The sequence below is a fragment of the Alosa sapidissima genome, chromosome 5 (assembly GCF_018492685.1).
Source record: "Alosa sapidissima isolate fAloSap1 chromosome 5, fAloSap1.pri, whole genome shotgun sequence".
Taxonomy (NCBI): Eukaryota; Metazoa; Chordata; class Actinopteri; order Clupeiformes; family Clupeidae; genus Alosa; species Alosa sapidissima.
Genome location: NC_055961.1, coordinates 17,301,471 through 17,443,504, shown reverse-complemented (window position 1 = coordinate 17,443,504; position 142,034 = coordinate 17,301,471). Strand labels below are relative to the sequence as shown.

At 42.0% G+C, this 142,034-nt stretch overlaps 10 protein-coding genes and 1 pseudogene across 19 annotated transcripts; 6 read left to right on the top strand and 5 right to left on the bottom strand.

Moving 5' to 3' along the window:
* The first annotated feature begins 1,217 nt into the window (after positions 1–1,217).
* LOC121708905 (claudin-15-like) lies at positions 1,218–5,098 on the top strand. Of its 2 annotated transcripts, none has more exons than XM_042091857.1 (5): positions 1,218–1,542; positions 3,811–3,975; positions 4,071–4,152; positions 4,371–4,481; positions 4,702–5,098. In XM_042091857.1, the coding sequence occupies exons 1-5, from the start codon at positions 1,317–1,319 to the stop codon at positions 4,799–4,801; spliced, it is 684 nt and encodes a 227-aa protein (XP_041947791.1). In that variant the 5' UTR covers positions 1,218–1,316; the 3' UTR covers positions 4,802–5,098. The 2 variants fall into 2 exon arrangements, with proteins under 2 accessions (XP_041947791.1, XP_041947792.1); XM_042091858.1 differs by lacking the exon at positions 1,218–1,542 and adding an exon at positions 2,564–3,228.
* Positions 5,099–6,518: 1,420 nt separating this feature from the next.
* Positions 6,519–9,995, top strand: LOC121708906 (claudin-15-like). Of its 2 annotated transcripts, XM_042091860.1 has the most exons (5): positions 6,519–6,889; positions 8,916–9,080; positions 9,158–9,239; positions 9,534–9,644; positions 9,731–9,995. In XM_042091860.1, the coding sequence occupies exons 1-5, from the start codon at positions 6,673–6,675 to the stop codon at positions 9,825–9,827; spliced, it is 672 nt and encodes a 223-aa protein (XP_041947794.1). In that variant the 5' UTR covers positions 6,519–6,672; the 3' UTR covers positions 9,828–9,995. The 2 variants fall into 2 exon arrangements, with proteins under 2 accessions (XP_041947794.1, XP_041947795.1); XM_042091861.1 differs by lacking the exon at positions 9,534–9,644.
* Positions 9,996–25,775: 15,780 nt separating this feature from the next.
* sat2b (spermidine/spermine N1-acetyltransferase family member 2b) lies at positions 25,776–30,636 on the bottom strand. Its single transcript, XM_042091986.1, has 6 exons — positions 30,478–30,636; positions 30,286–30,337; positions 30,099–30,182; positions 27,006–27,107; positions 26,852–26,892; positions 25,776–26,085 (listed from the first exon to the last, which is right to left on the bottom strand). The coding sequence occupies exons 1-6, from the start codon at positions 30,538–30,540 to the stop codon at positions 25,906–25,908; spliced, it is 522 nt and encodes a 173-aa protein (XP_041947920.1). The 5' UTR covers positions 30,541–30,636; the 3' UTR covers positions 25,776–25,905.
* A 216-nt stretch (positions 30,637–30,852) lies between these two features.
* On the top strand, positions 30,853–38,557 carry LOC121708983. Of its 3 annotated transcripts, XR_006031813.1 has the most exons (9): positions 30,853–31,059; positions 31,140–31,188; positions 31,299–31,382; positions 32,855–32,956; positions 33,078–33,118; positions 33,382–34,812; positions 36,282–36,913; positions 37,216–38,150; positions 38,499–38,557. XR_006031813.1 is itself a non-coding variant. In XM_042091982.1 (8 exons), the coding sequence occupies exons 7-8, from the start codon at positions 36,319–36,321 to the stop codon at positions 37,290–37,292; spliced, it is 672 nt and encodes a 223-aa protein (XP_041947916.1). In that variant the 5' UTR covers positions 30,853–31,059; positions 31,140–31,188; positions 31,299–31,382; positions 32,855–32,956; positions 33,078–33,118; positions 33,382–34,812; positions 36,282–36,318; the 3' UTR covers positions 37,293–38,096. The 3 variants fall into 3 exon arrangements, 2 of the variants coding, with proteins under 2 accessions (XP_041947916.1, XP_041947917.1); XM_042091982.1 differs by lacking the exon at positions 38,499–38,557 and having other exon boundaries at positions 37,216–38,096; XM_042091983.1 differs by lacking the exons at positions 32,855–32,956; positions 38,499–38,557 and having other exon boundaries at positions 37,216–38,096.
* Positions 38,558–38,658: 101 nt separating this feature from the next.
* LOC121708987 lies at positions 38,659–43,800 on the bottom strand (annotated as a pseudogene).
* Positions 43,801–52,391: 8,591 nt separating this feature from the next.
* LOC121708984 (transmembrane protein 272-like) lies at positions 52,392–56,235 on the bottom strand. 2 transcript variants are annotated; one of them, XM_042091984.1, is made up of 5 exons: positions 56,082–56,235; positions 54,127–54,201; positions 53,936–53,986; positions 53,620–53,826; positions 52,392–53,324 (listed from the first exon to the last, which is right to left on the bottom strand). In XM_042091984.1, the coding sequence occupies exons 2-5, from the start codon at positions 54,188–54,190 to the stop codon at positions 53,113–53,115; spliced, it is 534 nt and encodes a 177-aa protein (XP_041947918.1). In that variant the 5' UTR covers positions 54,191–54,201; positions 56,082–56,235; the 3' UTR covers positions 52,392–53,112. The 2 variants fall into 2 exon arrangements, with proteins under 2 accessions (XP_041947918.1, XP_041947919.1); XM_042091985.1 differs by having other exon boundaries at positions 56,058–56,211.
* Positions 56,236–64,031: 7,796 nt separating this feature from the next.
* On the top strand, positions 64,032–76,117 carry LOC121709617 (segment polarity protein dishevelled homolog DVL-2-like). Of its 2 annotated transcripts, XM_042093143.1 has the most exons (15): positions 64,032–64,535; positions 67,747–67,816; positions 68,038–68,210; positions 68,400–68,509; positions 68,744–68,873; positions 69,368–69,458; positions 69,620–69,689; positions 70,524–70,663; positions 71,242–71,318; positions 71,431–71,498; positions 71,694–71,801; positions 71,913–72,047; positions 72,156–72,332; positions 72,587–72,805; positions 73,456–76,117. In XM_042093143.1, the coding sequence occupies exons 1-15, from the start codon at positions 64,375–64,377 to the stop codon at positions 73,983–73,985; spliced, it is 2,259 nt and encodes a 752-aa protein (XP_041949077.1). In that variant the 5' UTR covers positions 64,032–64,374; the 3' UTR covers positions 73,986–76,117. The 2 variants fall into 2 exon arrangements, with proteins under 2 accessions (XP_041949077.1, XP_041949076.1); XM_042093142.1 differs by having other exon boundaries at positions 71,694–72,047.
* Positions 76,118–76,722: 605 nt separating this feature from the next.
* Positions 76,723–86,547, top strand: LOC121708874 (very long-chain specific acyl-CoA dehydrogenase, mitochondrial-like). Its single transcript, XM_042091799.1, has 20 exons — positions 76,723–76,999; positions 77,288–77,354; positions 78,262–78,336; positions 78,822–78,894; positions 79,036–79,100; positions 79,296–79,430; positions 79,604–79,748; positions 79,989–80,118; positions 80,429–80,554; positions 80,904–81,102; positions 83,381–83,485; positions 83,671–83,757; positions 83,932–83,994; positions 84,111–84,212; positions 84,335–84,432; positions 84,523–84,595; positions 84,718–84,790; positions 84,881–84,953; positions 85,039–85,114; positions 85,291–86,547. Exons 1-20 carry the CDS (start codon positions 76,929–76,931, stop codon positions 85,426–85,428), a joined length of 1,974 nt encoding a protein of 657 aa, XP_041947733.1. The 5' UTR covers positions 76,723–76,928; the 3' UTR covers positions 85,429–86,547.
* An 82-nt stretch (positions 86,548–86,629) lies between these two features.
* On the bottom strand, positions 86,630–108,248 carry LOC121708873 (integrin alpha-X-like). Of its 2 annotated transcripts, XM_042091797.1 has the most exons (30): positions 108,050–108,248; positions 107,597–107,714; positions 105,806–105,897; positions 102,588–102,643; positions 101,649–101,763; positions 101,360–101,490; positions 99,830–99,981; positions 99,496–99,649; positions 99,246–99,381; positions 99,062–99,138; positions 98,808–98,937; positions 98,019–98,164; positions 97,372–97,512; positions 97,011–97,211; positions 93,243–93,373; positions 92,881–93,041; positions 92,446–92,591; positions 92,089–92,217; positions 91,447–91,520; positions 91,066–91,198; positions 90,828–90,935; positions 90,349–90,428; positions 89,862–89,948; positions 89,700–89,763; positions 88,714–88,815; positions 88,041–88,097; positions 87,700–87,807; positions 87,472–87,570; positions 87,239–87,349; positions 86,630–87,068 (listed from the first exon to the last, which is right to left on the bottom strand). In XM_042091797.1, the coding sequence occupies exons 1-30, from the start codon at positions 108,084–108,086 to the stop codon at positions 86,925–86,927; spliced, it is 3,420 nt and encodes a 1,139-aa protein (XP_041947731.1). In that variant the 5' UTR covers positions 108,087–108,248; the 3' UTR covers positions 86,630–86,924. The 2 variants fall into 2 exon arrangements, with proteins under 2 accessions (XP_041947731.1, XP_041947732.1); XM_042091798.1 differs by lacking the exons at positions 107,597–107,714; positions 108,050–108,248 and adding an exon at positions 107,110–107,585 and having other exon boundaries at positions 105,806–105,957.
* Positions 108,249–111,511: 3,263 nt separating this feature from the next.
* On the bottom strand, positions 111,512–126,171 carry si:ch211-284e13.4 (insulin receptor substrate 1-B). The gene is made up of 3 exons (XM_042091796.1): positions 125,624–126,171; positions 120,926–124,372; positions 111,512–114,899 (listed from the first exon to the last, which is right to left on the bottom strand). Exons 1-3 carry the CDS (start codon positions 125,973–125,975, stop codon positions 114,892–114,894), a joined length of 3,807 nt encoding a protein of 1,268 aa, XP_041947730.1. The 5' UTR covers positions 125,976–126,171; the 3' UTR covers positions 111,512–114,891.
* Positions 126,172–131,088: 4,917 nt separating this feature from the next.
* si:ch211-284e13.5 (uncharacterized protein LOC793850 homolog) lies at positions 131,089–133,738 on the top strand. Of its 3 annotated transcripts, XM_042093066.1 has the most exons (4): positions 131,089–131,174; positions 131,842–132,215; positions 132,337–132,669; positions 132,878–133,738. In XM_042093066.1, the coding sequence occupies exons 2-4, from the start codon at positions 131,885–131,887 to the stop codon at positions 133,420–133,422; spliced, it is 1,209 nt and encodes a 402-aa protein (XP_041949000.1). In that variant the 5' UTR covers positions 131,089–131,174; positions 131,842–131,884; the 3' UTR covers positions 133,423–133,738. The 3 variants fall into 3 exon arrangements, with proteins under 3 accessions (XP_041949000.1, XP_041948999.1, XP_041948998.1); XM_042093065.1 differs by having other exon boundaries at positions 131,115–132,215; positions 132,902–133,738; XM_042093064.1 differs by having other exon boundaries at positions 131,115–132,215.
* The last annotated feature ends 8,296 nt before the right edge of the window (positions 133,739–142,034 follow it).

Below are 142,034 nucleotides of genomic sequence, written 5' to 3'. Positions count from 1 at the left end.
TTGACCTGCTTAAGGAAACTGGGATCCACTTGGTCTTCATGAACACTTTCTTTGCACAGCAGAAGTCATCTCTTGCGAATGTGTTCACACGTTTTTATTGGGTTCACACATTTCTCATACCCTTTTGCAAAACAGTTACTGTATGCAAGATGTCATTCAACATCAAACACCAAAAAGGAAAACATCTTTTCACAGATGGTATAGATTCCTTGCATAAGTTAGAATCTCTGATACACCTGTGTGAAACTCCTTTCCACAATTCTTCAATCAGCAATCATTCATTATCCATAAGAGATGCCATGTCTGTTCTGTGTTGCTATTTGCAAATATGGATCTAATGCACATTTAGAATATATTGCCTATTTGGTGAAGAAAACAGTACAAAAGGTGTTTATTGTAGGTCTATTTCGATGAAAGTTGTAGTTCAATGAAATTTGTCTTGCCTAGGTGTTTACTGTAGGTCTTACATGTCAATGACAATTACATCTTGGGAGGAATGAATACATTATTTTTTATTCAGTAGGCTACATTTTGTCTTTTCACAGTTTTTTTCTGATACCAGAAAAATGAGGAAGAAATTGAACAGACATAGCAAAAATGCTCATTTTGAGAACTAGATTTTGCATTTTGTTGTCCAGTGTGTAATGATTGATTGAAATCACACAGTGATTTGGCAACAGGATGTGTTGTTTGAAGGCAAGATTTGCTTTTGATACATGTTTTAAGTGTTTTGAGAGAGTAACAGCCTTTTGCAAGCAAAATGTGTCATTTTGGCCAGATTCCTTTTGTTCAGACACGGGTGTTAACTGTTTTGAGAACGTGATATCAGAGTTGACAAGAGCATCAAAACGATCGAGACAAACTGTAATTTCATGATATAGTGTTGGTGAAACTACATATGAATATTAAACCAGGTTTCACCCAACACAACCATAAATGTAACATTTCATATCACCATTTTTATCATTGTTCTTCAAAAAAGTACATTTTCAGATAAATTTATCAATCATTGGTCCTTTTTGGTTCCAGAGACTTAAACAGACAAGTCTGTTTGCATATTGTCCTTGCACAAATAATGCTGCCAGTCCTGCTATCCATACCTTGCACGTGGATGGGCATGGCTGGGGCGGGAACAGCACATAGTAGCTGTGGGCTAGTCAGTGACTGAGGTTCATCCAAGTTGTTGATGAATAGGCTTATATGAAAGAAAAAAAATCTAGTTTTTGCATCTACAAGATTACTGTAGTCATCACATTCAAATAAGGTGCACAGGTGTAGAATTCAACACCAGACGACTGCAGTCCGTTAGAGTAGTCATGAATACTAGTACCAAGGAAATATTACAAGTTGTGGTGCTTTTAGTGGGGTTTGTGAGTACAATAATGGCTTTTATTTCATTATATCATCCATACTGGAAGGAATCGACCAACTATGGCAGTGCCATTACAACTGCCACCATCTACGAGAACCTTTGGATGTCCTGTGCCACTGATACAAATACCAACGACTGCTTTGATTTTCAGTCACTGCTGGCCTTACCAGGTATGTTGTTGACGTTATCATTTTTATCACTGATATTCATACAATGATAATCAAAATGACAAAGATTTTTTAAAGAGAAAATAATGTCCATTATCTATGGGTTTGCTATATACTACAATATCTCATTCTCACTATAATAGATTATTATCGGTGTATGTGTATATGTTATTTTAAAGGTATATTCATCTGCTGTTGGTTATATTGAGCATATATTTGTCTTTACTGAGTTATTTTTGCTCTTACAAAGCCAGTGAGTGATGCAAGACTGCCAATCATGCGTCACTGCGTACATGCCGAGTGTGCATTTTTTGTAGAGCTTTTTGGTTCTTTGGCAATACTAGCAAAGTTTCATTATGAGTCTATGTAAAGATGCAAGAAAATGCTAGCCTGGCAGGCCATCCTATATCATAAAATGCCTTTGATGATTTCTTTAAACAACAAACTTGAATAGTAATCTCATGCAAAATGTTAGACCAACTATGGTTCTAAATGTATACATCTACAAATGCTGAAAATATATTCGACATCATAGTAACGTGTATTAATCAGGTCCTTCTCAACACAACAGTACACTGTACAACAGTACAGTATAGAATGATGTTCTCTAGGTAAGAAACTTACAATACCAAAGTTGTTAATATATTGTCTGTGGAGCTCTGTCAGACATTGTCAGACATATTGGTCCCTATGAGAGAATGTAATATTTCATAATAATAACAACGTTGTTCAATGTGGGCCACCTATTAGTGCAGGGTCCTTCCAATTATTCAACGTTCCTCCTTCAACTGACTGATGTGAACAAAATAAGATGAACAGGGAGATGCAAATATGTAAAAATCCATGATATCAGTGAAGTGTTCTAAAAGGAAATGTGTTCGTTATCACTGTGGTGTGGGGGGGGGGGGTTGGCGATAAAAGGATGACCCGGGCTACTTTATTAACTTCTTATCAATTTTTATGTGTACTGTCAGATGTGGAGCAGAGTTAGCTTAACGAGCAGTTTCAGAAAACGTAGGGCCTATGAGAGGATTTCAGCCTCGTTTTTGTTTTTCAATGATTGATAGTGATACGCTGTCATCACGTTTAGAACCACAGCCGAGATGCTGTGGCTAGGCTGAACATTGAACTGCCGTGCTGTTCAAGGCTTTGATAAATTGTCTACCTGTTACATTTGTGTGGTCTCGGTTGGGATGGAAACGAAAAAGTGGTGAGGAAGGGCGGTACTTTCAAAAGGGCATGAGAGGAATTAATCATTGATCGTTAAATATTTGCGAGCATCAACAAACTCAATGTTTTTTAAATTAAATGTCGAAGCGCATTGTTTAAATTGCGACTCAATGCTTTGAAGAAAAGGTGCGGGCAAACCAAAGCGCAACAAACAGACCGCGCAAAGGGATTTCTTACTTGAGAAGAAGGCTGGTTGTGGAACTGGGTTCTTAAACATCTCGATATCAATCAGCGGTACGGACATGAATCCAATTGTGGAAGCAGTGGCATTTCTTCTGGGTTTTCTTGGCTGGATAATGGTTGGCGTGGCTCTGCCAAATCGGTACTGGAGGGTATCCACTGTAGACGGCAATGTTATCACGACCTCGACTATTTACGAGAACCTGTGGATGTCCTGCGCAACGGACTCCACGGGAGTCCACAATTGCCGTGATTTTCCGTCATTGCTCGCCCTTTCTGGTACGTAAAAACATAATGTAGACTTAATGGACAACATGAGTTGGTACATTAATCGTGCCCTTAAGAACCTCATCACGTTATCCGTACTTCTCAGTGCTGTACCAGGATGAACTTACGTCCATGAGAATATTAGCCTACAAATTATTCAGTTTCTCATCTTCACCCACAGACGCGCAATTGTTTTTCGAGATACCTATACAAGGTAGAGCTTACAAAATCAACTGTGACGTTGTCAAATAAAGTGGGCATTCGTTTTTGGAGTCTTTTAACGAGGTTTTGTCTTCATCCAAGATTTTTCAGTGACTTTATGAACTGACCTTTCATAATGATGAAAATATGGGATGTGGGAGGAAATTAATCCAAGATGGTCTGTGTTTGTGGCTGTGGCCACAATAAATAATTGTTTTAGAAAATATTTTTTTAGAAAACTTGTTTATGTTTATAGGTTTTCTTATGATCTTATAAGTGCAGAGAGAAACGAGGTTTCGAGGAACGAGGCTTTCAAAAATACAAAACTTTGTTCTTTTAGGCTCTTTATCGATCATTTGTTTAGGTTTTTCATTGTTATCTCCTTTCATTAAGGTTACATCCAGGCATCCCGTGCGCTCATGATTGCCTCAATTGTAATGGGTTTTTTTGGGATCATCGCAACCCTGGTGGGCATGCAGTGTTCAAAGGTGGCTGGAGACAACTATGTACTGAAAGGACGGATTGCTGGAATCGGTGGAGTATTCTTCTTACTTCAAGGTACCACCTAATGGCTGAATGTTTACGTGAATGTAGGCCTACAACAACTTTTTGCAACTGATATGATTATGCCCTTAATGTTTTGCCTGCCCTAGGTCTGTGTACAATGATTGCAGTTTCGTGGTATGCTTTCAACATCACTCAAGAGTTCTTTAATCCAGTGTATCCAGGAACAAAGTAAGAAGTATTTCCTAAACTTTATTTTTGGAAAATACGTATGAACAAATCAAGCAACATCTCCAACCAAGGCCGGTACTGAATAGCTCTCTGTATTGAAAAAACTGCATTCATAGTGGAGACAAATATTTTCTAGATCTGGTATCGATTTATATGGGTTCATATCTTATTTAATATGTTATATTCATAACATTGTGTACATCTTGTGTGTGCTTTAGGTATGAAATTGGACAGGGTCTCTACATTGGCTGGTCCTCCGCCACCCTGGCTCTCTGTGGCGGCTGTTGTCTACTGTGTTCGTGCAAACTGGAGTCTACTAACGAGAAAGTGTGAGTTAATAAGTTAATCAGTCATCTATAGATCTTAGACAAAAAACAAAACAGTCTTTAGTCTGACCAACATTCTTCTTGATCCTACCTTTTGTGTATTTAACAAAAAGCTTTTGTGTGTCCTGCTTGCTTTAAAATATGTTCTTTACCTTAAAGGATGCTAAGTGTTCTGTTTGTCTTCTGTTCAGTGTACTAAATAAAATGTTTTCTCCTTTCCTAGGCCATACCCATACCAGCCTCCTACTCAATTAACGACTTATTCTGGTCCAGTAATGTCCCAGGGGCCGCCCAGTCAATATGTCAGAAATGCTTATGTATAATGTCTGACGCAGTGTGAGGATGTAAATTGCCATAACAACACATGAACAGCAAAACAACCATGCAAAAAGAATGCCAAAACGTCTCTTCTTCATCAAACGTCTGTTTATTACATTCGTAAAATCAAACCTTTTCAGTTTTGTTGACTTTTTGTAAATAATACCCATGCTGGCTGTGGAGGGAACTATGCAAGAGATACAATTCATGTCTTAATTGTTTTTCATGTTGTTATATTATTTTGCTTTATAGGTGTTGTCTTAATCATAAAAAAATAAAAGGATGAATTGTTTTATTCATTACATTTCATTTAATTTACCTTCCTGAAGAAGTTGCCTTGTTGGTAATTGAAGATGACCTGAAACTTAAGCTGAACAAATCAAACAATGCTTGTTTTAATAGTATTTGAGTTATATAAATACACTGTACATATAAAGATTCTTTTATACCAAGACCTTTGGATATCTAATGTTTTAATTGTGTATCTAAGTGCTTTCATAATCTAGTTTGGACGTTGAATGTGCCAGCCTTAAATAAATAGATATTTCATAAACAACACATTTTTGGTGCAAGCTGTTTATGTCTGTTCTGGTTTTCATATGCAAGCAGTACTTTGGCCACACACCTCCTTAATGTATGTGATATATGGTGAACCATAATCATGCGCCATAAAGGCTTTCAAGGACAGTACTACTCTACCCCTTGTGATTTCTCGGAGTCAGACTCCTCAAAGATGGTTGTTATATACAGTGAGGTACACCCCACCCCCAGTCACCTTTGCTGTTTAGGTCATTCCTGTGAGGTCATAAAATCTGCTTTCAGGACAAACAAAAACAAGGCTTAGCCTCTCTAGGCTGCTGACTGAGGTCCAACAAGCTCATTTTCTTTTTTATGTCAAACACTGCATTGGACATTTTCACAGTGCATGGTATATTCACCCTAGCATGGTATGCAACAAATGTTTATTCAACCAGTGCCTGACTGGTGGATTTACAGGTAATGGCAAGCACATATTTAACATTTAATGTGTCGAAGCACTCACATACATAGTTCCCCATGCACTTCAGACAAAAAGTAGTAGAATGGGTGATGCTAAGACAACCTCAGCATTTGCATATGTTGTGGACATGTTTCATTTATCGGTAGCTATGTAAAGCATTGATTTGGATGCCATTATCATGGAATTTGTACCCAGTAGCAAGACTAGAGTAATGCATTTATTGTATCTGGAGGCACGTTTATTACCAAATGAACTTGATGATCTCTGTAGATGCTGATCCAAGGTGCAATACTCTACTCCACAGCTCCCAGACCACAGAACACTATGACTATTCTAACACTGTGGGACTCCCTCCATGATAGACACTGCCTTCACACCCAGACATGAAAAGGTCAGTCCCTTTAGACAAATAAACTGACATTAAATGGAATACAATTCACTGTGCTTTGATTAAACATCAACATAATCAAAGCAGGCATTGAAATGAAATAAAAAAAAATCAATTAAAGGGTGACATCTTCATATTTTACATGAGTGTAGCGTTTGTCCAATCAAGCATGTTGATTTTGGATCCAATTTGTAATCATTGGCTAAATGCATCAATAGGTAACATCCTACCGCACATTGATTGCCTCAAATGAGCCCTAGCCTCCCCGCTCAATCAATAACTTGGTAAATATTTGACAGAACATGACGTATATAGTGATAGATAGGCTCCCAATATTTAGACTACAGGAAACCGTCAAAGTGCTTGTTGTCAAAGTGCTTGGAGGGACCACTCGAGGGTCAGTGATGATCTCTCATATTAACCTTTGAATCATACTAATAAAATCAGATCAGCTGGGCTAAGCTTACATTGAATTTTGATCAACAAAAATGAGAGACATTTTGGAAGTTGCGGCTCTTTGTTTCGGCTTTCTGGGCTGGGCAACGATCGGAATATCTTTGCAAGACAAATACTGGAGGGAGTCGACCACAGAGGGTAGTGTCATTACTACCTCCACGATCTATGGAAATCTATGGATGTCATGCGCCAGCGATTCCTTGGGAGTTTATAATTGTCATGATTTTCAGTCGATGCTTGCGCTTCCTGGTAAGATTGATGAAACAATGCAAACTCGCAAATAGTAGGCTACTGTATTTGCATTTTAAAAGTTTATTGTTATGCTGTCCATGGTTTTGTAAATAAACAGATTGGAGACTGGATGGAAAAAATAAAATAGTAGATCAATAACAATGTTACTGTTACTTCCATTATATATTTTTCCATTATATATTTTTACTGTTAATTACAGGCTAGATAAGCCTATAACAAACACCTTTAATCTAAATTGCTAAGTTAGGCCTATCTGGTATACGTTTTATGACATGCATTAGGCATGCATTTCAAGAGCACACAAAACATTAAGATATATTTCAAGTCAAGTCAAGTCAAGTTTATTTATATAGCGCATTTCATACACAGAGGTCATTCAATGTGCTTTACATAAACAAAACCAAACAATAATAACAAATAAAAGCATAGAAAGGCAAAAGTAGTAAAAAAAAGTAATAAAAGACAAGGTAGAATAATTATCAAGGCAGATTCAGAATTTGTAACTCGCCACAGTTAGCAGAAAGCATGTGAGAGCAGTTTGGTCTTAAAGGAATTATCCGGAGTAAAATGCACTTTTGATCAATGATCAATTTACGGATGATTGGGAGTACATACTTTGAGTTGACATCCAAATCATGTCATTCGGATGTGTTTTGAGAAAGTTCGATTTTACAGTTTTTAGTCAAAACTCGTTAGCCTGGAAGTGACCCGGGCATGTCATTTCGCCTACAAAACGCTATTTTTATACCTCTTCTACAGTTCCAAACAACATTACACTTACGTGGTAGTGAGTAGAGGGTACCTAAAGCCAAACCGAAGTATCCCGAGGTCTTTATGTGGTCAGATAGAGAGCCCAGAATGAATTTCATCAAGCCAGTACCTTTCCGGAAATGTTGCCATCTTTGCTGCCATCTTCAGGGGAAAGTCTGTAGTAACACGCTCTGGAAATTCACAATTTCGTCGCCGTTTTTAAAAAAAAATTTTTTTTAAAAAAAAAACAGTCCAGTATGTCTTTCGAAATTGAAATGAAGTTGTATGGACTGGACTATGTTTTTTTTTTTTTTTTTTTTTTTTTTCTTTTTTTTTAAAACGGCGACGAAATTGTGAATTTCCAGAGCATGTTACTCCACACTCAACAATCGACTCCTACGGACTTTCCCCTGAAGATGGCAACATTTCCGGAAAGGTACTGGCTTGATGAAATTCATTCTGGACTCTCTATCCGACCACATAAAGACCTCGGGATACTTCGGTTTGGCTTTAGGGACCCTCTACTCACTACCACGTAAGTGTAATGTTGTTTGGAACTGTAGAAGAGGTATAAAAATAGCGTTTTGTAGGCGAAATGACATGCCCGGGTCACTTCCAGGCTAACGAGTTTTGACTAAAAACGGTAAAATCGAACTTTCTCGAAACACATCCGAATGACATGATTTGGATGTCAACTCAACGTATGTACTCCCAATCATCCGTAAATTGATCTAAAGTGTATTTTACTCCGGATAATTCCTTTAAGTCTAGATTGGTTAATTAAAAGCTTTGATGCAAATGATAATATTGCATGCTATAGGCTAATCAAATAAACTGAAAATATGATATCTGTAGGCCTATTGACTAAATTGGATAAAGAATTTTATGATGCTCAATTATGAACTGCCAAGAACCTGATGTGGAAAAGGCAGAAAAGAGTACCGGCAGCTTTTTAAAAAGTTATGGTACAAAAAAAGTGGTAGTGGCGGTAGGCCTACTCAGTACTGTGATAGGCTACCGCCCAATACACTGGTTACATGCAGCTGAAATTTCTCTGTAGCATATCTGAACTATGTTGCTGATAAATGACTGGCAAAATGCCAAAGGACAAGAATAGACGATGAATACCTGACACCTATAAGGCCAGCTACCTACCTACCTACCGACGGATCATGTATCTCAGTTTACTTTACAAGCATATAACATATGAAGGATAAAACGGTATGTCTGTTTTTTTGTCACGTTTTTGTTTGTTTGTTTGTGTGTTGATAAGGTTATATTCAGGCATGTCGAGCATTTATGATTTCGGCTATAGTGTTGGGAACATTTGGGATCATCTCAACCTTGTTTGGTATGCAGTGCTCAAATGCGGGAGGAGATAACTACATCCTTAAGGGAAGAATTGTGACTCTTGGTGGATTATGCTTCCTATTGCAGGGTAAGGAAAAAGTGGAGAACATTCCCATGTTGCAGTTGTTAGCCGTTTTCAAAGAACTGACCATTTTTTTCCTTTAGGCCTATGTACAATGGTTGCAGTGTCTTGGTATGCTTTCACCATCACTCAGGAGTTTTTTGACCCACTCTATCCAGGAATTAAGTGAGTTTGTTTAGAAACTTTGAACATAAAACCTCTTCTCTTTTCAAACATCACCCTTTCTAGAACTTTATTTCCTGGAGTATTTATTAGTAATCCTGTGTAAACACAGATTTGTGTGTAAACACAGATTACTACTACTGATAATCATCATTGTCAACATGCAAAATAACACAAGTAGTAGTACTTTCACAAGTAAGGGAAATCTAGGTTCACAATTAATGACCTTGTGAAGTAACCTATTGAATTGAAGTTGCTAATTATTTGCTGAGTATTATCTGTATTGTATGTATGCAGGTATGAGATTGGAAAGGGTCTGTATATTGGCTGGAGCTCAGCTGTGCTTGCTCTCTGCAGTGGGTCCCTTTTGCTATGCACCTGCAACCTGGAGACAGCAGAAAACAAAATGTGTGTGTCTATCCATATTATGTTGTGAATACAACACTCATGCACATTTAAGTTTCCCCTTATACTCTCTTTTTTTTCTTCTGTAGAGCACTTCCACCCCAGCCCCACACAAGATCTCACAAGACCAGCAGATCTCTATCAGAGAGCACATGTAGTCAATATGAAAAGAATGTGTATGTCTGAAGGAGGAAGAGCTCATCAGGATTAAAACTGGCCTGATACATATATTCAGTTGTTTACCTGCACAATCCAAAAGTTCTTTTATTTCAGAAAGGTTAGCTGTATTAGAAGTACCGGTACGCATGCGATGGAAACAATCTAATAAATATTTGTTGAGTGCAAGCCCAAAAATGCATAGAAGGTATACCATTATAACTGAATGTCTCTCTCAGTTGAGAATATTAAGGCACTGGATGTGACAGCTGGGGCCTGGTAGCCTTGCACAGAGGGCACTGTAATCAGGTCCGTCCATCTCTGTGTGTGTGTGTGTGTGTGTGTGTGTGTGTATATGTGTGTGTGTGTGTGTGTGTGTGTGTGTGTAAATATTTCTCATGGCTTGTTCCCCCTGTACACAATGGAAATGCTTTTGTTGTGGAGGAAGCAAAGGACTAATAAGAGGTAAAAACTATCTCCAAAGAGCTGTATCTACTGAAATGGTAATGTTTCACGATTCTCGAGAGATGTCTTCGGAAATTCATGAAGTTGCATTGCTGGTTCTCTCAGTAACGACCCGCTACTGCTGTGCTCTATGGCTATGCTGGGTGAACGATTCCCCTATTACAAGTTCGTTTACCATCAAATTGACTTCATAGAGGTTATATTAAGGTAAACATCTTACATATTGCACCTTTAATATTACAAGATAGTGGTGATGTTAGTCACCTGGCTGCCCTGGATTTTATTATTAGGCTATATAGTAATTTTCAGATATTTCTTTATTTTCTAACATAACTTTGGCTTCGTATTCAAGACATCAGGAATCATTTATTGACCATGTTGTCAAATACTGTTAACATTTTGTTTAGAGTATGTTCAAAAAGATATAACAACATTTCAGTGGGTGATTCTCATGAAGCTGTGGTTAACATGTCCAGGTTCTATTTTCTGAAAACAATATTTTATTAATAGTAACTATGATATTTTCTACAAAGACAGTAAAGAATACTATAGGGACAGATGGTTTTTACTATCATTATTATAACACTATTTCATAGCAATTTAACCAAAAATCACAGTGAATTCTCATTACCGAAATGTGTCCGGATCCATTATTTTTGTATGTTTGTTTTAATTTCATGAAAAATCCTTTTTACATAAATTGAAGAAGATTATGCAAAGTTGTGTAAAAATGTCTATATTTATGGTTAATATTTATATTTATGATATTTTGCAAAAGGAAAGGTTACATTTATTGTAAAAATATTGTGTCCACACTAAATGTTCCTCATTACCGTAATGCGACTTGCCTGCCTATAAAAAGTACACTGTTCCATTAAATTAACAAGCAGACCCATGATGCATCACTTGGGACAAAAGGTTTAAAATGCAATCAAGTTTAGTTGTTCTCTCTTCTCTCACATCATGATATTTGTGTAAATGTCATAGAATCTTTATTCTGTTACACTGTTGATTATCATTACCTATATGCTGCGATACCCAATGCTTTTAAAAAATATTTTAAATTATATTTTATGATGATAAAGACAATATAAGACTAATTTTGTAAAGGTTAAGGTTACATAGCTTGCTAGCATTTTGTGTTATTTGCCAACTTAGTCAAGGACATCTCATTACCGTTACTCCAATTTCTCATTACCACGCATTTTAAAGTCAAGTCAAGTCAAGTCGGCTTTATTGTCAATTTCTTTACATGCACTGGTCATACAAAGAATTGAAATTTCGTTTCTTACTTTCCCATGCAGACATAGACATACTTTAAATACAGACATAGACATACTTTAGACATAGACATAGCCATAGACAATAAAAAATAAAAATATACAGACATACCACATACAGACATTAAAGTGCGAGACTGAAATATAGAACATATATCAAAATATAGAAATATAGAACATATATCAAAAAAATAGAGGTAGTTGTGTTGTATATTTACATAGTCCTAGCGTAACCTTCTGACAGAGTAGTAGTAGCAGCAGCATTGTGGCAGAGTGATAAATAACATTGATAACATTTACATGAAGTTTAAACTTGTGCTTGTGTGTACTGTATATTTACATTGATATGCAGTCATTTCAAGTATATCAGGCTTGATATGAAGCAGCAACACGTTAGGCTGCGCAGTCACAGTGCAGTTCCACAGGGCGGTCCTAGGGGGGGGGTGTTGGGGGGTTAGGGTAGACAGGAACCTAGGACCCTGGCTGGCTGGTGGGTGGGGGGGCTGTCAGTGATGGGAGAGTGGGTAGAGTGTTCAGCATCCTGATTGCTTGGTGGATGAAGCTGCTTGCAAGTCTGGTGGTGTGGGAGCAGAGGCTCCTGTACCTCTTTCCAGAGGGCAGGAGGCTGAACAGTTTGTGTGCAGGGTGGGTTGTGTCCTTGACAATCATTAGTGCTTTGCGGGTGAGGCGGGTGGTGTAAATGTCCTGTAGGGAGGGGAGTGGTGCTCCAATGATCCTCTTAGCTGTGTTAACAATGCGCTGGAGGGTCTTCCGGTTCTGATCTGTGCAGCTTCCGCCCCACACTGTGATGCAGCTGGACACGATGCTCTTGATGGTCCCTCTGTAGAATGTGGTCATGACGGGAGGCGTGGCACTTGCCGTCTTCAATTTGCGCAAGAAGTAGAGGCGCTGCTGGGCTTTCTTCGCCAGTGATGCTGTGTTGGTGGTCCAGGAGAGGTCGTCGCTGATGTGCACCCCCAGGAATTTTGTGCTGCTCACTCTCTCCACAGAATCTCTGTCGATGGACAGTGGTGGCAGTTGTTTGTGGCCTCTCTGAAAGTTGACAACAATCTCCTTGGTCTTGCTGACATTCAGCAGGAGGTTGTTGTCTTTGCACCATTTAGCCAGCAGGTCTACTTCTTCTCTATAGTGAGCCTCATCGCCCTTAGTGATGAGGCCCACCAGTGTTGTGTTGTCCGCAAACTTCACCAGATGGTTGGAGCTGTGAGTGGTTGTACAGTCATGTGTTAGCAGTGTGAAGAGCAGGGGGCTGAGCACACACCCTTGCGGGGGCCCCGTGCTCAGGATCAGAGTGTTTGAGGTGTTGTTCCCGACACGTACTGCTTGTGGTCTCTGCAACAGGAAGTCCAGCAGCCAGTTGCAGAGGGAGCTTGTCCAGTTTGCTGATGAGTTGTTGTGGTATTATGGTATTGAATGCTGAACTGAAGTCTATGAACAGGGTCATTCCACGTCAGTTCAACCAGGGCCCACGCACTTAGGTCTCAAAAAATTCTGAAAAAATTACCAGGTGTACCTATGTTACCCAGGAGACACATTGTAAAATTACTCTTATGTAAGATCAATACTTTCCAAGATACAGCCAGTTTTACAGGGGGAGGGGGGTGTCGATTTTGTCCAGCCTCTTTTTTTTGTCAAAGTTCACAAGCCCACAGCGCAAGAACTAAACCATGTAGGAGGCTCAAATTTTGCATGCTGGTACATAAATAGGAATAGTATGTAGCAAAATCGTCACGTTTGGTCTGGATAATCCTGCATGGTCATAGCTGTCCCTCAAAAAAAGTTTATACAAATTTTATTGCAGTTTTTGGCTGGGCTCTGTTTAAGCCTTCAGAAGACATATTTGTACTCAACATAGGCTCTTGATTTATTTTCCTTACTGAGATAAGTAGAAACAGTCTCACAAAAAGCAATGAACAGAAAATAAATACCTTCAGGGTCTGAACAGTAGACCTGAAAAATCATTTTGGTTATCATTTTCAGAGCACCCAAACACCTTGTGGGAATACCTTGTGTTACCTACAGCAACAATCACATAGTGAAATTTGCTGACGACACAACTCTGGTGGGTCTCATCACCAAGGGCGACGAGACTCAATACAGGTTGGAGGTCGACCATCTGACCACGTGGTGCAGGGACAACAACCTCCTGCTGAACATCAGCAAGACCAAAGAGATTGTTGTTGACTTCCGGAGAGGTCACACCCAACACCTGCCACTGACCATCGACGGTGCTGTGGTGGAGAGAGCGAGCAGCACCAAATTCCTGGGGGTGCACATCAGCGAAGACCTCTCCTGGACCACCAACACTGCATCACTGGCGAAGAGAGCTCAGCCCCGCCTGTACTTCCTGCGGAAACTCAGGCGAGCAAGTGCTCCACCAGCCATCATGACCACATTCTACCGAGGCACCATTGAGAGCATCCTCTCCAGCTGTATCGCTGTGTGGGGCGGAAGCTGCACTGAATACAACAGGAAAGCCCTGCAGCGCATAGTGAACACAGCTGGAAGGATTATTGGTGCTTCACTCCCCTCCCTGAAGGACATTTACACCACCCACCTCACCCGCAAGGCGACCAAAATTGTGAGTGATGCAAGTCACCCCGCTCACAATCTGTTCGATCTACTGCCCTCTGGGAAGAGGTACAGAAGCCTGCGCTCCCGCACTACCAGACTCACCAACAGCTTCATACACCAAGCTGTAAGGATGCTGAACTCTCTCCCTCCTCTCCCCCCTCCACCCTCAGCTACATAACATCCTGGACATTGGACCCACAATGGCCGCGTGCACTACTCCACTTGCACACTTGTACACTTTACAACTTGTTGTTGTTGTCCTGAAAACACAACACTTCTGCTGCTCTTACATAACTTGCACCACTATGTCACTTTCTTTCTTACTTAGGTCAAACAGAACTACCCAAGCCTTTTATTGGCCTGACTTTGCACTAGTATTTTATTGACTGTCTATGCACAATTTAAACCAAATTTTGCTGCTCTTATTTTTTTCATTATTATATGTGCCCTCTTATTTACTTACTTTTTTGTTTACTTGAATGTTATGTTTGTCTGTGGACTTAAATTGGTAAAATATGTCTTGTCTTCACCGTGGGATAGAGAGAAACGTAATTTCGATCTCTTTGTATGTCTGGAACATGTGAAGAAATTGACAATAAAGCTGACTTTGACTTTGACTTTGATATACAAAGATTTTTAAAAATATGTTTTTCCTTATTCTCCATGATCCCTTCTTTTTGAAAACACCAATTTGACTTGTCTTATGCAAATCTTTTTTTTTTATTTTCCACCCTGAACATGGGCAAAATACCCCATTGACATCAATATGTTTTATATAGAGTCACCACACTGCCACCTGTGGTTGTATAAAGTAACCTGTGGTAGCTCTATACAAAACATATTGATGTCAATGGTGCATTTTGCCCATGTTCAGGGTGGAAAGTGAAAAAGAAAGATTTGCATAAGGCAAGTCAAATTGGTGTTTTTAAAAAGAAAAGATCATGGAGAATAAAGACAAAAATATTTAAAAAATCTTTGTATATTCCCACAAGGTGTTTAGGTGCTCTGAAAATGAGAACCAAAATGTTTTTTTAGACTTCTAAGGTCTGCTGTTCAGGCCCTGAAGGAATTTATTTTCTGTTCATTGTTTTTTGTGAGAGTGTTTCTACTTATCTCAGTAAGAAAAATAAATCAAGAGCCTATGTTGAGTACAAATATGTCTTCTGAAGGCTTAAACAGAGCCCAGCCAAAAACTGCAATAAAATTTGTATCAAGTTTGAGGGACAGCTATGACCATGCAGGATTATCCAGACCAAACGTGACAATTTTGCTACATACTATTCCTATTTATGTACCAGCATGCAAAATTTGAGCCTCCTACATGGTTTAGTTCTTGCACTGTGGGCTTGTGAACTTTGACAAAAAAAAGAGCCCGAACAAAATCGACACCCCCCTACCCCTGTAAAACTGGCTGTATCTTGGAAAGTATTGATCTTACATAAGAGTAATTTTACAGCGTGTCTCCTGGGTAACATAGGTACACCTGGTAATTTTTTCAGAATTTTTTGAGACCTAAGTGCGTGGGCCCTGGTTGAATTGACGTGGAATGACCCAACAGCATACTCACATATGAGTCTTTATTGTCCAAGTGGGTGAGGGCTGGTTGGAGGGCAGAGCAGATTGCATCCTCCGTGGATCGTTTGGCTCGGTATGCAAACTGGAAGGGGTCCAGGGTGGGGGGTAGGGTGGCTTTGATGTGTGACATGACTAGCCGTACGAAGCACTTCATGATTATGGGCGTGAGTGCTACAGGACGGTAGTCATTGAAGCATGATGGTGATGATTTCTTTGGCACGGGTATGATGGTGGCAGCTTTGAAAAATGATGGGATGACTGCTTGCTCCAGAGAGGTAAAAAGGTAAAGGGTAATAATGGTAATGAGAAGCTGAGTTGCGGTAATGATCTTGATATAAGATGACCTGTTCCCTCTACTAGTCAGGTTCACCTAACATCTGTGTTCTCTCCACTAACTTTTTTCTCAGCCCGTTGTTAAAAGGTGTTAAAACAGTTGATGTGATACCGCTTTGTGATTCCGCTTTGTCCTCTTCAGATGATCATTTTTTCAAGCGTAGCCTATTTCATGTTAAATCTTCTTGGATTTTTGACTAACTTTACTGTTTTATCTACAGTTTCGCCCGGTCCCTTGACATAATTTTGCCCCGATTGTCTGCTCTGTACTGGCTCTGTGTTTTTGACTGTGGATTCTGTCTCATTTTTTGGTTTACTTGCATGGCATACCACAACACAGGCATTAAGACCAATGATAGTGTTTTAATCAGTTGTTTTGTTTTTTTTCTATCTCTTGTCAATCAGTAATGTCATGTTTTCTTTTTATTTATTTTAACTACAGTACCATTGGTTTTCACCATGGCAATGGAGGTAATGAGGGCACCATAATGGGTTGTCAAATTGGTTGTTGGAGGTACAGTAAAATGTGCAGGATGGCAGTCAGATACCTCCCATCTGAGCCTATGTGGCCCTACTGAGCCTATGTGAGCACTCAGATACCTCCCATCTGAGCCTATGTGGGTGACATGACCAATGTACCTGTGGCCATGTATCCGTCGGCTCCATGTACCCGTAGGCCAAGTTGAATGATAAAATGGATAACAAGGATATAACCTAGCAAATGTACAGGTGTATCTGTTAGGGGAGGAAAACTAGCGGAAGAAAAGTTGTATATTGATGGCGAGGTGATTCCGTCTATTGTGAAAAACATGACGAATTTAGGGAGGTGGTACAATGTTGTTGGGCAGGACCAGAAAAGAAGAAAAGAGTTTGGTCTTGGTACCAGTTGGAAAGTGTGGGGTACTGTAAGTCTACAGCACTGGAGAAGAGACAGATGATAACCAGCTTGTTTTGAGAACAAGAGGAGCAAACTCGACGTTCAACAGCAATGCCTCAAGCAAAACAAGGAAAATGGATGAACTTGCATGATGTGGAGAAGAAGATCAACTGAGAGAGCTAGGGCCATGGATGCCACTGCAATTGGAGAGACATATGGGTCAGGGATGTGACTAGCCTGGCGGGCCATCCTATATCATTGAAATGTATAGTCTGGAATCGAACCATTTACCTCGCTTAATCCAAGGGGCGGGCAGAGAATTGTCTTTCAAACTGCCTAGGCATGCAATAGGCCAGCGCTACGACCATATCCGTATCCGGTCGGCAAAACGGCAAATACATCCTTCTTCGAAAGGAATTACTTAAGTGCATTGTGTTGCTCAACTTTCAAAGAAAAGCACAAGTCCAACTCCTCCAAAGTTGACGCCAACGCCGATTCAAACAACCGCTCTTCGTTAGCCATAGCCACCTTCCTTGTTGTTCACCGTCACAGGACTGTCGTTATCCTGTTAAGCCCGCCTTAAGACTCTCTAACAAAATAGAGCGCTGTGATTGGAAGTCCACGGCGTCAGCCAATAGAAATCCCTATGGTTTGATACTAGACGTACAGGCTGAGCAAATTAATTTGCCGCCGCTAGGGTGCGTCTAGATTTCTAGGCTAGGATGTGACTGCTTTGAGACCAGACATGACATTTCTTTTCGGAGCGTAAGCACATTGTCTACTTTATTGCGCTAACTATTCTCTTTTGATGATGTGATGGTGAAAGCCTTTGAAAGTTAAAGTATGCAGAACTGGTATCAGAGGTAAGGGAAGGTGGCTGACACAGTGAAGATGGGTGTTTGAGGCTTTGTAAGTCGACCACAACATTTCTGTTAGATTTTAGTATTCAAAGATGGTCATTAAAGGAGTTGAAAAGGGAAGTCAATGGCCATGACTGAGGCCCTCATAGCAACCTGAATTGACTCTGAGATGTGTTAAATCTTGCTGCTGTGTTTCCGAAGGGGTAGTTGTTGGTGCCCACTCTAGGGCTTGAGGTTTGTCTGGTAATGTTGCTGATTGGATCATAAACAGCCACAGCAATGAACAGGAATACCCAAAGAATTTGTTGGTATTTGTTGGTAGAGAACTAATCAGGAGTGTGTAGTGTAGTGGAGGAGGGTGGATCTGGGAAGCCAGACACCACTGTTTAGCATTCTGGAGGTGTCATGGGTTCTAATTCAACAAAACACAGACGAAGGAAGGTATCTGCTTGTAAGCCAGTGAAATGCTCTCGAAAGCTACTCTTTTGGTGATTTTTTTGCCCACAAAGGTTGCTTTGTTGGTGATTTTTTGGATGGTAAAAGTGCTTGGTTGTTGACTGGCCACTCTGGTAAAACCCCTTCCTGTGACGCAATTTAACACCTCTCCTGTGTGTATCTGAAATTCATTTGGTAAAATGAAATAATTCTCATTACCGTAAGATAAATTATTCTGGATCTTGCTACCATAACATTGAAATAAAGTTATATTAAGTTGTTTTAGTATAGGCTAATACTTTTATCAGAAAATAAAAGTTCACATTCTATTCAGTCACTTAAATTAAAAAATCAATCAAATGAGGTAGATAATATTTTGATGTCAGTTTGACAGGCTTCGTGAGATTCACCCCAGTATGTTGTCATCTGTAACAACACAAGAAAAATGTCTGACCCTTTACACTATTGTATTATACAAATAGTAACATATATATCTGTCAACAGTGGTGCTGCTTGTAAGCTTTTGAATGAATGAATGAATGAATTCCATAAAGTTGTTGTTTGGGTTTTAATCAACTTGAAGAAAAGCAAAGATGGAGTTAATCCTCTCCCCATGTGTCTATTGCGTAAGGAGCTTAAACAAAGTTGGGTTTTCTTCGTTTTCATTTTCTCTAGGCATATATGCTCAACAAATATCAGCGAGCTCAGCAAGACATATGGGAAGGCTATCAATGAACAGAAAACCGTGTTGGCTAACAATTTGTTAAATATTATTGTCGTCAACGACGTCGCTGTAGGCTACTGCCTTTTCAGCGCCTTCTGCTTATGGTGATTCAGTCTTTTGAATTCGTTTGGCCTTGCCATGCAGTTGTAGGCTACAACGTGCCATTCCCTTCATGTGTTCTATCAAAATGTTGTATGCCCTCATGGACAGTAGCTCCGTGATGTCTGCATCTTTCCAGGTCGGAGATTTTCTGGACAGCACTATGCCACTCCATCATAACACTGGCATTTAAAGCAACACCAAAGAGTTTTTTGTACCTTAAAATAATGTTTCCAAAATCGTTTCAGTGGTTAATCAACTCGTAACAGGGTGAACGGCACTTCTGCATTCGCTTCGCGGCCCTCTATCGGCTATAACCGCACTATGTAGGCCTAAGTTTGCCAGATCTGGTAGCGGATCTGTAGTTCCATGGAATGAGACATAAGAAACTACAAATTTGACTTGCATCTGATGTCGCAATACATCGTACTTTCATAAAATCATGAAATCATCATACTTTCATAAAATCAAAAGCCAGTGCTGGATAAACAAGCGTGCGTGCGACAGAGGAAAAGTTCTTTGGTGTTGCTTTAAGTCAGATCTAACCACATGGACGCACGAAAGAAACGTCACCAACAAGCCCTCTCACTAGGTGTGAATTTTAGTCGCATGTTCTACGCCTCGTTCAGACACAGCACATTTACATAATGTCCGGAGGAAATACTTGGGGGGAGTAGTAGAACAACCGGCTAAATTCGGACTTCCATATGACCGGTTATGTCGTTCAGATACGGCCCCACCGTTTAACATCGGCAGAACCTCCGGTCTTACACGTATGTCTGAAAGCGCTTTTTGTAAAGTTTAGACCAGTGGTCCCCAAACTTTTTCTTCCAAGGGCCAGCTCACTATGCCTGGCTCTAAGAGAGGGCCGGAGATTTGGAGTATATTAGTAAACATAAATAGCTTAGTGCTGTGAACAACAGCAATCTACCTTAGTTGAATATTCCATTACATTTAATCATAGGCTACTGCAATTTAATACCATTATTAGCTGTGTTTATATTGCCATCATGCCATATCAGTGTAAAATGTAGCTCAAATGAAATAATACTAATAAAAAGACTTTAACATTCCCAAAAGTATTAGCAGGGAGTCCCAAAAGTGTATTTTATCCAAAATGTGGACTCTGAACTCTGTGTATTTGCATTCACAGCTCAAGTTGTGAACAAGCAATATCCTACAAATAATTTGAAGTTCTCAAACTATGAGAGTTTTATGAAGTGCAGGCAAAAACATCTGAAATGACCACTTTCACTCACCTGATGAGAACTTTTGAACAAGTGAATAAAAAATAGAAATAATTATCCCAGAAAGTCCCAGAAATATGACTTGACTTAGTTAGTTATTAAAAATGTATTGATACACTTCTAGAATACTTTGAGCACTAATGCAGTCAGCTTCTTGCATTGTTTGCAGGTAGGCCTACGTTTCATTCCGTTTTCGATAGCAAACGCAAAACAGTGCCAAAACAACCAACAGTGGACAAAAAGAGTATTACATGTGTACTGTTAAGACTCGCCATAGAGAATGAATGGGGGAAATTACGGAAGTTATAGTTTGACGATGTCGTACTCCCATGCGGGCCAGATGCTATATACCGTGGACATGTTTTGGGGGGCCACCCAAAATGAGGTGGGGGGCCGTATCCGTCCCGCGGGCCGTAGTTTGGGGACCACTGGTTTAGACATAGGCTAGTAATGTTAGGTATTTCTGATCTATGTGATTGGTAAGGCTGGATCAATTTTCAAGGTTAGTTAGAAAGTAAAGTTAGATTCAAAGTAAAGTTAGATTCCAAAGTTAGTGCCTGTCACGATGCAAGTGTTGGAAACATTTCCTAATCGAAAGTCACCAGACTCTATTCGCTTCGTGAATGAGTCTGGATTTTTCCAGTCTACCTTCCCATGTTCTTTTGTAAAGTGTTTTGTAAAGCATGTAAAGTGTCCGACCAGGGCAAGAAAACTCTTGATCATGTATACACAAACATCAAGCAGGCAAACACAGCTATTCCTCTCCCCAACTTAGGCTAGTCAGACAACCTCTCCCTGTCTTGCCCCAGCCTACTCCCCTCGCAGCAGACAAACACCACCATTAACAAAGACTGTTAAACTATGGCCCAAGAACGTACTGTCTCAGCTCCAGGATTGCTTTGCGTGCACTGACTGGGATGCATTTGAACACCACAACCTGGTTGAACTCACTGAGACCACTCTGTCTTACATTAATTACTGTATGGACAATGTCAAAACTGAAAAAAAAAGAAACTCAGAATCTATCCAAACCAGAAACCCTGTATGACCAGCCCAGTTCGCATGCTTCTAAAAGACCGAAATGCTGCCTTTAGGTCAGGGGACAAATCTTTGTATAGCCAGGGTCAAGTTAAGGCAAAGAATCTATAATGGAAGATTGAGGACCACTTCTCTGAGGGCAACCCACAGCAGGTGTGGCAGGGCCTCCAGCATTTTACCAACTATTAGGGGTTTGCACGGCATGTCATCAGATCGGGACGTCGCCATATTGGAGATACTCGCATCACAAGAAACCATTAGGCACTGAAGTAGATTCCTAATGTCGTCAAGTAAAATGGTTAATTATTGCCGTGTTTTAGGTTGTACTAATGGGTCAGACCGAGAAAAACATTTGGAGTAGGTATCGACTTCCAAAACCAGGGAGAAAGGAGAATAATGCCAGAAGTTATCAGAGGAGGGGGGGGGGGGGGCGCTTGTGGTTGGACTTGGTACTGCGTCTCCCTCACCCAACTCATATGGATCTGCACTGCCAATAAACCGTAATTTCTCGAAATATCGCGTCTTTTCTTGTGGTCCAAGTCCTGCCCTATATGCCTTTGCATCTTGGACGAGTTTTGATGAGCTTTTCTGCTGATTAGATATGGCTATAATCACTTAAGGTATCCGAAGTCATAATACTCCGTTGTACATTCAATTCTTTACACCGAGTGCCTCCAACATGGCCATGCAGCTGGGTTACCGCCCAGAAAGTGACGTAGAACAGAATAGAACAGTGCAAATCAACTTGGGCAATTCCATGCAAAGGTCATCCTTACCATGGAAAAAAAAAGTTGTGCATACGCAAATAGAACTGTTGTTAAAATCTTCATTTAGGTCTATATTTTATTATTGGAGAATGACACTCTTTTTACATCATAAATATGGTGTGCAACCATACAGAAACAACTTTTTTTACATGGTAATATTATACATTTCAAAAGTGGATAAATGGACCCAATGTTCAAACTAATTGTGTCATTTGACAAATTCCAGATTGACAAGGGAATGGTAGAGCAATGTCTATGCTCAGCTTGCCTAAGAGCACAACTCTTAACAACAACTTGCTGACTTAAAAACAACTCTTTGTTTTTAAGTCAGCAAGTTCCATGGCCATGTCACATCCATAACGTTTTATAGGAAAAGTTTATGCTACACATACAGTGTTGATGCGACAATGTCCATAGTGTCTGTGCACAGCTGATATATATCAATGTAAAGTGTGATGACCAAATTGTGCCCCTTTCTTACTTGTAAAACCTTTAATGGAGCGTTATGGATGTGACGTTATGGATGTATAATAATGTGAATTTACACGACTGGGGACTTTATTATACCTCAAAGCTAAATAAAAAACGTCTGTTCTGGTGGCATGTCAGTTTCAACGCATTTCAACTTAGTGTTTACAATTGACATTTCAAAGATTATTAGGTTGATCAAAACCACAGGGAGGCCTTGCCTAACCATTAGCAAAACAAACATAATATTAAAATACCTCCAGTGATTAGCCTAGCCATAGCCTATTTTCAAGTGGCCTAATAGAGCTGGTAAGTCCCGCCCCTTCCGCTAACCCCGCTGGACCTCTAGATTGAAAAATCGTTAATGCAAGTGAATGTGAGAAAATAATTATTTTCTGGTCCCGTTTGAATTTTGCCATGAATGTCAACATATGTTGTCTGTGATTTTTTAATATAAATTTTCGTGTAAAGAATACTATAATTTAGCGGGTAGAAGTTTGATGCGGTTAAACTTTGTGTGAGAGCACTTTGTGGACTACAACTTTCCCCTAGACGACAGCTAACTAGTTTCCCATAACAACCATCAGTTGGTCGAGATGGAGACGGGTTATTAAGATCGACTTTGAACACAGTGAACCATACAACTTTACAATCACACTGTATCATAGTGTTAATGTGTTGAGTGAAGCTAGACATGTTTCGAATATTTTTATTACCATGTGTGTTTATTCCTGCCGTTACGAAAACTAGCATCTCAGCTAATGTTAGCGATTAGCTCACGTCGCATAGGTGACATCAGAGAATGTCTAATAAGGGGAGAACCGCCACTCTCGGGAAACTTCCGGTTTCTGAACTGGTTGCAGTTCCTTTTCTGGTTCCACATGAGGGCGCTCACGAATAAGTGCAGAATGAATGGAGGCCTATGGAGCTGTACCCCTCAAATCCACTTTTCTCGGGATATAATTTTTTGCCCAGAAATTCGAATGTTGCAGTCAAAAGCGGGGGCAGAGAAAATACAAACCGCTGAGTATTATATTTTTTGAGTCACTTATTTGTTCTAAAAAGCCTTTCAAATGTGTCAATGACGTCATTCATTAGCAGAAAGCTAGTGTGTGGGCAACAACGACCCAACCTGTAAGAAATCGAAAGGACGTGACTACTCGTTCATTCAACTTTTGACCTATAATCCATATTGATCTTGCAGAAACCACAATCAAATCTTCAATTTCTCAACGACAACCAGGTGAAAGAGACAAATTTAGCCGTCTAGCTCCATAGACCCCCATTGTTTTTGCACTTATTCGTGATCGCCCCTAGCGGAACTGCAACATATTGCAGGTACAATGGAGTTAATAGGGAGTGATCCGGCTCTCCATCAACGGGCTCTGGCAACATGTAGTCTTTCTTGTTATGTCTTTTCCACAACTGCTAGCCGAAGAATCATACAATATACTGTCAAACTCGTAACATGGAAAATTATAGACAACATATGTTACATTCATGGCACAATTCAAACGGGACCAGAAAATAATTATTTTCTCACATTCACTTGCATTGACGATTTTTCAATCTAGAGGTCCACTAGGGCTTTATCGGATGGGCGGGATTTACCAGCTCCATAACGAAAATCTGAGCGATTATCTTCCTGTAACTGTCATACTAATGTTGTACAGTAACTGGATTATCGTGTTAGCTGGTGAAGATGGCTGACTTTGCAGCTAGAGTTAACATAGCAACCTCATTCTGTTGCAGATCTGTTCAGCCTGCCGTTCACGTCTGCTTAACACAGTTTAATTTTAAATGTGATGTGATATGACAGCATTTGAAGTGTCAGGTCCTCTGTAGCTAATACCCACAGAGTAACATGAGTAAGGGCAGCAATAAACTAGATGTACCGCATAGCGGTACAAAATATGATCGCCTCTCAGTCCTGCATATTCTCTTCGCAAAAATAAATCACGCTTGTCAATTTGTCTCCATCTCCTACTCCTGCAACTCATGTGCATGTAAATGAGTGTGCGCATATGCGAGTTTGCTTATGTTTATAAGAGTGTGTGTGTGTGTGTCTGTGTGTGTGCATGTGCGTATGCGTGCCTGTGTTTGTGTGTTTATGTGTGTGTGCATGTGCGTATGCGTGCCTGTGTTTGTGTGTTTATGTGTGTGTGTGTGTGTGTGTGCGTGCGTATGTGTTTGCATGCCCACATACGTATGCGTGCCTGTGTGTGTGTGTTTATGTGTCTGCATTCATGTGGGTGGGTGTTTGTGCATGTGTGTGTGTGTGTGTGTGTGCTTCCCTGACTGTATGTGTTTATGTGTGTGTGTGCTTGCCTGTCTGTATGTGTGCGATTGTGCGTGCGTGTGTGCACATGTGCGTGTGTGTGCATGTGCGTGTGTGCACGTGCGCGTGCATGTACTTTATGTGTGCAAATCACAAATGAGTGGGTATGGGTTAGGTTCATGCGGGCTTTTGAGACTAACATACCATAAATATTTTGTCATCCTAGGTGCAACGGTTCAGGTAGGGCTAGTTATTCAGGGGAGTGGCCACCAAGTTTCATGTTCCCTGGTGTTTCAGTAACCCGGGAATCACTGACCAAAATTGATGACGGTAAAAGAAAAAAAATAATTTATTTTTTATATTTTAAATGACTTGTTGTCCTGATTCTTCCTGTGGATCTTAGTGGGCACTGAGGAAGCAATAATTTCATCGCTAGTTTTTCATGATTACTATTTCAATTGTTTCATATCAAAATTCACTACTTAATTATGTGTTTTATGTAGTTTGTCGAGGACTGGTTCAGACACGTCACATCCATAACGTGAAACCGTCACATCCATAACGCCAGTTTTTCCTACATAATGCATTATGAAAATGACGCATAGTTTCAAAAACACACTTTTTGTGTTCATTCAAGTCTCCTTCATGGTACATATATCATATTTTCGGCAGTTTCCTTTAAAATTCACAGAGTTTGTAGAAAACCTGTAATCTCTCACAAAAGTGTGTCCATTTCATGTCACATCCATAACGCTGATAAAATGCCTTGTATTCTTAGGATGAAATTGATTATATGAAATTTGAGGATTTCTCAGTATTCAGAGGACTGAGGTTGCATTAAAAGTTATGCAAATTAATTCACTGATACTAATTTTGCCCCCACTCTAAGGCATTTTGTTTACCAATATGAGTCCAATTGTCACATCCATAACGCTGGAACTGCCCACTTACAGTTACTAACAATGATGTAAAGTATGAAAGGAACATAGCTGGCTACACACACAACCACAGTCATTATAAACACACACAGTCACAACAAAATCCTCACAGCTAAGATTCCTTAAGTATTACTTCTTCGGGGCCTCTTCTGCAAGCTTGTCCAGCGCTTCCCCGTCGAAACGAAGGAAGTGCCACCCTTCACTCTTGGTGAGGTTCTGAGCACCCTTGGCAATGTAGAAGTCCATTGAGGGAGTGTTCCAGTCCAGAACAGACAGTTGCAAGCGGGCACACTGCTGCTCCTTGCCCACCTGTGCCAACAAAATTCACTTTGAGTCAGGCCAGTACCACGTCTGAGAACAAGAAACTGCAGCACCCAACACTCTACATTCCAACACACATTTTATGAGTTACTGTTCTGGTTATATATGTTCCTACAGCACTGTATTTCACAAGTCATAGTGCAAACTGATAACATAACCTCATAAACTATAAGGGAGTAAAGATCTTCCCAATAACAGAGTCGCATTCGCTTGGTCCTACTGGATTCTTTGAATCTTCCTGGTCTCTAGTGAACTAGCCCACAGTCCCACCAGTTTTAAACAGAACCAAGGATGAGTCATCAACAGGGGGTGTTATTGTACATAACTGAGCAATAGAATCAGAGGACCACAGGAAAAAAACAGCTATATTTTGGTGCCACCACCACCAAACTAATTTTTCAGGTTCCAAACCAATTTATTTTTGGTCAAAATACTCCAAATGGTTCAGCATCTGGAGAGTGAACTGGGCCTGTTCTCTGCTGGTGGAAAAGGCTCAGACGCTTTGCAAATATATCATTTGACCTCAAGGGGGCATCAGAACCACAATGTCACCGTCATTCTTGAGGCATCAGCAGAAGTTGAATTGAAGTTAATTCAATTAGACTTCAAATTTCAAATGATTTTTGAACGAATACAATTTGGATGAACACACAAACACAAATAAAGATATATAGATACAACATGTTAGAGCCTTCTGCAGTTCTCATTAAAATGGCAGTGTAGGTCATGTGTAATAAAGGTCAAGCAAACTTACTCTGGCCACTGAGCTCATCAGTGCTTTTCCAATCCCTTTACCTGGGAAAAAGGAAGGAAAGCAACTTTTACAAACCTCGTGTCTAATATCACACACACTCATACACTTCAAATGAAGCATGCACATAATTTACTAAAAAAAAAAAAGTGTTTACCTCGAAATTCTGGCATGACATAGAGATCCTCCAAATAAACACACCTGCCTTTCCATGTGCTATAGGTATAGAAGAATAGGCCGTAGCCAACCTTGACGTGTCCTGCATGGGGATTCATAAAGATATCAAATTACACAATCTCCTATCAGGATAATCTTAACCCATGTACCCAGATTTAGCCTAGATGTACACATTGAGATGCAGAGGATGCATAATTTTGTCCACCCTAGTATCTGTCTGATGCTAAGTACTTCTATCTTCTATAGAAGTACTCTTCTATCTTCTATAAGTCTATTGCTGTAGCTGTAGCTCTGTAGCTTAAATGTTAAAATGCTTAAATTTTAATAGCTTACATGTTATTTTATTGCTGTAAGTCGCTTTGGATAAACGCGTCTGGCAAATGAATGAATGTTAATATAAATGTAAGTATCCAAGTTTGCTAACATGTTGCCTGTCACAATCTGAATGAGGTTGTTGACTTCCTGTCTGCCAATCTCAGTCATCATGCTCTTGTGTGTTTATCACAAGAGAGAAAATCGCAAAAACAATGATAGGGGAAGTGAAGTGTTAAAAGAGTTGCCTTTAACAAGTCAAGTTTAGCTCATTGAAGGCATACTGACTTGGATCCATATTGAGTATATAGTTAAAAAATGATTTGAGAGAATCATGGAGTGAAAAGGGCAAGACGGGATGCCATAGATCAATAAATAATAAGCATGTCCTTATTCGCACCTATAGGGAAATATTCTAATTACAATTGTAAATAATATACTGTATAAATGAATTCTTAATACACAAGGTCTATATTTTTTATTGAATCATAGGTAAGCCCACGCTGCAGGGCTGGTCGTATATTTCATGGGATGAGGCATCCGTAGGATAGTCTAACAAAAAGGAACTAAGGAATCTTAGGACAAGTATTTTAGGGTAAAATATAGTAATCTTATAGGAATAATATAAATCTACAATTAATCTTATAGTATTTTGGGACATACTATATAAGTACTATAATACTGTAGGCTATACATAAGGACACTAAGGCAAGGTAGAGGTATAGGTCTTATAGAATATCATAGAGGTATTATATACAGCGGGGGAAAATAAGTACATGTATTGAACACGTCAACATTTTTTCAGTAAGTATACTTCCAGTGAGGCTATTCACATGAAATTTTCTCCAGACATTAGTATTAATTTAGGTAATCCACACATATTAAAAAATCCCAACATTAATGTCCTGTATAAATTAATTCTTAATACACAAGGTCTATATTTTTTATTGAATCATAGGTAAGCCCACGCTGCAGGGCTGGTCGTATATATTTCATGGGATGAGGCATCCGTAGGATAGTCTAACAAAAAGGAACTAAGGAATCTTAGGACAAGTATTTTAGGGTAAAATATAGTAATCTTATAGGAATAATATAAATCTACAATTAATCTTATAGTATTTTGGGACATACTATATAAGTACTATAATACTGTAGGCTATACATAAGGACACTAAGGCAAGGTAGAGGTATAGGTCTTATAGAATATCATAGAGGTATTATATAAAAAAATCCCAACATTAATGTCCATAAGTAGAGTTATGAGTAAAAAAGTGGAATGACACAGGGAAAAAGTATTGAACACGCTAAGAAAAAGCAGTACACAAAGGCAAGGAATGGCAAGGAACAAGCTGGAATCTATACATAGTTAGAGAGTAATTATCCCTCATATATGTGCAAATTAATATAAGAAGGGTTAGTACATATTGATGAGCTATAAAAAGGTTTTTCATTACCAAGGTGTCACACAAGAAACATTTCATGATGGGTAAAAGCAAAGAGCTCTTCCAAGACCTTTGCTACAATATTGTTGCAAAACATACTGTATCGATTGAACTGGTTACAGATGCATTTCGAAACTTCAGAATCATCCTTAGCAGTATTGGAGCCATTATCTGGAAGGAACATCACTGCATCATCAATCGGCCATGCACAGGATCTCCTCACAAGATTTCTGACCAGGAAGTCAGAAGTATAGTCAGAAATGTAGACTAATGTAGTGTATCCTAGAGCCAAGGACCAATCGGAGAAAGCTCCAGAAAGACTTGGAAGCAGCAGGTTTAATTGTTAGAGAGAAAATCATAGGTAATGCACTCCACAGCCATGGCCTCTATGCACGCTCACCCCGCATGACTATATTACTGAAAAAAAAAAAACATGTCGAAGCAAGACTATGAAATACTGAGAGAATGTATTCAGGCAAGAGCAAAATTTAACTTTTTGGATGTCATACTACACACCATATTTGGAAGAGACGGCACTGTGCATCACCCTGCAATGGCACTGTGCATCACCCTAAAAATACCATACCAACAGTGAGGTTTGGAGGTGGGAGCATCACGGTGAGGGACTGTTTTTCATCTCATGGTACTGGCAGACTTCATACAGTTGAAGGAATGATGGATGGAGCCATTTTTTCTGGGAGAATCTTGCCATCCACCAGGACAATGAGGATGAGACATGGCTAGACCTTCCAGCAGGACAATGATCCAAAGCATTCAGCAAAGGAAACTCTCAATTGGTTTCAGAGAAAGGAAATCAAGGCCCTGACTTAAATCCAATTGAACAGTTTTGGAAGTTATCTAAAGATCAGTATATATAAGAGGAACCCCTGGAATCTTCAACATTAAAAGACTATCTGTTTAAAAAAAATGGGCCAAAATCACACTGATTAATCATACAGGAAATGCCTTGAAGCTCTCATTACAAATAAAGGCTTTTCCACAAAGTATTTAAGAAATTTCAGCAGGCGTGTACTTTTTTTCCTGTGGCATTCCAATTTTTTACTCATAACTCTACTTATTGACATTAATGTTTGGATATTTTTATGTATGGATTGCCTAAGTTAATACTAGTGTCTGGTGAAAAGTTCATGCGAATAGCCTCACTAGAAGTATACTTACTGAAAAAAATGTCTTATTTTCCCTGCTGTAACTATAGAAATATTGACATCATAGTATCTCTCTGAGATGGTAATGTTTGGAGTGGCTCTTTGGTTTCCTTTGAACCTTAGCTGCTTGCATGGAATATTGTTAATGTTTACCATCTTTAGTTTTGTGTTCCTCTGGCACCTCTGCAATGAGACAGTGGTAGAAGGGATTTTGACAGAAGCCGTCCCGTTTCAGCACTGGACAAATGAAACACAAAAACACAAAACTCGACTTTTTCCGTGAACATGATTTGATTAAATTAGGCTACCTAAAGTCGCTATAAAATGGATAAACTGGCACCTTCATGAGATATCTTGACCTGGTCGGACATTTTTTCATAGTCAGCCAATTCCTGAAAGTTCAGAGAAAAGATGAGGGGAAACTTATTCTTTGCAATATGTTCACTTCAATGGGTGCATGCATGCACGCGTGCATATGTCACACATACCATGACCTCGTGCTAAACGGTCCGCTCTTTGCGGTTTAACTTACTATTATCATCCGAGATATGTCTTTACAATCTTCTGGTGTAGCAGCCCGAATAGTGAAATCCATTTGGAGATGATACAATTACAGACCAACGCAAGACTCGTCCTTTGAACCTGAAGAATAACTGCCTAGTGTAGAAGTGAACCTAAAGCTTATGTTCGAGAGCGTCAATATGCACCAATAGACGCGCACAGTATACGTCGAATATCTAAAAAAATATTATCCAGACTCAAAATACCAAAGTCTATGAATTTTCGGATTTATTAGATTAAATCTTGAGATTGAAACTCTTCTAACCATTGAGAAAAACACCCCATAAACCAAAGTACCGAAATGTGCGTATATTTGGTGACATATTGATTTCTAAGAAGTTCTTTCGAATTCGTGTAGGCTAGAGAACTGCCGGTGAATTTGCATAATATCTTGAATCTTGTAGCCTATGGAGAAACTGTAGCCTACCCAGTGTTTCTTTTACTGTCTGTGTGTAGCCTAGGAGTAGTTTAGTAGTAGCCTAGTTTTAAAATGGATTTCAGAATTCGTCCCCCTAAGCCCGATGACTTCAAAGATGTTTTCCGCATGGTCACGGTTAGTTCTTGAACTAAATGTTACTGTTTTGACCTTTGAGGCTGTCACAAACGTTAATTTGTATCCACCTGTGTGTGCAGGAGCTGTCTCTTCTTGAAAAGTCACCTGATTTGCAGATATCCAGGGAAGGTGAATGTTGTTCTGGATCAGAGAACTACTTTGGGTTTACAGAATGATTTCATACTGAATGGAAATTTGATCATAGGCTATGCCTAACTATATTTTTGCTTGCATTTCAGAGTTGAAGCAGGACCTTTTCTGTAAAACTCCTTTCCTTCAGTGCCTCATTGCAGAAGTACCAGCACATTGTAAGACTTGGGAAGGTAAATATGGCAGCACTCTCTTGATCAGAAACATCACCAGAGCCAAGTGCATGTCATCTGAATAAACATAGCCTAACTGAGATTTCATATGTTTATATCCGATGAGGATAGGCTATTTAATAATGTGACCACAATGCATTCCATGCTCAACATGATTTTCCTGTACTAATATTATAAGTTAGATAATTCAATTGTGTCAACTTGACTTTCATGTTTTGTCTGCACATTGTGTTCCTTTGGTGTAGGCCTACTTTTTTACTTATCACACAGGCCTATCACTGAAAACTTAACACTCTGTTCATTTTCATATCAGTACAGCAGCAATGGAAACATCTATAGACTGCTCATAAAATGATAAAATATGAAGAAGTGATATTAGCCAACATAAAACTGACCAGGAGTCAGTTTACTGGACATTGTGCATTGCTACACTGATCGTACTCCATATATTATGATAAGACCATAGAATTTCTTCTGAAACTAGTGGCAACAATGATTTACAACATCATCTTTGAAAGGTTGTTGACTACAGATGAAAGGACCTGTAAAAGAAAATTTGGACACGTTCTATCTCCACTTCATATGAATAAGAGTAGCCTGGGTGTTCCCATGCTGCCTTGCGCGCGATTTGATTCACGCTGCTAAGGCAGCCTGGAGACCATGGAGCAAATTTTCGCCTGAGATAGGGAACCAATCACAGAACAGGTGGGAAAGCAAGACGATGATGAGCTATGCACAGACGCATTTGATAGACATCCGTGGCACCCAATAAACGGATCTGGGCATTTTTTTCAAATACGAGAAAATGAACGTTTGGTTCCCAGACCACGTTTCATTGAGAAGTGGTGGCGCTAGCCAGGCTAGAATAAGAGTACAATCTTTGAACATCTTACAGACGTCTCCAAATGTTTTGACACAACCTTGCAAATATGTTTAGAATGTATAAAGCTTGAGCAAAGGTCTGTATCAGAGAAGTCATCTCTGTAATAAGTAATCCCTAGTCCTGTGGCCACACCTTTTGTTACTTTCAGAAGGCCATTGCACTCTTTATGGCATGGCAGTAAATCAAACGAAGCACATCTTTTTTTTTTTCTCAGGGCTCTATATTCAGTGTAATCATTTTGGAGTGACATTTTGAGAGTCACATTGGGGACACCACATTTGTGTGATATTTAATGGCAGAAAAGCAATATAAAGCGTGTAGCATTACTAATATGTTTTTGAGTATAAACATATTTGGATACAGTTTATAGCACTGAGTTATTACGCACCTGCGGGGAAACATTGAAGTCAGTTGTTTTATTAGATCCTTGGACCTTCCCATAGAAAATGCAGAAGTAGATGATATTATATACACAGATGTGTTTTATTGTGTGCCTTAAGTAGTATTATGTTACAATAGACAGATTCCTGTCTATTGTAACATAATACTACTTAACAGCGGACCTCTGTGTGTGTCTGTCTCACTTCAGGCCATACAACTGTTGCATATACTCTTTTTACAAATGCCTACTGCACTTGGAATGGGAGGGCAGTGTATTTGGGAGATTTCTATGTCATGCCTGAATGCAGAGGTAAAACCTTCACTAAATTGTATGTTAATATATTTATTCTATTATTCAACAGTGCATGATAAGAGAGCAAGATTCGGTAGCCTTTCTAAATGTCTACTTTTTTCCCCTTTTTACCTCACAGGAAAAGGAGTTGGGAGAGCACTTTTGAGTACAGTGGCAAAGGTGAGGCGGATCAGAACACACTTCTCCTCATTCGCCCATATGTCACACACATAACCATCTCCATCTACAAAGTACACACACTGGATGAATTATGTTTTGTGGTTTTGTTTCTGTTGTAACAAGTATGCCATAAAAATTAAATCGAATTGAATTGGTTTGACTTGTAAATAATGCATGCAAGGGTTGATGCTTTATGATCGCTGGGAAAATGCTGTTGGATACATGATTAGTGGTTGCTGGTAAACTCTTATCTCTGTGTTTAGGTGGGAAAGGAACAACACTGTGCAATTATGTTGACAGAGATGAGAGGCAACACACCGCTCATAGACTTTTATATTGCTAAAGGTGGGGAGGACCTCACAGTTACAGAAAGACGCCACTTTCTGCGCTTTGACGGAGATGCCTTGGACAAACTTGCACAGGAAGCACCACAATGTACTTGAAAAAATCTATTGCAAAAAGTTTTTTTTTTAATGAAAGACAAAGTACTTGCATAATGTTTATGAACATTTTTACTTAGCACATGTGATAAACAAATTAGCCAGTGGATGGTGCTACCTATGACGCGCAAACAAGCATTTGCTTTGCATATAGGACAGGAACAGCTTTCATACCGTGTGTTAATAGGGTGTAGCTTCAGGTAGGACCAGGGTCTACTACATCCAGGATTGACTGGACTGCTGATTTATTGTTATTGATTTATACAATATTATTTTCCCTTCACCCTCTATATAAATCTGCCACCCCTCAACATCCCACCATTTTCTCCGTCTTTGCCTATTTTTGTCAGCTGGTCAGTCACAGTGATGACGCCATCACAAGACAAGAATACATTTTGAGTAATTCATCAACTTCCATCCCACTCTGCCAATGTTTATCCAGCCACATTTTTACCATATTTGGGGGGCCGCACTCCTGTATTGCTGCATCATGTGAGAGTGACTTAATGTCCTCCAGGACAGACCGCAAATACCCATGACTCTGGGCATAAGGTCATAACAATATGACATGCTGGGGTAAATGCACCATGAAAACAGGAAACATTACACTTCACATGATCTTTCATGTTGAAACTCCAATATATGCAACAATATTTAAAAGGGGTTATGCAACGTTGGGGGGGGGTAATTGTTATTGTAATTCAAGAGTCTGTAGATATACCGTCGCTATGATAAACAGGATATGATTTCTGAGCCTATTGAATAAGATGAAATATCATCAGGCCTATCTAATGTAAATGGTGTCACACATTGTGTCTTACTGGCACATTGTTTCACTTTTCCTGGTCATTAAATTTTTTACAGCAAGTTCTTTTCCCGACATCCTCACACTGAGATGTCCGATTGCTGTTAACCGTAGGTTAAATGCATGCTTTGCACCCACTTCAAATGAATTCATTGACCCACCTCCACTCTACCTCTCCGAATAAGACGTCACGGCAACACGAGGCAGAGTGCAGAACAGGCGACTATGTTTCAGCGACTGGGTCGTGCCGATAGACTATGCAAAGTAGTACGTAGTAAAAGTCAGGCAACGTGAATACTTTACACATTAACTGTTCCGACGTAGTCTGCATATCTTTCAGATAGGCTACACAATAAATACTGTGTCGTTCCATGGTATAGCTGTTTTAACTAGATTTTAGACAGAACAACGGAATCGTGAGCCCAGGATCCCATCCGATCATTTACCTGGTAAGATGCTATTCAGTTTTGTTTACAGTAGTCAGTGTAACTATGAGAATTGTTTTTTGTTGTTGATTTTTTAGTCGTATTTTCTCTCCAATAGCCTGCTGTATTTTATGTTTTCACTTTTGAGTCATTCACGAATTTTGCCCGAAAACATTTCTAGAGTTCATTACTAGGCTTCATGTTTCCCATTGTTGTAGGAAACTATCATCTAAAATGCTTTTAAAGAGACGCACACTACATTTGCATACTAGGTCTAGGCTGTCTCTTATCATGTCGTATTTAACCATATTGCGCACGAGAGGCGACCGCTGATAAGTCCAGGTCAAGGGAGGGTGGGCATGAGTGCATTTTTCAAACTGTGTGGAGAGCTATAGTGAGCCCATGATGTCGCCATAAAAAAGGAGGCAGGAGAACGGGATAAAGTAGCATACTAGGAACAGAGTAATTGAGTAGCCTATTGTAGCATAATAAAGCCTTCTATTTAATTATTTTGCCGTGGTGCTTTAGGCTATGGAGCAAGATCGGAATGTGTGAAGTTGAAAACGGTTGATAACTTTCTCACCGCTTTCCCTTTTGAAACTCAAATGGCTCTTCCTTAACTTCCCCTTAGGAGCGTTAACAGTGAATTTTGCAGTCACATAATTAATTCAATATTAATTTAATTAATTTAGTTTACTTCCACGATAATATCTGATCATAATGGAGATGGTTTAGAATAGATTGTATAGGCTATAAATATATCTAGCAATTTAATATTAATTGTATAGAGTCTTGTATAGATTATGCCTAGCCTACACAGCCTGTATTTATGAATGCACTCAATAATATGCTCAATAAAAAGTCTTTTACAGTTGTGTTGTTGTGAGACTGTTTAAGGAGGCCTAGGTTATGCTGTAATGAAATCCACATCCTTACATGTGTGTTTGTGTGTCAGTGAGAGAGTGTGTGTTTGTGTGTGTGTGTGTGTGTGTGTGTGGCTATTGTGTGGAGAAACAGAAATATTTGGGGTGGAACAGCATGGTGGCTTCCTGAGATTGAAACGCCAGTAGGCCTTTAGTCAAAGCACCATCTGAAAGATGATGAAAGAATGGGGCTAAGAAAAGAGAGAGGATGGAGAAAAGAACAGCACGTTCCAGTTACTTTTATTTATAGATTGTCACGTTGGATCCAAGCCTTACCAACATGTGCATAGAACATCAAGCCACAAGCTACTCAGTCAGAATGCAATGTTCAGGCAAAATGCAAGGCTACAAGAGTATGACTACTTACCAGGGCCGAACGTTAACTTTTTAAAGTGGTTAAAAGTGGTGGCCAGCTTGGCAATCAGGTGTGAGGTTTTGGTTGCCACTTACCACTTGTAACAATTTGGTAACCAAGGGCAACCAGGCAACCATTAACATTGAGCCCTGGTATTTGGAACCCAGCTGTAAATAATGTGGAAACTGACTTCTGTATTCTTGTGATGTCTGTAGGGATCCTGTGGGTTCAGTTCCCAGCCTCTCAGCAGCCATGTCTCTGGGGCGACCCCTGCAACTCATGCGCTCCCTGAGGAAATCGCCCGCCATTTTCCATCACCGCTTCCGCCACGATCGCACCCAGTCACTATCACACGGCGACCCCCTCTTCAAGGTGCACTATCTGGGCACTGAGAAGATCTTCTCCCTGGACCTGGAGCAGGCCGAGGCCGCCATCTCCCATGTGCTGGAGCGATCTCCGGCTTCGGAGAAGCTGGGCAAGGAGCACGCCTTGGTCGTGCGGCCTCGTTACGTAGAGGTGAAGGAGATCGCCACAGGGCGGCAGCTCACCAAGACCTACCTCCGGGACATCGCTTACTGTGCGGCAGACGCAAAGAGGCCAAATGTGTTCCTCTACATATGCAAGCAGCAGGGTCAGCAGCTCCAGTGCCGTGTGTTTTGGTGCAGCCGTCCAGAGAAGGTCAAGGACATGACAAACTGTTTGGCCCGTTCTTTTCAGAGAGCACTGACCGACTGGCAGGAGACTGGCAGTAGTCGCACACAAGGAGAAGACAAGGCGAAAGAGGGGAGGCCACTTTTAAACAATGGCAAGGCTAAGAGCTGCACAATGCCACCAGATCTCAGGAAAGGTGAGCTTACCAAAGAAATGCTTTGTTCTCACAGCTCGTTTGACTTGAGCAATGTGGTGAAGGGGAAACCAATTTATATTAAATATATTTCAGAAAATGTAATCAATTAGTCATTTGCAGTTGCTTGTGAATAAAAAAAAGTAAAGGATATCTGGAGGGTTCTATTAATACTCTGGACAACAGGAAGCAAGTTGTATTTTGTGCCATTAAACTCTCTGGTCAAACAGCCATAATTTAGCTACCCTTCATTGTTTACCAAATAAATCTAAATCAACACTGACTTTTATCTTATGTCACTGCAGGTCGCTCCGCAAGAAGGACTTTAAGCTCTCGCAGTCCGCTGAGAGAGATGATGAGGAGGACAAGTATCAGTGACTGATGGGGGCTTCAAAAGGCCTCCCATACACCCATAACAAAACCAAACAGGAGGCCCACTCCTTAGTGCACAGACTTGCCACTCTCTGGCTGTTGTGTGTATCTAGTGGCACCTGTTCTAAATATGGATTGGATGACTAAAGATCTGACTAAAGATTAAAGAGTTTTTGTTCAGTCAGTGGGTCTTTCCAATGAGGTCACTGCATTCAGATATCAGGACTAAATTCAAACTTGTTTTGATCTGGAAATGTGTTCACTCTCAAGATCTTCATGCATGTTCTGAGTTCGCTGTCCAGATGGTGCTAGTTGGTTGGTTAACAGAACACAGTCTATTCTACAATGCTATGTATTCTCGCCTGTTGAAAGAATGTTTTGAGAAGTAACATGAGAAGTATGGCATGTCATTGTCTTAAAACTTTATAAAAATCTAGTTACATGTCTTATACCACTCATTTGTACAGATGTGACAGCACTGAAAAGTTTGGAGGAGCACTAGTTTTGATATGCAACATTGTGTATGCATTTGTATGGTCTCATCACTTGCCTCTTTTACCTCAAAAGGGAAAGAAATTATTTTCTCAAGGCCAAAGAAAATGGTCAATTCTGGTCTACAGAAACATATGTGTGTTACATTTTTCTTTTCATTGCCATGCAAGTTGTCAGAATGTTCTTTGGAGAAATGTCAGCGCTTAAAAGTTAATAATGTTTTCAGAACATGTTGCCATTTTTACAAAGCTTTGTTTTATGCATTTTACAATTCTGTTTCATATTTTCTGTGTCTCTATAAACAAAGTTAAATAAGTGGTTACATTGTGAGAAGCTCCTTTTTATTGAATATTAGGACGACCAGCTTACAATTCATGTTTATGGCAGTAAGTATATTGGCCTTCTTAAGTGCTTTTCATTACACAAAACGTAAAAACCAAATTCAAATAATTGTTTTTTAAAATGTTATGAAGTATCACAGAATTACATTTGTGCACAACAAATCAGCAAAAGTTAGTGGACTCCGAAGTAAAAAAAAAACAATACAAACTTGATGCAGATTAATTACTGGATGGGTCTCAAATGTCAAACATTAAAAGAGATGGTAAGCCCGCCTAACGACTCTATACACGATGTGATTGGCCCTATCAAAGTTTAATTTTTCCAGCTCGCAAGCCAACGGAGAGTTGTTAGACTAGCCCGGGCAGCAAATTAAATTGGCTAGCACTATGCAAACCTACCAACCAGAAGTGGCACAGCCATGGATGACATGAATATAAAAGTTAAAAATGTAACAAAATTAACTGTGCATGAATATTTGAAGCTTTTGCGATTAGATAATTGCATTGGTTCATATTGTGATTGTGATAATTGTGCAGCCCTGTACCATACACTACCAAATGAAGGGCCATATGAATTTGCAATCAAAAATCCACATCTACCCTCCCTGCCACACATGGCCCTACACAACGATCCACTAAAGCCACTACAATGCTTACGCCTGTAGCTATGTAGCCCACCGTGGTCATCCAAAAGGCAAACAGGTAGAGAGTCTTATCACAGGCCCCTGCAGCTGGATCGTAATTGGGCTGGTATATTGAATAGATCCACACGTTCCCTGTAGACAGACAGACCATCTTAAAGGAACCGTATGTAAGAAATGTATTTCAATTAATCATTAAATGGCCCTGATATGTCACTAGACATTAAGAAATCATGTTCATTTCAAATACTTATATCACTGACAACAGTAGTCCGGCCAGGATATTGTCATTTAAAAAGTGAAGTTGCAGCCCTCAACTGATGTTGATGTTGTGTTTTGTCATGTCATGTTATGTTTTGGCCTGATGCGCCACCCTCCACCTATCTACTAATCACAAAGTCAGTAGTGTTTCGGCATCGGGGTTGGCAACCTCGAGTCAGGGGGAGGGGGAGGGGATACACCGCTCTACAGTAATTTGAAAGTGATTGCAGTACCAGTTTTGGCCACAATCTTACATATGGTTCCTTTAAATATACAGAAACTCCCATCATCTGATGACCTAAACCAATGCTAAAATGTCTTCTATCCATAGAACAGCTTCAGTTATAATGATGTCATCATTATTCCTGTATTTACTCTTACATTTACGTATGATATCATACTGGATTTACATTTATATGCTGTAGGGCTGACTTGCATTTTCTTACCAGCAATAAACTAACAGAAGAGGAAGAGGGAGACGAAGGAGTTCCATGCGTTACAGCGGATGCCCTGGTAGTTGGCCTCAGGATCGTTTGAGCCGGGCTTGCAAGTCAGTAGCGGCATGGCCAAGCTGAAGGCCCCCATCACCACCAGGTAGATAGGTATGTACCTCTGTATCGGGTAGCTATGCAGGTACAGTGCACCTTAGGATGGGAACTGAGAGTGATGCAATGTGAAAATTATGGAAGTTACATATTCCAATACTGGTTAGCAGCAACTGAAGTTAATTAATTTATTTAAAGGCACTCACCAACTACAATCGACGCAATGGTTATGGCGACCCTGAAAGCTGACAAGTTACTGTTGGGAACAACATTTATAATTAAAGAAACATCGTATCGATAAATCTGCCAAGTTGAAACGAGAATGAATGAAAGGTCTGATAAAAATGCAACAGCAAGGAAAAACATAGTGGCCTACCTAAAGCAGGTGTACTGAGTATGCAGCAGAAGATTTGGCATATGTTTTGCAGGATGGTCTCGACCCCCATTGTCTCTGATACTAAACAAAATACAAAATAGAACAAACAAGGAAAACACATACATAGTGTGTACATAGGGCAACTGAACATACTTCAAACATCACAAAAAGACAGTTACATGTGAATAGTTAATCTATGATCACTTGGACCACAGGACAACCACATATATACTCAAATCCATTCATTTCATGAAGAGTGAACTGTGGTCAGCAATTGACCTAGTCACATCAAACCAATTGTGCACCTTAGACACTAAGGTCCCACAAATGTCACAAGGCTTGTTTTTTAAAAAAATACCTTTGGCATGAGTCTGTAGATTTGTTTTCAATTTTGAAAAAAAATCTACAAAATCATGAAAAAGGTGTATTAGAAAACCGAGCCTTATGGCCTGTGTGGGTCATTAGTGTCAAATTTGCACCGCAGCAACTGAAAAATGTTCCAGATTTACTTCTGCAAATTACAAGTGCTTCACCTGAATGGGAATAGTTCCAATTATGTGCTTAGAAAATTACCATGTCTCATTTTACATTGGTATTTGTACACATTGTAATTATACTACTAATTGTAATTATAACTGTGCTCAATTGAGAACTAGTACCTTACCTCTGGCAGTGGAAGTGGGTCGATTTAAAGCTACACCTGAACACTTAACGTTTGTGTGAATTTTGTGATCTTCAGGGTGTGCAAGATGAATTTCACTTTGTTTTTTATTGTCCTTTATACTGCGACTTAAGGAACTCTCTTTTTGAATCAATTCAGTTAAAAAATCCTGATATATTTTGGAAATATGAAGGGGAGATTTTGTGCTGGCTGTTTGAAAATGATGTTTTTGCTTTGGCAAAATTTATAGAAAAGGCCTGGGATCTGCGGCAAAGTATTTTGTATCCCATATGACAAGCCATCTCTATTTGTGTCTAATAAGCCCATGAGGGCTGGGCACCATGGTGTTTGACACTTAAATAAACAAATCAATCAATCAATCAATCAATCAATCAATCAATCAAAATATACTAGTCATGACATGTAAATAGGAAATGTTGGAGATCAGTCGGTCAACCATTTTTTACCTCGATATTTGAAAAATCCTGGCTAGATATCAGCTGAGTAATTTGTAGCATTTTATTTAAAATGTTTATAAACGTAACATATGCTATTAATGGCTTTTAAATGAATTGTGGAATGTAATTATATAGGCTATATATACGAACAACATATTATTTTAGTTTTATTTTCCTGTTGTGCTTTTTATGTCTTGATTCATTTTGTCTTTTGTTAGCTATTTATTTATGTTTTTATTTTTTATAGCACTTTGGTCAACCACAGGTTGTTTTAAATTGTGCTATTTAAATAAACTTGACTATGACTATGTAACAGGGTCGTCTTTGTGGTAGCGCGTTGCGCATACCGCATTAGCCTAATAGACCCCTGTGTCTTTTAAAATAGCCTTTTTCCAAGTAGCCTTGTATTTTCTGATTTATGGAATGATAGAAAGGGATTTTGAATTGTCCATAAAACTCTGTATCTGATATGTCATCAAAATACCTTGACTTTATCCAATGTTCATATATCTGTTTTTAGATCTATATGCAGACACCGAATTGTTTAAGCAGATGATGCCTAATTTGCATATTGAAACATAAGATTTCAAAAACTTGTATTACAAAAATATGTGTTTTTATGTGAGTAAACAACTGGGCAAGTTTCATGGTGATATCTATTAGTTATAAATGTTACCCTGTTCATTTTTACCTGTAGTGTCTCACCTTTAGATCTAATGTATTTTGTGCTTTGTACGAACATTTTCAAAATCTCTGTTGGGCTCCTAGGCTAAAATCATTCAGTAGGTCCTAAAGAAGCCTTGTGTAAAATTTGGTCCTTTTATCCACCTGGTAACAGTAATTTCACTAAGCCACTCCACTAATGGTCTCGGGTTGTGAAATACGTCACATGTGGTTATCTACATTGAAGTCTAGTCCAGTGTTTTTCAACTTTTTTTTGTGCCCCGGCACACTTTTGACACTTGAAATGTCCCACGGCACACTAACATCCTGTGTGTGATAAATAATAAACATACCATAGCCTAAAATTTCAAATAATACACCGATATGGCCTATTATGGCTTCTATGCAAGACCTGCTCGATAAAACAAGCGCCCTCTGTTTCATTTGTAGGTGACTATATTTAATTTAATTGTTGTTATGAACTGGATATGTGATGATTCTGTGAATACTGGATATGGGGCCCCCGTTGTACAATGCCTGCATACCACAAATAGTGCAATCATACAATCAGTGAGAGCAGTGAGTGACATTTGGGTAATTTTCTGCGGCACACCTGATGATCTCTCACGGCACACTAGTGTGCCCCGGCACAGTGGTTAAAAAACACTGGTCTAGTAGACAAGTCCTTGTCAATATTTCTTCCTAACCCAAGGTAACTTACTGGTGCATATTTCATACTATACTTCCACAGATTATAGAAATGGTCAATCCAATAAAACAACAAACATCTTGGTAAGCCAATGGTGGTGGTTCTTGTAGCCATGTAGATAGATAGATAGATACTTTATTGATCCCCAGGGGAAATTCAAGGTCTCAGTAGCATACAGACAACACACACACATTCACTAACAGCAGAAAAAGTAATTAAAAGTATATAATATAAAAACACAACTAATCAATAAGGACAGTAGAAGATAAAGAATATACTAAATATACTAAAATACAAATTATACTAACTAACACTTAATCTAAATCAATTCTAAAAACAGTATCCACATAGTGGTGATTAATCAATCAAGAGGCGCTTGCAATGACTGAGGCAGGGACTGAGCCTGTGATTCTCTGTGCATAGTAAGGTAAGGTGGTCTGTGTGAGTGAGTGTCATGGTGATAGTGGTCATGGTGATAGTGCAAATGAGTAAGAATGTGGCAGAACCTTTACGTGCTTCGTTTCATTTTATAAGTATAAGTAAATATACTCTTTTGATCCCGTGAGAGAAATTTGGTCTCTGCATTTATCCCAATCCATGAATTAGTGAAACACACTAAGCACACAGTGAACACACAGTGAGGTGAAACACACATTAATCCCGACGCAGTGAGCTTCCTGCTACAGTGGTGCTCGGGGAGCAGTGAGGGGTTAGGTGCCTTGCTCAAGGGCACTTCAGCCGTTCCTACTGGTCGGGGTTTGAACCGGCAACCTTCCGGTTACACATCCGAAGCCCTAAACAGTAGGCCATGGCTGCCCCTCAAAAATGCCCCTCATTTAACACAGCAGTAAGCCAACAAAGTCACCATGGATATTTTCTGACACAAATTGGATGTTCATCATATGCCAAACTTCCTTCCGTCAAAAAGCTTACCAGTATCAGTGAAAATGTGCCTTGTAGTCATGCAGCGTTGTCTTCTGATTCAAATAAATGTTGAACTGAAAGCAAAGCAAAAGTACGACAAAAGTATGTTTTCTCTCTGATGAATTGCTGACGGAGTACTCATCACACACATTATGCATACCAATCACCAGGGCCGGTTCTCCCTATACGCACACTACGCAAGTTGCGTAGGGCCCTGCAAATTAATAAAGGCCCCCTCCCCCGTCTCCTCTTGAGTCAAGCTAGTGACAGACAAGTTAGGCCCTATACAGTTATAGCGACAGTGCCTCATACATTAAGAAGATGATCATGAAACCAAATTACCATTCAGGGCATGAAAAACGGAAGAAACTGCACAAGAATGACAGCGGGAACAACAGTCGGGTAAACTTGCTTCGTTCCATGGTTTGATGTCAACATGCGTCTCTCCAGTGCCTGTTGCTGTTGCTGCTGGTCTAGCATAGGCCTACCTAACAGGTAAGTGAATCCCCTGATCTGTCTGCGGCTTGCTTGCCAGCCTTTCCCAGATACAGTACCTCGCAAAGTTGTGAAATATAATCGCATATTCCGTTTGTTTGAATGCGGGCGACTGACATTTTTTTTTAAAAAAAGGCCGCATCTTTAAATGCGTTAAAGGAATTATCCGGAGTAAAATGCACTTTAGATCAATTTACGGATGATTGGGAGTACATACTGTAACAAACTGCAAGATTGTCTCAAAATGGTCTTTATTGGTTACGCACCAAAACACAAGAACACATAATTCTGGGCCAGACCTGACCCTTATGCTCCAGCACTAAGCATCTATATGAGGCTGTATCTAAAACACACACCACTCAACCCTAATTATGAACACTGTAACTAGCTGCAAACATAAACACAACAGACAGGACATACAACATTGTCAACCCACATGGTTTAGACAGTTTAGAACATTACACATACTGCACAGCATCATGGGAGCACAGTCATAACAGCTAGGCTCAGATCATTACACAGCCCCCCGAGACTTAGTCCATGTCCCCTTGACTCCAGTCTTACCCTACGTCAGTCCATGAGCCTGGCTGGGACGCGACGCTGGCGTTGTGGGCGCCCCGCTGTCGCGGCGGTGACTTCCGGTGAACGGTGTTAGAGCCACAGCTCCATTGTCACCAAGTTCCACAGAGTCAGTGTCAAAGTCTCCACGACCCTCAGCTGAGGCCAGGGGTCGATATGGGGCCAGTCGATCACGGTGGAGAGCCACAACTCTCCGACGCTTAATCAGTCTCACACGATAGACCACATCAGACAGCTTCTCTAAGACATCGCACGGCCCGACCCACTGGCTAGTGAGTTTCGGGGAAATGCCTTTCTTTCTCTCCGGGCAGTACACCCACACTTTATCGCCGGTCTGGAACTCCTGGCCGCGACAGCGCGTATCGTAAGCTCGCTTTTGACGTATTCCAGCTTCACTCATAGCCTGCCGGGCCAACTTGTGTACTCCCTTCAGTCTCTCGCGTAGCTGCTTGTAGTATTCCATCCCTGGCTTACCTCCAATCTCCGCTTCCAAGTCCACCGGCGTGCGTAGCTCTCACCCGAACATCAGAGCTGCCGGTGTGCATTTCGTTGACTCTTGCACCGCTGTGCGATATGCCCAGAGCACCAGGGGCAAGTGTAAGTCCCAGTCCTTTTGTCGGTGGTCGGCCAATATGGCCAGCTGCACTGCTAGCGTCCGGTTAAACCGTTCCACCAGCCAGTGGATGCAGAGGTGTTGTTCTCGTTTTCCGGATGCCCATGCGCTGACAAACCTCAGCAAACACCTCTGCCTCGAAATTCCGCCCTTGGTCGCTGTGGAGCTCTTCTGGTGCCCCAAACCGGCAGAACATCTCAGTGACCAGTCTGTCCGCTGTCGTGTAGGCGCTCTGATCTGGCACCGCATACGCCTCCGGCCACTTAGTGAAATAGTCCATGGCCACGAGCACGTAGCGATTTCCCCGCTCTGTGACTGGCAGTGGGCCCATGACATCGACGGCTACCCGCTCCATGGGAGCCCCGACTGCGTATTGCTGCAGCGGAGCGTGCGAGCGTCGCGTGGGGCCCTTCTTCGCTGTGCAGGCGTCACAGCAGTGAACATGCAGTTCAACGTCCAGCCTGCATCCCGGCCAATAGAAGTGGCCTCTCAACCGACGAAGAGTCTTTGCAATACCAAAATGAGCCGCCCCCACTGCCCCATGCACATGTTCCAGTACACAGGCTCGTAATCCAGCAGGAACCAGCAACTGGAAAATGTCAGATTGTCTATCGGGAGCTCGCCAGTGTCTATACAACAGTCCTTGACGTGCTACTATTCCCAGCCACTGTGAATAAATCGCTTTGGTCTCTGGATCGAGTGCTGATACGTCAGTCCATGGCGGTCGCTGACCGGCTTCAATCCATGACCACACTCGGCCGAGCGTGGCGTCTTCCGATTGCGCCTTCCGGATCTCCTCCCTCGACATCACGTCCACCGGCGACTGCGTGTCCGTGGCCCCAGCTGCTGCTCTGCAGTGCTGCGTTGTGGTGTTGGGCTGCGGTGCGTTGTCTCCGGTCTCTCGATCACTGTAGCTGGTAGCGGAAGGTGGCGAGACGACCTCGGGGTGCTGCTGGCGAGCGTTGACTCTCGCTGGCTTGAAGCTGGCGAGCGGTGGCTCTCTTGATGGCGCGGCGCTGGCGAGCGTTGAGTCTCTCGCTGGCGTGCTGCTGACGAGCGTTGGCTCCCTCACTGGCGTGCTGTTGGCGAGCGTTGACCCTCTCGTTGGCGCGACGCTGGCTAGCGTTGAAAACAGCGACTCTCTCTCTCTCTGCCAGCGGTGATGTAGCCTGTAGCCGACGAGCGGGCTCCGGTTGAGCCGCGGCCAGGCTCCTCTCCTCCCTCCGGTGGCAGTGTTGGCACTGGTCTGCTGCACACAGACGCCTGGACAGGGCGTCCGCATTGCCGTGAAGGCGACCCGCCCGGTGTCGAATCTCCATGTCGTAGTCCTGGAGCGCCTCCAACCAGCGAGCCAGCTGGCCCTCTGGTTCTTTGAAGTTCAGCAGCCAGGTGAGCGACGCGTGGTCCGTTCTCAGCAGGAACCGTTTGCCGTAGAGGTAGGTTCGGAAATGGCGCACTGCCACCACCACAGCCAACAGTTCTCTGCGGGTCACACAGTAATTCTTCTCCGCTCGGTCCAGTGAGCGGCTGAAGTATGCGACCACTTGCTCGCCCTGCTCGCCTGTTTGTGAGAGGACGGACTACTGCTTGGCTCTATTACTCCTGCCGCGGCCATCTCCTTTATCTTTTCTTCAGCTGCTTGTCGTTTGGCGAACGGTAAGCGATGAGGTTGAAGTCGGATGGGCCGGGCATTTCCGGCGTCGATATCGTGTTGGACCAGGCTCGTTCGGGTGCAGTCCTCATCTCTTGCGGCAAAGATGTCGGTGTATGCTGCTAGTAGCCTCCGCACCTGGCTACCCTGTGCTTCACTCAGCCCCTCACAGCTACGAGTGCAGAGTTCATTTATGGCTTGCTTTGTCTCTACAGAGGGCCGCGCTTTCTGAGCGGAGAGTGGTGATTGCTCAACCCGCTCTCCTGGCTCCTCTCTAGTGGGCGTGAGCTGAGCAGTGGCGGACTCAGCAAGCGGACCTGGATGAGGCCTGTTGTTTTCGCAGGCTTGAGTTTCGCGGGCTTGTGTGGGGAGGGGCGGAGTCTTGGATGGCGAGCACTCTTTGCGAGTTTGCTTTCTGCGGGCTTGTGTGGAGCGAGTTGGAGGGTTCTTCGTCGTGCCAGCTCTCCGCACTTCGTGCTCTGTCTTCCCCGCAGTGTGCAACACTACGCTGCTCGTCCCTAAGTGTAGTGTGAACCGGGAACCGCCGTTTTAAAAAAAAAAAAAAAAAAAAAAAAAACATAGTCCAGTCCATACAACTTCGTTTCAATTTCAAAAGAAATACTGGACTATGTTTTTTTTTTTTTTTTAAACGGCGACGAAATTGTGAATTTCCAGAGCACACTCGGCAATCGACTCCTACGGACTTTCCCCTAAAGATGGCAACATTTCCGGAAAGGTACTGGCTTGATGAAATAACGTGCAGCTCGGGATGAAACTAGCAGTTTTTCAGCAGAAACATGCGAGGACCCGTCAAAACTAATAGTTGATTTCACTCTTCCCATACATTTTTAAAAGAACTAATTGTTTTACAATGTTTCAGTCAAGCTTTTAGCTTACAACTAAACGTATGCAAGGCCTAGCCTAATGTATTAACTTTGATTCGCTGTGCTGCATGGACAATAGATGCACATCGTAAATCAGGCCTATATGAAGTATTAAAATGATTGTTTAAAATAGTCTACATTTGAATAGCTACTACTGTAGCACAACCAGACCCTTACAAAAAAAAAACTGCATTACCTCAAGTGTCAAACTGCAGATTTCTGAGTATGAAAACCGCAGCTTTGGAGAAAATATTTGCAGTTCTTGTGCAGGGAATGCAGTATTTTAGACACAAAAACTGCATTGTACTGCATATTACTGTACTTTACTACAGAAATGCAGTATTTTGGACATGAAAATACTATACTGCAGTATCCTACTGTGGTATAACTGAACTGTACTTGAAAAAACTGCAGTTATTTTTTGCAAGGGGATATGTACAGCAAGCATCAAAAGCAAACAGCCCAGACACTGAAACTGGGCATTTATTGCTGTGTGAAGGTGATTCACACACAATTTTGTTTCTTTCTCCTAGTCCTTTATAGAAAAACACTATATTTGGTAACTTCCATAGACATCCAAAATGGGGTGGGATGATTGTATTGGGAGCATTGGGGTGTCAGACGATACTGTAAAAAATGGTTACATTTTCAGTAGGAGTTTCGCGTTCAGGTAGGAGGGCCCCTTAGCAGGATTTTCACACAGATAACTTGGTGATTAGTGTGCTAGTTTCCCAACTAGTAGCCTATAATAGTGTAATGATAAAGTGTCCGAGCTGCTAACCACTGCACGATGCCAGTTCCCAGTCTGGTTGTGGGGGCAGCCGTCAAGACGCCTGCGGTGGACACACTAGAGGTTTGTCGTAGAACAGAGACATGCCTGAACATCCCCTGACCTGGGGGGGGGCTGGCTGGCTGGACACTTTATCGTCATCGACATCGTTGTCACCTTCCTTGACACAGGCGCCGGGAAATAGCTCCTGCAGGGCGGACGGTGGAGAGAGGGGGTTAGCCTCTTCCCCCATGTCGCCCATGGCATTCCGGCCTGTGGAGGCTGGGAAGCCTTCATAGTTGCAGTGTCCAGAAGGATTGGTTCAGAGTCTGATGAGGCGGCCACTTTCAAGGGTCTGTATGATGGGAAACGGCTCTTTGTCAAGCAGAGAAGGAAAGAAGCAGAGAAGAAGGCCACACTCTCAATAGTCCCCTCATGGCTAAAATCTTTCTGACCAGAGAGCGACTCCGTTTTCTTCTAGTGTCTCGGCGAGATCATTTTACGGGAATGACATGGACCATATTGAGGAAAAAGGTTTGAACAACCCCCCTTCGGTAGATGCGTCAGTGGCTTACCATCTCAATACAAAACAACGGGGCATTCTGCCACCTCAAAACCCACCCTCCCTGGAAAGATGGAACAGTTCACAGCAGCCATTCACCAGAATTACTACCGGGCAGCAGCCCAAGGGGTGAGGGCGCTTAATGTTTCCACTCTTCTTGCAGTCTACCAAGCTGAATTATTTGAGGAGTTTACACTCCATGTAAAAGGCGTTGCTACAATGCAGCTCTTCGAGGAAATAGTGGTGGTCAACAATCTCATCCTGCGTTCAGTGCAAGGAGGAGTTCAGGGCATTCAGAATGTGTGCCAGCATTAAATCATTGGAGGAACCTGCATTTCCTGGATCCCCGCTGGGGGAGCACATGCACAATGTTCATATGGACCCTTTCAAGAGAGTTCCATTATCAGCATCATAGTTGGCCCCACAAGACTTCCTTTTTAACATTCCATATGTTATCTTAATGCAGAGGAAGTAGATTGGGGCCCAAATAGAACGTTCAAGCATTGTTTTTGTTTTTATTGTTGAAAGGGTCTATAAATGACCTGAAACTCAGACAGTATTCCTGGCATTACATCACTTTCTCTCGTGCCTTAGGGGGCATCATGTGTTGGTCAGGACTCAGGACAGACAACACCACAATGGTAGCTTATGACAACCGGCAGCGTGGAACCATAGACTGTGGATGGAACACACAGCCCAGCTGCACAGACTGGTGGAGAGGCTTTGAGTGTGGGCAGGGATGGATTACTGCACGGGCCTACCGGGCCCAGGCCCAGGGGCCCAAGGGGTCAGGGGGCCCTGAAGCCCAAGCCTTTGCATGGAATCATTGCCTCAATATCAACAAATCAGGATGTAGGCTATGAATCTGATTGAATTTAGTATTGGCCATCCCCAAAATGCACCAGAATACAGGAAATCACATCAAACAAATTAAAAAAATTCTGGGGGAGGACCCCCAAACCCCCCCTCCCACTTAATATTTCTGGGCCCAGGGGCCTGAAAGTTCATAATCCGCCCATGAATGTGGGCCAGCAGTACTCTTTTCAGGTTAATACTACATATTGCCAGGGGTGTTAAACGTGATAGCAGACTTTTTATGCATGTGTGTGTGTGTGTTTTGACTTGTGAGTGTGTTTATGGGGTGATGGTGTGGGTGTGTTTATGTGTGTTTCTGTGTGTTATGCATGCATGCCTGTGTGTGTGTGTGTTTGTGTGTGTGTGTGTGTGCAATGGTGTTTGCGTGTGTGCGTATACGTGCGTGTGTGTGTGTGCGTGTGCGTGCGTGCGTTTGTGCGCGTGAGTGTGTCTATGTATGTGTGTGTTTGGGTGTGTTTATGTGTGTGTATGTGCGTGTGTTTTGAGTCATCCAAGTCTCTCATGGCCTCAAATACTGCTCCTGGTTGTCCTAGTCTTGGAATCTTCCTCAAATTCATGCCATGGTATACAGTCATGTGAAGATTGACAAATCATTAGCCATCCAGGATATTATGTACTATAGGTTTATATTCCAGGCCAGAACACAAGCTAAAATGAATTAAGCTGCACAGTAATACCAAATACATCGTCAGGCTACCAGTTAGCATGACAATAACAGCTCCCAGCCAGCCAGCTTTCATGACAATTACAGTGACAGCTGGGCTGGTGCTAGTGGTGGCAAGTTTCTGCAGTAAATGCCTGCAAGGATGGAGTATGCGGCATGTGACTTCTGGCTGCTCTTTAGCATCACCTTCTGGTTGAATGAAGAATCTCTGGACTTCTGGTTTTCACTTCAAATGTAAACTATTTGTGTAGTAAATGTGAAGTATGGTGGTATGTGGGTGATGGTGGAGCATTAATTAAACAACTGGGTAGTAATGAGGGGGGGGGGGGGGGTGATGTTTCACACTTCTCACACAAGACAGTCACATTCCTACATAGCAGGTTTCCATATCAGTTATTTAACTTCTTGTAAAAAAAAAACCCTGTTGATATAAGAAAGAGCTATTTCAGTTGGAGCATGTTTCCACCTTAGAATCAGGACTAAATCCAAACTTGTTCTGATCTAGAAATGTGTTCTCTCAAGATCTTCATGCATGTTCCAGGTTTCAGGTCCAGATGGCGCTAGTTGGTTAAGGAACAACACAATCTATTCTACATCGCTATGTATTCTCGCTTGTTCAAAGAAGGCATCCATGTATTATTTTTGTTTAAGTAACAGCAGGGGTGATAATTTAATAAAGCTTCAGATCGTGTCAAAGGAGTGTGAGGACTGACTGGACTCGTGCTGCTGTCAGGGGGCTTGAAACATGTGACAAATACATTTAAACTTTATAAAAAATCTAGTTACATGTCTTATACTACTAATTTGTGAAGATGTGAAAGCACTGAAGAGATAAATAGAGCACTAGTTTTGATATGCAACATCGTATGCATTTGCAAGGTCTGGGCCTCACCACTTGCCTCTTTTAACTCAAAGAGAAAGAAAACAGACTCAAGGTCAAAGAAAATGGTCAATTCTTGTCTACAGAAAAAGATGGGCTTTTTAATGATCTGAAGTGGATGGTTTAAATACATTTATGGTGTGGCCAGTCCAAAATTGCTAGGCGCATTATTCAAAAGGGTTGTTCGTAAGTTTCTTAATCAGTCATGGGTGTGTTATGGTTCTAACATCCATTAAACCGATGACAGTGAAACCTGTCATTCCCCCGTCAGTATTTTGAGTCAGCACATCTGAAGGAATCGGCTAGCACGCAAGATCGTTTATGCAACACCAGGATCCCAAACCTTGCTTTACTAAAACTTGTGTGTGACTTGGAGTATACCCTACATGCATCTGCAATCGCCTATTATTTGAACTCATAGGCAAAGTGAAACTGACTTCACCCTGGTCTCATAGACAACAACAAAATAGTTCTACAGTTATTTACTTTCACTGAAACGGGGTTACAATCTAAAACAGCCTGAAAAAAGCACACTAACCCCAATACTGTTTGAATGATTGAACAAAAATACTAAGGATATTTATCCTGCAGACGAATCGTTGCCTGGGACTCGTTGCTAAGAGCTGCTTACATCTTGTGACAGTGCGTCTTTAAAATAGCTGTGCCCTATATGTGCCTTTTGCTTTACACCAGGTTTTTCTTGGTCAGTGGCTAATGAGTTTTAGTGGGTGCAAGATAGGGTTTTTTGAATCATGCGCCTAAACCACATCTATTTTTATTTATTTTTTTAATTGACACACCCGTAGGCACAATGTTCAATTGAACTGGAGTGCATGGTGAAAAATCTATCACTGCCTTGGGTGTAAGATTGGAACAAAACTTTGCACTTGGCGCCAAGTTCCACCGGGTTTAAGATGGAGCCCATAGTGTGTTTTATTTTCATCACCATGGAAGTTGTCAGAATGTTCTTTGGAGAAATTTCAGTACTTTTAAATAGTGTTGTTTTCAGAACATGTTGCCTGTTTCATATTTTCTATGTCTCTATGAATAAAGTTATATAATTGCTTACTTTGTGAGAAGCTCTTTTATTATTGAATTTAAGGTCGCCAAGCCAAAGACATACATGTTTATATTTTAACACACTACAAATGTACAAAGTTAGAAAATATATTTGTTGACATTGATCCTTTTTTGAATATTGTCAATTACCTGAAAGACTGAAAGGAGTGCTTTATCTGGGTTGAGAAACACTACTCTCCTCCACCAAAAATCTTCTTAATCATTGTTTGTAAACATTAAAGAAATATATTTTCAATACAGTAGAGAAGAATATAGACACAAATCATACAAATTACAAATTCTACTCTAAGTATATAAATGGCAAAGCTTACACCTGATGTTTATGGCAGTATATTGAAGCATGTTGGCCTTCTCAAGTAATCTAAACAAAAATGCTTTTCATTACACACAAAATAAAACCAAATTCAAATAAACAATATTTTTTTGACAAAGCATCACATAGAATTAAATGAGTGCAAAACAAATCAGCCAAAGCCAGAGGACTCCAAAGTGCAAAAAACAATGCAAACTTGGTGCAGACAAAATACTGGATGGCTCTCAAGTGTAGGACCCCTATCAAACATAAAAATAGATCTTTGACAAATGCATCATTAGCCAATACACTCCATGACCATCAGTGATGCCATACACAAACAAATGAAGGTGGAAAGGCCATATGAAATTTGATGTGCATAGAGGGCCAAAGCTGAACTCTGACCTGAGTTCATCAGACATCCTCTTGCCGTCCGTATCCAAAGCCTCCCCTGCCACACAGGGACATGCAGATCAATGCACAACAACCCACCACAAAGAATCCGCCTATCAATATATAGACCAGCGAAGTAATCCAAAAGGCAAACAGGTAGAGAGTCTTATCACAGTAGGCCCCTGCTTTTGGATCATAACTGGGCTGGTATATTGAATAGATCCACACGTTCCCTGCAGACAGATAGACCATCTTAAATATATAGAGAAACACTTAATCATCAATGAATATACGCAACATTATAAACCAATGCCAATTTTTTCTCTGCATAGAACAACTACAGTTACAGTATTAACTTTTGATATATAAAGGAAAATATTGTTTTCAAAACCTTTTGTTCTCATGTGGACAGGGCCTAAGTACGTCATCATTACTCCTGTATTTACCCCTACATTTATGTATGATATGATATCATAATGGATTTACATTTCCATTTATATGCTGTAGGGTTGACTTGCACTTTCTTACCAGCAATAAACCAACAGAAGAGGAAGAGGGAGACGATGGAGTTCCATGCGGTGCAGATGCTGCTGATGACGGTCTGGCCGCCGTCCTCAGGCTCCTGCGTGCCGGGCAGGCAGGACAGCAGTGTCAATGACAGGGTGAAGGCCCCCATCACCACCAGGTAGATAGGTATGTACCTCTGTATCGGGCAGTTCTGCAGGTACAGTGCACCTTGGTATAGGAACAGAGAGTGATGCAATGTGACGATTATGCAAGTTTGTATATTCAAATATTGGTTAGCAGCAACTGAAGTAAAATGAATTCATTTAAAGGCACTCACCAATTACAATTTCTGCAATGGGTATGCCAATCACTATAAGCTTAGAACTTACTGTTGGAAAACAGAATTTATAATTAAAGAAACATTGTATCTACGATAATTCTGCCAAGTTGGAACGGCAATGAATGAAAGAGAGATAAAGAGAGATGAGAGATAAATGCAACAGCAATAAAGAAAACCTAGTGGCATACCTAAAGCAGGTGTACTGAGTTTAGGGGTTCGGCGTATGTTTTGGAGTAAAGTCCTGTCCTCCATTGTCACAGATACTATGATGCCAAAAATACAAAGGTAAAGGTAAAATACAAGGTACACAGTAAGGAGGGCAGCTGAACATACAGTTACATGTGAATGGTTCATCTATAATCACTTGGACCACAGGCATACCTGCCAACATTGGGGTGTCAGTGTTTGCACAGAAACAGTGTTTGCATATTTAAGATGTTTTATTCACTCCTTGCAACACTGCATTTCAGTCGTTGCTTTTACCTTACCAAAAGAGATACACATGCCAGTTATGTATCCACCTGCTGCCTATCAGATTATGTTCCGAGGACACAATTTGCCTATTGCGTACAGTATCAACACTCAATAACGTGATAATGTGATATGTTAATCACAACATTTCTTCTCTAACAATTTGACAAACTAGGCTATTCAACTAGACAGCTTTCTTGCGACTCAGTGGCTGCACAGTGTGAACCCGCTTCCTTATTTGGGTTGGCAAGTTTTATTACAAAAGGAAGTCATTATGTAGGCTATGTGTAGGGTGTATTTCACACACAATTTGGCAACCTGGGAAATGTCAGACTAACAGAACAAATTAATGGATCTGTTAATTTTCAAAAGAAGTGTGATGGTCACGCAAATTCCGGGAGTTTTCCAGGAGAAATAACAAAATGGGAGGGTGACGGGTGATGACCTTGAAATACGGAACAAGCCCAGGGAAAACGGGAGTGTTGGCAGGTATGATGGACAACCACATCCACTCAAACCCATTAGGAGACACGGACATGCACTCGGCACGACAGGCTACCCTAACTACATTACTGGCCAAATCACTGCGTGACTCCCTGACCCTTCAGCAAACAAAGTAATCCAGTTACAAGATGGGCCCACCACTTATGGCCAAGAACACAACAGCTAGTATAGACGTGGTGGGCACTGGTCTGTTCATTTGGTTTGAATATAGGAAAGATGACAGGAGAAGAAAAAAACAGGCACTGTTGCACCAAAAAATCTTAATGCTTCATGCATAAAATGCTATTGATGCACAAGGTACTATGGCTAAACTCTAAGATGAAAACGTTTATGCATGACCTCTTTCACTGTTTGTGATGTCAGCATAAATGAATAACTGAGGAATGTTTGATGTGAATTTATACTGTAGACCATATGATATACCCTCTAATAAACTATAACCTTCTTGTGTAATATAATCACTTATTATAACCTTAAAGCACCAGAGAGTCATTTGTTTTAATTAATATTTTGTGTTACATTCGGTGTTACATCAGGCTACACGTAATTTTCAAAGTAGGATTGTCTGCTCTGCAACAAATTACAGCATGAATGTACGCCCAACACTACACACGTAGGCTTTACTTATAGGGGGAGAGGACAGGATCACATGATACGGTCCTGGGTGGTGAAATATGTCGGAAGTTGTTATCTACACTGAAATCTAGTTGACAAGTCAAAATGAACATTTCTCCCTACAGCAGGTTATCCAACATTTTATTGGTGGATATTTTGCTATACCTCTACAGGTTATATAAATTGTCAACCCCAGTAAAACAACAAAACGTCCCAGTAAGCCAATGGTAGTGGTGCTAGTTAAGTTAGTAGCCATGTTTCAGAACCTTTACAATTCAACGTGTCACTAGTTCAGATAACAACTTTAACGTTAACAACACGTTATAAAAGTGGTCGTGGTAACATAACATTCGCCTATTTAAAAAAATAAACGAACCATTTTAACATCTGGTTGCACGAGTTGGCAAATGGACACGCGCGCGTTTGCTTCTTTTCGTTTAACACAGGTAGCCAACAAAATAATCAGAGATATTTTCTGAGACAACTTGGGTATTTACCACATGCCAAACATCCGTTCCTCAATGCTTACCAATATCGGGAGGAGAAAGTTTACCTAGTCATGCAGTGTTGTCTTCTGATTTGAGCAAAGGAACAGAAAGCCAAGCGAAAGTATGACCAGTGTTACTGCCTGCTGCTGCGCGCTTACCGCTTACTGCTGTCTCACTTCCTATTATTAGGCTAGTGCAGGAGATTCAAGGAGGGACAGTGCAGCCGAGCAACGGCCTTGTCTGTTTTTTTTTTGTTAGTGAAAATGCAAAACACCACTGAGATGAAAACCAACAGCTTACCCTAGACCAGTGTTTCTCAAAGTGTGGTCCGCAAGCTATCTCAAGTGGTCCGCGAGCAAACGTGGTAATTGCAATAGTTGCAATATTGAACCAACTTGTATGTAAATCCTGCAACACTGCCTATAGCTACGCCAGTTAAAATCATATGAATAATCTGACACAATAAGCAAGGTGCAAAAACAGTAAGCAAGGTGGTTCAGTGAGTAGGCCTATTCTGTAATATAATGTTGACGTAGGTCTACTGTTTTTTTTTTTTTTTTAGCTAGGTGGTCCGTGATTCTTTTTTTATTGGTTAAGTGGTCCTTGGTCTGAAAAGGTTTGAGAAACACTGCCCTAGACTATTCAGACCACAAACACGGACGGACTGAGACTAAAAAAAAGGCCCTGGACTTTCTTCCAAAAATGCCAGCTACCATTCGCACTCGCACACACATTAGGTGTCCAAATGACCTTGAGTGTCTGTTTATCTTTTTAAGACTAACAGACATTGAGTGCACATACTGTACAAAGCCTACAACTTGGTCAGGTTGGTGCACCGTATCACTAATATGTGTATGGATTATGGACCTAGGGTTAGAGCTATTGCAAATATGTGGTAGTTGTGGTAGCAAACGTCTAGACAAGTAGACAATGCAACTCATTCTTCATCATTAAAGTGACGTTTAATAATGGCAACAACCTGTCTGTTTTGCGCAAGGACAGAAAACACTGGACAGGTGACACTGAACGGAGGTGCATTTCCCTTTAGATAGCCCATGTTAATTTATCGTAGACTATAACATCAAGGGCATGCCAAATATGTGTGTGTGTGTGTGTTTTCCCTCTCCAAACGTGCCGTTACACACGCACAGACAGTAGACACTGATAGGCCTACCGGTAGAAAGTGAATTAAGAATGCACTTGCCACGGAGATGTTTTCTACTGCTGTTTTTTATTTATTTATTTATTTATTTATTTATTTATTTGTATTCAGGTTCATATTTAGCTTTAATAAAAATGACAGAGATCCGAACCTCGGTGACCTATAGCTGGCCTGTTTCATATGCATCTCGTTGTCAGCTTAAAAAAAGGCTACATCGAAGGAAGCGAAAATGAAAGGTTGCATGAAAAAAAGTCATGTGAGGTAGACATTTGTCCCTTGTGCCTATCCTGCTATTGAAAACGCGATGACACACATTTTGCTAGGTTTTTTTTTTTTTTTTTAAAGCAGTGATGACTGATAGCGTAGATATAGGCTACTACACAGGCATAAGTAAAGCATACTTATTTGGAGAGCTACACTGGGTTGGCTGCATGGGCGTAGATTTAGGGTGGGACGCTAAGGACTAGTCCTAATCAAAATTTTAAGATGACAAAATTGTCCCCACCAATATTTTAGCGAACTTATTTGTACTGCTGATCATTCCGACAGCCAGCACGACAATACAAGAAACGTCAGGGTTATCTGACACGCAGGCTACACGCATGGAGAATGCCAATGCACAGGCTACTTTGCAGTCGCAGTCAAGCGAGCAGGTGTGTCAACGACAACGGTAAGTTACCAGGGCTGTCTGCCAATACATACCCCATAAAAGGCCAAAGTAAAAAATTTTGATATTGAATTTGACTGACAGAGCTTTCAATTCGGCAGCCGTGGCCTACTGGTTAGCGCTTCGGACTTGTAACCGGAGGGTTGCCGATTCGAACCCCGACCCCTCATTGCTACCCAAGCGCTGCTGTTGTTGCAGGCAGCTCACTGCGCCGGGATTAGTGTGTGCTTCACCTCACTGTGTGCTGAGTGTTTCACTAATTCACGGATTGGGATAAAGGCAGAGATTAAAATATACTTATACTTACAATTAACCACATTATAATCAATAGGCCAAAATCATAATTGTGTATCTGTGCCGAATTTCGTAATTCAAGTCCAGTGTAGAACTGAATAAGAACATCATAAGGCTGTATATCTTGAACTTCCAGTATGTGAGAAACTTGGCTTGCCTTAATATCTCCAACCTCAAGTATGCAGCTAATAAGGAAATATAATTGTTATTTAATTAAACAAGGTGAACTTCTCCCCACTGTGCAATGCAGAAAAGGATGCTACAAGGAAGGGAATTCAAACTCAACACCTCAACACTCAACACCTTACCATCTATTGATGTCATTGTAGTTCATTGAGATATCTGACATTTTTTCTGTTAATTGGCTTGGATACAAAAGGACATTGTTGCTTTTGTCGGTGTCCTTATGTGAACTTGCACAGGTAACCTTGCTCATCTTTACTTGCATACGACTTCAGTGCTTCAGGGCAGCCGTGGCCTACTGGTTAGCGCTTCGGACCGGAGGGTTGCCGGTTCGAACCCCGACCAGTAGGCACGGCTGAAGTTCCCTTGAGCAAGGCACCTAACCCCTCACTGCTCCCTGAGCGCCGCTGTTGTTGCAGGCAGCTCACTGCGCCGTGATTAGTGGGTACCTCACTGTGTGTTCACTGTGTGCTGAGTGTGTTTCACTAATTCACAGATTGGGATAAATGCAGAGACCAAATTTCCCTCACGGGATCAAAAGAGTATTTATACTTCAGACCAGAGCTGATGCTTCAGCAAAGGCCGTCACTGAAAAGCTGTGAATGTCGTTGAACACAGCTGTTCTCACATTAGCCATCTCACATTAACCATTGTTGCCTAATTACCAATTATTCATCAAGTAGTATCTACTTTTTTTTGTGTTTTTCACATAGTATTTTGCAGTATTTTTAAAATACAAAAATACACACCAATAAAGTATTTTGATACAAAATACAGAGCCATTTCCTTCAACCCAATAAAATAAAAATTACAAAATACTATTTTGCATTTGAAATACATATTACATGTTTCAGAAATCTTGACATGTCTAAGTTTTGGGTTGCAATATACAGGTAGTGGGCTCTCTGTTCATTTTGAATGAGTAGGCCTAGGCCTAAAGTTACAGCATTTCTATCACAATTGACCAGACTTTGACCTTTGGTCTGCTTTTAACAAAATTCTGGCTATGATTGTTCCTTGTATTGCATCATGAGCCATCACTGTGCCTATTGCATTCTACTGTTGTTAGCCTTAAACCTAGCTCAGTCATTATGTTATACCACAAAAACATAACAATCAAATTCTATGATTGCCACTGATGTGAATGATCTCACAAATCACACAAACCAAATCAAGTTTTAAAAAAATCGCAAAAGTATCGAAATTGAGATTCTTCACTTAGTATTGGTATTGAAACACTAATGTTGGTATTGTGACAACAGGACTTGGGGATGTGTCCCCACCAAAGCTGAGACCAAACCTACGCCCTTGGTTGGCTGATAAAGTAGGCTATATTGAGCCAGGCCGACAGCCGTTGGATGGACGGCCGTTCTGGACTTTTCCAGAATGTCCAGATTGCCAGTCCACCCTTGACCACAGCCCATTGCGTTTTAAAGCAACACCAAAGAACTTTCCCTCTGTCGCACGCACGCTATTTGTTTATACAGCACCGGCTTTGCAAATAACAATGTCCACAGACAAGGTAGAATATGTTGCATGATTTATGAAAGTACAATGTATTGCGACATCAAACGCAAGTCAAATTTGTAGTTTCTTATGTCTCATTCCATCAAACTACAGATCCGCTACCCGATCTGGCAAACTTACATAGTGCGGTTATAGCCGATAGAGGGCTGCGAAGCGAATGCATAAGTGCCATTCACCCTGTTACAAGTTGATGAACTACTGAAACGATTTTGGAAACATTATTTTAAGGTACAAAAAACTCTTTGGTGTTGCTTTAATAAACTCTGTATATATAAATACTTTATATTTCTTGACATGAGAGCTGTATAATCAGGCAAATACTTCTGGTAGATTTTAAATTATATTTTCCTGTTGCTCCCTTTTGTGTTTTTTATTGTCACCCTGCGACATATGGTTGCACATGTGGAGTCAAACTCCTATTTTTATTTCTTTGCTTGTAATAGCTAGCCCTCAAAAGAGTTAAGAAAAATGTTGCATACCGTTTCAATAATAACAGCTCTGTCAAGATGATACCATCTCCAGTTATGATGGCAAAAAAGACTGACTGTTGACCAGCTGCATCGAAGCAGCACCAGATTTTAGACCAATAGTGGCAATATATTGGGCCAATTGTCTGCAACCCGCCAGCGGACTACCCCCATCATTTCCGTAACCAATGAATGTAGTAAATTTAACAGGTCGCCCTCTTTTGAAACTGAACTGCATTTCCCTTTGTGTGCTATTAATGCATGCCTAATACCTACATACATGACTGGCAACATGGGGTACAAACGGAATAACATCCTGTAAGGTGTCCTGATATACAGAATTAGTTAACTTGGTGGAGGAAACTCTTTCTGCATCGGGGAGGTCTTTGCATCCGTCTCCTCCATTATTTCTGCATAGCTCGGAGGATGTTATCCCTGGCATACATCCTCATGTCAAATCCATTAAGTGGTTTTAATACTGTCCTGTAGTGAGAATGATCATCAGCTATTAGGTACTCAAGGTCATGGGGTCAAAGGTCATCATATGGGGTCCATGTCCTAATGTTTTTCCTTAGTATCTTATCTGTATCGTTTTCAAATTTTAGTCTTGTAGCATTTGAAGCACCTGACAATTCAAGGTCCCGAAGTTAGTTACATTTTATTTTTTTAAACTTTTCTGTACTAAGGGGATGATGAAACAGAAAAGAGAGATATAAGGCTTTGTTGTCTACAGGGTGACATAAAATTAACGGCACAAACAAAAAAAATTGGTTTACAACCTATGTTGACCATTTTGGCTCCCTCAGTTGACTTCTTTTCATTTTTTTCAACTTCAGACATGTCCAGAGGGGGTCGTAAAAGACGAAAATGTTGGATCTAACAAAAAGTTGGTCACAATGTGGCATACTACTGCAAGAAAAAGGACAATGGGTTTACATTTTATGCTGTCCTTCCAAAAGGGTAATGTATAAGTAAGTATAAGTATATATACTCTTTAGGGAGGGAAATTTGGTCTCTGCATTTATCCCAATGTGAATAAGTGAAACACACAGTGAACACACACTAATCCCGGCGCAGTGAGCTGCCTGCAACAACAGTGAGGGGTTAGGTGCCTTGCTCAAGGGCACTTCAGCCGTGCCTACTGGTCGGGGTTCGAACCGGCAACCCTCCGGTTACAAGTCTGAAGCGTTAACCAGTAGCCACGGCTGCAATTAGTACTTTTATGGACAAATCGATACTTAGGTCAACTTTAGAGCTGAATATAGGGAATTGCCCAAGGGATATCATCGGGCACCCACCCTATTCTGATGGAGTAACCCCTAGGCAACAAGAAACAGGAGAGAGAAAAAAAAACTTTAACCGACAAAACCAGGTTCACCAAGATTCTGGCTCCTGGCCTAAGCATAGCTTACTGTCATGGTTATATACTTAACTGAGTTATGACATTTTGGCTTATTAGAGAAAAAAATGACAGATTTCCTTAAGTATTTAAGTATTTGAAATACTCTAATCCCTCAAAGTTTGTTGTTACAAACTACAGATTTGTTCCAATCCTGCAAAATACAAATTACAAAATATGCTAAAGTAATTAAATACATATTTAAAATACATATAATGAAAATACTGCCCATGTCTGTTCTTTGCATGTGTTATAGCTCATGTTGTATTTTCTGTGTGTGCGCTTGTAAGGTAGCCTACATGTCTGTAAGTGGATGAACATAATTGATCTAAAGGCTATATGATCCTACATTGACCTGTTATAAGACTCAATGAATCCAGAAAAGAGTCGTTCATCCACTTGCTCGCATAAACTTTCCACACAGCTCAATATTAAGTGGTTATCAACAGCAATCTTCATAACCGCTTACTCAAAGTGCACCCTGACTGCTGAAATGAGCTAATATGGCTGAAGTGTTGCACAGAGTGAGCTGGAGTGAATAGACAGAGAGAGAGGAGGATGCGACTCAAAGCAAATATCCTTCCCTTTCACACATCATCACAAGACTAAAATGATCTCTTCACAGGTCTGACCACCTGCTATCCCTCCTTGCACTCTAGTGAAAAGTCAATCATCCAATACTCAGGATGAAAGTCAATCATCCAATACTCAGGAAAAGTCAAGGCATCCAATACTCCTCTGCTTAAAGTCGTGGGCATTTCTCCAAGTTTTTCATGGCCTCAACTACTGTTTGTTGATGCTTACATTTTGGAATATTCCTCAAATTAATGTCATGGTACATGGTCATGTGAAGGACTGTCAAATCATTAGCCATCCAGGATATGTACTATAGTTCTATGTTCCGGGCCAGAACACAAGCTTAAATGTATCAGTTAGGGTGACAATTACTGCTTTCAGTCAGTCAGTTTTCATGACAGTTATATAGCAACTAGGCTGGTGGTGGTGAGTGGTTGCATGCTATCTGTATAAGCTATCTGCCTTTTGGATAGCGAACTTCCGACTGCTGCGGTAAATGCATGCAAGGATGGAGCATGCTGCATGTGACTTCTGGCCGCCCTTTAGCACCACCTTCTGGCTGAATGAAGAATCTCCGGACTTCTGGTTTTCACTTCAAATGTAAACTACTTGATGTTTAGCACTAAGACACTCTGACTATTGACATAGTGGAACACTTATTTAAAAACTGGGCAGTAAGGATAATAAGTAATTTTTCACATCTGGAAAAATTTAAAATGGCATTAGTACAAAAATTGCATTCCTACAAAAAAATTGCATTCCAGTTTCCATAACTTTGTTCCCTCACAGTGATTGATTTATATTGAACAGTATTCATGGGCCTTCTGTATTTTGCATCTTTTATGGGGTAATAAAGATTTGATGAACCCTGTCAGTTAATCCTTTAAAAATATACAGAGCTGACATGGTTGTAGTAGGTGGTTTATCCAGAAGGCTTTTAAAAAGCTGTAGATATATTCTAGTCTAGTTATTCAGTTTTTAACGGGCCTCCTTTACATTACACAATTGTAATGATATTGCCACGTTTTTAACATGTCCATCAATTGGCCTAGCATATAAAGACGTAGATAGATAAAAAGTAGACACCTCTATTAGTTATTTAGCATTATGTTCTTAATGTTGTTACTCAAGCACAGTGGTATCATACTCTTCTGAAACTTGAAGGAAGACGATTCTGACAATGTCTATACAAGAAACTGAAATAGAAGTATGTAGGCGACAACTTCCCTGAGTAATTGTGATAGGTCAGAGGAGCCTCTTCTTCGTTACAATACCTTTGGAAAAGACAATAACCCCAATCAGAGGCTTGAGCTGTCTTATGGATGTGAATCCTTTCACTGTCTGACTCACCCTTTCATTCAGTTTCCAGGTGTTCATATCACAGTTATTTAACTGTTTTGATTTTTTTAAATCCTGTTTTAATGGAGACTTACTGGACAAGCAGAATATGTTCTCTAAATATAAGATGCTCTCAGATTTATACCTTGTAAACTTCATCGTTCAAATTTGAAACAATGTTTCTTTGTTTGTAGCCATTCACATCTCTTCTGATTCTACACGTATCCATTCCCAAGTCATGTACAGTGACTGGCTCCACAGAAGTTTGAAATGTTCTCCATATCAATTGCGGGTTGTTTACGCGTGGTATCACCCCAAACAGAGCCCGGGAGCAGTACTGCCCAGACAGATTGCATATGAACTATAGGCTACTCTCTGAAGGGGAATGGGGTTTGTGGTAAGAGGGCGTGAGGGACGCCTCTGGATAACGTCATACGCCGCGTTGGCTTTCAGCGCTGCAAATTTTGTGCCCTCTCCTCCCCCAACCACACTCCGTCGGTGCTGGAAAAGTTTGTGATCTGGATAAATGTACGCATACCTGGAAGATTTAACAATACAAGAAGAAGATAGGGACTCCGAGCGTTGCCCCAAAGAGAGCAACAGCATTTAAGGGATGATGCCCCGAAAAGATTGTTGTTACCTAAGAGTTTTGCCATTTCGCTAGCTGCATCGCTTGATTGTATTCGCCCCTTTCTTGGATGGTGTAGCCTATTAGTTTTGTGGGATCCTAAAAGCTGTTGAAGAAATGGCGGAAACTAAAATAATTTACCACATCGACGAAGAGGAGACGCCGTACTTGGTGAAGATTCCTATACCATCAGAACAGATCACTCTACTGGATTTTAAACAGGTCTTAAACAAGCCAAACTATAAGTTCTTCTTCAAGTCCATGGATCAGGATTTCGGGTGAGTAGCTCTGAGGCTCTGGCTGTGTAGCCGCTGTCCGATGGGCATTGGGCTAGTGTTAAATCAGTTTCCTCTGCGCAACTGTCCATCCTAGTAATAGCCCTCTATTTTTTATGGATCTGCGTTGGCACCAACTGGCGATTGATATACCAGCAAAATAATGCTTGAACCAAGGAGAAGCTTACTTTATGTTTTTTGTTGTTGTTGCAAAATGTCGTTGGACTAAATTCTCTCCCACTGTTGTGTGAAAAGGAGAGGAATGCCATTAGACCCCTTCAAAGTGGAAAACCCCGTAGCAGTGTCCTTAATTTACTGTACATGCTAATTTGAGCACCTAACTAATTTGATTCAACATTCTGGAATGTTGCTCTCTCACAGCCGCTCCCAGCATCAACGGTGTTGTGCTGATGTTACAATGTTTCCATCCAATCTCAGAACAGACTTCAGATCAATGGCTTGCAGCCTGTAGGATCATGATCATGATAGCCATTTATAATAGTGCTAGTGGCACACAGTCTCTGAAAGTATGCAAAACCAAAAACATTCTACGTTATGGAAATTGATAGGGTATCATTTTGGCATTGATAATTAGTGCTGGCCCTGTTAGATTTACAATGTCACAGTTGCATCTCTGCAGTTTCTGTGCCCCCAACAACAACTCCCCTAGCCAGCCTTTTTTGGGCCACAGGCCAACTTCCCCTCTTCTCAGCAGCTGTACTTCCTCCACAGCCCCCATTCCTCCAGAGGGTCTCAAGTAGATTTAAGAGAATTGCACCCCCTCCTCTTTATCCTTTACATTCCTACAAATGGGTATTTTCCTGGTTCACAGCTCGGAGAGATGGGGACCTCGATAAAAAGGTTTAATCTCATTGAGCCATGCATGCCAGACCTACACACTGCCCCACTGTTTCAGTGTGATGTGTTCAATTAAACCATTAGCTCTTTGATTACATCCCATTTCTCCACTCTGGCGGCATATCCATAGGCCTGCACAGATGCACTGGAAATCGTACTTTACGTTAACTTGCAGAGTGCTGACTGTGATTAGTATTTGTGGTGTAATATGGAGGCTGTACAAGGAAAGGCTCCCTTCAAGTACAAACAGCCACTAATTTCTTCACTGGGTTGTGGCAAAGACATAATTTTAAAAGGATTAACAGGATTTATACATTTTGACATTAAGCTGTGCTGGTGGTACAACCGTGTTAAAAACACTTCAAAATATGTGGAAATTTAAATGTGATGGAAATCAAACAAAGCATGTTATGTCCTGTTTGTTTTGTTCATAGGCTGTCAGAACTGGAGCTAGACAGCACAAAAATCACAAATGTGCCCATAACTGTTCAAACAATCTGCAGCAGATTATATGTTTCTGTTGAGGGGATGATTAGAATATGACCACCTCTGTCTGTTCAAAAGACCTGAACAGATATATGCATGAGTAATTCAGAGTCTAATTCACTTATCCACCTCATCAGTCCATGTAAATATATCACAAGCAGATGACTAAACTCCTCACTGTGGGTCATACGCTCAAGGCAAGTTCTCTCCCAAAGAGAAATCCACATTGGCTACTGGGTGGCAAGGAAGCATGGGTTTGCGTTCTGGCTAGCGTCATGTTACGGGTGTGTGAAGGCTATAGAGAGAGTCCAGACATAGGAAAGTTTCATGACTTTGGTCTGATCCAGTGTTTAGATTAAGTTTCAGTGGAGTTGTGAATGCCTAGTGTCACATTAGAAACTGTGGTATGCGTAGGCTGGGAACAGTTGTCGGAGATAAGCAAGGTTAGCGAGTTTACAGACACTGTCCTCAACGGTAAGACTGTCCTGTCTGAGATAAAAAGAGACACGGGACATGATCTGTCATCACCTCGGCGTCCACTCTGCTTCAGCGGGCCTTAATGGCAGCCGGCATGCAACTGTCAAAGGTTTCTGCAATGCAGATCACGTTGGCATGCAGATTTGGTGTCTCCAGTGTTGCACTGGTTTAAATGAAGTACACTGTCCTCCACGGTGGAGTTATAGCCATTTAAATTTGGTAGATGTTTTATTGCTGACATTGTTGCCATTTGACATCGTAGTCTCTACTGCCTGGAACAAGTCATACATCCACAAGACATACATCCAAAATTCAGATGCTTTAGAAAGTGGTGTGTTGATACCTATATAGCATGGTTTTAAAGCAACACAATGCAGTTATTTTACCTTACAATCACAACTTTAACTCATAACTTACTTTAATAATAGGCAGAAAATAGGCGTCTCTGTCATCTTTGTTGTTATATAGTGTATATATAGTATAGTATATACTATATTGTTGTTTGTACTATATAGTACAAACAACAATATACTATATACATTATGTGTTTGTTGTGTGCATGAACACAACCCTTTTCGTCCTTGTTGGACGTGTTGGGTACCCTTTTGGTGCTAAATGGATACCTCAGGACATTGAAAATTGACAAGGGGTACAAACACCAGTTCTACCATTGTGTTGCTTTAATGCTGATCATCTGTAAATGACACATGCACAGGCATAATGCTGTGGATATCTTGCTGCTCTCAGCCACAAGTGGTGTAAGCAGAGAGAACAGAAGGCTGATCTGAGGGCTGGTGGAGAGCTGAATGGAGATGTGGGGGGGGGGGGGGTCCTTATCAGTGTTGCAGCAGGCAGGAACAGGCAGGAGGGCATTCCCACATGCTCCAATGAACCCCAGATTAGATGGTAGGAACAGGCTTGGAGAGCAAAAAAGGTGTGTGTGTGTGTGTGGCACACAAGCATGTGTGTTCGTGTGCATGCATATGTCCACCGTGTTGGTGTGTTCATACAAAGAGTTGACAGAATGCATCAGTGTTTGTAAAACTGTGTGTAAGAGTGTGTGCCAATATAATTTATTTCCCTCTTGTGTGTATTATTAGTCTGCAGTGCTGGCTGTTTAGTTTTACTGTTCACAACAAATGGATAGCCTTTGAGTGACTCATCATCATCTACGGTTTAACTCTGTATAATCCTCAGCGTAGACACAGGAAGTGATTTAGTGGGTTTTTACAGAAGCCCTAGGCAGAGGAAAATCATGGGATGCACTCGTTCGGGTGCTTGTTGTTGAAGAGAGTAATGTTCGGTCTAAAGATGCTGTCTGATAATGCCTAAGACCATCTCTTGAGTGAAGTCAGATGTACCATACAAGTTATTTGTATTTGATTATTTATAGGGTTGTCAAGGAAGAGATCTCAGATGATGCTGCAAAACTGCCCTGCTTCAATGGACGAGTAGTCTCATGGGTAAGTTAAAAGAATGATATTGCATGGAACACTTTAGAAGAGAGTTTTACAGACTTCCTAATGACTTGCTAAATAGTTTTTCTACATTTTACTGGCACATCTTTTTTTCATCTTGTTGCCCTTAAAAATTGGTGGATGACGCTCTCCCTCTCTCCCTCTCTCCCTCTCTCTCTCTCCCTCTTTCCCCTCTCTCTCTCTCTCTCTCTCTTCTCTCCCTCCAGCTTGTGTCCTCAGACTCCCAGCCTGTGGAGCTCCTTCCCCCTCCTCCACCTCCTCCGCTGCCTCCTCCTCCAGTGGAGGTGTGTCCAGAACCCTCTCCTCCTCCGCCCCCTCTTCCACCTCCACCTGCAGAGAGACTCGGCGGCATAGGGGACTCCAGGCCACCCTCATTCCAGTATGCATAATCACACACACATAGACACGCAGGCATACACACACACACACACACACACACATACACACTCCCAACTTCAACGCCCTTTCTATTTAAGATTTAAATAATCATTAATCAATGCTAGCGCTGATATCTACATGAGCATGAACCATAATTCCTCACTAGAGCTTATTTTTGGTCATTTTGTAGTCCAAATGTGGCCGGTAGTGTGGAGAACCTTGATGACCGCACAGAGACCGAATCTGTGGTGTCCTTCAGAAGGGAGAGGCCCAGGCGCAGAGAGAGCATGGACCAGCATGGTAAGCGAGAGACCCCAGGAATGAAGGATTTATTCACCAGGCAGTATATGTGAATTAGAACTGTTGACTTTTAAACGGTTCAGTTTTGGACAGTAGTAATATTATCTTTGGTTAAATCCACATGGATACAATTAATCTCATATTAACACCGTGGAGTGGCACCTTTTGAAATGGAGATCTGCTCACTCTGGTTCCTCACCACTCCAATTCTGCCTTCCCTTTGCTTTCTTCCAGGGCCTCGGGTGAATGGCCAGACCCGTCTGGAGCGCCACCTGGCTGGCTACGAGAGCTCGAGCACCATGATGAGCAGCGAGCTGGAGACCACCAGCTTCTGCGACTCCGAGGACGACGACACCATGAGCAGGTATGCTGCGTATGGTCAAGACCTTGTTAGCTGCTCACAGCAGCCTGTCCGCTGTTCGTCCTACGCTGCGCCTGATAGCATCTGATTCTGGGGAGAGACAAGAGGAGGACCTCCTACCACAGATGTGGGAGATCTGGGTCAGATCTCATCCAGTTCTGCACCAGCAGCTGCCAGTTTCCTGTCCTTTCTGTTAGAAGAAAACAAAAATGCCGGCCTTTTACCTTTAACCAATTTAAATGTAAATATTTGTCTAAAACTCAACGATCTATACTGCTTAATGCAGTTCAATAGCTTTTCCCAAAGCTGGGCGCCCCTGAATCACCCTGGCTCCTCCCTTCATCTCTGCATAGATGTCTGTCAGGTTTTGTATCTGTCTGTATCATTCTACAACTGCTGACTACAGATGATGTTTTCTTTGTGCTGAGGGTGCTATTGAAAACAGCCCTGATACTAAGGCACAAAAGTTCATCTGGAGGATTTCCTGTTGTCCCCAGGTTCAGCAGTTGCACGGAGCAAAGCACAGCTTCCCGGCTGCTGAAGAGACACCGGAGGCGGCGAAAACAGCGCCCTCCAAGGCTTGAGCGGGTACTGCACCTTCTATATGCATGGTTGCATTATGCACAGTCACAAGAAAACGTTTCAAAGACCTAAATACATAATGTTAGCGACCTTGTTTAAGGGATAATTAAAAATGTTGTGATATTTACTATGGCATGTGTTGTAATGGTGCTCTTTTATATCCAAAGGCGTCATCCTTTAGCAGTGTGACAGACTCCACCATGTCACTCAACATCATCACAGTCACCCTCAACATGGGTAAGTACACTTCTTGTTATAGTGTGCTCAAGAGCACTCTTTACACAGAGGTCTGGATATGCCCCATCTCCTTTCCCCTAAACATGTCTTTACTTTTAGTTCAGTAGGCTACTGCACTAGGACCAGGCTACGCTTTGTCTTATTCTATTTCTGTGGTATTTTAAGAACATTGTAATGAAGTCCTGTAAGGACCTGTAAATTCCTGAAACAATAGGTCACCTACCCACCAGTTGGAATGAATGTTCCTTTTTTCGCCTCAGCGATTTCCCAGTAACCTTGCCATCTGCCTTTCCTAATTATGCCTGGTATGGAGGTCATTACACTGTGATTTGTTACTTCATAGGGCCAGGGGATTTTCATGTGGATTTAATCCATTGTTATGGCACTGTTGGCTATGCTAAGTCCTGCGTGTTTACTTCTGTTATCTCCAGAAACTGAAACAGACATGTTGGCTGTACTCAATCTGAAGTTCTCATCTTTGTGTGTGCCTAAACATTTAAGGATGGCAGAATAATTTTGTTGAAATATGTCTCTCTGGTTCTATGAAGGGAAGCACTGTGTGTGTTTGGCTCATTATCTTGTAATCACTTGTAAAAACATTTTTTTATTCAATTACACTTGGATAGGAAATGTTGCATTGTTGTTGCATTTCTGTTTAAACCAATGTGTGTTTCTGTGAAATTGGAAATAAACCACATTGAGCACTGCCAATTATGAGTGTCTCACAAAATTTACAGATGACATGTTACACAATTTGAATGATACAAAACTGACAACATTACAACAATTGATTTCCCTCTGTATTGGCTGTCGTGTCGTGCTGCGCTGGCACAGAGAAGTACAACTTCCTGGGTATCAGCATCGTGGGGCAGAGCAACGAGCGTGGCGACGGCGGCATCTACATCGGCTCCATCATGAAGGGAGGGGCTGTGGCGGCCGACGGACGCATAGAGCCGGGAGACATGCTGCTGCAGGTGAGGAGGACAAGGAGAGCCCATTCAGCTTTTACCACATTCACTGCCTTTACTGATATAGTCATACTGATGCATCTATTCAGTGGCTGTAACACGGCTGAAAGCAATTGGGTGTCCGTCCATTCAATCACGTCAAAGAAGCATATCAAAATAAAAGATTGTCAGTGATCTTGTGTTATTATAGCTGAGGTCTATGTCTTACCTCTTTGGCCTGGGCTGCATCCGCAACTGAAGGGCTTCTTTCATGTAGCATAAAAGTAGTTTTAGAAAACTGGTCTAATTTTTTTGAACGTATATGCACCACTGTCACATCTGGTGTAGCCAGTTCCATTGATTATAGTGGAAGCTAATTGTTGCAACAGACGCTACGTGAAGGGAACGCTTCAGTCACGTGCCTGGTGTAGCCTCCTGGACAGTTTTCCCAGGCTTTGGAAATGTATGATGTGTTAAAGGAGCTTTGGTGCTGGTTGGGATAGATAGAGGTTTGCTGTTGAAAATCTTAGTGGCCAGAGCCGGTGGGAGCATCACCGATATGTGACTTGATGTAATGAAGTCTCTTATGTCCCATCATGCCTCAGGTGAATGACATCAACTTTGAGAACATGAGTAATGATGATGCAGTCCGAGTCCTGAGAGACATAGTTCACAAGCCTGGGTGAGTAGTTCACAAGCCTCTCTCTCGCTTCTGAAGAACACCGTTGAGATTCACAAAGACTGGTTGCTCTAACCTTACTTGCACTGCCCCCTTCCTTCCCTCCTTGCTGTAGGCCTATTATCCTCACTGTGGCTAAATGTTGGGACCCTTCACCCCAGGGTTACTTCACCCTACCTCGCAGTGAGTCAACATCAGCATTCTTAACACTGCTAACTATTGTTACATACTGTAAATAGAAATGTAGGTTAAGTCCAGTTTGAACTGTAAGTGGCTCTGATTATTATAACAGGCATGCACTACTTTGTTATTTAATTCATGAATTTTTTAAATTTGAAGACCTTGTTCTTCAGTGATGATTTTTCTGTGTCATCTTAGATGAGCCAATCAGGCCGATTGACCCGGCGGTGTGGGTGACCCATGCTGCAGCTCTGACGGGAGGCGCCTACCCTACATTTCCCCCACCCTCCGTCGCTGGGACCGAACGTAAGCTCTCCTCAACATGCATCTACCTGCAAGTGATGACTAGATATTGGAGGCATGCGCTCCTCATCTTACTTTTTTTATTTATTATGTATTTATTCTCCTTGGGAACAGCGGGCTTTGAGGACTTTAACCTGTCTCTGCACTCGGACATGGCGTCGGTGGCCAAAGCCATGGCCTCACCAGAGTCCGGGTTGGAGGTGCGAGACAGGATGTGGCTGAAGATCACCATCCCCAACGCTTTCCTGGGTAAGAGAAAACAAAAGAGAAAAAACGAGAGACAAAGATGTTTTGTGGCAGTAACTGAGCAGGGCCCTGTAATATAAATGTGTTGTGCACATTGGTGCCTGTGTCCAGGCTCGGATGTGGTGGACTGGCTCTTTCAGCACATTGACGGTTTCAAAGATCGCCGTGAGGCACGGAAATACGCCAGCAACCTCTTGAAGGCTGGCTTCATCCGTCACACCGTCAACAAAATCACTTTCTCTGAGCAGTGCTACTACATCTTTGGAGACTTCAGTGACTGTGAAAACTGTAAGTCCCCCTCAATCAGTTATTTTTGGTTATAATTGGTTATTATGGTCATGGGTTCTTTTCTCAGCTCATGGACAAAATGCTATCTATCAATCGATGTCAATTAAACCATTGAAGGGTGTGCCTTAGTGAAACATCTTGCTGTAACAAGTTAGCAGTTTTAGTGTTGTGTAGGACTGCCCAACAGAACTAAAGCATGTTGTAATGTCTGTCCATAATGCTTGTCCATAATGCTTCTGTTATTATTTTCTCAGACATGGCTAACCTGTCCTTGAATGACAATGATGGCTCCAGTGGTGCATCCGATCAGGACACACTGGCCCCGCTGCCTCTCCCTGGGGCCACCCCCTGGCCAATGCTCCACACATTCCCCTACCAGTACCCCCACCCTTACACCAGCCAGCCCCCACCCTACCATGAGCTCTCCACTTACAACTACACTCCTGGCAGCACGGGCAGCCAGCACAGCGAAGGTGAATATGTCTCAATACTGAGCACTGCAACAGTGTATTCAGTGGTTAAAGTGGGATTTGGCAGGTGGGGGAACCCTAAAATCCAGTGTCGGTGCAACGGGGAAAAATGACTCACCGTTGGACATATTGAGTATCGTGGTGTAGCAATACTTTTTGGACAACAATTGCTACCTTCTTGGTCACATCTGTACACATGATCTGTACTTACTATTTATTTTAACAATATCATCGCGCTATATTGTTGGTATGAAAGAATATATTTATTATTAATTTATCTGAGGGACTGCCAGATTCTGCCAGATCTGATTTATCTGGCAGAACTGCGTTCCTCCCTGCCCCCCCCCCCACACTTTAACCCCTGAATGTATTCAAATGGATTGTACTTTTGAACTAATGTTATGTTCTTCTCTCTCTCTCTCTCTGTCTCTGTCTGTCTGTCTCTGTCTCTGTCTGTCTGTCTGTCTATCTGTCTCTCTCTCTCTCTCTCTCTCTCTCTGTGTCTGTGTCTGTGTCTGTGTCTGTCTGTCTGTCTGTCTATCTGTCTCTCTTTCTCTTTCTCTCTCTCTCTCTCTCTCTCTCTCTCTCTCTCTCTCTCTCTCTCTCTCTCTCTCTCTCTCTCTCTCTCTCTCTCTCTCTCTCTCTCCTCTCAGGGAGCCGAAGCAGCGGTTCCACGCGTAGCGAGGGCGAGCGACGGCGCGGCAGCAAAGGGGGCGGGAGCACCAGCGGCCGGGAGGAGAAGTCCCCTCTGGGCGGGGCCGAGTCCCAGTCGGGCAGTGGTGGCAGCGAATCCGAGTACTCGGTGCGCAGCAGCCGGAGGCGGGACCACGGCTCGGCCACGCCCAGCGAGCACAGCCACATGAGCCAGCGGTCGCACCACCAGCGCATGCCCCAGCCGCCACCCCACATGCCCTACCCGCCGGGCATCCCCTTGTCCTACAACCCCATGATGCTCATGATGGTGCCCCAGCACCCGCATGTCATCGGGGCCCCCCACCCACAGCTCCCCACAGGGCCCTCGCCGCTGCCCGGCCTCCCACTACCCTCCTCCACCCCTGGAGGCCCCCCGGGAGCACCACCCACCCGTGACCTCGGCTCGGTCCCACCAGAACTCACAGCCTCCAGGCAGTCCTTCCACCTGGCCATGGGCAATCCCAGTGAGTTCTTTGTGGATGTCATGTAGCCAGAGCATGGCATGTAGATGTTAATGTAAATGTAATGGAATGTCACAACATGACATTGTACAGAAACTCAAAGCAGTGAGTGCTTGAAGATGGCTATGATGCTGGACACACTCTACTGCTGGAGGTTTACACCTAAATACCACAAGATTGTTAGATCAACTCACATAGCGATAGCTGTTTGCACTGTCAGACTGTACATTATTGGACAGTTATCAGTCAGTCTCCGGTGTGTGTTCTCAACTGGAATGGTTATTTGGTCATATCAACCCGTCCCACTGGAGTTGTGTGTGTCTGTGTGTCTGTGTGTCTGTGTGTCTGTGTGTCTGTGTGTCTGTGTGTCTGTGTGTCTGTGTGTGTGTGTGATGCAAGGTTTGTGGACTAAAAGGTTAAACACATATTTCCCTGACTTTTCTAAAGCACCAAGTGAAAGAATTGCATCTAGAATACAACTGGTCAGTTTTGATGGACCCAGAATCTTGACAATGTCCACTGATGTAGTGGCTTTGTGGTTGTGAAATTCCATTTTCAGTCTGAAATTTTCATAACTCGTTGTTTTTTTATTGGAGATGTTTTAAGATGAAATGTCATTTTGTCATATGCATACAACGGACCAAAGCAAATCAGGTTCATAATACTAGCTTTTAGATATGTTAGGTAAGTACAAGTATAACTGTGATAGCTTGGTACAAGAAACTTGAGGTCCAGTGAGTTTTCTACATCCCTGGTACGTTTGATGAGGAGAATGTAAGAAGTTGTTTCTTTCAGGTTTCTGACATCTGATCTTAGAGGGATGAGAAAGCACTACTACTAATCAAAGAATAGTTGTAATCCTTTCTCCCTAACTGAAGTGAAGAGAATATTCTATGTCATAGTGGTTTTGACATTGACTTGAAAATCACACTACTTTTTTTCAGGTTCAGAAATGAGTGACCAGTTTCCTTTCTTGGTAATACTTTCTCATATAGCTGTTGTCATAGCAGCAGTTCTGTTATTACATCCATCAATCATCACTACCACAAATTATGTTAATTGCAAAGCCGTGTAACAGTCATGTTTTCATAGTTATTTTATCTAGCTAAAATGGCACCAAGCTCCTATACTGGTGTAGTGTGAAGGGAAAGCCAACCTACATACACTACAGTGTCAGATATGTGTCAGAAATTGCATGGTTGTACACACAGTGACATTTCAATAGCATCAATAGTTTCAGTAGGTTCACTGTGGGAATGTCACATGCTCAATGAACATGTTTGTGAAATCTGACTTTTTGTTACTCTTGTATATTCGGGTCTGAAAGGTACCCAACTCTACAGCTGGAAGAGATTACCTGTTATTATCCTGCCATCGACCAAATAGCTGCAGTTAAGGTCAAGCACGTGTTTGAGTAGTTCTGTTGTTGTATAGTCTTTAAGTATTGTGATAGCAATGGTACAGGAAAAAGCAGAAGGAGCTGAACTGAATCATCTTGGTGCTCTTCGCTGGTTTGTACTCTAGACCCAGCACATCCTTAGATCTGACAAAAGAAAAGAAAGTTTTGATATTAAATGCTGGCAAAGCTGGATAACCTGATAAATACTCTTATTTATTGCAGCTCTTGTAGCCTACTTCAGTGTATTACTGTATTAGAACCAAATTATGACTCTTTATTATTGGACACCTTTTTGTACTGCCCAAGTCACGTGTGGTCCAAGCACAGAACCTGTTGGGGTGAACTATGTGGAGCGGGGACCTAGAATCTTTAAGGACAGAATTTTAAGCATAGACTGTGTTCATTGTGTAGTATTTTGGGAACAGCATAGTGGGCTAAAGAGAATGCTGACATGTTTTGATGATAATATTAATACTAGTCCCATTCACCAGAGCATTTTATAAAGTATGTCTGAGTAAAGACTATTTTATTGACTATTGGAAAGTTAACCATGGGAATCCAGTATGTGTCTTAAAGGCATCCTGAGTTGCATACAGTTTGAATATGTATTAATATATGTACCCTAAAATAAAGGCGTGACATGAAGAGATTAAACCTTGTTATGTTGTGAACAACAGTGTAGTATAACTACAAAAGCCTTTTTACTTTTACCATGTTTGTCTCATAATATCAAATGTTTGAAATAAATGTATTCTAGCTTGACTTTTCGTTTGTTCATTTAAAAAGTGTCATTAAAAATGTCATGAAATGTAGTATTAGTGTAGAAACACGTTGCAATTTAAATTATCTGACTTGGATAAGTACATTTGAAATTATAGGCCTAGTGAAGTCAAATGAATTCAAAGAAATGTAAGGGCTGATACATGCTATATTGTATTGGATGAGAAGTGGTTGCAGTGGTCTCTTAATTTTGAATATGACTGTCAACCCATTCGAATGTCACTCAGCAACCGTAGGATGACATCAGAAAAATGTGCAGTGGTCTTTTAATTTTTTCTAGAGCTGTATACTTAGATATAGGCTAATAGCCAATCTAGTTAGTCTAATCTAGGCTATTAGAAAGGCATAAACAACATAAAACCTACTACAATTGCAATTCCAATTGCATGTGGAGAACTCAAAAGGAAATGTCTCCATGTGTCAGAGGTAATACATTCACATTACATGGGTTTTTTAAAGAAATGGGTCCAATTTATTCTCCATAGAGCCTGTGCAGTATCCCCCACCTTGTTTTGACTGCCATCTAGTGGCTTTGTGTTTGTGGGCGCGTCAATGTTTTCTATAAAAAATAGGCCACGCCACTGGTATGTAGGTTACGCAAGGGTGCTAGGCTATAGTAGAACTGCAGAAGGACCGGTCAGAAACCCCGAAGCACACAGTAAACCGGCGGTTCTTTGAATTAAAAGCGACCTTATTTTGTTGACTAGTCTATCGTTAACTGTTTAATAGCGTTCTTTCAGAGATTACACTATTCCAACTGGGTGGATTTGGTTCTTTACCCGCTGCAGTAAAAATGCTCCTGAGTAAGAGTTTGACTCCTGCTTTGTGCGGAAGTGCGCTCCGCTTGTCCTCCGCAGCCGCCCGGTAAGGCTAGCCAATTATTCATAGGACAATATCTTTATTATTTTTCTCGTTAGATTCCACAGTCTTGCGAAATAATCTTGCTATCAAAATTAATCATCTATAATGTCACATATGGCCCATACAACGCTCATGGACTTATTCTGTATGGCCTCTTGAGTCTAGCAATGTCTGTCAATACGTTTTCATGTTGATGAGTTCCAGCGTTACTATTCCCACATTTATGCTGTTTTAATAATTGGATTAAACCTACCAGTGAATATTTTTTTCCCTAATGTTTATCTTTCAAAGGATTCAAGTAAAAGGTGCTGCTGCAGCCTTGCAAAATGCTCGTCTTTATGCCAGCCAGGCCGCAGAGGTAAGTGTAACAATTATGACTTATAATGTGTGTGTGATTCATTGATAATATAGACGAAATGCATCACCTGCGACCTTACTTGTGTAACTACAGTATGTAGCCTAGCCTACACGTACAAGGCTAGTCAAAGCTATGTAACAAGGCATGAAGTAGGGGAAAGTTCAACCCGGACTCACGTGACCAAATAAAGATCAGCGGGTTCTGTGGATGGTGCTATTTGTAATGTATAGCCTACGTGGAAGATGACGCAGTATGTCTATGAGTATATGTCTGTCACAACCAGTCATGACACCTGTTCCCCCTGTTCACCCTCCACCCACACTTCTAAGACTAAACTCAAACGCCTTGATTATCAAATGTGTGTGTTTCAGTAGCCCTAATGAAAGGGAGAGTCATTAATTCGTTTAGATTCTTCACTCTGGATCTATTCCACTTGCCTTTTGCATCACAGTTTGTCAGGTGCTCAATTGTCATTCTGGATTGAATGCCTACTGGTTTAGTGCAGTAGGCTCCCTGGATATGGTGTCCCGTATGGAAACTGGAAAGACGTGTGTGTGACCTCCCTTGTCTGTTTATGCACAGAGAGGGGCTTTACATAGACTATACTGGCCAGTCGAAATTCCAAGCATTGCAGAACACAAAACACTTGTCCTCTTGATAAGAACTATCTGTAAATTCTATATTTGCTACATTACATATGATTCTAGGGCGGAGACTTGGCAGGTTTATATTCATACATAGTACACCACTCCCAACAATTATTAGTCTCCTCTAAATGATTTCTTATCTACAATCAGTGTTTGTTCAATGACTGCTCATTATTGGCCATAGCCCTTTTCATCAAGTCATATGCTTTTTATCTTTTATATTGATAACCCACCTACATTTAATCTCTTAATTTATTTAGGCTGTGTTGGATAAAACAGAAGTTGGAAGCTCAACTGCTGTTAAACCACATGCTGAGAAGAAGCCACTGGCAGTGGTAAATTTTTTTTTTTTACAGTATAGATTCTTGAAACGCCATCAACATATGGATCAGCTCGCACAATACTGAAGTGCTCTGATTGAAGGGTCATGTTATATGAAGAATGCCCTCTGTTCCACTGAACTTTGTTGACAGAGGTGGTTAGTCAGCTCAATAAAACAGAACAAATCATATAATGATAAGTGAAAATGAAGTAAAGCCATTGACACATTACATTTAAAGCAACTACTGAATAGTGCAAGACATTCTTATACTTTTCTTGTGCTGTTTTGCTTTACTAAATATAATAATTAATAAATAACAGTATAATAATAATTTGATAACAGTATTTATTATGTTACATTGCAAATGGGATTACTTAGATGGTATATTGTGTTAATTGTAACCACTCAGATATTGCATGTTTTATTGTGATATGAGATATAAAGCATAGTGTTGTGACATTAAAGTACTTACTGTGCCTACCTCCCTGTTTCTGCCAGGAGTCCAAGTCTTTTGCCGTGAACATGTTCAAGGGCCAGATCAGCACCGCCCAGGTGTTCCCCTATCCTTCAGGTGAGCAGACTCTGAATAATGATATCCTGACTGAGCGGGGTCTTAGTGAGGTTAGCTAATGTGTCACTCTCAGCTTAAGCCATCAGTTTGTAATGCCATGCTGGGTTGTTGATATGCTGTTGCTGTTTTTCATGTTATTAGTGATGAATGAAGAACAGACTCAGTTCCTTAGGGAGCTGGTTCCACCAGTTGCCAAGTTCTTTGATGTGAGTTCTTTGATTTATTTATACATATTCTACATGGTCATGTCAAATTCCATATAGTGCTCTGCAGCCAATTGTTATTATCATGAGTATTTGTAATTGTTTCTGTTAGTGCTTCTTACATTTGCTTTACTAATGCTTTTCAGTGCTATCAGTTGCATGATTGAAACATGATTGACACCCTGTTTGTGTTGCTAGGAGGTGAATGATCCGGCTAAGAATGACATTCTGGAGAAGGTGGAGGACCACACCATGGAGGGGTTGAAGGAGATGGGAGCTTTTGGTCTGCAGGTGCCAGCTGATCTGGGTGGCCTTGGCCTCACCAACACTCAGGTAAGCAGAGAAACAAAATCACCAAAGTGAAGTGCACAACTGACAAGATACAGACGGGGTATAGTCTGTAGGGGATATCCTGTCTCAATCTTAAATGACGTACCCTTGTACTTAGTTGCAGTTCTAATTGTTCCCAGAACACTGTCTTAATCTTTGTGCTGTCTGTCCAATAGTATGCCAGGTTGGTGGAGATTGTGGGTATGCATGATCTGGGAGTTGGCATTACCCTCGGAGCCCACCAGTCCATTGGCTTTAAGGGCATCCTGCTCTTTGGCAACCCCGAGCAGAAGGAGAAGTACCTGCCCAAGCTGGCCTCAGGTGAGGAGCCAGAAGACTATGGTGTTCTTATGACTGCACAGTACTGCATAATAAATAGCATATTTAATAATATATGTACTTAACATTTATGTAGCTTATAACTTGAACTGTTATAATTTAATGAGTTCGGAAGCATATACAATACATAATAAGATATTTTCCTATTATATCAGCAGTTCTAGTAGTGTTATTCTTGTATGCAGCATCATTGATCGTTGTCCTTACCTGCCCTCTTCGTAGGAGAGACCATTGCTGCGTTTTGTCTGACCGAGCCTGCCAGTGGCTCCGACGCTGCCTCCATCAAGACCACAGCTGTGCAGTCTGAGTGTGGCCAGTACTTCACCCTCAACGGCGGCAAGATCTGGATCAGGTGAGGCTAATGAAGCCATGGCTTTCTTAACATGAGTGCTGTGGTAGCTGGTGCTCCTTTGGAGGCTGTTACGGGTTTGCGGACCTGGCACATTCTGACCGATAGTCTCAGTGTGTAATCTAATCAGGAAGCCAGAGAGCGCCCACATATCTTCAGTGTTTCCGCTAACTCTGTTGAGAACAAGGGAACAATGGTGAATGTGAGATAGCATGTCCAAGGCTGTAGTGAGATGAACATGTGTCTTTCTCTCTCGCTCTCACTCTCTCTCTCTCTCTCCCTCCTGCTCTTTTCCTCTCTCTCTAATGTGCAGTAATGGGGGCCTGGCAGAGATTTTCACTGTGTTTGCCAAGACTCCAGTTAAGGACCCGAAAACAGGAGAAATGAAGGACAAGATCACTGCTTTCGTTGTGGAGAGGAGCTTCGGGGGGGTGACGCAGTGAGTATGAGGACGGAGGAGCTGACGGAGGGGGTGGGTGGGCAGCGTGAAGGGCGTTAATCTTGCATCACAATTACAGTACATTATGAGGAGGGAAAAAGAGGAATGAAAAAGGAAATTGGATAAGCTAGTACCAGCTTTGTTTCCATCACAGCTCCCTCTTTTTCTCTCTGTTGCAGTACATTATGATGTAGGAAAAAAGAAACAGCAAATTGGATGAATTAGGATCAATTTTGTTGATGTTTTGGGAGTGATTGCTTTGTTTTCACCACTTAGTCCTCTGTCTTGCTCCATCTCTTTTTATGATCTGGACTCTCCAATTGTGTCGTTCTCTCCTCTTCTCTCACAGTGGTCCACCAGAGAAGAAGATGGGCATCAAGGCGTCCAACACGGCGGAGGTGTACTTTGAGAACGTGCGAGTGCCCGCTGACTGTGTCCTGGGCGAGGTGGGCGGAGGCTTTAAAGTGGCCATGAACATCCTCAACAACGGCCGCTTCGGCATGGCGGCCGCCCTCTCAGGAACCATGAAAGGGGTCATCACCAAGGCTGTGAGTGGTGGCACACATTGCTGGTGTCTGTCCCCGCATTTCTAACTGAAGTGAGATTTGAAAATGTATGAAAGGCAAACCATGGAGAGCCAGTGAAGGAACAGTGCTAATTTGGCCATCAGGCTGTCATAAGGTGTTATTAAGTTAGGTTTAGATAGATAGATAGATAGATAGATAGATACTTTATTCCTCCCGAGGGAAATTGCAGCCATCCAGTAGCTTATACAACCATACACAACAAACCCACATACACACATATATCTCCCATACATAAAAATCACTCACAGAAATATAAACATTTAAAGTGCATGTGAAGTGATTACAAAGGTCTGGTATGGACTGACCATATGATATATTAACTATGATAAGGTGCTATGGTAGAGTGTGTGCAATGTGGTGCAAAAAGTGAACAGTGCAGGGATTAAACAGTGCAATAACTTTGCTTATTATTAAATATTAACTATGAAAGACAAGAATGTAAACATAATATAATTGATATTAGGGGTAGCCGTGGCCTACTGGTTAGTGTTTCGGACTTGTAACCGGAGGGTTGCCGGTTTGAACCCCGACCAGTAGGCACGGCTGAAGTGCCCTTGAGCAAGACACCTAACCCCCTCACCGCTCCCCGAGCGCCGCTGTTGTTGCAGGCAGCTCACTGCGCCGGGATTAGTGTGTGCTTCACCTCACTGTGTGTTCACTGTGTGCTGAGTGTGTTTCACTAATTCACGGATTGGGATAAATGCAGAGACCAAATTTCCCTCACGGGATCAAAAGAGTATACAGTATATACTTATTCTTACTTATACTGATAAACAAGAAAATGAATATACTTTAAGAACAATATATTACAGGGAATAAGTCCAGATTGTGTAGGAGGGCTAATATAGCCTGTAAAAAGAGTCAGGGGGACAGCAGAAAAAGTGATATGATGGTAGGGGCTGAGAGAAACACAAAGGGCAAAGGGCCTCCTACAACCTGTGTCTGTTGAGCATGACGGTGACATGATAGTGTCTGCCACTGAACATGCTCCTCTGTTTATTAAATGCGCTGTGTAGTGGGTGGCGGTCACCGTTCATGATCGGCAGCATGCTGCTCATGGTCCGTTTCTCTGCAATTGTTGTGAGTGACTCCAACTCAATGCCAACAACAGAGCCAGCTTTCCTTACCTGCCTGTTCCTTTGCCCGGCGAACTGAACACTCTGAACACTTCCTGGAAGGCACATACCAAAGCAGTATTCTATTGTCGAAACAACTCAATTCTATTGTCAAAATTTAGGGCAGCCGTGGCCCACTGGTTAGCACTCTGGACTTGTAACCGGAGGGTTGCCGGTTCGAGCCCCGACCAGTGGGCCGCGGCTGAAGTGCCCTTGAGCAAGGCACCTAACCCCTCACTGCTCCCCGAGCGCCGCCGTAGTAGCAAGCAGCTCACTGCGCCGGGATTAGTGTGTGCTTCATCTCACTGTGTGTTCACTGTGTGCTGTTTGTGTTTCACTAATTCACCGATTGGGTTAAATGCAGAGACCAAATTTCCCTCACGGGATCAAAAAATTATATATACTTATACTTAAAATTCAACCAAACCTTAACCCACACAAACAAACAAATGATGTCGTGCTGTTTCCTCTTATTTGCCAGAGGTCTAAATTTAGTGCTGCAGCAGCCAATTGAAAGCCTGACTAACAGCACAAACAGCACCCTGTGATGAAGTCAGACTGTCCTGATGGGGGCAGCCTCTACTTAGTGATTTTGGTTTTCATGGAACAGAGATCACTAGAAAATGTAGCATCACTAGAAAAACATTTCTGAAAAGAAAGACATGTTTCTTTCAACAAAAATACATAATGTATTTTTTTCAGCGTTGACTTGCATCACCCTTAGCCAGCCCTCACCTTCTTGGCTTATTTGCCCTAGTAATGCATTTATGGTTGGCAGAGCATAAGATCAGCAAACAGTAGATTGCAGAATTGAATATGTGTTCAACAATGTATCCCCATGAGCTGCTTGTATACAGTACAGTACAGTATAGTATAGTATAGTATAGTATAGTATAGTATAGTACCTGCCTTTACTCTTGGTGTGTGAGAATGCTTGTGAATCCTTTTGATGCAGTATTAAGAAATATTTGCAAAGGGGTATAAAAGCCATGTGGAAATGTAGATATTTTACCAGTACCACATCAATATCAGTATTTGCAGTGGTCCAGGGGCAGCAGTGATGGCAATGCATCTTCAGTGCTCTCTTTTTGTGCCCTGACTTTAGTGTCTGTTTTTCTCCACAGGTAGACCATGCTGCCAACAGGACCCAGTTTGGCAGCAAGATCCACACGTACGGAGCCATTCAGGAGAAGGTGGCCCAGATGGCCATGCTGCACTATGTGACTGAGGTAAGAGAATGATAATCCACTACCTGTGCTTTCCGAAAGCAGCACCCCTTTGTGTCTGACAAAATGTAAGGTCCACGACTGTATAAGTTCTCATCTTGGACAATTTTGCTTAGTTTGATTTCATCGACCGCGTCTAATGCTTTCTTACTTACATGTTCTTGTCTCTTGGCCTTTTTTACATACAGTCTATGGCCTACATGATCAGTGGTAACATGGACAGCGGAGCAGCGGAGTTTCAGATCGAGGCGGCCATCAGCAAGATCTTTGCCTCTGTGAGTGAATTCACCATGAATGACAATTTTCACTCACTGATAGCCTTTAGCACTTTGTCAGAGTTTCATACATGACTTGTGCAGATTACTTGGAGACACTAGAGCTTAATGCAGTGCTATAGTCATTAGCAACTCTAGCATTAATAATAACTCGCAATGTTTTACCCTAATTAGGAAGCAGCCTGGACAGTGACCGATGAATGTATTCAGATCATGGGAGGAATGGGCTTCATGAAGGTGAGTCCCTCATGCTCATTAGAGCTACAATATTACTTATTTTAATGGCTTAAGAAATTAATGAATGAATTGGTAAGTATAACATGCTCAATATGTGGTGTGGTCTTATCCTATAGGACACTGGTGTGGAAAGGGTGATGAGAGATTTGAGAATCTTCCGGATCTTTGAGGGCACCAATGATATTCTCAGATTGTTTGTGGCTTTGAACGGCTTCCAGGTGAGTCTTGAGATGTATTTGTGATATGTAGCAAAACATTGTAACAACTTTCATGCTATCACCTTTGGAATCATTATGTAGTAAGAATACATAATTGACCATGAGAAATGTTTATGGTTCAGAACGCAGGTAACCATCTGAAGAGTCTGCAGAAAGCTCTGAAAAATCCCCTTGGCAATGCTGGGCTGCTGGTTGGTGAAGTCAGCAAAAGGGCTAAGAGGTTGGTTTGAATTGACAATCACTCAAACACACACACACACACACACACACACACACACACATGATGTAACGCCACTCTCTGTCCTATCAGGAAAGCTGGCTTGAGCACAGGTCTGACCCTTCAGGGAACTGTTCACCCAGAACTGGCCCAGAGTGGAGATCTGGTAAGGAGTTGGCTCACAGCACAGTCTAGACCACTGCACATTTCTCATAAGCTTTCTTTTATATCTCATATATCTCATTCTCTTTTATATCTCATATATCTCATTACTCCGATCCCTCATAGGCTGTGAAAGCAGTCGAGCAGTTTGGAGTGACAGTCGAGGACCTGCTTCTCAAACACGGAAAGAAAATCATCAGTAAGTGTGAAATGGGATTTGTGAACATGTTACATGGATGCTATGGGTGTTGGCTTTTGTACTGATGGAATCTCTGAATCCGCCTTGCAGATGAGCAGTTTGTGCTGAAGAGAGTGGCCGATTCGGCTATTGACCTGTACGCCATGGTTGTGGTGCTGTCCAGGTAACGCACACTTAGCCGATGCTTGGAGTCAGTGTTGTGAACGAGGACGACGGCATGTCTAATGTGGCGTGCATTTCTCTTGCAGAGCTTCCCGTGCACTGAGCCAACAGGCTCCCTCTGCCCAGTATGAGAAGATGCTCTGTGACACCTGGTGCATTGAGGTAAATACACACATACAAACGCACACACATATACATTGTATCCATTTCAATATCATGTGTCTTTATATTGTGTGTGAGCCTCACATGTCTACCTTTCTCCTTCTTCCTCTCCATCCTTTCCACTCCCGGGCATTTCTCTCTCTCTCTCTCTCCCCCTCTCCCTCTCTCTTTTGCAGGCCCATGAGAGGATCATGCAGAACCTGAAGTGCCTGAGGTCCAGTTCTACTCAGCAGACTTTCAGGAACATGCGCGAGATCTCCATGGCCGTGGTGGAGAATGGCGGCGTAGTGGCCCCTCATCCTCTGGGCTTCTAAGAGTCCAGGGGCTGCCAAAGTCAACAAAAACAGACCCAAGCCACTTCATCCATCACCAATGACTTGTTTAGAAAGCAAGCCTCTTCATCAAACACAATTGACTTGTTTAGAAAACAACAGAAGGGCTGTAGGCACACTTGTGTACATTCACATACACTCAAGTCAAAGACTGTCAAACTGACAGATGAACTCTTAAGGTCTATTTTCAGTTACAGTTTTTGGGTCCAAATAATGCCTTATACCACATACGCCAGGGAAATTAATAATGACACATACGCCAGGGAAATCAATGTTGGTCATACTAAGCTGTGTACATTCTCTATTGTCCTGACAGGATCATGACAGAATTTGCCTCTAACAGTACACTCTTAAACAAATGTGTTGGAAACAACACAAACTGTGTTGTCCCTATCTGGACACAGAGATGTGTTAAAAACAACGCAAGTTGTGTTATTTTCAACACATTCATTTTAAGAGCGTACATTCTACCTCTTCAGGTTAAAACTCTCCACACTCTTAATTGTTTCTTTTGTATCTTAAGAGTTTTAGTTTATCATGTTGTACTTCTCTGATTACTAGTGTTATCTACCTTCATGGTACTGTCAAAGGACTGACCCTTTAATTCCATCATATCACATGTCCACTACTCGTGTTAAGTTCTATTGTATTACTTGCATTCACTTATGTATATAGGCCTACAACATGAACAGAGCTTGAAGACGCATGCACACACACACACACACACACACACACATTTATGCTCCATTTTGCCTGGACATTCCCTGGGGTCGTCAGGGTTATTCTCTCCAATCATGCCACCGTCTCAGGACAAAAAGTGCTCTTATCCACAGTACTCCTGACTAAAGTGCTTTACAGTTTATTACTGATGCTAACATCCAACAGTTAAATGCAACACAGCAACTCACAATCACACCAGTGGTTCTGCCTGCAGTTGATAGAAGTCACTTACAACTATGTTGTAAACGTGCTTTGGAAAATTCAGTTAGCTGTGTGTCTATATGTAGTTACATGATTTTATAATGAGGGATGTCTTTTAGTGTTCATGGTCTGATGTACCCTTTTAAAGGGTGATGTAGTAAAAATGTTATTTAAGTGGAATAGTGTCTTGTGGAATCTTGTTTTTTTTTTATGGAAAGGTGAGACCTGGTTTGGAATTACATACAATGACATTAAGACGAAGCACAATATTAGACACAGAAACTTTATTCGTTTCCTGTTTGATGATAAGAGCAAATTGACACGTAAATACAAAACACGGAAATTACAAATGCATGAAATCCTCCTGATGGAAATCTTACTTGCGAACAAATTATGTTTTTTCTTCAACTCAGTTCAGTTTGTTCTGTGTCAAACAACTGCAAATGCAGTTTTGAGACACATGGCAAATAAGTTACATAAAAATAACTATATAAAAATAAAAACTCAAGTTAATTCACAGTGAGGAGGAAAAAAGTTAATTGTGGCAACAACATTTTTTAGGATGTGCCATCACCGTCGACTTTGGCTTCTGCAGTGTCAGCAGACTGATCACCAGGGGGCGTAGTGCCATCACCTTCTGGAGCAGCGTCTTCAGATGGGGAACTACCATAGAGTGTTTCTCTGGACTTGAAAAACCCAAGCTGGAAGTGGGGGGAAAAAAACACTGTTAGAATTCAGTGTTAGAAGAATAATTGAAGTGAAATTCACTATCATGTTGATCTTGCATTTATAGTAGCTTCAGTTATGTCTGATGGATAGTCCTACCACAGTCTTACCAAAATCCTTTCAGTGAGATATTCTAGTTACTGACCTTGTACAGAATCCCAAAGATGATCAACAGTACTATCAGAGTGCAGAATACGCTGACGGTAGCAATGACAGTAGCAGGGCCTTGGGACGGGACTTCCAACTCTGAAACAATCTGAGTGAGAGAGAGTGAGCACACTGTGACCAAAAGTAACATTTAACATAATATAATAATGATCAATGAAACACAATAAGGATGAGTAAATGAAAGGAGTGATGGAATGTGTGTTGACTCACAGAGCGTGATAGCCCTCCACTGCCAGGGAAATGGGTGTAGTGAGCTTCATCGAGGGACAGGAAAGCCCAACTCTCTGCCTTCACTTGAACTCCTGACCCCTGCAATAGGAAAAGGCAGGGTGAGAACACTGGCAATGTGAAAGCTTTTTACCAAGCAGGACTGTAATTTTAACAGCATTATTTATTATAAGTGTATTTATTATATACTTATTTAAAATTATATTTTACCCTAGTGTTTCTGCTGATGACTCCAGAGAATATGAAGCTGATTGGTTTCTTGACAGACAGCGAGGAAATGGCACACACAATCAGATGGCAGATATCACTCTTACAGTCCTGGAGGGAAGTCACAGTGACGTGAATGAACAGTGAAGCATTCCAAAAACTGCTTATCTAACCAAACGTTACTAATCTTACATTTAGATAAAGAAAAGAATCTAGCTGGTATTGTTTTTAGTATAAAGAGACTCATCTTTTCTGTAAGAGCATTTTGAATTAATTTAATCTTATTTTAATTGTTTTACATTAATTTGTCTGGTTGTATGTGTAGAAATAGAAAGCCCCTTTACCTTGTTTTCTTCTTCAGTGACGGGTCTCTCTTTGAAGCACTTCTCTTTTTGTCCTTCCTGTCACATGATGACACACACATACCCCCAAACAATTACAACAGACGTGCATATTATGAACACATACAAACAGTGATATGAAAAAGAGGAAGTCTGGAGAAAAATATCCCTTATGGCTGATATTTCCTCCAATCAAAACAGGCATCTGGTGATTTGAATAGTTCTCATGACACTTTCAGAGTCAAAATGAAGATCAGTTACTACAGCTATAGGACAACCGGGCATTGAAGGACTATACATTTAACAGTGCTAGTAATGTGTTTGTAAAATTAGCTCTGCCATGTACAAACCTAATGACCACTTTGAGTTCTGTATGTGTTTGCTGCTTGTTTGACTAACTTTTTTAGTCCAGGCTTGTTTTTCAGAGTTTAACTTTTCCCATAATATTACACAGAGCAACTTGTTACCTCCAGTTGCAGAAACGTATTCCATAATCTTTCATTACTTTTATCATGAGTGAACTGGCCACTTCTACAGAATTTCTACAAGCAGAGTCATTTCTACAGGGCATAAACCAGGCTGCATGAGTAACTGTTACAGCATAGGGTGTCAGAGTGGTATTTTGCAATATCCTCTTTGCAGAGGAGAAATGAACTAACGCTTCAAAATCACTTACTCTGCCTGATAGGCCCACAGACCACGAAAAGCCAAACTCCATCTGGACCGGCAGCACAAAAGTCACATTAACAGGCACGGCCAATTCTCCAATATTTTCAACCTAACAAAAAAATGTAAATAAATTGAGGTGTTATCATACATGATAATATATATAATGCAGTACACAGCATTTTTGTCTTGATATGGCAAGACCTGGGCCTATTGCACAAAACTAGGATAAGGGATTAAGCCGGGATATCTTGGTTATCCTAGCTCAATTTATCCGTGATCCAGTTGCACAAAAGCGGGATAGGGGGCAGCAGGATATGTTATGGTATAAGTTACCATGGCGACTTATTCTGTGGAGCTAGCCTGCTCCAGACCAGGCTAAGTTCCAGGATCTATTTAATCTCATCCCTTATCTCAGTCAACAGTCACCTCAAACAGAAACCAAGTTACCAAGTAGTTATTCCACTGCCCACTACACATTGTTATCACATATACCTAGACCCACTGTCATTATTTAAACGTTTGTGATCATTAATTAACTCTTACATACTCACCATTCCTGACCTGTCATGCGACAATATGACGTCACGGGAGTGCCTAACCATTTCGCGCCTGGTGGTCGCGGCACTAGCTGCAATATTCTCCTAAACAGAGGTGTTGCTGTTTGTTGCTGTTGTGAAAAGGCTATCGCTACCCACTTCACACCGTAGAAGAAGCAATGAAGCCGCTAGTTGCCATGGTGAATCAGTGAATCTGTGATCGGTGGCGGGGTCTATTTGAGGGAGCCGTGAGCGCGCACTTATCCAGGATAGGTTTCACCTGGCTTGATGAATCCGTGTCTGCTCATCCTGGCTTGCTCGTTGTGCAACCAATTAAGCCTGTACGCTCTTGTTTCGGATTCATTGAGCGCAGCTCAGTAACTTATCCCGGATGTCTTAATTCTGCTTTTGTGCAACGGACCCCAGGTGTAGAGAAGAAACATTTGTGTTTGGGCACCTTAAATTCGTGTTTGAGTTCTGTTTTGTCTGGGAAACGGATATAACGAGTAGTAGATTCTCCCCTGAAACACAAAAACAACACACGCACACACACACACATTTTAATCCTACATTTAATATGACCACAGCTGAATGACCAGATCAGCAGGTTGCAACTCACTCTTGAACGATGACATCAAAAGGCAGCTTCACTGGCACAGTGGCCTGAGCAGAGTTGTCCTGCAGTTTCAGGACGTCCTCATTCTTGCTGTTAACATGCGAAGGAGGGGTGGACAGTGGCTTATTTTGCATCATTCTGTTACATATTGCACAACCACACCTACAGTAAAGACTCCCTAAAGAATCTTAGTAAAGGTTAGTGAGGTCTCGTAATGTGGGACTCAGTGGTGCAATTACCCACGATTGACTAATAACCACAGCATATCGACACTGGGAGTGGGAAGCAATACAGACAGGGTGTAGTCAAAAAACCAAGCACACTAACTGCTTACTCCACAATTTGAGTTTTTAACAATTCACCAAATATAGCTCGATCCTCTTTGAGATTGATATGCTAATCGACATGACAACAGTTGGATTGTGTAACTGGATCTGAGAAGTGACCTGTTAGGACATTGAGAGAAAATGGAAGAGAGATGCTGACTGACCTCATGACAGACACATTCACAGACAGTATGTCACTTAAAGAAGTCTGATTGAAGACCATGAGTGATATCTGTATCGCTGTCTGGAAAAAGGGAGAAAGGAAACAAAGAAGAAGAAAGGAAACTCAGACATTTGGGCACAGATTGTGTCTGACCATCACTCATAAGGAAACTCAGACATTTGGGCACAGATTGTGTCTGACCATCACTCATAAGGAAACTCAGACATTTGGGCACAGATTGTGTCTAACCATCACTCATAAGGAAACTCAGACATTTGGGCACAGATTGTATCTGACCATCACTTGTAAGGAAACTAGACCAAGGTAACCAATGTGTGTCAAGTGGGTGAGTAGCTCTTCACTAAAACATACTGATAATAAAAAAAGTCATGAACAGTGAAAATTTATCAAAATGTGTGTGTGAGAGAAGGAAAGAGAGAGAAAGAGAAATGAATGGTATGCAACACTCTTAACACTCACTCTTGCCCCTTGACGGATCACAGTTGGTCCAAGGTCAGAGGCCATAAAGGAGTAAAGGCCTTTTCCTGTGCTGTTGAGCCCATAGAGCACAGGGCTCTTATCCACAGTCTGCAGGAGAACACCGAGGCCACAGACAGAGAGCTTTAAAAAGGGAACCCTCCCAAACAAACATGTTCACACGTGCCCCTATGGGTATACCGTCGTCTAGTTTTGGTTCTAGTTCTGGTTTGGTTCTGACCTGTCTGACTTTAGTGAGGGACAGCGAGGAGGGGAAAAGGAGCTCCATCTTAATGGCTGAAGCATCTTCTCCGTTATTCAACACATCCACCAAGACTTCCACTTGAAATCCACTGATGTTAACTACCACTGGACTATATAGCAGCAAGACAGGGGAGGAAATGAGATGAGGAATGAACAAACAAGTAAAACACTGAACTCTAAAAAAGTACTGATGTAATTATACATAAATATTTGAAATAATTGATTGGTATAGGAGTGTGGTTTTAAGAAGGCATAACATTGTCATGACGGCATACAATGTACATATTTAATTATATTAAATTATAATATAAATGTAATTATATTAAATATAATTCATTCTCTTTGATGTGTGTCAGACCTTGTGAATTTTACTGAAACATGAAGGTCTGGGACACACACGTGATCCTCTCCACACACCTTCTCCAGTAGCACCTGGGTCCCACATACAGATACATACATATGTATATCCAAAACATCACATACACACATATCCAAAACATCACATACATACATATGCATATCCAAAACATCACATACATATGCATATCCAAAACATCACATACACACATATCCAAAACATTAGATACATACATATCCAAAACATCACATAGGCTACATAACGTAAAACTACCAATTTCCGCCCTATTTTTCAGTAGCCATAATGGTGTAGATTTGATGCTGGGCTAGTGGGTGCCCTATTTCCACTTTAGGAATCCGCCGTCTTGGTTTGTATAGAAATTAATATCAAGTGTCACATACGTAAAAGGGCGGAAATAGGTAACTTTCCGATACAAATCCAAAATATCACATACACACACACATCCAATATCACATACATGCATACTGACTGAGGAGATGTGCATGTTAGTAAAAATGTATCAGAAATGTTGTTGTATTGTTGTGGTCACACACACACACACACACACACACACACACACACACACACACATACACACACACACACACACACACACACACACACACACACACACACTATTACCTTGCTCAAAAACTCCAAGGGGCAATCCGGGCTAAGCATTGGCCTTAAACCATTGGACCCTGGAATGTCCTCTACGTCGGCTACTAGCGTTCCTAACAGATCTTGGTCATGATAATCTGATATGCACGCCTACAAGGGAACAAGAACAGCTGAACATCGGCACATGTATAGATTTCTACATATAATCTATCAGTAATAATTCCTTTGGTTTGTTTAAATGTCTACAGTCTATATCACTGGCATCGTTGCTTTCAAAATTAGTGCTTTCATCATCAATTTTCACTACCATTGCTACTTTAAGACACAAAATTGGCAAATAAATGGAACCTGAAGTTGAACCTATCGAGGCACACTGACCGGTAGGTTGAGGGTGAGGTTCTGGCAGAATGTCTGGCTGCCGGTCAGATTCATGTTCCATTGACGGTTGGATGAAAGGACCAAGCGAAGTGGTTTAATCTGTTCGTCCAGCTCCAGGGATGCGGATACCGCCGTCTTAAAAGGAGCTGCCAAGGAGTAACCCAAGTTAACACCACAGCCATGTGAGTCATGGGGAATGGTGCTGGTGTGCTGGTTGTTGTACCGTTTGTTGATTTGATTAATTTGAACAATTGTTACTTAACATTACACATCTGAAGCTTTGCACATATCTATGAAAACCTCAAGAGACACAATACCGGTGATGGTAAAAAAACAGCTTATTATACTTCCAAGCTTTTGGGGTCAAGAAATGTTAACACAAAACAGTTTGCACAATATGTGCGAATCTAAAGTGACAATGCAGCATTCGCTTACTCTGTATGGTTCCTTTGAGAACCTCTTCGAGAGTGACGCAGACATGAACAGTGGACACTGGCCTGTCCAGGCCACGGGGGTTGGAGCAGTGAAAGCTGTCTTGCGGAATGACTGGTGGGTCCAGAGTGACGGACACCCTCAGGCACATCACTGGGTGGGACCTGGACACCAGAAGTGTTGTATAAAAAGCCTGACCAACTGACAACTAGAACAACATTCACCCTCTTTTTTCTTCTTCTGCTGTTTTCTGTCCTTGGGTGACATCACTTTCTCTCCCTCTCTCTCTCGTTATTATTTCTCTCTCTCTCTCACTCCTCTCGCTCTCTTTCTCTTCTCTCTATCTCTTTCTTTCTCTCTCTTACCGTATTATGGTGGCACTTCCTTTTCCACCAACTACCAGATCAGTCAGGCCATCTGAGCTCAGGTCTCCAGCAGAGTGGACAGACAGACCAAAGTACTGCAGTCTGCTGTTTAGCTGAGAGCCTGCAATTCTCTGCATGAAGGCACAGATAATGCTGAGGTGACGCAATGTTTGCAGGACACATCAAAAATATATATTACAATAAAAAGAATTTACGGTAACACTTTACTTGATGGGTGAGTTCATAAAACATTCATAGCAGCTGTCATAAACTGCACATAAAGCATTCATGACTGTTTCATGAGACATGACTCAACATTCATACCAAACCTTTCATGAATATGGAAGACAGAACGACGACAACTTGTCAAAATAAAAGACAGAACATGGTCAAGCAAATAATTTTTGTTTCATAAAAATGTATTTGTTTTATGATGTAACCTTTGCAGATGATTTCTCATCTTTTGCTACTGGGAATGTCCAACCGTTGCGGGTTACAGAAATACAGGTCAGCTATTCAGTACAGTACAGTAGGCTAGTTTACCTCCCAGTGTTAAACTCAGGTGATTACGAATACTTCACAACTTGTATAGTAAAGTGACATTTGATGTAGACTTCATAAGATATTCATGAAATATTTACAAAGGCTGGAGAGATTAAATGAATGGTATCCAGGTTACACAAATACGGGTCAGCTGAATGTAGGCTAGTTTACCTTTGCGATTGTTGGACTTTTATTTTGACAAGTTGTCGTTGTTCTGTCTTCCACATTCATGAAAGGTTTGGTATGAATGTTAAGTCATGTCTCATGAAATAGTCATGAATGCTTTATGTGCAGTTTATGACAGCTGCTATGAATGTGTTATGAACTCACCCGTCAAGTAAAGTGTTACCGAATTTACTAATATTAGTTTACATTATTGCTGAAATTATAGGCAGTTATACAGTCAAATATGTATGCACATGATATACATGTTAAGCAATCAACACCTTCACTGATTTTCACAGTAGATCAAATCTAATCCAATGACAGGGTTTTATTTGAAGAGCTCTTTTCCAAAACGCTATAAATTATGTATTTCAGGTAATATCAATAAAGTGCCGTAAAATGGTGGATAGAGCATTTTGGAGAATAGCTCTTCATTTGGAACTGAAAATAGATTAGATTAGATTAGATGAACTTTATTGTCCCAGAAGGGAAATTTGTCTTGGGCATACAGTGCTACATTCAGCTGCTTACCATACAAAACACACACCAGTTCAACGCCACATGCCACATAAAAGACAGCAGGAATAAAATAGAGTAAGCACAGCAGACATAGGAATCAGTACCTCAATCTGAGCAAGAGAACCACACTTAAACCATTAATATTCCACATAGCCTCTAATGGCAGTAATATTGTATTGCACATTTCCTAGTTGTGTTGCCCTCTTACACCAGTAAAACACCACAAGAACCTACCCAGTTTTGAACATTCAACACATTACTGGAATAACCATAACAAACAGTTATCTTTCAAACTGACACTTCTCCAGACATGCCACAGATACCACACTATGACACTATCTTCTATTCTATGCTATGCATATTACTGAGAACAGGATCACAGGGTAATTCTTTACAGTATTCTAGGGACCTTTCTTCTGTGGGTGACATGTTGTGCTTCTTAACACTGAAATTACATAAATTGAAGAGCTGTGGCTGTAAACTGATATTGAGGAGCCACAATCCACTGTACAGTACGTTATACAATTACCATACCAAATGACCATGTCAAAGACTCATTTGCAATCTTCCTGACTTCTTCCAACAACTGTAGTGCACAGATTGCGCTGTCATTGTCATGGCCGTAGCTCCCATAGAGGACACCGAGGTCATATCCTCGGTATATTTTTTTTCTTCAAGTTTTGTTTCATTTATTAAGTAGGCCTAGCCGACGAGACAATTATCTTTGCATCAACCGTCACATGATAGCCGTCACTCGACTCTACTTTCGTTTTGACATGTCCTAGGCTATCGCGGAGTGTGTCCTAAACTAATTAACGAACGCAACACAGCTCACATAGTTTAAAAATAAACTTCAAAATAAACTTGACGTCTTGTTAATTTCTGCCAGTAGGCTAATCTTAATTCACCTGACCTGAACAAAGGCTGTCACAAAGTTAACGTTTTGGAAAGCCAGCAGAAGAGCAGACAGAAAAGGAGGGAAGGTGAGAAATGTAGGCCTAGGGCTACCAATGAGATGCTAAATAATGAAAATGTATGTTGAAATTCAGTGGAGATGCAGTTAGCTAACCTGCATTGAAAACGAAGCTATATCAATGTTATATAGGATGGATAATGTTGTGAAGGATATTATCTCATGGCACAAATATTAGGCTACTTTTTGTCAAATTATATCAATTATTGTTCAGTAATTTAGAGACTTGTTGTTTTAAGAAATCCAACACAGGTGACGGGGGATAGAAATCAGGCAGTTGAGAAGAAGGAGAAGAGGGAAATGATAGGTGAAGGGCCCTCCCAAGTGAGAGTCAAGATGTGACACTCACTGTGTCAGAAGGTAGCCTACAAGATCTGCAGCCTATGACCCTGCAAATTATGCAACATTTGCTACACTGATGAGGAGAAGCAGCTCATTCCTAATATTCTTAATAACAGATGGAGCAGGGTCCAGTATAAATATCCAAAGCCAATTTGGGAAAAGGCTCAGATGGTGCATCTAAAAACAATAATATTGTGGAAAAGTGTGTTGGTTCAAGTTATAAACAAAACATGTTATAATCTGAAGAAATATACGGTTGTTGGCTAAATTATTGGGGGGGGGGGGGGGGGGTTAACATTTCTAGCGACGGCCCTGACCTCTGTATTTGAAAAATCCTGGCTACGGCCTTGGTCATTGTTATGTCAATGTCAAACATGTACTCTTGAGGGAAATTTGGTCTCTGCATTTATCCCATTCCGTGAATTAGTGATACATACTCAGCTCACAGTGAACACACAGTGAGGTGAAGCACACACTAATCCCGGCGCAGTGAGCTGCCTGCAACAACAGCGGCGCTCAGGGAGCAGTGAGGGGTTAGATGCCTTGCCCAAGGGCACTTCAGCCGGGCCTACTGGTCGGGGTTCGAACCGGCAACCCTCCAGTTACAAGTCCAAAGCGCTAACCAGTAGGCCACGGCTGCCCCAAAACATTATAAACATTATAAAAAAGTCATAAACGTTTATGTCCTGTGCTCCTGTCATTAAGTGTCATTCATTTTTTGTCATGACAAGTTAGGATTAGGAAATCAGAGTTAGGGTTAGGGTTCATGTGTCATGACAGTTTCATGTCACTCTTATGTAGATACCTTCACGTGAATGTAAGCCTATGTTTTTCTGAGAGTACTGAGACATGGTCAGAAGTAGATTTTAGTATAAGAAAAGTCTGCTGGCTATTTGGCCACTCACATATACACAATACTGTCAAAAATAGGATAGGTTTCATCTTTCACTAAATCTACGCGCATGTGTCTACTCAGGGCATTGCTGTAAATGAGCTCATTGCTCCATATTCTCCCTGAATAAAGAATAGATCATTTGGGGGGTGCTGTGCTGCAACTGGTTACAGCACCCGGGTCCACGTGTCCACGGAGATCCGGGTTTGAGTACGGCCCAAGTCATTTCCCATGTCACTCTCTCCACTGTCCTATCACATTAAAGGCATAGAAAGCCCCAACAATAAATATATATATATATATATTATAAAAAAAACGATGAATCTCTGCTCACCTGACTGTATTCAGACCTGATGCCCCTGCTGTCGCTGAGGAAGATATAAAGGCTTCCCTTCCCGTTGTTCTCAGATGGAGCCCCCACTGCTAATTCAGGTGCTCTGTCCCCATTCAGATCTGGGCACGAGGACAGAGACGATCCGAACTGGCCACGCTCGTTTCCGGGAGTACCCCTCAGGCGCTGGGAACAGTTGGGAGTCTGTGCAGGTCAGGGGCGAAAATAAAATTGGGATGCAACTATGAACTTACTTTGGGTATGTGCTGTCTGTGCTTGTTTTCCTAAGATGCTCAAATGTCTTTGTAGTTGTGATGTGTGAATGTGTGTTTGTGGACATGTGGCAGGTTTGACAACATCTCACCTCATATTCCATCTGGCAAATGTGCACTTCTCCCCCAACACCTTTGCCATGGTGGGAAGGAGCCCCGATGACCAACAGTCCATTAGTGCCGTAACTCTTCCCTGTCAACGTGCAAAGTGCTGACCCAAAGTATGAACCAAACTGCATGGGAGGGTAAAAAATGAACAAAACACACAATTACAGATGTAAAAATAAACAACTGGGTGAAAACAAAAAAGACAAAGAAAATGCCTTGAACTTAAAGCTGCAGTTGGCAAGTCTGACAGATTGAGGGGACTTAGCCAAAATGTTGAATATTTACAACTCTCATGCCCCTCCCCCACTACCATCGAGCACCCTCTCATCAAGTTTGTGCTCGTCAGTGCGCACCAGACTGTGATTGACAGTCAGATCTCACACAGCCCTGCTCTGATTGGACCAGAAGAACCGGGAGCTGTGGATTTTTGCAAAACAAATAACAGGCTATAGGTAGAGGTAGAAGTGCAGGTTTTTTTCTAAAACCGGCTGATTTATGTTGTTCTGTCGGAGCATAGTGTCGGTTTCAGTGAATATGATCAAAAAAACCTTGGCAACTGCAGCTTTAAGTCACCTCGGAAAAACAACCATGACAATATCAAATGTTACTGTAGCTCTGGGATCACTGATACCTGAGAGCCGGGTATCCTGTAAGTAATGGTCCAGGTGTCATTATGAGACTGTTGGAAGCCCAGCACAAGACCAGTGTGTCTGTACCGTGGAGCACCCGCAAAGTAGACTGCTCTCCGATTTACACTCAGTAGAGCCACTGAATAGCCTACAAAGAAACAGAGAGGAGATGAACATCCATGTTATATACATATGCCTGTCCTATGTTTCAGGCTTGTTGAAAGTGAGAAAGTAAATGGCTGATAGACAGAGAGAAAGAAAGTGAGTAAAAGAGGAGCATGATTAAGTGTGAGACAGATGTATGTACAGAGCATTGTTTTCATCACAAAATATGGAAAGTTCTCAACCGCAATAACAAGTGTGATGAGAAAGCACATCAGAATCAAACTTTTACAGTTGCAGTTAGCTTCCTGTTAGAACCACCACTCTTCCTGTCATAACTCCTGTTGCTAACTTCACATCTTTAGCGTCAAAGATGACACTTTCATTTACAGTATGTGTCACATTTACAAAGGCAGCCTTTAATAAACCCATTTGAGTACCCCCCCCCCCCCCCCCCCCCTTTATACAAATTCTTCTGATTTTATGTCTGAAAGGGCTAAACCCAGGTTGTCTGACCCTGGTCTGCAACAGAACTGTTGAGATCAGTTGGAAAAGGGCCTGACCAGGGTCAATTTCAGTCTCACTATCTGGACCTAGGCTGAGTGTGTCTTCTTTTTTATGGTACACCATATCAGGAACAGCTTCAGGAACAGGACTCTGGGAGCAATGATTTGTTGCTCTGTTCTCACCCAGATAGGAGTCTCTCAAGTCCTTCTCCTCTGCGGACGCATTTATAAACGTTGCATCAAGCCCGAGACCATACTTCTCAAGCCCACCTGACCAGGTGTATGCCCCAACAGCCCCGAACGTACTCTCATCCTTAAGGAAGGGAGAGGGGGAGCAGGGGATAGGATGAGTGTAATGGAATCATCATCTATTGCAGTTAGTTATTACAGTTATTCAGTTATTATATTGTTGGTGTGTGGTGGTGAGAGTTTCTTACTTCAGACAGAGCAATGCTGAAGCCACCCTGTGACAATTCCTTCTCAAACGAGCTGTGGTTCGACACAGCACCTGTGCCTACAGGTGAGTAGGACAGATAATAAGCACACAGATGAGACTACCCAACTGCAAAAAGTTGACTTTGAGCAACCATTACTTTTCACATCATTGTTTTCTTTCTATACCTTCTATTGCAAAAATCTTGGATTTCAGCTCATTCTGAATAGAGTTCAGAGCATCAAAGCTCTCTGTCATCATCACATTCTTTGAATTGTTCAGTGAGATCTTCAGCAGTTCGTCGTAGGAAAATTGCTTGCCGACCTGATGTAGGGGCAGATGAGACATGTGATCACACATCTGCTATGAATGACTGCTTTGTTATTTACTGATGATAATGGTATTTGTTATGTCAGGCATACAGGATACTGCCCTTACCCCAATGGCATACATGGTCACATTCATGTCTTGGGCCAGTGGGAGAACGGCATCAAGTGTCTCTGTTTTGTCATTGGATTTTCCATCAGTTATTACAATAAGTAGCTTCTTTGAATCTTTCTGCATTCCTTTATCCTCAGTAAACATATTTTCACTAAAAGAAAATTTAGGATGAAATGAAATGATAGAAAGAGAGAGAGAGAGAGAGACTGTAACTCAGACATTTAAACTCTTGTGTGGTAAGGTTCTCTCATGTTCTCTCACCAGGTTCTCTGATACACCCATGGAGAACCAGAGGCAGAGACAGAGAAGAACAGAAATAGCAGTTCCTTACAGCACAAAACGTATGGCTGCCGCAGTGTAAGTGTTGCCCTTCTCGTGACGCACTTCATTCATCAGATCAACAGGGTTTTCTTTTCTTTTAGCAGCAAAGTTCTCAAAGTTGAAAACAGCGTGGTTATCGGTAGCATACTGAGCCACAGCCACCTGTGGGAGTCACATATATGATGTATTATAAACAATGATAAATTATACATATAGTCAGAGTTGGCTGGTCCATCCTCAGAGAGTAAAAGCTGTCCACAGAACATCAGCTCAGCTATATGGAGTTACTATAGAGCAGTGGTTCTTAACTGGTCTGGCTTTGGGACCCACAATTTCCCACGTTTATTTAGTCGCGACCCATATATGTTTTTAGCATTCAAGCCAACGGATACGGTGAGCTACATGGTAAGATACGCAATGTGGCTGTAGGCCTACTTGTTTGGAACATGCTGATGTTTGGTATTACATTTGTGAAGTCTTCAACTCTTCAAAGAACTTGACAGGTTTGTCTTTGACAGGGGTGCTTAGTTTCCATGTGGCATTTTAGTTTTGATGGTTTCATGCTCTCATGTGCCACCAAATCATTGCAGACCACACACTGGGGTCTCAGTCCCATTTTGTCCTCAATTTAAGTAAATCCATACCCTACTTTAAATATTCAGCGTTGTAGCCTACTTCCCTTATACCACTAAACTGATGTCTAACATGATCTGTCACATTAAGATTGCCTATGTACATGGCCATGACTGATACAAAAAAGTCTATAAAATAAAGGTCCAATATTACATCTGATAAAGTAGCACTTTTGGGTCCCGACCCACCAGTTAAGAAACACTGCTCTAGAGAACCCGTCCTAAAGATGACCAACATATCCTTTATCATAACAACACATACAAACACAAACACACATACCAGTCCCTGACACACACTAACTACACTAACCCTGAGCCACAGCCACCTGTGGGTTAGAGTAGAAGCTGTCCATAGCACATCACCTCAGCTAACACCTCAATTCCATCCATTTTTGTATTCATTCAATCTTCATTTATTCTCAGAAGTTCATTGAGGGTAGTCCTCATTTTCAGTGATGCTGAGATTACAATAACAATAAAACAACATCAAAAGAAATAGAAGATCATTCGTTGTATTGAAATGTAAAAATATACCAAAACTAAATAAGTAATAAGCAATAAAAGACATACAATTTTCAGTGAAGGGAAGGGGAAAAAACTATAGTTAGCCTACTAATTACTAGAGAAAACCAAACTTAAAGATGACCAACAATGAGTGACACCACCTGGGTAAAAAAAAACCTTGGCTACAATGCACTTTCAGATTGTGACATTTGCCATGAGAACAAATATATTTCTATATCCTTTATCACAACAACACATCAAAACACAAACACACATACCAGACCCTGACACACACTAACTAGCCTACACCCTGATTTGAAGATCTAGTTTGTGTGTGTCAGGATCATCACACACACACACACACACACACACACACACACACACACACAGACAATCACACTTACTTGTGTTCCTGGATCAGTAAACATGCGGATAATGGCCTTGATGAACTCGATCATAGTTCTAAACTCAAGGTCTGAGATGCTTTGGGAGCTATCATAAAGAACTACTGCATCCAAGGAAATATCGCGGCATTCTAGAGGGAGACCAAAAACACAAGTTACTATGGGACACTTCTACTACTGAAGACAGATCACACAAGCTAAGATGATTTTTTACCCTTACAATACTGGAATATTAGAATATACAGCACAAAGCACACCATCTTGAGTGTGAACAGCATATGAATTCTACCTTGAAAAGCCGGTTTGATACTTTTACTCTCTGTGAATCTCTGGCTAATTTCCACACATAATCCATTGAGATGAGTCAGATGATTACACTCTTCCATAAGGCGTGGCCCACACACCTGCAGTCAAGGAGTGAGAGGAGTAAAAATAATGTAAAAAACAATGATTTATTAGCATTTTGAAAGCCTGCGAGACAAAAACGTTTGACTGACAGTCTGATACCGAGGGATGAAAAGCAAGGACAAGATTGTTTAACTTCAACAGGAGCGTTTCATACACACTCAGTCGTTTGTCTACACGACTGGTCCACTCCATGACCTCTTTGCTCAATCCAGGAATCCACAGAGTCTTGCTGAGGCTCATGATGCCTTGTGATATTGATTAATAGTTGGGGGTCAGGAGAGGGCTACCAGTGAAAATAGCACAAGATGTGTGCGCCATATTCACATGAGCTCCTGAGTGTTGTAGGAGAAACTGAAAGTAACAGGATAGGTCAAAGGGGACAGGGGACAGCCACTTCCCTTTCCAAGCCGGATAGCCATGATCCAGAGCTAAAAAAAAAAATCCACTGAAGGACACTATTTTGATTTATGCTTTTCTTTGGGGGGAGGGGGGAGGTTGTTTGATTACACAAGCCACCTAATACTTACATCTTAAATGTTAGGACAAAGACTTCTTAAAATATAAATGTTTAGCCACAAAAGGTAGGCTACAACAGATTTCCATCGTACAGCTATTGTGCTATTGTGGCCAGTATTGTACGCACATGTATAGTACAGTATAGTAAGAAGGACATCTAGTCTTTAATTATTGACATGGAAAAACATACTTAGTCTCCAACACATACCTACCATCATCTGGTTTCATAGAACACTACAGTGTACAAGTGAGAATTATGGGGAAGCACAGGGAACTTAACAGTTGTGAAAACAAAAACACTCACCATGGCCCTGTCTGCTGTGCATGCTAGTGACATTCCCAATGAAATTCCTGGATTCACTACAGAGAGAGATTGAACAGATGATATATCCAAAACCTCTGAATATTGATTAAACTTCTGTGTTCTTTTGTGAAATCTGGAATATTTTGTTGTATTTTCCCTTAATACATTAGAAAAGAGAAGTGGAAAACTGATGTTTCTGCACGAGGAATTGAACATGCAAAAATGGTTGTGAAACTGTCACACTAATTCAGTAACCAACCGTGAGAAATGAAATGACGCTACCATGACGAAAACTTCAGTAAGGTGATACATCAGAGTATGGATGAAATATGCATGTAATTCCAGACTATGGGGGCATCATTTAATAAGTGAGCAAAGTACAAAGTCTGTCAACAGGCAAAGTTCCTGTGCATTAACTATAGCTATCGTGTAGCTATACAATGTGGGAGAATTCAGCAGACTCATCAGTGTTTGAGCTTATGGTTTTACCCGTCTTGTTAAAATAGCAAAAAGATTTTGCCTTGTAATCAAATTAGTTTTAGTTTGACTCAAGACTTTGCCCATCATTCAAATTAGGGCTCTATGTCATGACATCTGTGTGAAAGATGACATCTGACATGACTAATTCCATACAATCATCATGTAAATGGCAGTGCTTTGCTGTGAACTTAATTTGTTCCATAGTTGACTGTCAGGGAATTCTGCAGGGTAATTTTGAAGAACATCTTAGTTTTCATAAATATGAGCATGTGAGCTTAAAGGTGCTCTAAGTGATGTTATACGGTTTCTAAGCTAAACCATTTTTTGTCACATACAGCAAACATCACCTCGCCATCCGTTAGTTGCCTGTGCCCTGAATACACTGTAAAAAAATGCGGTCTCTGTGGACAGCCCAAGCTCCAAAAACAGCAACAAAAACAACCTGGCCCAGCCTGGACCATAAAAACATAACACACTATTCCAGACAATCACCGACGAGATGTGTGTTTAGGAGGGAGGGGGAGGGAGTAGAGAGCTAGCTCTCTGTTTTGTTTGAACGTTGACAAGTGATGTTACCCAACATTGCTTAAAGCACATTTAAAGGTGCAGTCAGTGATTGCACATGACTTTGAATTTGTTTATGTTTACGTTTATATTTAGCACTAAAGAGGATTTGCTCTTGGGTCCCCCTACATTTGAGAAGCGCAACAATAAATGAACTACATATGCGTCTTTGCTACAAACTATTAACATACCTCTGATACAATATAGAGCAGTGGTTCTTAAGTGGTCTGGCTTTGGGACCCACAATTTCCCATGGTTTAGTCGCGACACATATATATATATTTTTAACGTTCAAGCTAGGGCTGGGAAGGTAACCGTATTACCGCATTACCGCAATACCGCGGTCACGTGACAGGGCTACCAACTCTCACACATTAGCCATGAGACACACACATTTGATTAGTTTCACACGCTCACATGTCACACCCCCAATTTCTCACCCTGAAGTGTCAACCCGGTCGGTCAAATGCCTGAAAGATGAGCCACTCGAGATCGACTAGTTATGCTTTCAGAGACGGTGAGGGAGTTCAAGAGCACCCCCTGTCTGTGGAATTTTCTAAATTTTCTCTCATTTGTGATGCTACTTCACAAGTCATCCCAGGCACATTTCCCCCCGCATTTTCCCGGCTTTAGGTATGCTTTGAGTATTTATTGAGTATTTTTCACGCTGAAGTGTCAACCTGGTATGTCAAATACCTGGCAGATGAGGTTCAAATAAACTAAACCTATACAGATATCACACATCATGTGAACGAGCGGAATCTAAGCTTTCCAATGATATTAGCGCTAATTCAAGCCAACAGATACGGTGAGCTACATGGTAAGACATGCAAAGTGCCTGTAGGCCTATTTGTTTGGAACATGCTAATGTTTGGCATTACATTTGTGAAGTCTTCAACTCCTGGGGTCCATTCCCATCGCATCGTAGTGGACTGCAAAGTGAACTGTACAGGGTGGTCAGCCATATTAAGTGATATTCCATTCCGTAGGGAGCGACGGTGTTCAGTTCAAAGTGAACTGCAAAGTGTGTAGGGAGCTAGTGAATATAGCTACATCACTTCACCGGAAGTTAGATGGCAACCGGAGTTCAGTAAATGGTCCCAAGTGGCCGTATTTGCAGATAAACGTCACTTGTTTGGCTTTTGTATGCTTGGGTTTTGTGATGCGTGAAATACCCTGCACATTCTTAAAAAAGCCGTTATTGTAATCCCCAAACACGTCTGAAATGTTGTGAACCAACTATCCAACGAAAGTAAGCCAGCAAGCTAACTCTCCACCGTTTTCAATGGATAATGTGAGATGTTCGCTGAATGTGACAAAAAATGCTATGATTGCTGACTGTAACTTTAAAGCAACACCAAAGAACTTTTCCTCTGTCGCACGCACTATTTGTTTATCCAGCACCGGCTTTGGAAATAACGATGTCCACAGACAAGGTAGAATATGTTGCATGATTTTATGAAAGTACGATGTATTGTGACATCAGATGCAAGTCAAATTTGTAGTTTCTTATGTCTCATTCCATCGAACTACAGATCCGCTACCCGATCTGGCAAACTTACATAGTGCGGTTATAGCCGATAGAGGGCCGCGAAGCGAATGCAGAAGTGCCGTTCACCCTGTTACGAGTTGATGAACCACTGAAAATATTTATTATTTTAAGGTACAAAAAACTCTTTGGTGTTGCTTTAATACACATTTCCAGAAATGCTATGATCGCTGACTGTACCTTTAATACACATACACATAGTTATCATCCAGTAAAATCAGGACAGTGGGCTGAACAACAGGGGCAGCCGTGGCCTACTGGTTAGCGCTTCGGACTTCTACCCGGAGAGTTGCCGGTTCAAACCCCGACCAGTAGGAACGGCTGAAGTGCCCTTGAGCAAGGCACCTAACCCCTCACTGCTCCCCGAGCGCCGCTGTTGTAGCAGGCAGCTCACTGCGCCGGGATTAGTATGTGCTTCACCTCACTGTGTTCACTGTGTGCTGAGTGTGTTTCACTAATTCACAGATTGGTATAAATGCAGAGACCAAATTTCCCTCATGGGATCAAAAGAGTATACTTATACTTATACATTTAGAACAAGTTGACTGCTGTTGAACATCAACCTTTGTTGATTCTCTTAGACCAGCAGTAAATGTATACATACCAGTAATCAATAAAACCTTACCTTTCATAGGAAGTAATTCACACTGACCCGTATAGGGACATTTATAAACTCCACCAGTTCCATTTTGATGCAGTGGGGATGTAACTAAAATACTGAATGAGACAAAGACTCAGTAGGCTACATTGAAATCCAGCAAGAAAGCAGGGGTAATTCTAAGGCCTAGTCCACACGTACCAAACCGATGTTTTTTTTCCTCCGTCTTCCCTGGAACCGTATCAAGAATATTTGCGTCCAAACGGATCCGTCTCAACATGACTCAACACGTTACTTCATTTACCCCAGGCCTATAGGTGGCACTGTTTCTTTACAGAAATTGACCAAAACTTGCGCTTTACAAACAGACAGAATAGGCTACGATGAAATGGCTAGTGCAAGGAAACCAGAATTATTTGTGTGGACTGATGGTGAACTGTCAACTGTAGTCAACTGTAAAACTAATAAACTTTATTTTACGGTTTGTGAAGGGTGCAGTCTCGTCCTTTATTTGGCTAACGCAGGTAGGCCTACTAATCATCTTTACTTTCTTTTGTTGTAGGATAGTCTGTGATTCACATTAGTTTTGGCTATCACCGCAATTAGGCTACTAAACGCAAGGCTTACCCAAGTTCTAGGCTATTCTGTCGCCACATTTATAATATTGTTATAAAACCTTCATTAGTAACAGTCAATACGTTTGCCTGCATCAAATCGCGCATTTGCATTCAGTGTGCTACCATCGGCTTAACGTGAGTTCTAAGCGTCTTTGTATGCTTATATCTGATTTCACTCGACTGTGAATGCATGTATATATGTTGTAAGACATGTAAAATAAATGAATGACACTGGCACTACGCACAAATTAATGTAGCCTAAACTTACACCGCACTTAATAACTTAAGTTCTCTCGCGTCACTGACAGTAGCTAGAATGCATAAAAAAACACCGGGAAAAACAGTGTTCAGTCCACCAAGTCATAAGCTATCGGCGCTGCACAGCACCAGTTGTGATATTTATCTTACGGAGTGTAATCGTAGGTAATGTCATGTATGAAAACTAGTATTGTTAGGCAATACTATAAGTGCAAGTCCAGGGCAGCTGAGGTGTGGCGATGACATCATCGATACGCAAGCAGGATGTGCGGTTTCGCTGTCTAAACGAATTTAAACGGGCTACGGTTTCAGATTTTTCCACTCTGGGACCAGGTTTCAGAAAAGTGCGGTTTCGGGCAGTGCGTTTACAGGATTCGTTTGGACGCTCGGCCAAGAAGAAGCAAAACCTCTGCGTTTAACCTAAAAAGCGTCTCCGTGTGGACAGGCCCTAAGTACAGTAAACATTTCTGGAACCACAGAGTACTTTCTAACTAGGGCTGTGCTCAAAATATCAATATTAGCCTACGATATATTGTGTGTATATCCTTGTTGATGTACGTATCGATACAGATATTGCTGTATCAATACGGCATTAACAAAACTGAAAGCATAACAGACAACAGAAAATATTATTGTAAGTTTTAAAGTTAATGACAGCCAGGTGTTGCCATCACTGTTATACAGAATTATGAAGAACAGCTGTTAGAGAATTCTCTTTTGGACATGGTAATTATTCAGAATCAACATGTATTGTGATACACATCGCATTGTGGCCTGTATCATATTGTAAATGATTAACTAATAATTAATAGGCTGAAAAACAGAGCATCTGGCAACCTACATTTACTTGGATGCAAACAATGAGATGCCTTGAATCAGTAGGCCTATGAAACCTTTGCACATTGTTAAGCAAATTCATATATGGACCTTTACCATAACCTACCTGTTACTGCCCTTTGGTCCAAAATGACACACTTGGTATCCAAAGTTTGATCCTGGCTTCTGGTAAAATATTCTGGGGTTGGTTTTCTCCAAGTTGAATCCCCAAGTAACTGATGCAACTAATAACATAAGCCAGTTAAAATACGAGTCTGCTTTAGAATTAGGCCCAAGCTAAACAAACAGCATTCACATTTATGTAACTATAGGCCTACGTGTATAGCCTATTCACCAAGGGATAAAACAAGGAATGGTCTCTAAGGAGAAAAATTCCTTAACACAAAGTCAGGCAGAAAAGATTGAGCCTAAAGGCCTACATGTTATTTAAATGTATACTTTTATTATCCTCATTTCAGCTAATTAAAATGATTAAAGAATGTTTAGGCTATATTATTGTTATAGTCTAATGATAATAAATAGATTCTTTGCGTCGAGTTCTGAAATGTCGATGTCTTACCTTGCAACAAACCCACTATCAGAGTGTGCCTGTTCATAGTTGATTTTCACATAAGGGAAAAAAAACTGCTGAAACTAACCGAAAAAAGCAGGCTTTAAAGATTGGATGAATTAAAGAGTAGGCTATATGCTACATTATATGCTAGCCTATAGCCTAATCTGGGAAGCCAGGCGTCTGAAAGTCACACAATGAGAGACTGGCTTTTGAAAGCGGTAACTTAGGGCCCGGAAAGTGGGCGTGAGAAAAAAGTGAACAGTGAAGTGATGAAAGTGTAACTTACAAGAGTGAGTGAGAGAGAGAGGTTTGTAGGTTATTTGTGAAGACCTGTGATTTTATTTTTATATCCTAGCCAAGCCTACCTACATCCTACCTTAGGCTAGGCTAGGCTACTTTCTATAGGATATAGGCTATGCCTACACGTTTAGGCTTAGGCTTGGTGATTTAATTTGTTGATTGAAAATCTAGGGTCAAATGCGCCACGCCACCTTGTGTTTGTTTCTATTTTTGCTGCCACAAATGTTCCTCCAAGTGTTCCCAAAAGTAAATCTTCGTGACAGGCTTAAGGACAGCATCGTCGAACAATGTAGTCTAGGCTGTTTTTCGTGTGCCCTTTATTATTTTAGTTCGTTTAATTCGGTTCGTAACAGTCAGTCGTTGTATGTGTAGAATTGCCAAAATTGCCATATTCAAATGTTTGCACTGCTGAGATCTACACGGGCCAGATAGGCTAATAGGATTTTCCTATCAAGTAGCCTACTTCTAGGATCAACTTGCGAGGCGAAGGTAGGCTATCTACTACAACCCCATGGACCAGGTCTAGTTGGTTATTCTTTAAGTTATTTTCCAAAGCACAATGTCTTAACTGAGCAGTTGACAAGGAGCAAGGGATAACCTCTCGTGCTAAAAAAATGCAGGTCAAAAGAACATCGCGGTATCGACAGATAACAACTTAAGAATTGTATCACCGAGCAGATACGAACATTTCTGCAGATGTTTCTGGCAGATGAATTGGCAAGACTATTATCGGCAAAACCTATTTCGGTTTCAGAAGAAGCATCTCAAATAGGATGAGGTGTAGGCTACAGTATCTAAATCCAGTATTGTGCATCTCTAGAATCATTCAAAATAGTTTATTGAAAGTGTAGAACATAGTCCAATCATATAGGCTAATGCAAGTTTGCTCAATCAATTCACAGTGAAGGGGTAACCTCACTAACCACCACCAATGTGTAGCACCCACTTGGGTGATGCACATCAATTATGCGCCAGAACACTCACCACACACCAGCTTGAGGTGGAGAGTGAGGGAATGAATGAATGAGCCAATTGCATAGGGGGATGATTAGCGGGCCAGATAGAATGAGCCAGGTTGGAAATTTAGGACCACATGGTTCTCTTTGCGATAAGGATAGGATCAACCATGAATGACCAGTCAGTCAGGACCTCGGTTTAACGTCTCAAACCATGGAAGAAAGCTGAACATATTTCCTGCTCAAATGCAGGTTGTGTTGATCCTACCTGCAGGTTAGTTACAATAATGATGTTGTTCAAAGACACAAAATAAAGATTATAAGTGAAATATGCACTGAATTCCTTATTTATAAATGTACATACAGGTTTGTTTTTTTTAACAATGGAGGAGAAACCCATCATGCTTTGAATGTTAGAATGTTTTAAATGTTTCTGTACTTTCAGCATATTTCTGTTCTAGTCCCTGTCCTTGTATGTACAGTACATGTAGCCTACCACCTATCAGTACATGTACACACCAATTCATTATAATTGTTGTGTAAAGTAATGTAAAAGTATTCATTATCATCATCATTATACATTAATGTTATCATATGTTGTGGACATAATTAATATTTGAACAGTACAAGTATAGTCCACTAGATGGAGTACTGTGACTATGTAACATGTGGCATGTCTCGTTACATGCAGCCTCTGTAATGACGAAATAGGGTTGAATGGAACAGGTGGAATTATGCATGAGCCCATATTTCCTTTCCATCTACAGTTAGTTACTGACCTGTAGATAAAGATGCAGCTCTTCTCAGGGTGTTATGTGACCACTGCTGAAGATGCTTGGGTCACATGCATCCTATAGACCCTTTCAACTGCATAAACAGGTGTGTTCCTAAGGTATTGCCGGTGGCACAGAAAACAACATTGAGCTAATGGTAACTTGGGGACAGAAAAAGAATTTTAAAAACAAGTTTTAGAATCAACATTTTGTAAAGCATTACTCTAAAGTCATTTTTAGAGTAATGATTCATTTTCATTTCAAAGTATCTGCATTGGTTTTGAATGTTTCAACCAGAAACCCTCCAGGAACAGACTTACCGGTAAACGATCTTCAATACATGATGATGATAATTTGATAGTGAGTATTACGGTTGTTTATGTCTAACTTGTCTATTGTCACTCAATAGGGAAGATATATAACAAGATAATGTAAGTCTATTTCTGTTTTTAAAAAATGTATGTATGGCCTTTAAATACACAGATGAAACCCTGGAGTGTTACTGTAGGATACAGTGCACACTGTTTTTTAAATGATGTAAAATTGAAACTGACAAATGCATTGCTTTCTGCATAGCTTAGAAAGCTTATGTGAAGACGGGGTGTTACGAATAAATTTGAGGTGTCAAAGGCTTGAAGGGTCATAATGCTCTGTAATCCCCAAATCAACTGACTTCATGAAATGAGCACAGACATTTGCAGGGAGCTGTACACGCTCCCAGAAACCAGCTATAATAAAATAGGAAATTCGGGGGTGTTTATGTGCGTACTTAAGCACAAGTCACACAGAACTGTGAAGCTTCCCTCTTGAGGAAAATACTTCTGTAATTGTTGTTTTTCAGACGTCTGAAAAATAGCAATTATGGTGAAGGTTTTTCTCTAACCAACCACATGGTGGCCAATGACTGCAAATGCAAGCATGGACACAGGCCATTTTTTACATGACTAGAAAGGTGTTTGTGTGTACTGCTGTGTAAATGTTTCTGTTTGTATCAAAGACAATCAGACAAACCTATCTGCTCTGGAGATAACCACACACACACACATATATCAGTGCAAACACACACATACGCACACACACACACACACACAGGGTCTGTCCACTAGCTGTAGGGCTAGGCAGGTGGGATGACATGCTAAGTTAATCCCTAAGAGGGTTTTCAGTCTAGACAAGTTTTAAGAAACACCCGTTAAAAACACCCACCCACCCACATTCATCCAGTTCAGACTCACAAAAAAACACACAACACATATTTTAGCTTGACCAATCTTTTTTTCCAGATTTACTCCCAGAAAACAAGTAATTCTGTCTACATCACAGGCAAGCATTAATGAACTCCTGTTTATCACAGAAATTGCTACCCTAGCCATACCATATCCACCCAATCCAACCCCGCACCCCCAACCCTCACGCCCACCCACCCTCTTTATGCACAGAAACATACAGAATCGACCCCCACCCTCTCTCCGTATACATCTTTGTACATCATTGTCATTATTGAGCATTAGAACAAGTATACAGATTCACTCTCTGCTTGGTAACTCCACATTACCCTGATTGTACATATCAAACCCTTTTTTCCAACATTTATTGGTAGATACTGAGACAGTAAAGTTTTTTTGTTTGTTTGTTTGTTTTGGAGTATATATAGGCCTACGCCTTGTTTCTACATCACTTGGTACCGCTTTTATGTTCCTTAGACTATAGCCACAGAGGTACTAAGGCCCCTGCATGTTGTCGAACTAAGAATCTTTACGACTCAACAGAATTGGGATTATAGAATGCAAAGCGTTGTTTTTACAGCTGCCGCGTATTGTGTGAGAGCTAGTACAGACGATAAGGCAATAAAAGACAGGTATTTCTGTATATAAAAGAAATAATGAGAAAGAAAGATAGAGTTCAGAGTTCAAGGTAGATACACAAAGTTTGGGCTTGGGCATATACACATACACTCGCACGGACATGTAGCTTCAGGTTGGAATTCTCTTCCATGACCTTGGTTGGGTTGATATGGTTGAATCTGAGGTGGTGTGGTGGGGTGGGGAGGATGCAGTTTACATGACTTCTAAGGACATTTAAAAAAAAAAATGCGTCCAGCCCCATCATAACTTAAAACGAGTGATGTCTCATTTTGTTTATATTTCTCTGGTAAGGATACTGAAGTAATGCCTTTCACAGAAAATTCAAGAAAAAAAGAAAAGGGACGCGGTGCATCAAAAGAAAACGTTCTTGTGGACTCAGAGGAGAATGAAACGGTGGCATGACAGCAGTGTGATGACTTGAACATATTGTATGTGCTGCGTTATGAATAGACGCTGAATAGGACGCTACCCTACGGTGGCCTGGCAGACTCAAAATTACTCCTTTCTGACAGAGCGTGGAAATAGAAAGCATCAGGATGAACGCACACGCCCTCTTTGAAAGACAAACATGAAAACGTGAGAAGCACAAATGATGCTCCACGTCAAAGTCATTTCACATTAAGTGCTTCATCGAGTCTTCGCACTGCTGTCATGTGGTATTAATAATGTAAATACTTCATGTCATTGCACTTGTTCTGTAACCATTAAAGGCCACACTTTGGAGTGTAGACAAGGCCAGAGGATGGTTTGGCACTAAGGTCCCATTTAGCCAGGGACTGTCTTCCCCTGTTATGCTACAGTTTTCAGTGGATTAACTACACAAATTCAGGATGTCAACAAAACAGTAAACAAACAGATCATTAAAAAAAAATCCAGAGAGTGAATTAAAAAAGATATGAGCATATATTTAGACCCTGTTTTTAGACATATCTTTCCTAAACATCATCATCTACAGCTAGGCCCACATTCATTTAAAAAAAAAAAGATATATATAGTGCTGATCACATCACGATTCTCCTTTCAATAATCAAATCTTTCTTACAAGTTTATTAGGCTACAGCTCTCTCAGTGACACAGACCAGGGGATCCCAAACCTTAGCACCGATGCCCAGGACAGGTAGGATCTGAACTGTGTGGTTCTTGTTTGGAGACCAGAGGTTGGAATGTGAAAGATGTGAGTAGAAGTGTGTATAAACCTTAGGAGACACGACAGTGACAGAGGCAGTTTGTGTGTGTGTGTGTGTGTGTGTGTGTACGTGTGAGTGTGTGTGTGTGTATGTGTGTGTTCTTGCAAGAAAAAGTTAGAGTGTGTTACTGAAAGCAGGCACTTGAGTGTGTTTCTTTAATGTTTTAGGGTTTACCCAGCAATCTGTACATAAATGGAGGATCAAGGAGATGACCTCTGACTGGTGTGAAATTGTGTGCGTGTGTATATGAGTGTATGTATTTGTGCATGTCTACACATGCAATATCTTTAAGTGTGAGGGAGTATGTTGAAAATTGAGCCAGTAAGGGGCTGTGTAATGTCACCCTGGTATTCAGACTAATTCACTATAACACTGTCTTCAATTTGTTATTACATAAGATCATGCTGCTCTATCACTGCCACAAACACACACACACAACATAGACACATGCAAATAAACACACTCATACTTACTTATTCACACACAGACAGACAGACAAACAGACAGATACAGACAGACAGACAGACAGACAGACAGACACAAACACACACACACACACACACACACACACACACACACACACACACCTAAACAGCAGTCTCTGAAAACTGATCAAACTCCCAACAGCGGATCTCTACTTTGGTCAGTTATGACGACAAATGTGATCATGGTCTGGTAAACAGATGTATTATTGTTATGTGTGAACAGTGAGTGTGTTCTAACTGTATGGGAAAAATGCTAGCATTCTGTGTGCATTTGCACATTTGCATTGTATTGTACTTGGAGTTGTATTTGTGGTTACCTGTGTGTGTGTGTGTGTGTGTGTGTATGTGTATGTTTGAGAGTGAGTGTGTATGTGTAACTAGCATGCTAAGTGTGCATGTTTTTGTACGCATGTGTTTATAGTTGTACGTGCACATGTAGGTTGCAGGTCTGTTTAACAACTTGTGTGTCTACCTGTGTTTGTATAGTGTGTGTGCAAGCATACAATCTCTCTCTCTGTGTGTGTGTGTGTGTGTGTGTGTGTGTGTGTGTGTGTGTATGTATTGTATTCAGCTGGGTTGTGGTAGGCTGCCTTGAGTTGCAGCCCTTTGGCTGATGGAAACGAGAGGCACGGCATAAAGTAAGAGAAGGCTGTTCTCAATACACTTCACACTAACACAGTAAGGCAATCCGATTATGCTCACTATTACTCTTATACCTTTGCACTGCTTTTTGTCTGCACTTTTAAACATATTCACAACTGTAGTAAAAGAAGATGACATATAAGACAAGGAACATAAATTAACTTTTCTCTCACAGACCAGTTCAGAATTTTCTGTGTAAAAATGGCTACAATCGAAAATGAGGCACTTTTTAAAAAAATTCATATATAGATGTCTATTCAGTAATCTTATGTATACTATATATTTTCATCTATAACATCTGTATTACAATTTCATTAAAGTGGTGAAGAAAAAAAGAGAAAAAAAAATCATTGGCTCTTTGTTGGCAGTCAGAGTCGCTTTAAGTCCCTCCTGATTGGCTGAAGGAAATGTCAGTGCTACCTAGCGGATATGACCAGTAGTCTTTTGGCACACGTTTGATTTGAGCGTAATGAATGGATGAGGATGAGTATAGAGTGTGTGTGGGGAGGATTCTGACCAATGTTCTGCCCAACCTGGGCACGACCCAATGGTCAAGACGCAAATCCACCCAGCGGCCACACACATCGGTAGGGCAGACATGTGGGCCAGTGCAGATCCATGCAGGCTGGGCAAAGGGGTGAGTTCAACACTCTGGGAACAAAAGAAGAAAAGAGAGTGTAAGAATAGACTGAGACCAGGAAAAATATATAAACCTTTCTCTGTCAAAAACATAGGAGTAAAATTCAAATGGAACAGTAAAATTAGTCAAATGTGAATTAGTGAAATTTCAACGTCAGTGTTGTCTACACTGTCTTGTACACAGTGTTGTCTCGATCTGACCTAATCAGGGTATACAAAAAAACAAAATCAAATCTGTGCTCCGACTAAAGCGTTCTTTATCCTCACCACATAAGAACAATGTTGTTGTTTTGGTTCCCTTGTATCCTATTATGGGGGATTATTGCCCTTTTCTGGGAAGTGACATTTCTCAGGACAAGGTAGAGCACCAATTATTTGGAAGGTCCTGATAACAAATGTTCAAATTACAGTCCAAAACATATCAGGACAAACAGTGTGTGATGTAACTACATGTTTTATATACAATTAGGCTAGAGCTTTTTAGACCCACCATCATCACTTATTGCCATCTCACCAACGGATTCTTCAGTCTTATCAGTGACCACAGCTGTATGACTGAACAAGCCTACATCTACATGCACGTTTCTAAAACATTTTTACGCACAAAAACATTTTATATATCAAAATGTAACAAGCAAGTCACAGATAATAAAATTGTATCCACGCCAATACTTCTGATTGGAAAACACACACACACACACACACACACACACACACACACACACACACACAGTGTGGCTGAGAGCTGCCTTTCATAAGCACACAGAAGCATGGAGCCTAACAATTGTTACTGAACTTGACAACTTGTTTTTGACCCTGATTATCCAAGTCATAGCAACATCACCAGACTGTCTCTCAGGTGTTTTGGACTATTATGAAGTGCAATGACGTAACAGCTTATCTATGTGGTGTTTTTTGGACTGACACACCCCTTCAGACGTGTGTTTATATCTCATTGTTATGGGACATTCTCTCCCAGGAAAGAGGATAACAAGGCTTTTGGTTGTTTAATCTACAGAAGCAAAGGATTCGAACACAACACTTCAGTCAAGTGAAAAAATATGCCTGAGTGACTGACATTGATAAACAATATTTGAAGAAGGGGGAAAAAAATAATAATTCAGAGTTGACCACTGATGGCAAACTTATGTCACAGTGACAATACACACAACAACACCGGGCTTAACTCACTGTGGACTCCCACTGCTTCAGACAAAACATCGGATGTCCTCTAGAGGAGACATGTTGATTACTGGTCTTGGTACTGTCCAGTTTAACCATTTAGGCAGCCTCAACATCCTTTATTACCCCCTTTTCAGTTGGACATATTTCACTGTGTATCAAGCATGCCATTTGTGCACCAGACACAATGCCACAAACCAAAGCTCCACTCAAAAAACACACCTGAGCATCCAGTACCCTCCCTCCACCCTTCCCACTCTCTCTCTCTCTCTCTCTCTGTGTCCCTGCGTCACAGGAAGCCAAGGCAAAAGACAGGATGAATCAACAGTGGTTTGGAGTGCCACTCTGGGCCCACCTACCCAGTCTAGTGTTACAGGAGGCTCGGTGACCTCAGATCTGTGTGCCAGCACTTAGCCGTGCGCACGGCGCGGGGTGGGTGGCTAGCTGAGCTGGGCCCTTACCAACTTCACCTCTCCCTCTTAGCAGTTGTAAACATTCTTCAGAGAGCTGGAGCAAGGCCTGTGCTCCTATTTAACCTCTTCTTGTGACAGATGAAAAACACACACACACACGGAATAGAAAGAGAGAAAAAGAGAGGGACAGAAATCCAAAGACAGAGGGGCAGAGAACTGCAAAGATATGTGTACCCCGATCCGCCTTCCTACTCCACTTACCCTCAAAGCTGATGGCAAAGAGCATGTGTGAGCATGACCATTCATGTGTGCCACACACACACACAAACACACATCCGTACCGTACGCACTGAGAAAGTAGCATCAGTAGCATGCAGCACCACTCTGCACCTGTCCAAACACACTGGGCATTATGTTCCTTCACTGGGAACTGACATTGGTCCTTGGTTATTACCATTCAAAGACAAATCCTCTCTCTCTCTCGATTGAGCGCCCACACAAACACCAACACCATTTTGTGCTTGTAGCCCGCATCTTTGATCACACTGTTGCCCATACCTTCACTTGACCATTATTTGTTCATTACACAATGAGAAAAAAACTGCTACACTACTATAAAGATATATACTGTTTGACCGTCACAAAGTTCTCTTTCCTCTGACGTCTCCTCTAGCGTAAATCTTATGTGCTCCTGCTATTTAAGTATGCGAAGAAGGCATTCCAGATGTACTATAACTTGTAATCTATGGTTCTGGGAATAACACTGGATAACAGCCATGTTCACACCTAATTTTAGGGGATTTCTTCACAAGCATAAAAATCCTAGTCATGTGTGTGTGTGTTTGCTACTATGTGCCTGATATTCTATTACCAATACATGTTAATCATTTCTGCATATGTAGTATGCAGGCGCGCGCACACACACACACACACACACACACACACACACACACGGTAAAAATAGTAAAGCACACTAGTGACAATGTGCCATCAAAGACAAGAGACGTCAGTGCTATTTCCATGGGGACGTTCTATGTGAAGTAGCTGAGAACACAACTTCCTTAGATCGTTAGTGAGTACACATGCTTTATTTTGCAGCATCCACAGTTCTGAACAGACACGGGCGAGTCACGCCAGATACACACCGCACCGAAAACCAAAGCAGAAAAAAAGAAAGAGAGGAGAGTTGCCATGGAACCCTGCTATTCCATGAATGTCACCGATGACAGTCTGGCTGGTAAAACAGCTCACAGAACACATGGGACCGGAAGTCATGCTGGAACATATTCTGAGAACAGGACTGTCACTGAAACCTTTCGGTGTTGAGGCAAAGTGGCAATGCAATGACAGGTTCAAGCCAATTTGAAAGGGAACCACAGACATAGTGTAACGGCAATAAAGAGCATTTTATTATAGAGTTAAAAGGCAGACCCACTGTCTTGATGTTTGTTTTCCACTTTGTGTTTCAGTCTTAAGAGTTATAAAATAAAATAAAATAGCAAAAAGGAAAATGGAAAAGAGGCTGTCGAACAAAGGTGAGAATGAGCTTGGCAGAAGGGATTGGGAGAGTGGGTGATGGGGATGGAGAAAGAGAGAGAGAGGAGAGTGAGAGAGAGAGAGAGGGGGAAGACAATGAGAGAGATGGACATAGAAAACAACACCTTTATTGGCATCACTAAGGTAACAAAGCGACTCAAACTTCCTTTGACGCACAAAAAAAAAATCGAAATCCAAAAATACCTCCTTCTCCCTCTGTTCTCCTAGTGACTCTCTTTCTCTCTCTTTCTCTCTCTCTCTAACTCTCTCTCTCCTTCTGTGCGTGTGTGTGAATGTATTGGTAGCAAGTGTCACTGGGTTTAGTCATTATTCTCGGGACTATGCATATAGTATAATAACAATCCTATCAAAGGTGAAAGTGGTATGGGTGAAAATGTCAAACTGTGCTTATAAAGGTCACACAGCGCTGAGTCGATGTGATCAGATCCTCACAGCGGTCCTCCTCTGACCACAACAGCAGATAAACGCAAAAGGTGAAAGCACCATTTGGCCATCTTTGCTCCTGTCTCCATGTCTTGAAGGCACCATGGTTTTCCCAAAACCACTTAGGCCTGTCACTGACTCGTGACCACTTCTTTATGTTATCAAAAAGGGTCACAACAGTTCAGCATTTGCAATGCAAATGAGGTCTATCATTTACAAACACGCAGCAGCGTCTGTACAACACTCAGATCCAAGTACCCAAGTACCAATGAAGAAATGCTAGCTTTTTTTTTGGGGGGGGGGGGGGGGGGGGGGTTGGCTATGGTGGTGGCTACCACGTGTCTTTTTTGGCTTTACAGTGTTGGAAAAGATGAGCGTAACTTCCCAAGCAGTATCAGAGCAGAAATAGGTAGAAAATAGCATTAAAGTACCTAATGACGAAATTGAACACATCCATCACAATACAAATATTGTCCTCATAACAGTCGTGCGGAAAGTTCTCATATGATCTCAGTCCACATCGGCTTAAAAGTGTTGTTTTAAAAGCATGCCTCAAAAGAAATATAAAAATTAGAATTGGATTACCAGCCATTGTCACTTGAAATAAGCACTTAAACAATGCAACATTCAAGTAACAGCATCTATGTAAGTAATGACGAAAATCTTACTGTCTGAATAACAGGCTTACTGGCAAATAATACTAGCAGCTTTTACATCACAAACAAGGGAGTCCTTTGAACATTTGTGTGTGTGTGTGTCTGTGTGTGTTGCTGGGTGGAAAAGAAGTAAAAACAGAGGCAGAATTTGGTGGACACTTATCCCTCCTCTTCCAAACATCCCTTCGTATTTCTAATCCTTAAATAATCCACCAAAGGATAGACTAGGTTATGTAAGGTGTCACTAATACAACACTTCAACCCACGCGCACACACGCACACGCATGCACACACACACACACACATAAACACACACATACACATACACTGCTTGCTAATGGTGTTGAGTGCCCACAAGTCCATTATGGAGCTGGTTTACAGAACACTCTGCTCTGCGAGCCATGGATGGGGTGAGAAGATTAGGACTGCAGTGACCCCGCTCAACCTTTCCCGTCTAGACGGGCCCTCAATCCTCCAGCAGGTGGTAGAGGAGACGGCTAGCGTCTGCGTGGGATGGAGCTGTGAATCAGGCTGGCAGTCGGCTCCTGAACCACACATTACCTACGGTGCCTCTCAGTTTTCTCGGAATGTGAGAATGTGTATGCGTGTGTGTATCAATAACTATGTGTGTGTGTGTGTGTGTGTGTCTGCTATTGTGTGCCACACTCTTAACTCAAACTCTGTGATATCAACATGACCCACATACCAGGACAAGGTGCAGATGATGTAAACAAACATGTTTGTCACCTCGGAACGACCGTGCAATGTCAGATACAGTGTTGGCCGAAGTGGATGAGCACAGAAAGTCTGCTACCGCCAGCCGCACATGTCTCAGCAAGTCTGTGTTAGACTCGGCGCCAAAGCCACCGTTATGCGTTTCCGCAGAAAATGCCACCTCAACAGTCTCACCCCAAAGATGGAGAGAGAAGAGAGTGGAGTAGCAGAGAAAAAAAGAGAATGAATAGAAGTGGGAAAGAGTGAAAAGACACAAGAGGGAGAGAATGGCCACTCGTGTGGCATTCCACTGATTGGTATGAAGCGAGGACACACACACACACACACACACACACACACACACACACACCTCCACCGAGACTGACTGTAATTAGACGCATAGAGTGAGTAAAATATAGATAAGCCTGCACAGACGAGGCCCAAATGCGGTGCGGAATCCCACAGTGGAGCTTCAGAGGAGCTACCGATCTCTCTCTCTCTCTCTCTCTCTCTCTCTCTCTCTCTGTGTCTCTCTCTCTCTCTGTTTCTCTCTCTCTCCGGTTCCCTGTCATGCTACGCCCACAGTCTGACCACACGCACCACTGTCGGTGCTACTATACGCGCTCTGTCAGCTCTGCGTTACTCCTGCACCCTGCCTGCTAGCCCCTAATGGGCCTTGACATGGAGCTATCGCCATGCAGAACTAGGCCATTTACTACGGTGGCACAAAATCAAACAGCGCGGACCCAAAAATATCAGTGGAAACAGGGCTTTACTCATTCATGAGTTCAGCCGTCTTTTCTATGGCACTCAGAGGGCTGTGGGCGGTGAGGCTTCCTTTCTCTCCCCCTTCTTGGACTTGTGTGTAATAGCCCAGCAATAACAGACAATCAATTAACAGCTTCAGTATGGCATTGAAGTGGCGCATTTAAAAAGCCTGTATGTCTTCTTGGGAAACTTGTGGGACACATACTGTATGGAATTGCCTGAATAGGTGTTAATTACCTGAGGAGCAAAATAACACATAAAAACAAACACCTGAAGGGTAAACAAGCATTAGGGGGAAAAAAAGAAATGTCTGAGCTGTTCTTACCTTTGCCTTCGTTCCTGGTGTTCTGATGAACTCGGAGCTCTTCAGACTTGTAGAAGTCGATGCTGGCATAGGTGTTGATGCTGGAGCTGGCACCGCCCCCCATAGAGCCTCCTCCAAGGGCCGAGGAAAACAGCGAGTGAGTGGCCGCTGAGCCGTCCAGGCCCGTCTGCAGACCCTCCTTGGTGGCCAGGTCCAGGTCTATGTAGTTGAGGCCTTGCTCCAGGGAGTCTGCTGCTGAGGCGGGAGGGGGCGGTACGGTGGACACCCCCGTGCTGACGCACTGCGGGGGGGCGGCTGGCGGGCCCGTGCCCCATGGAGAGCCCTCCAGCCCAGCAGCGCAGTGGGAAGCCACCACTACCTGACCGCTCTCATAGTAGGACAGCGGGGAGGGCGAGGAGGACGAGGAGAGGGACAGCAGGGGAGCCGGTCCCACAAAGGTCTCCGAGCGGTGGCGTCGCCTGCCGAGGGGGTCGGCCCGGACCAACCTGGCCCCCTGGTCTGGGCTGGAGAAGGGCTTAGCGGAAAGGGTCAGAGCTTCATCTTGGGAGATGGACGATGATGACGACTGGGCAGTGTGTGCGGAGGGCTGGGGCGTGTTAGCACACTGAGCTGAGGGGTCGACAAAGACCATTTCGGAGTACTCCGTGAACGAAGCGGCTGGGACGTCAGCTGGCACCAGGGCCAGGCCGCCGGCCTTTCGGTGGCCCGGCTCTGTGTCCGGCACCGCCTGGGGCACCAACGAGCACTCTTCCCGGGCCTTGGGGGCCTTGGCAGCCGGCGTCGGAGCATGAGCCGGGGAGAAGGTGGACAGGGGGGGAGCGTCAGAGGACAGCGGTGATGGCGAGCTGCCCAAGTCCATGTTGACGTACTCGGAGGACCCTGCGGAGGACAGGGGTGCGGAGAAACTGCGGGGGAGGTTGTTGGCACTACTAGGGCAGGGAGGCGGCCTGTGCAAGGGCCGTGGGGGCCCTGGGGCCACCGACAGGCCAGACTCTTTCCTCCGCTGACCTCTCCCCCTCCCACCGTACTCTCCTCCATAGGCGATGCTCACATACTCCCCAGGGCCCTGGGGCACGGTTGGGAGGAGGTTCTCCCTCACCCTGGGTAGGGTGTTGGCTTTGGACATGTCCACAAAGAGGCTGGACGGGCGGCCCTTCCTCTGCTGCAAGTGACCCTGCTTTTGAGCGCCGGGTCCTGCGCGTCTCTGATGATGCTGATGGTGGGCCCCCTCTTTGGTGCGTGCGCCGCCGACTGAGAATCCCCCCACACCACCCACCCTGCCCATCCTCCCACCTCCGCCCGGCATGGACAGAGCCATAGGTCGGTCCTCCAGGCTCTCACTGCTGGCCGAGCTGGAGGAGAAGGACGAGGAGGAGAGAGAGAGGTGGCAGCCTCCGGGGTGACCCACAGAGGCCTCCTCTTGGGCGCCAGGGTATCCCCTGCGCCTCCCCCCTCCCTCTCCAGTCCCACACCCACCGCCCCCATTCGCACCCCCACCTCCCGCCTCGGGTCTTTTTCCCTGGCCTAGGTCATCCTCAAAGCGCGTGGACAGCGTGTGTTTGTAGGAGCGTGGCAGTGAAAAATAGGAGTAGACCATCTTGGGCTGCAGGGGGTGCTGGTCTGGGTGGGACGGGGGCGTGCTGCAGGCCGAGCGGGCGCTGATGGGGGACATGTTCATGTAGTCGCTGCCCGCCCGGCTCTCCATGCTGCCTCGGCTGCCCCAAAGGTTACTGGCCGCCAGGCCCGTGTGCAGGTCCGGCGAGCAGCTGCTGTTGGGGGACATCATCATGTAGCCCTCGGTGGCGCCGGCCAGGCGCGCGACATGCTGCGGGGGCGAGACGCTGCTGTTGGGGGTCATGGCCATGTACTCGTCCGCTCCGCCCGTACCCCCACCGCCTCCACCTTCCCCACCGCTGCTCCCCTTGGACCCAGCGTCCGACATGGCCACGGAGAGAGAGAGCGAGGCGGGCGTGGTGGCCGTGACACCCGGCAACATCGACATATAGCCGCTGTCCAGGGACGGCACGCTTTCGTCCCGGGCTCTGATCACCCCGCTCTCGATCTTCTCCGAAAGAATGTCGGCCCCCTGCCCCGACAACACTGTGGTGGTCGCGGCAGCGGCGGCGGAGGCGGTGGTGCCTCCTCCTGAGCCCCGTCGAGATGCGAACGACTCCCTGCTGACGCTCCGCGACATGACGGCGTAATCGTCGTCCTCGTCCTCCTCCTCCTCGCGCCGCCGCGGCACCAGCCGGTCCTGGGTGTTGGAGGAGGGCAGGGACGCCCGCTTGCTGAGCAGCCGCCGCTCGGCCTTGCACTCGCGGCTGGATGAGCGCCGCAGCATCCTGCGCCCGTGCGACCGATGGTGGGAGCCCGAGTTGCCATGGTCCCGGTGGCCCATGACGATGTAGCTGGCCGAGCCGCCCTGGAGACCCAGGCCCACGGTAGACATGGAGGGGAGCCCCGACCCCAGGAGCGAGTGCTCCCCGGGGCTGGAGCCGTACTCGTCCGAGGAGCCGTAGTCGCTAGGCGAGCCAGACACGGACACCCTCTGCGGGATGCGGGCGTACGTGGGGATGGCGACACTTCCGAATCCCCCGGCGGCGGCAGCGATGATGCCGCATTCGGAGCCGTGTCCTGAGCTGGAGGATAGGCTGGGCGCTGGTGAAGGAGCGGGGTTGGGCGTGTACCTTGCCAGGCTGAGGGTGATCTTGGCCGGGGTGGGCGCACGCGTCGGCTTGGGCCTCAGCGTGGGCGTGGTGGAGCAGGACGAGCCGTTGAGGCTGGGGCTGGTGCTCGGCACTGTGCTCCGTGTCATGGTCGACCCGCTGTCGTCGGTGCGCGCGCCGATGCTGGCCGTCCGCGAGCGGGAGAAGCCGTGGCGGGGCGTGGGTGAGGTGTTGGTGCTGCTCAGGCCGCCTGCCCCGGGGGTCTCCGTGCGCGGCCGTCTGGAGAAGCCCACCTGGGATGGCGGCAGGTTGGGGTGGTGCCGGCGCGATGGCACGCTGATGGGGTTGGAGGCGGTGCCCCCGCCGGCCGTTGCGCCCACCGACTGGGTCTTGGTGCGCTGGCGGAACTCCTCGCTCAGGGCCTTCATGGCTTCCAGTAGGGTCTCGTGCATGTTCTGCGCCACCACCGAGTCTTCCACCTGCATCCAGAACTCGCCAGGGCCCGTCATGGCTGAGCGGCCCACCTCGATGAAGAAAAAGTTCTCGGAGTGTCCGCAGCGGCGCACGTTCATCAGCTGCAGGACCACGGCCGCCACATCAGAGTTGAGTTTGACGAAATTGACTGTCTTGTCGGTTAGGCAGAGTCGGTAGATGCCCACCAAGTTCCTGGCCTGACCTAAGCCTTTAGGCCACACCTTCACCTGCCATACCTCCTTGAAAGCAGGACCAGGAGAGGGAAGGCTACACTCGCCCCCACTCCCACTGTCCTCTGGGGTCTTACCTAAGGACAGATGGGGGAAAAAACAGCTTTTGAGATCAGGGAATCTGGAACATAAAAACAGTGATACACAACGATCGGGGATGAGCAAGGTTTAAATGTAATCCTACAAGTTTATTCAAAAGGAAATGTTACTTTCTGGGGTTGTACTAATAGAGTTGCAGAAAAGTATGAGGTCTACATCATATAAAGTGTTTGTGGTCTGTGTTACTTTCAGGTAGCCTACACTGGCTATATTTTATATGTATGTAATATGGAGGTTTATGAGAAAAAATGCGTAGCGCCGTGAAGTTAATGTGAGAAATAAATGAACTGAATGGGATTCTCGTTCCTCAGTAACAAACTACTTCATCATTCTTCAAACGCCATTCAGTGTATGAAGCATATGCTCTCAAACTAGACCCAAAATATCACCATATGTGCAAAATGGGATGACGTCCTTAAGATTTCACCATTTTCCGTTAAGGTTAGGGGAATGGGACTGCACATTCAGTGGTAAGCACTGCCTCTGGAGATTGACCTCGCGGTTGTGGTTCCCTTCTAATTAAGTGAAAGGAAAACGTGATGTTTGCATAGGAACTGCACATGTATCCTACAGTGGTCATTTCGCGGGGCGGAGGGCGACATTTATCGCCAACTAAATATGAGGGATCCAGCAAGAAACCCGTTTTCCAATGAAAACACGCGGTCGCTGCAGCAGCGCTCTAGCACAGAAATGTAGGTTACACGCACAACACGCACAAATGTGTAGAAAAACAAAAACAGAGTGTCGTGTGCTGCTGCTGCTGCAGCCAGGCGCTGCACAATGCGCCACCCATGATAACAAGAAGCGTAGTAATACCGTCCATCTACTATTTAATCCACAAATAGGACTGAGCAATTCTCAGAACATCGATGAAAATTACACTATTATTCGTCAAACAGCCTAGAGATGATTCGAGCCAGCCTTACATTTTGACATGCCTTACTCTGCAGCTCAGCTCATGCTGCAACGCATTCCATTTTACTATACAAAATAGCATAGTGTAGGCTTTTTTAAGCTTGTGCATTAACACTATTATTGCACTATCACAATTAGCGTTATTGTCAAGGAGTGCAGCATTGCAATGATGCATTTTGATGAATTATGCATATCCATACCGTAGCATATATGCAAGGTAGACTACACGTTTTTGTCCGAGTAACAACGCTAGTTATGTCAAACGCGCTTGGGAAGTAAAGTAGGCCTAAATTAGGGTATGATGGTTTGCTTACTTCTGCACTGAAGGTCCAACATGGCCTGGTACCATTCGTTCTGAACCTCCTCACTATCTGCTGCAATGGCAAAGCTCTCTCCGCGCGTATAGAGCACTATCATGTGCTTATTCTTGGAATCCGCCCGCTTGTTGATGTTGAAGCAAGACTCCAGGTTAACCATTTTTTTCGGGACGGGTGACTTGCTACGAAATTTCTTCTCATTCTCGTAATACTCAAGGCGGGCAGGGCCGTGGTCCGAAGCCGCACGGAGAACGAAAAATCGCCGGTGCATAGATTTTTGCTTGCGGAGATACCCGCTTTTCCGGACGTCATCATAGCATTGCTGTTCCACCACTGCCTGGGTCTCCATGGTTAGCCAGGTTTCTTGTTATTCCTCCTGTGCTTGCGGGAAATTATGATGGTGTGTTGATCATGTTAACATCCCGACCTCCTCTTGCTACCAAATGGAAACAAGTGTACCCCAACACAAACAAGCTTATTCATTTCAACATAATTCTTGCAGCCAAGTCTGCCTCTCATATGCCCGCCTGCGAACACACACCGCCTTTCCCACACACGCTCTCTGGCGTTGCCCCCCGCGCCCCCTCCCTTCTCTTTCTCCCTCTCTCTCTCTCTCTCTCTCTCTCTCTCTCTCTCTCACACACACACACACACACACACACACACTCACACACACAGTGTGTGATCAGACATCGAACTGTCGTAGGCCTGTAATTGCTCGAGTAGCTACCTCGATTATATTTACTATTTAACTATACAGACCCGTCTCCTCAGCATACAAGGCGAAAATAAAACGCCCTCAGTACAGTAACCATGATTGCCTAAGGACCGATAACCGATAGAAGCTTTAGCTACATGCAGGATGTATATCCTAATGGGGGAAAACGATACAGTGGACAGCGCCAACCTTGCACCAGTCAGTAACTGACGGCTCCCTATATGGTAAATAAATAGGCTTTCATTTTGGCCATGTCAGATGAGCCCATGCGTTTGATCTATCTCTGCAGTAACTGAACTGCATGTTAGGCGAGACTAAACTGTTGTGCATATCAATCTCTCTTTCTCTCTGTCTGTCGGTCTCTCAGTCTCTCCCTCTCTGTGAATGTGTTTGTGCATGTAAGCGCGCGTGTCCAGTATTTATTAATTATTAAATGCGGAATCCCCATAATAGAGACCCCTTTCACGCCAAAACTGGACTATTTGCGACACCTGTTGGTCGCTGATTGCATGCCTACCAGTGTCTGCAGTTGAGCAAGGGAATAAGCCTAGGCTACCACATACAACACTTAACAAATACAAGTGAGACATAGTATGGTAAACGTAGATAAACCTAAAATCTAGATAGGAATATAGTACCTAATCTAACATAATAAAAACAGTGCAATTATCTAAATACAATTGTATTAAACCAATTTATGTGTTGCCTTTTGTGAATTTATTTGTACTTGATTGATTAATTGATTGATTGATCAACTGACTGAATGATTGATTGGTGAACTGAGTGGCTGATTGATTGATTGACGTGTGTGTGCCAAGTTTGGACTATATAAATATGGGCTGTATATGAGCTACAAGTTCTACCATAATCCACCAGGAAGCTGTCAGTGCATTTCCTGAGCTTATGGAGACCTGTATATGTTAACAGTAGCGGAATGGTATGGTCGGGAGAATTCCCGGTCGGCCAGTTATGTATTGAGGCCGAGGAGATTACTGTGAGCTTAAAAAGAGCATGATATTGCTGTTTGTATAAATTCTTTGCAGTGAACTGTGTAATCACAGCCGTAGTAATAACGTGGTAACAACCATGATGGCCTAACATGCAGGTTATGAGATATATCAGATGTCTTGATAAGGGAGGTGGCACAGTCCGAATTCTCTTTTTCTTGACTTCTTAAGCACATTTAACATCATCCAACCCCTAATGCTGCAGGACAAACTAGGATGCGGGTGGATCCACACCTGTTGTCATGGATAATGAACAACCTCACGGACAGCCCACAGTTTGTCAGGTTGAAGGACATCACATCCGAGACTGTGGTCAGCAGCGCAGGTGCTGGTTCCCCTTCTTTTCACTCTCTACATGGCGGACTTCAGTCACACATCCGAGCTGTGCCACATTCAGAAGTTCGCTGATGACACAGCCATCGTCGGGCGCATCAGGGGTGACCAGGAGGAGGAGTAGCCTACAGGAGTCTCATCAGTTTGGTGACTTGGTCGCCTGGTGCCACTCAAACCACCTGCAGCTCAACACTACCACAATTAAAGTGACGGAGGAGGACAGGGGAGCAGAGGCCTGAACATGCACACAGTGCAAGGACTGGACTGATTGATCTATTAGTACTATAGTCCTTGTGATGGCCCTCTCTCTCATAGTACATCTCCACAGAAATAAGTATGCATTAACAACACTATCCTGCACTTAATATTTATTCTAACTATCTTTTTTATATATACTTCTTATCTCTAGGACCTAGAATCTATGACCATTTTTAAATAAATAAACAAATAATGTAAAAACATAACGCTCACCTTGCTGGTGGGCCGAAATATCAGAATGCAGGGCTCTTTGAAGTAATGGTTTAGTAAAAATGTAGACAATTCAATGAGCTCAACATAGTTAATACTAAAAGGTCAAATTCAAAAGGTAAGCTGAATAGTGCTTGTTTTTTTTTTATTTTAATGGTATAATAACTAGATGCCACCCAGTCCAGCACATTTTTTCCACAAAAATATGTCACGCTTGTCAAATTGTGTTCATTTCCTACTTTGTTCCTTTTTTGTGTGTTTGTAATTGAGTGTGTGCAGTGTGTGTGTGTTTTTGTGTGTGTGTGTGTATGTGTGTGTTTGTGTTTGTGTATGTAGGTGTGTTTGTATAGGTGCATGTGTGTGTGTGTGTTTATGTGTTTGTGTGCGTGTTTGTGCGTGTCGTGTGTGTGCATGTATGTGTAGTGTGTGTGTGATTACGTGTCTTTGTGTGTGTGTGTCAAATCAGGGAACCACCTACTCTTTGCGATAAGTGCCATGGGATCTTTAACAACCATGGTGAGTCAGGACCTCAATTTAACATTCATGCAAAGGAAAACATCTCCTGCAGTACAGTGTCCCTGTCACCGCAATAGGACATTGGAATTGATATTTGTTTGGTGGCTTTTGGCCACATGGAAGAGTGCCACCTACTGGCCAGCCACCAACACCACTTCCAGCAGGAACATACTCTTCCAAGGAGGTTTCTTATCCAAGTACTAACTAAGCCTGTTTAGCTTCAGTAATTCAGCAAAGTCAGGGTATCTGCTGGTCTGGCTGCTGGCTAAAAACAAAAGGTGAAAGGCATATATGATTCTAACTGTCTCACTGAATTGCATTATGCACACTCAATTCTCATTGGTATCTGCTAGACAACAAGTGCCAAAACATGATTAGTTCATAGATTTCACATGTAAAATAAATTTTATACAACCCCACCCCCATCGTGCCTGTTCATAATTCTGAGAAATTCTTGAATTGTGTGCATGTGTACGTGTACGTGTTTATGTGTGTGTGTGTGTGTATGTGCATGTGCTTGTGGGTGTGCCTGTGTGTGTGCATGTGCATGCATGCGTACGTCTACTGTGTGTGTATGTGTCATACGTATGATTACTGTGAATGTATGTGTGTGTGTGAATATCTGTTTATGCACATGTGTGCATATGGAATGGGTGACCCCTGGAGGCAAACATACACAAAACATGGTCATTCTAAGCCCTACGGTTCTCAAGATATTCACAAAAAACTCTGTTGGTGTACGGTCACTAAATGTACACATAAATTAATTTATTGTATAGCCCCCCATGAACGAAAGTCCACGAAACTTGGCAAAGAGTATACTTATACTATACTTAATTTTTTGCTTTTTAATTTTTAACTAGGTGCTGTATACATGAATTGAGTGGTAATGGGATGGGTTGACATGGCCCCTTAAGACCAACATACAAAAAAATGTGGTCCTCCTAGGCCCTAAGGTTCTCGAGATATTCACAGAAAACTGTGTCCGGCCACCTACAGGCCAGTTGGTGTACAGTAACATAAATTAATTTATTGTATGGCCCACATGAACGGAATTCCACGAAACTTGGCGTGCATTCAAAGGGTGTCATAATGATCCTGCACTACCAATTTCGTGCAGTTTTGACCATGTTAGGTCACAGATACCTGCGATTACAACACCTCATTACAACCCTACGGTTCTCGAGATATTCACAGAAAACTGTGTCTGCCCTGCCCTCCTTTCGGGTGGGGGGGGGTCCAGTCCAGCGGGGGGGTTACAGATCAAAACGAAAAACAATGGTTCCATGCTATCCTTGTGGGGCTACATGCCCACCAAGTTTCGTGCACCCCGGTCTTTCAGTGTCCTTCTCTGCGCGGCGGTCATAATAATGAGTATGATATAAGTAATAAAACTTCAAAGGGTAGACACATAAACTTTTTTATATGAATTCAGTTCAGGTCAGTGTACAAACATACTTACAGGCTAAACTTCACAATGACGATTAGCTCAGATACAAAAACATCATGCCAATAGCAATGAATTTAGTGATTTGCTGGCCATTCTTTTTGGCAAATTAAACAGTTTATAATCCCATTATTGTCCAGTGTTCAGGGGTCTATCCCTGTTTAAGGGTCTATCTCTGCATCTGTGAGATAGTTACTCGGAAAACCATTGGGCCAACATGCACTAATCATATGTCCATTTTTGTATTTACACACCCCAATACATTTTAGCAATTGTCCTCTCTCTAGATTGTGTCTATTTTTGGAAACAATATAACATTGATAATATGGCAGGATATCATATTTCCTTGCTTCCTGAGCTCTATTAATTTAATTGTACAGCAAGTCCAAACATAATAATAATAATAATATTAAGAAGTATCATTAAGGATGTCGCCCTATTTATTCTTTAAAGTTGAGATGGTTCTTGAGCACAATAATTTCATTACTTATAATTCTTGTTATATGAGTCTACATGACAATAACCTAGCCTACTTGAACTTGAAATAGCCCTATAACACACAAAACAAATGAAACCGCCTATAGATCCATAAAGAATCTGGGTAAACATTGTGCTGTCACGACTACATTATATTTTATCGTCGTTTGCAAAATTATAATTTTCAACAAAGTCATACTGTGTGGCTTTAATGAAACCTGTCATCTCGCGGGGCGGGTGCTTTCAAAAATGACAAGCATGCGTAAACATGTTGGCCAAATGCAATACATTCCTGAGTTTTGTTGGGTTTTTACCATAGGTTTTTACAACAGCATTATAACAAGTATACCTTACAAATAAGAACAAGACATGATTTGCACTATATGCAATATGAATTAATATCGTTTCATAATTGTGTTTCAAGAGGAATATTTTAAGAACCTCAGAAATATGTTAAGAGGCCCACTTTAATCGGCCATCATAACAAACAGGAAGTGGGCACTACGGTCAAAGATTGTTAACAATCTTTGCTACGGTGCCACTGTAAACTTTCCCTAGAAAACGCTGAAGGTGTTTGTGATGGTACATTTTCCTGTTATCGTTTTATGTTAATACGGATTCTGCCATAAAACTTGAATATTGCCAACATTTTTTTAAGGAAAAGGTTGTATCGCTTACAGCGATGGGCCGCTATGATATCTGGTGTAACCGCAGGTAGACAACGTTAGTTAACGTTAGTTAACGTTAAACAGCACGATAGCTAGAAGCTAATGTTTTAGCTACTGGTTAACGTTAAGCGCTAAATTGGTACACCTAACGTTAATTGCCAACGAGGAAACTTAACAAACGCTGGTCGTAACGAGCAGTTGTGAAAACTAACTTCATTACGTTTCGCACAAATATAACATCAGTGTTAGAACCTCCTTTGTCTTGTGAGCTGGCTAGCTAGGCAACGTTCACTATAGCCATTGAGCATCCTCATATCTACGTGGCTTTCAAGCAGATGCAAGCGTTGGTCTCTTAAAAAACGAGTTGCAAATATGTCGGCGAATGAAAGTACCAGCTCTTCTCTTGTCGCAGAGCTATCCTTCTCTTTTCAGGACGAATTGACCGCAACCATTCAAAATGCGCTTGGGGTGGCTGTGGAGATAGCTGTTGTAGAGATCACCAAACTGGTCACTCAAGTGCTGAGAGGCGTGAGAGACCAAATGCACGAAACGTTAAGTGATAATAAATCTCTGAAATTTAGATTACAGGCCGCAGAACTTGAACTTAGTGCAGTGCGAGATCGTATGGAAGAACAACGCCACACGAGTTATGTGAAGAAAGATGCAGCTTGTAACATCGACATTCAGCAGGTTCATGACCAGCTAACCTCCTTAAGCACAGGTCTGGTGCAAACAGCCGTAAACATCAGAACACAGGACTGTGAGATCAATGGTGAAGCGCTTTCTAATCATCGTGTCACCGACTCCGCTGATGTGAAGGAAATATTTGGCATTTTGGATGAGCCACCCGATACTGAAACCTTTTGTGAGATCCGCGAGGATGGACGTGTGTGTACCCAAGACATTAAACAGGATGTGACCGAGGAGCCTCAGCTACAATCTCAGGAAGGGCCTGGTACGTTCTTCTTCCCTTTTCAGCCTATACTTGTAGATATCCTTAATACAATTAAGCAGGGCTAGGCATAATTTATTCCTACTCTGATAAAAGATATAATCTGATTTATTCTGTTCTCTAGTGACCAAGGAGGAGCAGTTGGGATTGCGGTCCTGTAACCAGAAAGAGACTTCACATTTCAGTGAAGAAAGTTCAGCCAGAGCTCAGAGTGCCCCACAGGCCTTGCCTGATGATCAGTCCAAACTATCTGGGACTGCAGTCAAAGTCGAGGTAACAGCCCAGAACTGCAGCTCGGGCAGTGTCTCCTATGGCACAGAGGGAGATGATGGGGACTTTGGAGCAGACAGTCTGTCTCTTGCCCAGTCCCAGCTCCTGGAGGACTGGAGGCCTGAACCCTTGCAGCTCCAGGGCTGTGATGCAGACACTTTCACTCCATCCACGAGCCATTCTCTTGGTAAGTAGGGTGGGTTGAAGCATCACTGTGTTCAAAAGTGTTCTATTTACCAAACTATTAACCTTAGTAATGAAATTGAGTTTTTTTTGTATGTATGGAGAGTGAGTTGTTGTGAGATGTGCTATAACAATGGATTATATTTATTTTTGCACATCTATCTAGTGTAAATAGGTGCTGAAACATTTAATTGTCTGTGTTTGATTCCTAGCCGACTCCCCGATCTTCTCTGCAGACATCCCTGACCTGGCGCTACTGGCTCAAGCTGGCACAGGGCATCCTGTGCCTTTCTCCAAACCCTACTCGCACAGGAACCCTGTGGCACCCCCGACGTCCAGCTCAGCTCAGAACCAACCGTACCCACCCCATTCGCGAGGCCAGCAGCATGTGTGCAAGGTCTGTGGCCAAAACTTCCGTTTGTCCGAAGAGCTGCGCCGGCACCGCAAGAACCACATCCGGAGCCCCAAGAAGAGCCTGTTCCCGCCAGGCCGCAGCCCCTACCACTGCTCCCTGTGCGGCCGCGACTTCAACCGCATGGAGCACCTGAAGATCCACCAGCGTATCCATACGGGCGAGAGGCCCTATGCCTGCAGTGTCTGCAACGCTCGCTTCCGCCACTCCTGGGCCCTGACACGACACTTCCGTATCCACACCGGCGAGAAGCCGTATGCCTGTGGCATCTGCGGTAAGACCTTTCGGAACTGCGGGGGCTTGCGCTTCCACCAGAGATCTCATGGAGTCGGGGCCGTGGGCTGAGTGTCTTGATGGCAGGCTGTTACGCAAAAGACTTGGAGCAGTCATGGGATTTGAAGCTTGGTTATGCTTGGACTTGGAAAGTGAATACTCTTCTTCTGGCTGGTCTTGGTTAGGTCAGAAGAGGCATTTTGCTTATAATTGCTTCTCTGCATTATTACACACATGATGCTGTTGTTGTGCTATCCACACCCGACAGCTAGGGCTGTTACACACGAAGACTGACTTTTTGAATTTGTATTTTGTACAGCTTGAAATATTTGAGAATATGTTGCATAAATGATGGCCCAATAAAGGAAAGTCCTAGTCACAGCGGAAATTGCTAACAACTACTCCGAGATCCTTTTTTATTTCACAGTCAATCTACAGAGACATCAGGTAAAGAAATGAAAGCATAAATTGTAGGCATAGTGAGGCCATCCTGAAAATATTTTTGTTTGCAGTAACAGGCAAAAAAAAAAATGGGTCGGTAGATAGGTCTATATATATATATATATTTTAGTACAATTTTGGTCATGGTGATTACGTAGGTATGAATTTAAACACATTTGCATATTGTGACGTCACTGAATGGGTCTTCAACCCGTGCCTTCAGGCGCACCAAGTCTTTGTCAAAAAACATGTTCATTGACTTTTTAGTACTTCAACAAAACAAGTGGCTACTAACATTAACAGGTAGGATGCATGCTAGTTCCAAATCAAGGCTGTTCTGCTAGTGGTCAAGAATGCAAACTCACCATCATTGCAGGAGCAAAGGGGTCTTCGCCTGCCCCATCATGATGGAAAATGCATTCGTTATGTTGTTGGGTGGTGGTGGTGGGTCACTTTGAAATGTCAATTTAAAAGAAACTACTTTGATTTGAGGGTCACTGTAGCACGTCCTCAATTGTTTCAAGATCCTCCACCAAAACTTTAGTGGTCTCCTTGAGGTCAGTGGACACGGTCACCGTTAGACGAGGGGAGAAGGGATGGGAACAGATCTGGGCAGTTTTTCCAGAACTTCGTGCCAAGTTCAAGTGGTGCAGAGATGTTTTAATTTATTTTTAACTAATTTAATTAGTTTTGTGGGCATCTGTGGCCTTCTGGTTAGCACTTCGGACTTGTAACCGGAGGGTTGCCGGTTCGAACCCCGACCAGTAGGAATGGCTGAAGTGCCCTTGAGCAAGGCATCTAACCCCTCACTGCTCCCCGAGCGCCGCTGTAGCAGGCAGCTCACTGCGTCGGGATTAGTGTGTGCTTCACCTCACTGTGTGTTCACTGTGTGCTGAGTGTGTTTCACTAATTCACGGATTGGGATAAATGCAGAGACCAAATTTCCCTCACGGGATCAAGAGTATATATACTTATACATATATGATTTTACTGGATTTTTCAAACACACAAATATTTGCTCCACAAATACTTATACTTAATGCATTTTTTAGATGTATTACTATGGTGCCTGAACCCGTATGACTTTGAACGGTGACCGCAAACATTTTATTTACTGCAGCCGCAGCCATTATTACAGACAAGCGCGAACCATTGACAGTGAATGAAAGAAGCAAACATATTGTCCATAGTGTGACATAAGTAAACCAATGGTGTAAACATAATCATAGATGACGCCATGGGTTTTAATTTAAAAGAAAACGTAGCCTGCGTTTGTATGTAGGCAATTTATATTCCCAATACTTACTAAAAAATTTGAAGAGTAAAAAAAAAAAAAAATCGGTCGGTTTTAATGCAAGTTTACAACCGGCAAGTCGGTCGGACTAAAAGGGGAAAAAAATATATATATATTTGGGTCGGTCCTAAATTGATAGGCTCAGTTAGGTTACGGCAAACAAAAATATTTTTAAGGATGGCCTGAATGCTGTTTTAAAGTATATTTCTTTTTAGTCCCGTTAATGTAATGGTGACATGAATATATTATGTTTTTTTTTTAGCTAAAGCTGAACATTCCTTATTTTCCTCCATGACCTTGAATCCTGAATATGTTAAGTCATGCTTTTTGTCTTTGTGAAAGGCACACATGTCTGAATTTTTTTTCTTCTTTTAAACTTGCATTCTGTACCATTGTGTTAACCAAACTTCGCACTCAACTATTTGTAGCCGAGGTGTTACAAACTGTTCACAGGCTCAAGCTGGGTTGTCGTCATGTGCCTCCTTTGCTATCGTGCAAACTTTAGAAAATGGTACTTTAGGAAACAAGAGCTGCTGGTAGCAGCATAATCATCATTTAAACTTTTATTTATTTATTTAACACTCTATTTGGATAAGTCTTAATTGAGATTAAAAATGTCTGATGCAAAAGTTGCTTATAGTCATATTGCCGTTTAATTAATAAACTTCTGTTATCATTTCATCATCAATGCATATGTCTGGATGTTTTTCATCATCAGTGCATATGTCTGGCTTTAGCGAAGCCTTTAAGTATTTTTAAAATACAAGACTGATGAAGCTTCATTAAAAGGGGTTAGAACAAGGTCATCTAGGATCTTACATATTGACTCTTCTGGACATTGAATTGTCCCTGAGGTGTTTGCTTTATTTCTTGGGATTTGTCTCTGCTGCAACAAGAATGGAAATAGGTAGTTAGTGATTGTTGTTTGCATTATCATTATTAGTTCAAGTTGTTTATTGTCATGTACTTATAAAAGGAATTATAAGTAATAAAATTCCTTGTGCTCAAGAGCCAGCTCAACCATGGCCGTAGCTCCCATAGAGGACACCGAGGTCATATCCTCGGTATTTTTTTCTTCAAGTTTCGTTTAATTTATTAAGTAGGCCTAGCCGACGAGACAATTATCTTTGCAACAACCGTCACGTGATAGCCGACTCGACTCTACTTTCGTTTTGACATGTCCTAGGTAGGCTATCGCGGAGTGTGTCCTAAACTAATTAACGAACGCAACGCAGCTCACATAGTTTAAAAATAAACTTCAAAATAAACTTGACGTCTTGTTAATTTCTGCCAGTAGGCTAATCTTAATTCACCTGACCTGAACAAAGGCTGTCACAAAGTTAACGTTTTGGAAAGCCAGCAGAAGAGCAGACAGAAAAGGAGGGAAGGTGAGAAATGTAGGCCTAGGGCTACCAATGAGATGCTAAATAATGAAAATGTATGTTGAAATTCAGTGGAGATGCAGTTAACCTGCATTGAAAACGAAGCTATATCAATGTTATATAGGATGGATAATGTTGTGAAGGATATTATCTCATGGCACAAATATTAGGCTACTTTTTGTCAAATTATATCAATTATTGTTCAGTAATTTAGAGACTTGTTGTTTTAAGAAATCCAACACAGGAGATGGGGGATAGAAATCAGGCAGTTGAGAAGAAGAAGAGGGAAATGATTAGTGAAGGGCCCTCCCAAGTGAGAGTGTGACACTCACTGTGTCAGAAGGTAGCCTACAAGATCTGCAGCCTATGACCCTGCAAATTATGCAACATTTGCTACACTGATGAGGAGAAGCAGCTCATTCCTAATATTCTTAATAACAGATGGAGCAGGGTCCAGTATAAATATCCAAAGCCAATTTGGGAAAAGGCTCAGATGGTGCATCTAAAAACAATAATATTGTGGAAAAGTGTGTTGGTTCAAGTTATAAACAAAACATGTTATAATCTGAAGAAATATACGGTTGTTGGCAAAATTGGGGGATTTCTAGCGACGCCCCTGACCTCGGTATTTGAAAAATCCTGGCTAAGGCCTTGAGCTCAACCACATCCGGAGTCCCAAGAAGAGCCTGTTCCCGCCAGGCCACAGCCACAGCCCCTACCACTGCTCCCACCTGAAGGGGTTGATGAAATGGTGTGTGGGTGTAACTTACTAGTAACTAACTTAATTACCCATACCTTTAAAGGAAAACACAAGCTACAGGTTACACTAAATTGCCTTCACCTTACAGCCGCAGGGATATCTTTTACCAACACCACTCCCACTCGTCTCATATTCAGGGGTGTCAGACTGGGGGTAAAAAAAACTACTGATTATAGGGGCCCAAGGGGAGCCCTTGAAAAGTCTGGAATATATTTTATTTCACCTGGATATTTTCATTTCCTAATTCAATTTCATTTACATTACATTTCATTTACATTTTGTACACGAAAAAAGACTATCTAAGGTCTCACCCACCCCCTGCTATTGCGCCAAATGGTTTAGTCCATTTGCACACATTTTGTTTATGTTCGTTCAGTTGAGCATCTGGTGGAGCGCAAACTTCTGCTGTAGAAATGTCTTTCTCAAAGAAAGCCAAATCAGGCTACCAAAAAAGAAAGAAAAGACAGGAGAGAAAAGGAGAGAGGAGAGAAAACAAAATGAGGGGAAACAATTGGTAACTGACTTATTTTCAAAGAAAGGTGAGCACAAACTAGAAAACGAAATCCATGGTGCTAAACTGCTTGAATATCTCCGCAAGTGCAGAAAACCCATTGAAAGAGCAGAACATACACTTTCAAATGATAATTTATACATGTAATCTGAGGTAAAAGGCTAAATAAATAAACTACACTAACAATGCTGTTTGCATACAACATTGTAACCGAGGTTTAGAACTTACTATATTATAATAATTCATCAGTCAAGAGTTGTTGAAAACAGTTTACTTCACGTACTCATCATCCGTAACACATAGTATCAAGAATAGCGCTCTCTACCGCGAGAGCAGGAATATATCTTTTCACTACGGAAAGCCCAGAGGGGATATAATACACTCATTATGATACCAGTCTGTTACATATCCCCCCCCCCCCCCCCCCCCTCCAAGAGTAAACGTCCTCGTTTACAAAAGAGCAACAACTAACAGTGTAGGTATAAAGAAAACAAGCAACTCCACATAGAAAACACACCCATGCAGAAAATCTCACAGGTAATCTCTGAAAATGTAAAAAGCATTCTAATCAACATATAGATCAGATAAACAGTATGTATCCAGACATGGTCTTATTCACACACACACTCAGCCATAACATGATCACAACATGATATGTCCCAGTGAATTAAAAAAAATTTACAATCTCAATGGGAAGTAAAAACACCGTCGACCAGAACTGCAATTCACACACACTCAGTAGATAACAAAATCACTGAAATGTCCAGGGGCCTTCAGTGCTCACCTATGCCGACTCCTGGCAGGGCTAGGCGGTGCAGTGTGCTCTGTCGAACATGGCCCCTTAGCTGCATCAGACAGTCCATCCTGATCCGGGCCCGAAAACACAATCCCAGAAGAACAAGGGACTGGGGGCAAAGGAGGACTGGACATTTGTGGCCGTCAGAGGTGGAAAAGGTACGAAAATATTGTACTCAAGTAAAAGTACCAATACCTTGATGAAATATTACTCAAGTACAAGTTAAAATACCGATCTTAAAATGTACTTAAGTAAAAGTAAAAAGTAGTTCATTTAAAATGTACTTTAAGTAAAAGTTACTTAGTTACTTTTTTTTGGGGGGGGGGGGGGGGGGGGTACCAGAACAACCAGTTTTACCAGAGACTTTCTAATGAGGAGATACAGCCTCCATAGTAATGCATGGGGTTAGTCAGTTGTCTACAAATATCACAACCGCGGCAAAATGTTGACATGTGAATACATTGAGCCAATCATGAGGTGTGCTGTGAAGACATCATGCCAATCATCTGTTGTGATCTCGCTGCTGGAGCAAGATTGGTGTCGTGAAGCCTTACGCACACGCATTTCTGCCGAAATAGATGCACGATAAGTGCCCAAAAAGTGTTGCAATATGACCGCCGAGTGGAGGTACTTGCCTGAAAAGGACTTTGGTCCTAGCTCGAGTTGCTGCAGCCAGCAGCTAAGGCAGCCATGTTCATGCTCCCAGTGTGTAGCGCTGTAGCTGCAGCAACTCGAGCTAGGTAAAACCGATTGTTTCAGTTTTGTTCATACCGACAGTACTCGGTGACGTTGAGAAATGGAGTTCTCCTTTAAGTTTGAGCAGTAGTTGATTTTCAAAGTTAGTTGCACTCATCCTTGCGTCGCTTTGCAGTGAACAGTAATCCAGCACAACTGAAAAGCCCCTCACAGGCAGCTGAGGCAGGCAGGCCAATGTTGAGTTGCAGAGAGTTTTTTTTTTTATATTTGGAAACGAGCAGAAGGTTCAGCAGATTAAAGGGCGTCAAACTGGGGGGGGGAGAGTGGGAAGTATAGGGCCCCAATGGAGGAGAGGGCCCTTGAAAAGTGGAATACAACATTTTCACCAGGCATTAGTAATAACTCAGGTAATCCACACATAAAAAATCCAAACAACTCCATAAGTAGAGTCATGTGTAATGAAGTGGAATAACACAGGGAAAAAATATTGAACAAGCTAAGAAAAAGCACTAAGGCAAGGAAAGGGAAGGAACGAGCTGGAATCTGTAAGTAGTTAGAGTAGTTATCCTTTCTATCTGTGCAAATTAATATAAGCTTGGTTAGTATATTGATGGGCTATAAAAAGGTTTTTCATTACCAAGGTGTCACACAAGAAACATTTCATGATGGATAAAAGCAAAAAGCTCTCCCAAGACCTTTGCAACCTTATTGTTACAAAACATATCAATTAAACTGGTTACAGATGAATTTCAAAACATCAGAATCTTCCAGTAAGCAGCATGGGAGCCATTATCTGCAAGTGGAAGAAACATCACTGCATCATCAACCAGCCATGCACAGGATCTCCTCGTAATATTTCTGACCAGGGAGTCAGAAGGATAGTCAATTCCAAGAGCCAAGGACCACTCGGAGAAAGCTCCAGAAAGACTTGAAGGCAGCCAATTCAATTAAATAGTTCTGGAAGTAACTAAAGATCAGGATTCACAAGAGGGACTCCTGGAATCTGTTTAGGGGCCAAAATCAGACCTGATACTGCGACCAATACGTTTTGTCATACAGGAAATGTCTTGAAGCTGTCTTTACAAACAAAGGCTTTTCCACAAAGTATTGAAGAAATTTCAGTAGGCACGTTCAATACTTTTTTCCTGTGTCATTCCACTTTAATACACATAACTCTTATGTTTGGATTTTTTATATGTGTGTAAATATAATGTGTGGTGAAAATGTCGAATAGACTCACTGGAAGTTTAAGCTAATTACTGAAAATATATATGTCCACCATATTTATTTTACCTGAATATATTTGAACTTCCAAATTAAATGTCAAAATGAATGTCAGACGAAATTTAAAGTTTGACTGACTGGATTTTGTATACAAAACATAGTGAAAACTGTCTTTCTCACTCTCTTGCTAAAGAGCTAAATTTATGGTTTAGTCCGCCTGCACGAATTATAAGGTAGTCTATCTTTTGTTTATTTAGTTGAGCATCGCTAGTAGTGGACCGCTAATTGTTGTGCTGCTGGTGCAATGTTTTCTCCAAGAAAGCCAAGTCAGGTTACTAAAAAGAGAGACATCAAAATGAGGGGAAACAACTGCTAATAAACTTCTTTCCAAAGAAAGGTGAGCACAAATGTTAAAACACGAAATCCCATGGTGTTTGCTTGAATATCTCCGCTATCATTAGTGCTAAAACGAACTGAGACAACCCATTGAAATAGCGGAAAATACACTTTCATAGGTTAGGCTACACATGTAATCTGATGTATGATTAGGGTTGTACATCTCCATCACTTTCAGAAAGACTGCATGGCGCCAGCTTGATTCATGTCCTGTTGTAGGCTACATGCTGATCATTATCACTAGGCTAGTGGTTTAGGGCGCGATTTCTTTTCTCTCCCTTTCTGTTTTCGTTAGTCTTAACTTTTTTTTTTTTTACTCAAGTAACGGATGGGATTTTTGATGTAGCGAAGTACAATACTTCACTCAAAATGTAATCAAGTAAAATTTAAAATACCGATTTTATAAACTACTTAAAAAATACAAAATACACAGAAAAAATACTCAATACAGTAACGTGAGTAAATGTATTTCGTTACTTTCCACCTCTGCTTATCAGTAGACAAACTGTCTACAGAGCAGGGTTGTGCACAATTCAAATTGCAATTCTGCTTCCTGTTTGCTACCTCAATTGAAATGCAAGTGAAATTCATGAATTGAATTGGAATTTAAGAGCCAGTTTCAATTCAATTCTGGAATTTTGCACAAGCCTGCTACGGAGAGCCTTGGCACTTCCTATAAAGCCCTATTGTATCGAACTTGGTTGCAGTTCCATTAGAATTCCACTGGGTGATAGTGGGCGAGCGCAGATTGAATGGGGGTCTATGGAGCTAGACGGCTAAATGTATCTTTCATCTGCTTGTCATTGAAACATCGCCGATTTTATTGTAGATTCTGAAAGGTTAAATATAGATTATAGTTCAAAAGTCGAATGAATGAGTACTTATGTCTATACGATTTCTTACAGGTTGGGCCGTTTTTGTTTATACAAGCAGTACCTTCAGAGAATCTCTCCGCTGACCGCCATCTTGAAATGAAGTCGCGATCAGTCGACTACCGAGCATGAACAAACAGGAAGGACAGGGGGACAGATTGCAAAAGTAATTACAAAATTACTAATTACAAAAGTAAATAGGAAATATATAGTTACTGTCTACATGAGCATGATGAGTACACGGTATCAGCGAAGCTCAAAAGGTTTTACATCAGTGATGGGAATCTCGAGTAATGTTGTTGACGGAAGACG

Coding starts and splice junctions, on each gene's coding strand:
- LOC121708905 (XM_042091857.1), top strand. CDS start 1,317: ATGAATACTAGTACCAAGGAAATATTACAAGTTGTGGTGCTTTTAGTG. Junction 1,543..3,810: donor GTCACTGCTGGCCTTACCAG/GTATGTTGTTGA, acceptor CCTTTCATTAAG/GTTACATCCAGGCATCCCGT. Junction 4,482..4,701: donor GAGTCTACTAACGAGAAAGT/GTGAGTTAATAA, acceptor CTCCTTTCCTAG/GCCATACCCATACCAGCCTC.
- LOC121708906 (XM_042091860.1), top strand. CDS start 6,673: ATGAGAGACATTTTGGAAGTTGCGGCTCTTTGTTTCGGCTTTCTGGGC. Junction 6,890..8,915: donor GTCGATGCTTGCGCTTCCTG/GTAAGATTGATG, acceptor TGTGTTGATAAG/GTTATATTCAGGCATGTCGA. Junction 9,081..9,157: donor ATTATGCTTCCTATTGCAGG/GTAAGGAAAAAG, acceptor TTTTTCCTTTAG/GCCTATGTACAATGGTTGCA.
- sat2b (XM_042091986.1), bottom strand. CDS start 30,540: ATGGATTTCACTATTCGGGCTGCTACACCAGAAGATTGTAAAGACATA. Junction 30,338..30,477: donor ACATATCTCGGATGATAATA/GTAAGTTAAACC, acceptor CTGAACTTTCAG/GAATTGGCTGACTATGAAAA. Junction 27,108..30,098: donor GGAACACAAAACTAAAGATG/GTAAACATTAAC, acceptor ATCCCCATGCAG/GACACGTCAAGGTTGGCTAC.
- LOC121708983 (XM_042091983.1), top strand. CDS start 36,319: ATGTCTCTGGGGCGACCCCTGCAACTCATGCGCTCCCTGAGGAAATCG. Junction 36,914..37,215: donor GCCACCAGATCTCAGGAAAG/GTGAGCTTACCA, acceptor ATGTCACTGCAG/GTCGCTCCGCAAGAAGGACT.
- LOC121708984 (XM_042091984.1), bottom strand. CDS start 54,190: ATGGAGGACAGGACTTTACTCCAAAACATACGCCGAACCCCTAAACTC. Junction 53,987..54,126: donor ACTCAGTACACCTGCTTTAG/GTATGCCACTAG, acceptor GTTTTCCAACAG/TAAGTTCTAAGCTTATAGTG. Junction 53,827..53,935: donor CATTGCAGAAATTGTAATTG/GTGAGTGCCTTT, acceptor TCCTATACCAAG/GTGCACTGTACCTGCAGAAC.
- LOC121709617 (XM_042093142.1), top strand. CDS start 64,375: ATGGCGGAAACTAAAATAATTTACCACATCGACGAAGAGGAGACGCCG. Junction 69,690..70,523: donor CACAGTCACCCTCAACATGG/GTAAGTACACTT, acceptor GCGCTGGCACAG/AGAAGTACAACTTCCTGGGT. Junction 72,806..73,455: donor GGGCAGCCAGCACAGCGAAG/GTGAATATGTCT, acceptor CTCTCCTCTCAG/GGAGCCGAAGCAGCGGTTCC.
- LOC121708874 (XM_042091799.1), top strand. CDS start 76,929: ATGCTCCTGAGTAAGAGTTTGACTCCTGCTTTGTGCGGAAGTGCGCTC. Junction 77,000..77,287: donor TTGTCCTCCGCAGCCGCCCG/GTAAGGCTAGCC, acceptor TATCTTTCAAAG/GATTCAAGTAAAAGGTGCTG. Junction 84,954..85,038: donor ATGGTTGTGGTGCTGTCCAG/GTAACGCACACT, acceptor TTTCTCTTGCAG/AGCTTCCCGTGCACTGAGCC.
- LOC121708873 (XM_042091797.1), bottom strand. CDS start 108,086: ATGAACAGGCACACTCTGATAGTGGGTTTGTTGCAAG. Junction 107,715..108,049: donor GATAGTGGGTTTGTTGCAAG/GTAAGACATCGA, acceptor TTATGTTATTAG/TTGCATCAGTTACTTGGGGA. Junction 91,521..92,088: donor CCTTGGAGTTTTTGAGCAAG/GTAATAGTGTGT, acceptor TGTGGGACCCAG/GTGCTACTGGAGAAGGTGTG.
- si:ch211-284e13.4 (XM_042091796.1), bottom strand. CDS start 125,975: ATGGAGACCCAGGCAGTGGTGGAACAGCAATGCTATGATGACGTCCGG. Junction 124,373..125,623: donor GTTGGACCTTCAGTGCAGAA/GTAAGCAAACCA, acceptor ATCTGTCCTTAG/GTAAGACCCCAGAGGACAGT.
- si:ch211-284e13.5 (XM_042093064.1), top strand. CDS start 131,633: ATGTCGGCGAATGAAAGTACCAGCTCTTCTCTTGTCGCAGAGCTATCC. Junction 132,216..132,336: donor ACAATCTCAGGAAGGGCCTG/GTACGTTCTTCT, acceptor TCTGTTCTCTAG/TGACCAAGGAGGAGCAGTTG. Junction 132,670..132,877: donor ATCCACGAGCCATTCTCTTG/GTAAGTAGGGTG, acceptor TTTGATTCCTAG/CCGACTCCCCGATCTTCTCT.